This window comes from Peromyscus leucopus, chromosome 2 (genome assembly GCF_004664715.2).
Source record: "Peromyscus leucopus breed LL Stock chromosome 2, UCI_PerLeu_2.1, whole genome shotgun sequence".
NCBI lineage: Eukaryota > Metazoa > Chordata > Mammalia > Rodentia > Cricetidae > Peromyscus > Peromyscus leucopus.
This window is the reverse complement of record NC_051064.1, coordinates 145,975,974-146,119,202: the sequence shown is the minus strand read 5'-3', so window position 1 is coordinate 146,119,202 and position 143,229 is coordinate 145,975,974. Positions and strand designations below refer to the sequence as shown.

The 143,229-nt window shown below is 51.3% G+C and overlaps 1 protein-coding gene and 1 pseudogene across 1 annotated transcript; one reads left to right on the top strand and one right to left on the bottom strand.

Moving 5' to 3' along the window:
- The first annotated feature begins 63,248 nt into the window (after positions 1-63,248).
- Positions 63,249-119,612, top strand: Disp3 (dispatched RND transporter family member 3). Its single transcript, XM_028893617.2, is given in 22 exon segments — positions 63,249-63,634; positions 80,544-81,519; positions 82,491-82,710; positions 93,577-93,713; positions 94,474-94,608; positions 94,984-95,144; positions 96,241-96,380; positions 96,881-96,975; positions 96,978-97,028; positions 97,217-97,378; positions 98,554-98,715; positions 100,221-100,334; positions 101,217-101,353; positions 102,689-102,873; positions 104,447-104,577; positions 104,669-104,841; positions 105,641-105,767; positions 106,204-106,349; positions 111,788-111,947; positions 112,587-112,700; positions 113,159-113,325; positions 114,309-119,612. Coding segments are annotated over 21 exon segments (4,053 nt in total). The 5' UTR covers positions 63,249-63,634; positions 80,544-80,546; the 3' UTR covers positions 114,672-119,612.
- On the bottom strand, positions 89,875-90,897 carry LOC114709648 (annotated as a pseudogene).
- Positions 119,613-143,229: the final 23,617 nt, after the last annotated feature.

The following is a 143,229-nucleotide window of genomic DNA, read 5'->3' as shown; positions in this document are numbered from 1 at the left end:
TATCATGTGATCCTTGAGGCCCAGTGGAGGGGGGGGGCGAGCATATGAGTAAAACCACGAAGCCCTTCTTAGCCATCTTAGATTTCTAGCCCTAACTTATCTCCAGTCCTTGCTCACCCTAAACCTCCTCTGAGGATCCTCTTTGCCCATCTGGCCACAGGAAGAAATAGGAGCCACACGCCACCTCCCCGGCAGCCCTGGCTTCACTCTGGCTCAGTTCTCTGCTCTTCCCGGCTCCAGCCATGGCCTGGTGTGCGGCAGTCAGCCTTTCTCCCTGTTCATGACTGCTTCGAGTTAACCCTCTAATAAAGCGGTGAGACTTTCTTTCAGGGCTTTGGGGTGTGCTGTGGGATCCTGGCAGCTTCTCTGTGACCAGCCGGACCAGCCACATCCTAAGATGTTTGCTTTTCATGTGACCCTCTGCCTCACAGGGTAGCCCTCTGCTGCGGGCGACAGCCATTCCTCTTTAAAATGTTTTTTTTTAACATTTATTTATTTTTTTGTATATGTGTATGCAGGCCACAGCATGTGTGTGAGCCGGAAGACAACTTGTAGGAGTTAATTCTCTCTTTCTACCTTGCGGGTCCAAGGACCAGACTCAGATTGTGAGTTTACCCACTGAGTCCTCTCATGGGGTGCTATTTTGCTTCTCCTCTCCCTGCAGCCCTGGGCCCCAGGCTGGGAAATCATCCGCAGCATGGAGAGGGAGCCTCACAGACTCTCCCCACCAGAAGGACTTGGTTGTCACAGTGATGAGCCTTTGTTCCCAGCTCCCCAAGGACACAGCCCAATGCCCTAGGCCTCCACCAGTTCTATTTCCCTGCCTGCCACCCACTTGAAGGCCTTGGCTGCAGCTGGGCATGTGCTGGGGGCGGAAACATCAGTAGAGACAGAATCCAGGACCCAGCCTGCTGCTCAGGGACTCTGAGCCATTTTTTTTTTTTTTAAATTGTCTTACTGTCCTGCCTCACTGGGGCCAGAGGAACCTGCTCACAGGTGTGTCCCACATCCTCACTCCCCTCACTGCCTGCTTGCTGTCTGGGGACATGCTAAGGGTAATATGGGACAAGGTATCCTGTGCCAGGGGCAGTGTGGCCTCTGGAGATCCCAGAATCAGACCTCAGAACATGGCTGAAGCCCTAGAGAGGCTCTGTGAATTGATCTGTTCCTTCCTTGCAGATAAGCTAAGGATGAATCTGGGAGGTCCTGACCTGCCTGGGCTGTATGAGTTCCTGGGACCCAAAAGTTATGTCTGCCTTGCAGACCAGCATAGCCTGCATGATGGCCTGTCTAACACACCATATGATCCTGGCAGCTGGTTGCAGCAAGGATACAACCAATGCACTTCTTTATCTTATTTATTTCTTCTTGTCCCTCTTCTTAATTACGTTTTATTTTGAGGCAGAATCTCATTAACTTGCTCAAGTTGGTCTTAAACTCACTCCTGTCACCCAAGCAGGCCTTGAACTTGTAACCCTTTTCCAGGAGAGCGCAGGTTTGCGCCATCGGGCCTCCCAGCTCTCAGGTGGCCATTTCAGTGGAAATTAGTGGAACTCATGTAATAGAGTTGCTCATCTTGTGGCTGGAAAGAGAGGAGAAGGGAGGGAGGGAAGGGGGGAGGGAGGAAGAGAGCAAGAGCCCCCTTTTTAAGACACGCCCCCAGTGACCCCTTCAAAGGCACGCCCCAGTGACCCAATGGAAGGATGAGGTCAGCTCCCTCAGGGTCCAGTGGTGCCATCAGCTGTGGATGGCACCTTTAACACCCGAGCCCTTTGAGGGGTACACTTTATAACTAACCATAACAGATGTACCTGAAGGAGGGTGCTCACACTAGACGTCGGGCTGGGGTGTCACCATGCACCCTTCCGATATCTGAGTAGCTCTCACAACCACCAGCTCATAGTGAGCACACAGGCCGAGGAAGACTAATGATTTTACTTAAAAACAGCTTTATTGAATTCCATTTACATACCATAAAGCCGGGCGGCTCAAGCTCATGGTTCAGTGGATTTTAGTGGACTCAGCACCATGCAGCTATCACCATCATGGGCTTCGGGATGTGTTCTTCCCCCACAGGGGCCGTTCCCATCCCTCACAACAGCCCGGCCCGCCCCAGGCAACTGCTAATGCATTCTTGTCTCCTTGGGTTTTCCTGTTCTGGGTATTTCATATATATGGAAATCATGCAATGCACGGGGCTGTGGGACTAGTTTCCTTCACAAATGCTAGTTTTTAGAACTCCGTGGTCTTGTTATTAAATAACTAACGGATAAACCCCATGTTATCTACTGCATTAGGAGGGAATTATAGTTGATGGACATAGTCGTACACTTCAGTAACCCCAGCCCTTGGAGGCAGAGGCAGGAGGATCGTAAGTTTGAAGTCAGCTTGAACTACACAGAGCATGTCTCAAAAAGACCCAGCAACAACAACAAAATAAAAAAAAAAAAAGATAACAAACAAACAACAGGATGGAGAGGTGATGGGTCAGTGGTTAGAGTGCTTGTGGTATTTGTAGAAAACCTAGGTTCAGTTCCCAGCAGCCACATAACATTTCACAAACCTCTGTAGCTCCAGTTCCAGAGGATCTCCTGTCCTCTTCTGGCCTCCTTGGGTACTGCACACAGGTGTCACCACACATGAAGGCAAATACATAAAATAATCTTACAGAAAAATGATAGCTAATGTTTGGAAGAGAGAGAGAGAGAGAGAGAGATGTGTGAGTGTGTGAGAGTGTGTGAGAGAGAGAGAGAGTTGTGGTAAGAAGTAGGTACTTCAGGCCTGGCATCAGAAGCCTTGAGGTCTAGTCCTGCTTCTCTCCTCCCATTGCTGGGGCCTGGTGATGGCTCAGTGGACAAAGGTACACTGTCTTTCTCTGGGTGACTTTGTGGCAGGCCACAGGTTCTCCAAGGATGCTAATGTTTGTGCAAGTCATATGGCAAAGACAGAAAGAAAGAGCTCATGGCAAGTGTTCTTCTGTCAGGCGGGAGCACCAGAAGGTGGGAGCACCAGAAGGAGGGAGCACCAGAAAGTGGGAGCACCAGAAGGTGGGAGAACCAGGAGGAGGGAGCACCAGGAGGTGGGAGCACCAGGAGGAGGGAGTACCAGAAGGTGGAAGCACCAAAAGGTGGAAGCACCAGAAGGTGGGAGCACCAGGAGGAGGGAGCACCAGGGGGAGGGAGCACCAGGAGGAGGGAGCACCAGGAGGAGGGAGTACAAGGAGGGAGTATCAGAAGGTGGGAGTACCAGGAGGGAGCACTAGAAGGTGGGAGCACCAGGAGGAGGGAGTATCAGGAGGAGGGAGCACCAGGAAGGCTCAGGACAAAGGCTGGCCTCGTAGTGGCAATGGCGCTTTTGCTGTCATCCGCCCCAGAGTCTCTCAGGTCTCTCTGGCTAGCTCCCAGGCCACTGAGGGGAGCATCCATTGGAGCCTAGAAAGACTTGTGTTCCCCTACTTGCTTGTCACTGGCTGCAAGGCCGACCTTCACACCAGCCTTTGTCTTCCCCACCCATACGATGGAGAAAATCAAAACTACATGCAACCAAGCAGGAGGCAGGCACGCATTCGAGAGCCTGGGAAACCATCTGCGTTCCTTAGGAGAATGACACCTTTTCATTTTGAGATGGGGCTCATATAGCCCAGGCTGGACTCAAATTCAATTTGTAGCTAAGGATGTCCTTGAGCTTCATTTTTATAAATAAAAAAATATTTTGTGTGTATGTGTTCATGATGTGTGTGTTGGGGGTGTGCGTGTGCTGAGGTGCGCATGTGAAGATCAGAAGACAATTTTGTGGAGTCAGCACTCAGACATTTACGTGTGGTACAGTGTTAAAACTCAGCTCACCACTGAGCCGCCTTGCCAGGCTGACCTTGAACTGATCCTCCTGTCTCCAATTTCTGAGTTTGGGGCTTTTATGCAGGTACCACACCATTTGTTTATTTGGTACTGGGGATCGAACCCAAGGACCGATGCCATGCTTAAGCAAGCATTCTATATCCAGGAAAGATGTCTTGGAATAAGGGTGTGGCGGCTGGAAGCGAGGCTGTTTTCTTCAGGACCAGGAGCCACAGGACTGATGTTGTGCAGGTGGAGCTGAGGACAGGTCACCAGCGGGGGGGTGGCAAAGCAGGACAGGCCGCTTGTTTATCCTCTGGATCCCTGCTTGGAACAGTGTGGTCTCCTGGCTGGACCATCTATCTTGGTGGAAACCTTTTCTGAGATTTATCGTCTTGTTCCTGCTGGCTTCGGACTGTGGGAAGGTAAAAAATGTCCTGTTTGAGGCAATAAAATATAAAATGGAACCCAATTTCTCTCCAGGGTAAGAATCATTATGCTTGACAATGGCTGTAAAGTGTGTAACGGTGAGGGGTGGGTCTGCGGCAGCAGCCAGAGCGCAGGAGGGGGAGGGGACACCTGCAGAACGGCAAGGGCAAACTCTATCCAGGGATCAAGGATGCCCTCTGTCTGGTGTCTGGGTACCCTCAGGGACCGGTCCCATCAGGTTCCCACATAGAACAAGCATCTGCATCAGCCTTGGGCAGGGAGACATCGGGTCATATTGTTTGCTGTTTCTGGCATGATGAGGAGAGAAGGAACGTGCTCAATTAAATGCAACTAAATTAAATTGAATGTTCAGAGATTCAGATCTTGTTTGAGAGTAACTGAGAAACCGGTCAAGTTTTAAGAGTTTGCGTGTGTGTGCCTTTGTGTGTGTGTGATTTTTTTTTTTTTTTTTTTAGATATCTCTTATAAAGCAGGTATCTTAGGGTACAATTGATTTTTTTCCACCAGCACACATTCACATAACCATCCCCCATCTGATACACAGGACATCTGTAACAGTGCCCCGCTTCTTGTGCCCTTCCTGATAAACACTGCCCAAGGTAAAGGTCACAGATTCATTTTCTCTCTAACCCTAAACCTCACGTGATTGCATCATACCATAAACACACCTTTGATTTCCTGTCCCCTCTCACCCCACTTTGTGTGTGTGTGTGTGTGTGTGTGTGTGTGTGTGTGTGTATTCGTGCACATGTGGGAAGTCAGAAGACAGCTTGCAGGAATCAGTTTTCTTCTGGGGGGTTCCGGGGACTGAGCGCAGGTCCTCAGGCTTGGTGGCAAGCCCCCTGCATGCTGAGCCATCTCGCTGGTCCTGGCTCTGATTTTCCCTCACTTTCCTGGCCATCACCATCAGGATCCACTCATGCTGGTCTATGTAGAAGCTCATTCTTTTCCACCTGTGTGTATTATTGTCGTAGTTCACAGTGAGCTCATTCTGGCTGCTGGTGACAGGTTTGGGGCTTTCCGCTGAGAATGTTCTCACGAGGACAAATTTTTAAGTGAGGCTTGATAGGATTCGATTGGCTTCTTTTTGACTTTTGCCCCTTTTAACTTTCTTTTTAAGAACTTGTCTTAGATCCATAGAAAAGTTAAGAGAAGCCGGAGAAGCTTCCCTTATTCTGACCCTCGAATGCACAGAGACTGCCCCATCCTCAAACCCTCCATTCAAGTGACACATGTGTCACACGGTAAAGCTGACGCCAAGTTTACTCCAGGGTCTCTCTCAGTGGTGTGCATGCTGTGAGTGGCAGGCTGGCAGACACCTATGTGCATATGGTGCACATACATACAGAGATATACACAATACACATATAAAAATAAATCTTAAAAACAATCAGATTCATTCTGTGTGTGTGTGTGTGTGTGTGTGTGTGTGTGTATGCATGTGTGTTTGCACAAGTTGATGATGTCAGGTGTCTTTTTTTGGGGGGTACAGTCGCTCACTGACCTGCAGCTCACTGACTCAGCTGGACTGGCTGACCAATGCACTCCAGAGTTCCACCTGTCTCTGCCCCTGTGATGCCATCACAGGGCTCCACCACCACACTGGCTGTTCTGTGGGTGGTGGGGTGAACTCAGGGCCTCACGCGTGTGCGACAAGAACTGGGAGTCACCTCCCAGCCCCACGGAGAGCTCATCTCTCCTTATTGTTGAATCCTGTTCTACTGTCTGTATGTCCCGCAGTCTGTCCATCATTCATCTGCAGGACGTCTTGGCTGCTCCTAAGTTTTGACAATAATGAACAAGGCTTGCGGTATACATTTGTGTGCAGGTTTTCGTGTGGCCCACGTTTCTAATGATCTCGTGATTCCCAAGGAGTGTGGTGCTGCGTCTGCACTCAGAGCGTGTTGAGTTTGGAAGGAAGTCGACAAGCTGGGCTTCCCAGTGGCTGACTGAACCCCTTCACTGTCCTATGGGCAGTGACCGGAGCTTCCGTTGTCTTTCTTCTTAGCAGCAACGGTGGTGCCAGCGTCTGGAATTTCTCCAGCCCGGCAGTATGTGTGGCTTCTTAGTTTTCTTATTGCTGCTTCATGTCTTTGTTTGTTTTATTGGAAGCTTTCAAAATATTAAAGCACTAAAATCATAATGTAACTGTACAGGTTTGGGGGGCTTATGTAAACATAGATTTCCCCAGGACCCATGTTAAAAAAAAAAAAAAAGGCTGGGGTAAGGGGGTGGCTCAGTAGGTAAAGGTGCTTGCCGCCAATCCTGATGACCTGAGTTTGATCCTCATGACCCACATGATGGAAGGAGAGAACCAACTCCTGAAAGTTGTCCTCTGACCTCCACGCACATGTTTGCCCCTCACATAAATAAACAAATGTAATAAAACACAGGGGCTGGGGAGACAGCCCAGCAACGGTTAAGAGCACTGGTAACTCATTCGTGAGGACCAGAGTTCAGATCCCAACACCCACGTCAGGCAGCTCCTGATGTCTATAACTCCAGCTCCAAGGGATCTGGCAACTTCTTCTGGCCTCCTGGGGCACCTGCACACAGACACATAGTCACACACACACACACACACACACACACACACACACACACACACACACACCCCGAAAAAGCCAAGAATGGTGGCACACACTTGGGGTGTGTTAGAGAGGCTGAGACAAGAGGGTCTCTGGGCCAGCTGGCCAGCAAGCTTAGCCTGACTGAAGAGCTCCAGGTTCAGTGAGAGACCTTGTTTTAAAAAAAAGTGTGTGTTGGGGGTGGGGGGGGGGTGGGGCGGGATTGGGATTCTGGAGAGACTTCTCTGTAGTTAAGAGCACTGACTGCTCCTGCAGAAGACCTGGTTTCAGTTCCCAGCACCCACATGGTGGCTGACAACCATCCATAATTTCAGTTCCAGGGAATCTGATACCCTCTTCTGATCCCCATGGCCCCCAGGCACACATGTGGTACACATACATGCAGGCAAAACACTCATGCATATATAATAAAATAAATAAATCTTTAAAATTGAAACAAAAAACCAAATCAAAAAGAGTGGATGGTTTCTGTTGAATGAATGTGCATATACACCTGCACACACACACACACACACACACACACACACACACACACACACACACACAATCCAACTGTAGCACATTTTGATGACATCAGTGACCCTTGCTTTTCACATTTGACTTCAACTCTCAGTCCGGCCATGGACTTGCTTTGACCAGCAGGACAGCAGTGCCACGCTTGAGGCACACAGCATCTATGACCTCAGGGTTTTTCCCTACCTTTTTCTTGCACCCCTGAGGATGCTCATAACGTGTGAGGACAGGGAGGGCCTTGGAGTCCAGCTGAGTTGCACAAGCTCTGATTACTTGAGACCACCCAGGCTTCAGCCGCTTAGTGGGACACACCCACAAGACAGCCCTGCTCTGGTTGGCAGAATTCCCTGGCTGAGCTGGCAAGAAACAACAGGACATGGCCATCGTGAGAGTGGGTATGGTCTGTTGTTGACACATGAAGCATTCACTTGTCTGGGAGTCCTGCTTGGCAAGATCTGGCTTACTGCTCTTTTCCACTGAAACACTTGAAAGTTACCAACAATCCATCCTGGTGTTTCTTCTCTAAAGACTCCAGTGTCTGTGTCTGTCCTCTACGGACACCCTCTTACATAACCATGACATGGTGATCACAATTCAAGACACAAAATGTGTTAGTGATAATATCATCTAATAATAGCTCCGTATTCAGATTTCTACCAAGCATTCCAAATCAGCTTTTACAGCTGTTTTATGCATTGTTCCAGACTCCAGCTCTAAGTAGTATTATCCAGGACTCCACCTCCTCCGGTGAGCCTGTGGGGAGGCAGGGCAGAGTGGAGGGTGCCTGGCTGCCTGGGTTCAAGTTCTTGCACTGCCACTTCTCAGCTGTGTGACTTGGGGATGCTGTTTTTCTTTCTTTTGCCTTGGGTACCAAGTCCATGAGAAAGGTGAACTGCTACCCTCTACCTTGTGGTGCTGCTGTGAACATCCAGTGGCTTCCTGTACACAGGTGCCCATACTGTAGGCGGCTGTGCAGAAGTTAGTGACTTTGGTCAGAAAGACAATTATTGTGCTCAGTATCTGCTGATCAAAGTGTGTGTGTGTGTGTGTGTGTGTGTGTGTGTGTGTGTGTGTGTGTGAGAGAGAGAGAGAGAGAGAGAGAGAGAGAGAGAGAGAGAGAGAGAGAGAGAGACCATCCATGTCCACGTGTGTGCCTAGGTGTGGGAGTAACGAGGCCTGAGCAGGATGCTGAGTGCCCTATTGTATCATTCTCACCTTAGTATTTGAGACAGGCTCTCTCACTGAACCTCAAACTAGACTGGTAGCCAGCATTCCCCAGCCATTCTCCTGTCTCTGCTCCCCAGAGTGCTAATGTTACGGAAAAGCATGTGGCCATACCTAGCTTTTTATGTGGATGCTGGGGATTTGAACTCAGCTCTTCATGCTTACACAGCAATCTTTCCAGCTCCCAAAATGCTTTTGTTATAGACCAGTCAGTATACTTTTCTGAGCAATGTACATGTCACAGATGTTACCTTGACACAAATCTAGAGTCACACAGAAGAGGGAACCTCCAACTGAAGAATTGTCTCAATCGGATTGGCTTGGGGCCATTTCTGTGAGGCATTTTCTAATTGATGTAAGAGAGCCTAGCCCACTCTGGGTGGTGCTATCCCTAGGCAGGTTCTTCAGCTAAATAAAAAAGCAGGCTGAGCATCAGCAATGTACAAGCTGGTAAGCATCTGCCTTACACAGTCTCTTCTTCAGCTCCTGCCTTCAGATTCCTGCCTTGAGTTCCTGCCCTGACTTCCCTCGATGACCAACTATGATCAGGACATGTAAGCCAAACAAACCCTTCCTACCCCCAAGTTGCTTTTGGCCATGGTGTTTATCACATCAACAGAAAGCAATCTAAGACAATATGCTTCATTTATAGTTGGGGGATTCAGCATCTTTTTGATTTTGCTGTGATGGAGGGGAACGTGTTTTTTTTTTTTTTTTTTTTTTTTTTTTTTTGAAAACGCACTGGATTTTGGGGATGGGAGATCTGGAATTTAGTCTTTACTTGACCTCTAAAATGTGCTGTGTTGACCTTGAACCCCTTGCTGTCTGGTCCCTGATTTCTCCTCCCTCCCTCCCTCCCCATTCCCTCCCTTTCGTATCTTTCCCATTGTTGACTAAAGTTCACCCCCTCTACATTATTCTATTTTTTCCCTATTAATGTAGAAGTTATAATAATGCTATTTCTGATCTCCTATAATTACCATAGAAAATTTGACATGCATATTTAGATTATAATTGTTACCTACAATTTCTGCACCCTCCTCCTGTGCAGTTCCAGGACCTTGAGTATACATTCACCCTGTCCCCGCTTCCGACTCAAATGCACTTGCTCACACGCATACAGTTGTGTTTCTGCACTTACCGTCTTGGTTACCCTACTTTGGCTTACACCAACCGTTCCTCCTGAGGTTTGTTTTTCAGGACTGAGTGAGGTGCTTGGCTGCAAACTCTGGCTGTTTCCGTGTGTCAGAAAATGCCTTTATTCTGCTCTCATTCTTGGAAAACCATTTCAGAGGCTTTTGAATGCTCAGATGACAGTTGTCTTCCATCGGCTTTTTGAAGGTGCTGTCCTCCTGTCCTGGTTTCCAGAGTCTTCTAGCAAGAATCTTGCCATCTGTCGACTCGACATCTCCTCTCGTCAGCCTTTTATCTCCCATTGCTTTTAAGATTTCTACTTTGTCTGTGATATGCTGTGGTTAGACCAAGGCGTGCTTAGATAGAAATTTCTTTATTTATCCCGTTTGGGATTCGTTGAGAGTTGGAGGGTTTTCTACTGTTCTGGAAAAGTCTTAACTATTCTGTCCTTGAACTTGAGTCTCTGCTGTCCTCACACCTCCTTCTGCCGGACCTCCCTGATTTCTTCCAGTTTCTCTTGTATTTTCTATTTCTTTCTCTTTCTCTGAGAAGTGTGGGTTTTAGCTCCTTTCCAGTCCATGGATTCTCTTTTTAGCTGTATCTCACCTTCTGGCTGATCCTAGCTAGTTAACATTAAACTTTAGATTTCAGTTATGACATCACTTATTTCCATCGCTTCTTTGTAAAACGCCATTTCAGGCAGTGAGGTGGTTCCTTCCACCATCTGGGTCCTGGGGAAGTAACTAGGGTTGTCAGTCTTGGCAGCAAGCACCTTTACCACTGTGCCATATCACTGGCCCTCTTTTAAAGTTTATTATCATCATTATTACTATCATTATTATTTGTGTGTGACAGAGTAACAGGTACACATATGACCTCCGTGCATGCGAGGTCAGAAGACAACTTTTAGAGGTCAGGTCCCTCCTTCCACTGTGAGTTCACAAATTGAACTCAGGTCATCAGGATTACACAGCAAATGCTTTTATTCATTGATCCATCTTGCTGTCCCTGCCATACTTTTGGTACCCATTTTTACCTATAAAAATATTACACACACGTTTTCTATCCCATGTGGAAAGTCAGTGTTTACTAGGTCAGTCTGTACGTGTTCTTCCTGCTGACTGCTCAAAGTTTGTGTCTTGTGTGCTTTGGCTTTTTTTTTTTTTTTTCAGAGCCCAGGTTATTCTCAAACGTGTAAGTGCTGAAATTTTAAGTGTGTCCCACCATGACTGGTCTAAATTATACATTCATGTTTTTGTAATTTATTTCCTGTATGAATTATTTTTTAAATTATATTTTTAGACAGGGACTTACATAGCCCAGGTTGGCCCTAAACTCTCTGTGTAGCTAAGGATGATCTTGAACTTCTGATCCTCCTGCCTCCATCTCCAGAGATTACAGGTACACACCACCCATGAATATGGTGTTGGGAATTGAACCTGGTACTTTGTGTATGCCAGACAAGCAGGCTACCAACTGAGCTACATCCCTAGCCCCTAAGAAGCTTCTAAACATCAGCACCCACATCAAATGTCTCACAGTCATCTGTAACTCTAGCTCCAAGGGATCTGACACCCTTTTCTAGCCTCCTAGGGCACCCTTAAACAGGTGCACATACACATAAGAATGACTATAAATAAAAATAAATATATGTTAAAAAATGGAGAAAGGTACCCATGGATAGAATAGCATGTAGTATTCTGATACGATGCACTGTGTGATGGCTCCTCACACCCTGCCCACCCTGCAATGGAGGCTTCCTAGTTCCTTCTTTCTAAAGGGTCACAGTGCCTATATTTACAGGGATCCTCTGTGGCCCCAGCTGGAAGGATACATCTCTAGAGACCACATCTGTTTCTGCCAGTTGCCTCTCCATGTGGGCCAATTTACTACTTATATAGCTTTTCAAGACACACATGAAAAACTGAATTCTGGCCCCCAACCCACATGAGGGAGAGGGCATGATTTCTGTGGAGGGTAATGTATGTTTCCCTTTTGTTTCTGCCCTTCCCACCAGAGCCTGGATGGGCTCTTCTAAGAGCATTATTAGGGGATTTTTACGTGGTCTTGACCCAGGCTCAGCCCTTCTCTCCTTCTCTAAGAAGCTACTGGTGGGTTGACCAGTTGTCCCCAGGGAAAACTGGCTTCCAGGGCCAGCTTGTTGCTTTCTCTAAACCTGGTTTCATTTTCTTGCTCTATCAGGTCTCTGAAGGTTTTCTTTACTTCCCTACAACATGGGGATACATTAAAAAATCTTCTAAAGCAGTTCACCCACCAACTTAGGGTGTCCTGTATTGGGAGAGGATTTCCAGAAGCCAGTCTTGTGGCCCTGTATTATTCGTCCTTAGTTTACTTAGCCATACAACAAACCCTCCCTTGATGTCAATATGCTGTCATGTGACACATCTCCACCTTTGAGAGCTCACCAAGAAATAAGTGAGTGAATGGCATTTACAGAAGGAATTCAAATGATACAGATATAGACTTGTGTCTTTCACTGAGCTCTGATGCCATGCCAGGTACTCTGTGTGGGCTGGCTTCTCTCATCAACTCCATGACCACAATAGTGTTCCAGCTCACAAGTGAGGAAACAGGACCAGAGAGGTTAAGTGACCTGCCCTAGGTCACACAACAGCAGGACTGAAGAACAATGGGAAAGCAGCCCGTGGGGTCCAGGAATGGGATCTTAGCCTTTGTGCTAAGGGATAGTGTCCCAACCATCCCCTCTCCTCCTCCTCCTTCTCCTCCATCCATTCTTTCCTTCCCTGTCACCACCTGGCCCATTGGTGACCTCGAGCTCTGCCTTGATGGGGCCACCACCCTCACAGCCAGTTCTGAGCAAGACTTTTCCCTGCCAGAAGCAGCCCTGTGAGGGGGCACGGCGAGGGCAACCTCATTAATATTCTCCTCCTGTCACCTTGGCAGGGAACAGCGAGGCACTGGGAAGGGGCTGTGTATGTGGCAGGAAGGGCTTGTGGCATCACTTCTGAGGGGAGGTGTAAGCCTGGCACTGGGGTCAGGGAGGGTGGGGGATGGGAGGAGTGCTCAGCAGAGGACCCAAAGGATGGGAGCAATGGCTCAAAATGGCTAATGGGAGGTGGGGGTGGGGGTGTGTGGGACTGCCTGCCTAGGAAGGCAGAGCCAAGCCATCTCCAAGCTGGGGCTGACTCTATTGAACCTATAGAGACAGGTGAAGTATGTTTATTACAGCCAGACAGACCAGTACACACACATACACACATGAGAATGTGTTAGAACATAGATGTGCACATCCAACAGGGAATGTGTTATCTCTGTTGCTAACATATTAGCTCAGAGCCTTGCTTTCCATCGCACATCGCTGATCACAGTTATACACAGCTAACCATTTTTTAAGTGTCATGGTTGTGTCATGGTGTGGGCTTGTTGTGCAGTTCCACACTAAAAGCCAAGGATCGTGGAGCTGAGGTGAGGTTTCTCCTCTATCCCACCCCTTCTCACTCACCACCCCAACAGAGGATGCCTCTGCCAACAGGTCCATGCTGTCCCTTTGCACTGCTTCTCCTGAGCCACGTGCTCTGAGAACAGGTGAGGAGCAGGCCACCCCACAGCCCAGGGCGCGTGCACCGTGCACCACCTTAGCAGATGGCCTTCCTCAGCGTGTGCGAGCATACTCACACATCTACCCACCTGGGGGGAGCCTTTGGGTTCCTCCATCCCTCCCTTATGCTCTGGGGTCCACACATCTAGAAGAATTCCAGTTCTCCCTTAAGCCCCTCCCAGGGTTCTGAGCAGGCCTGGTCCTCTGACCCTTTAATAAGAAGGAGAGAGGGGAGTAGGGGAGGGACTGGGAGGAGGTTGTGTGTGTGTGTGTGTGGGGGGGGGTGCGCACAGAACATAAAGACAGATGGCTAGACCCAGGAGTGGCTGCACCCTCAGAAAGCAGCTCCCTCCCAGCTCCCACAGCCTCTTCAGCCCCCACCTCCCACCTAACAGCTCAACTCCCATCTCCTGTTCCCATCTTGAACCTCAAGCAGAGGTCTCAGCTTGCTCTGAAGGCTTGTCATGTCTGCGTTTAATGAAGTTTAATTATCTTCCCAGATTCGATGAATAATTATAAATCTCTTCAAGATGCAATCACATGGGCTCATGCTTCATTAATGGTGGAAAATCAATTGTAATTCTCGTAATTCCTCTCTTCTAGAGATCGGCCTGTTTGTACACGCACTTCCCTCTGTGCCTCTGTCTTTCCAGAAGTACACCTGGTGTGGCTTTCTCCTTCCTATTGGTGAGCCTGGCTGGGGTGGGTGGGGAGTGTCAGCTGGAAGTGGGGATGGGCTGGGGCAAAAGCTGTGGGTCCAGTGCTGTCGAGTACTGGGGGTGGGGCAGAAACCGGTCTCTGCCAGTCCAGGCCATGAGAAAGAGAGGTTTTCTGACCCTTGTATTTTTATATTTAAATTACGTAATTTATTTGCATACGTATGTATGTGCATGCCTGAGTGTGGACAACTTCGAAGAATTTTTTTCTTCTTCTATCATGTAGGTTCCAGGCATTGAACTCAGGTTATCAGGCTTGGCAGCAAGTGCCTTTGCTTGCTGAGCCATTTCCCTGACCCTTTCCTGATCTTTTTGGGGTCGCAGATCCCTCTGCAAATCTAGTGAGGGCTATGAACACTCTAGCTAATGTACCCCAAACCTTGGATGCTCAGACGGCTACATCCTGAGAGCCTTCATGGCATCTGACCTCCTAGGAGCCCAGGTAACGCCACAGAGACAAATTCTGTTTCACTCACGGTGTTCTTTTATCTCCAGGAATCAAGGGGCTAGAGTGGCGATGCTCGATGCTGGCCTGTCTTCGTTAGGTGAGAGGCAGAAGCAACACCACAGCCTAAGGTCTGCCTGGGCTACAGATCTCAGGCGGCCTGGTGAGACCCTGCCTTAAAAGAAATAAAAGGAAGATGGGGCAGCCAGGGAGACAACTCAGTGGGTAATGTGCTTGCTGTGCAAGCCTGAGTACCTGAGTTCGAATCCCCACCATGCACATAAACAGCTGGGTGTGGTATTGTGCGTCTGTATCCCCAGTGTTGGTGGAATGGACACAAGTGGAGTCCCAGGGCTGCCTAGTCAGAATGGTAAGTTCCAGGTTCAAGGATAGACCCTGTCTAGAAAACAAGGTGAGAAGGGTCAAGGAAAGCATGCCAATATCAACCTCTGGCCCCCACATCTGCTTTCGTGAGTGCACCTGTACATACACACACACACACACACACACACACACACACACACACACACACACACACATGGTGTGTGGGGGTGTGCCTCAGTGGTGCAGCATTTTGGCCCTGGGTTCAATACCCAACACTACAAAGCAAGCGGGCACTGTTCAACTGAAGCAAGAGCAATGGCGCCCAAGACAGGCAGAGGGCAGAGGGCAGAGGGCAGAGGTCCAGGGTGTCATTGCCAGAGCTTTCCGGCCTGCACAGCCTCCTGACAGCCAAGACCTGCATCTTGGCTCTTCAGAGTGGCAAAGTGCCCAAGTTCACACCACAGAGAGCAGCAGAACTTCTTCTGGGACCTCAGGAGGGAGGACACAAAGGTCACCACATAATTAGCCCAGCTATGTTGAGAGCCAAGGAAAGGCAGACACACCTGGACCCAGCAGGGGACAAGGACCCTGTGACCCCTTGACCCCTCGGCTGGCTCAGTTTCTTTCCTGGATTCTGGCTCTGAGCCCCACACGGTGCTCTCTAGTTGAACTTTCTGCTCACATAGGAGCCGTTTTCCCTGAGTAGATATTTCAATTTAAATCAAAATCAAAGAGAAATAAACAGTTACCTTTCAGGTGCTCAACAGCCATTCCTGGGCAGCAGATAACAGAGTGCAAACCTTCTATCACTGAGGAAAATCTGCAGGCCTGGGGTCCCTGTGCCTTCTGGTACCAATCCAGTCTCACCAGCTGCTTCTAGACAGTGCTGAACATCCCTGAGCAGTCAGGGATTATTTCCTGTGGCTGTTAGAATAAATGGTCCTGTCCTACATCCCTTTCTGTTGCTGCGATAAAACACTCTGACCCAATACAACTTGGGGTGGAAAGAGTTTACTTCAGCTTACAACTCCAGGCTACACTCCATCATTGAGGGAAGTCAGGGAAGGAACTCAAGGCAGGAACCTGGAGGCAAATCCATGGAGAAATACTGCCTGTTGGCTTGCTCTCTGCCTCACTCATAGGCTCGTGCTCAGCTAGCTTTCTTTTATAGCCCAAGATGACCTGCCTAGGGATGGTGCTGCCCAAGGTGGCTGGACCCTCCTACATCAATTAACAATTTAGATAGTCCCCCACAGACTTGCCCACGGGCCAATCTGATCTAAGCAATTCCCCAGCAAGCTTTCCCTCTCAGATGACTCTGGTTGTGTCAAGCTGGCCATTAAGCTAACTGGGACAGACCCCAGGTACAGGCTTAATGTGATACAGATCCGAGTGCTCGTAGCTTTAGCACTCAGAATGGATTTCACTGGACTGACGATGAGGTGTTAGCTGAGTTGGGCACTTTTTCTGGAGTCCAGGGCAGAATATGATTTCTTGCTTTTCCAGTTTCTAAAGGTGTCTGCATTCCTTGGTCCCCCTTTGTCCTTAAAGCCAGCAAGGTGCCCCTTCCCAGTTCCCCTGGCCCACAACAACCCATCATTAGCTTAAGTGGCCTTTTATTTCAAGGCACTTAACTCATATACCCATGCACCTGCAAAAGTACCTTTCCCATACCCGGCACCCAGCCATAGATTCTGGGAGTGAGGACCCAGTATCTTTAGGAGCTCCCACTACACGCCTTACGCCAGGCTTCCATATGGGCAACCCAGAGCCAGAGAGGAGAGGGGCTTCTTTGAGACCACACAGGGTATGCTGGTACTGCACTGGCCCTCCAGCTCACCTCCTCTAGAACCTACACCTAACCCAGTGCCGGGCTCAAGAGCTGCTGACAGCTGACAGATGCATCGCCTCCCTCCTCCCGATGACAAGGGCCTTGTCTTCAGAATTGAAGACTCAAGGTTGCCCACTGACCCACACCTCTCTGCAGAGTCCAGCCTTCTGCCAACAACTGGCTGATGCATATACACATAAGACTGCCTGCTGTCTCCACTAGGGGGTCCTCTGAAAGGGACAGGTCCCAGATAAGCTCAGGTCTAAGTCATGGCTCAATGAGGAGTCTGCTTCTGTCTCCCTAAACCCCAACAGGCCAGGTGTGGAGCCTGCCTCCAGCTGTGGGGCACCTGACTGTGGTCCTGCCTGGCAGGACCTTGGCCTACTGGCAGTTATCATGACTCCATGTGACGCTCAGTTGCGTTTACTGGGGCTGGTAGACGGGGTATTGCTGCACTCTGGCTCCCCTCTCGGGAGGAGACAGTCCCCTGCCCCAGACGGCAGGGCTCACAGTGCTGAGGAAGGAGGCTGGGCAGAGACTCGGGGAAGTGAAATGCCCTCTCTGGTGATGGGGTGTGTCCTGGCTCCATGCTGGGAACCTGCAGTGGTAGGAGACAGTGCAGTTGGGACTCCCTTGGTAGTTGGTTGGGTTGGGGAGAGGCAGGGTCTTAGGTCATCAGGTGCCTGAGAAGTCCCCACCCTCATCAAGGTTCATCGAGACCCTCGTGCGCCTCACTGAGAGGCAAACATGGGATCAGGGGGTCTGGGTTCCTCTCCAGCACCCACAACTGACCAGGCTCACCCCACCACAGCTTCTTTTACAATGGAAATGGCACCTACCTGCCTCACAGAGAGGCTTTGAGGGTGGCATGTGCTGTTCCCAGGATGCCCATTTGAGGATGGAGATTATGAATGTCCCCTCTGATGAGCTGGTGACATCTTCTGTTGCCGAGTGTTGCCATGCACTGGACTTTGTCTAACTGCTTTGCCTTCATTATTTCATCCCAGCTGTACAAGGACAGGAAACAGATTCTGTTATTTCTAAATAGATAAGGATACAGAGGCCCAGAAAGGTCAATAGCTTGCTCAAGGTCACACAGCCAAGGGAAGGCAGATTAAAGACCAGGTTTATGTACAACACAAGTTCGTGACTGTCATTGGGCTGTGTTACAATCTTCCCCAAAGGCCCAAGTGTTGAAGGCTTGGTCTCCAGCCTCAGGTACCACTGGGAAGCGTGGGGACTAGTGGGAGGAAGGTAGGTCATTAGGGGAGTGCCCTTGAAGGTGATAATGGTGTGCAGGCCTCTTCCTTTCTTTTCCTTCTGGGCTGCCACTAGATGAGAAGCTTTGATCCACTGCATCTGCCCACCATGATGTTCTGGTTTGCCACAGGCCTCAAAGCAAGAGAACCAACCAACTGTGGACTGAACCCTGTGGAGCCAAGGGCCAAAAATCCTTTCCTCTTTTCATATCATTTACCTCAGGCACTGTGTCATAGTTACAGAAAGCTGCGACACACTTGGGTTTATCACCTGTAGTTCAGGAACTCACTAGGAGATGGGATTCTGCTTTTCTGCCTTTTTTGTTTGTTTGTTTTTCAAGACAGGGTTTCTCTGTGTAGCTTTGCGTCTTTCCTGGAACTCACTTTGTAGACCAGGCTGGCCTCGAACTCCAGAGATCCTCCTGGCTCTGCTTCCCAAGTACTGGGATTAAAGGCAGTGCACCACCACCGCCTGGCTTTTTTCTTCCTTCTTATACAAAAGGGCAGAATATCTTCTCTCCAGCTCCTTGCTTCTTGTCCCTCCCCATTCTTGGATTTTGATATCAAATATGAACAGCTAGATTTCAGTTCTGCTTCTATTTATTTTTACTTATTTATTTTAAAGGGTTTATTTTATTTTATTTATGTATATATGTGTATGCACACATGTGTGCAGGTACCCATGGGGGCCAGAAGAAGGCATCAGATTCCTGGAGGTGGAGTTATAGGTAGTTGTGAGCCACCTGATGTGGGTGCCAGGAACTGAACCTGGGCCATCTAGAACAGCAGCCAGTGCTCTTAGTTACTGAGGCATCTTTCCAGTCCTTCCCAGATCTTTACTCATCCTCCTTTCTTGGCCAAGCCATTCCTATCTTCCTAAAATGTCACCCTCTCTATCCCCATGTCTCCCATTCCTCTTCTGTGTTCTATTCTCTCTCAGTAGTATACATTTTATTTATTTCTGAATCAATCATCTGAGTCTCCCACTAGTCCCCACAGCAGAGAGGAACTTGGGAAGAATCTGAGGCACATGGGATTAAGCTAGCCAGACATGGAGGGAGTCCGACATATAGAATGAAGGCAAGGCAAAGAGCCATGTGGCAAAATGTAGATTAATATAAATGGGTTAATTTAAGTTATAAGAGCTAGTTGGGAACAAGCCTAAGCTATATGCCAGGTGTTGATGATTAATAACTAGTTTCTGTGTCATTAATTTGATGGTGTTGCTTGAGTTTTTCTGTTCCCATAGACATTTTATCGCATCACCGCCCGTCACAGACTTATTAGCTTACTGTTGTTTTTGTTGTTTTTTATTTTATTTTTATCTTATCAATTTTTTTGCGTTTACATGCTGCTTTCATGCGCGTTTTTTTTTTTTTTTTTTCTGTTATATTTTTGCTAGCAAGCGATAGTTTTATTTATTAAATCAGAAAACTGAATACAGACCATAGCAAGCAAGTGCAGACATCTCAGAACCTGCATCAGCCATGGTCTATTCATCCTCTATACGACCTGCTGTAACACAAAAAAAGAATAAGGAATACAGAAATACAGCATGATGGTCTGAAGAAAGTTCAACTACATGATACATCCCATAAAAGGCTCACGTGTTGAAGGCTCATTCTCCATCTAGAGAGTCCAATCACTGAAGAAGATGATTGGTTCTTGAAGGCTCTGCCCTCATCAATCAACCAGTCTCTTTTGAGACACACAACTGGGAGTTAGGGAAAGAGAGGAGGTGGGTTTGCTTAGAGAAAATAGGTCACTTAGGCTGGACCCTGGAAAGAGCTACCTTTTTTTTCAACCTCTTCCTGGCCACTGTGAGAGGAGCAGCCTCCTCTACCAGAGGCCACCATGATGTCTTTATCTTACCTCAGGCCCAAAGAGAGAGAGCCAGCAGACCACAGACTAAATTGATGAATGAAGCCTGGAATACAAAGGGATTTTCCATCTCCCTAAAGAGAACTTGAATGTGTATTTTGCTAGGCCATTGGGAAAAGGAGTTACATATTTACTTTTAATACCGAATTTATTAGTTTAATTATGTGTATCTATTAGAAGGTATGGATCTAAAGTAAGGTGTAGTCGTGTAGAAATGTGGGTTTTCCCACACAGCACATTTCATGGAATTCTTTTACACAGCCCCCTTTTGGGACCTCTACCCTCAGGAGTGGGGCTCTAACAAAGCATGCCTGCTCTGTCCACATCACCACTAGAAATGAACTGTCACCCTGCACCCCTCCCTGGAGTAGCCCCAGACCTTGGTCTAATATCTTTCCAGCAGTAGATCATGGGGCCAAAAATGACAAGCTGGAGAAGCCCCATATATCTCTATGCTCTTAGTGATACATCCTAGCCCCAACCAAAGCTTATCTGGGGACCTAGAGAGGCACCCTGTGGCATGAACTCCCAAGGCTTGCACATTTTTCATGGAGAGAGAACAGTTTTTATCAGATTTTCAGAACAGTCTAAGCTCTCCCAAATGAAGTCTCAGGCTTGTGACTGACATAAATTGGGTTGCCAGTTATATTGGAGGCGAGCTTAGTCAAGGGGTGTGCAGGGGTGTGCTTGTGCGTGCATGTGAGCTGGATGGAGGGGTGGGGCTTGCGCCTGCTCACAGCATATCTTCCTACTCTTAGCCCATGTCCCTCCTTGCTCTTCTGCTGTCCCCTTCCAGCCTGGTGGCATCACAAGGCCAGCTGAGCAAAGGCATGTGTTCCACGCACCACAGGCTGGCCTCACTGCCAGCTACCACGCCATGTTTCATTTCTTTCCTGCCCATCAGCCGGCCCTCCCCAGGGCCCGCTCTCCACAGTTGTTTTATGGAAGGTGTCAGTTCCCCACTCCACTCTCTGGCCTGATGTAGTTATTAGGAACAGCTACAAGAAGAGACAAAATACCCGGCGAGACGGTGGGGGTTGGGGTCCCCAGGCAGCTGCTCAGAACGTGTAATCCCTCATTCCTTGTGTCGCCGAAACCAACCCTATGCTCCTGCCATCACTTCCGATTTAGAACCGCATAATGATTAGGCTGCAGATTCAGAAACAATTAAAGCCAAGCTGCTGGCACGTGGCTCATTTTGCCGAAGCCTCGCTGATGAGGTTAATCCCCCAAAGAGCAAGACCAGGGAGGAGTCATCAGGGCCCAGGTGGCTCCTTCTCAGAAAGAGGACTTCATTTGAGTCCTGGCTCTTTTTCCAGGTGAATGTCTCTATGGCACCAGCACAATGGCCCTGGCTCCTTGGCTTGCTGCTAGGCATGGTGGAGGCAGAAGTGATTTGGATCAGCCTCCTAGGATGCTGGTGATTGGTTGCTGTGTAGGGCTGGTCCAAGCGCACTGTTTGAGCCTGGCCTGCTCTGTTCCTACTGAGTCCATGTGCCTGTGCCCTAGTGGTTTCCAAAGGCTGAATCTCAACCTGCTTCAGGAGCGTGACTTCAGGGCTTCATGCATACATGAATCTGCTTTGTGAACCATGAAGGTCTTGGATTCAAGTCCTAGCTCTTGCTTCTGGTTGGCAGGGTGACCGTGGCCAAGCTCTTTCCTTCGTCTCCACCTTGAGAACAAGAGAGTCTCAGGCTTGACTTCAGACAGTGCTGCTTCACAGTTGAGCTCTGTCCTCACTCACTCTATGCTTTAGAGCGCGCCCCAGTTTCCGCGTCTGCAGAATCTGACCCACCTTTTCCTGTAGCTCTTCCGAGGATGAAATGAAACAAATCACACGGAGAGCAGTTGGCAGGGTGCAGGCAGTCATGGCTGTTAGGGTACGAGTAGCATTCTTCCTTCCCTGCAAACTCATAGCCTGGCCCCATGGCGTCCCTTCTCTACACTCTGTCCTGGGCAGTCAGGTCTGGAGAGCCAGCCTCCGGCTAAACCTTAACATCAGCACCTGCTTGTCCAGTGTCTGTGCATAACAGAAGGCCCTGCCCTTTTCTTGCCTCTAACCCATCTCCTGCTGTACTCACTGTGGTGGCCACTGGGGCCTTGAAGGCAAAGATCATACTACCCCCACTCTCTGCCCAGACTCTTGCTGCTTCCCATCCGTCTCAGAGTGGACGTGGATGGCTGTGAGCATGCATGTGTCACCTACAGGAGTTTCCTAGGATGGCTGCTGTGACATTTCAGCCCAAACAATGGAAAATGGTTCTTTCCCAATTCTGGAAGCCAGAGGTCTGAATTCAGGACCACATTTCTCTCTCTCTCTCTCTCTCTCTCTCTCTCTCTCTCTCTCTCTCACTCTCTCTCTCTGTATGTTGCATGATTGTGCATGCATAGGTCATCCTCGGTCACCCTCTGCCTAATTGCCCTGAGACAAGGGCTGTCTCCCTGAATCTAAAGTTTAGAGTTTCAGCCACAGCAGCAAGCTCTTGGAGGCTCTGCCTCTCTCTACTCCTGCTCCTCGGTGACAGGCACGTGCAGCCATACCCTGCCTTTTACACGGGTTGTTCGGATTTGAACTACAGAGTAAGTCCTGTTATCCACTGAGCTATCTCATTAGCCCTAGAGCCACACTCTGGCAGGGGACAGTCCTCCCTGTAGCTTCCATCTGGGAGCGAGCAGCTACATTCCTTGGCTTGTGGGTGCATCTCTCCGTGTATTTTCCTGAGACATCTCCTTTTCGTATTTACCTTCCAGTCTTGACTCCTCTCCCACCTCTCTCTTTCAGAAGGACACTTGGCTTCTTAACCCCAAGTTTAGGATGTAAGGATGCCTTTGGGAGAACACCATTGAGAGTGTCCCCACTCACTCCAGCACCACGGTCCCCTAGCCATTTCTTAAATGATATCCTTCTCCACTTTTCTTCAGACGAACCTCCCCAGAGCTTCACTTAGCAATGATGTCCCTTGCCTCTGCCCTAAAACCCCGCTGCCGTTTGTACGTGTTTCCTTTCTATTGCTGTGACTGGGTGCCTGGGCAAAAACCAGCTCAGAGGAGGAAGGGGTTTATTTCTGCTTGTAATTCCCGGTCGCAGTCCATCCTTGTGGGAAAGTCAAAGCAGGAACTTCAAACATGCAGTCACACCATGCACACAGTCAGGAGCAGACAGAAACGAATACACGCTTGCGTGTGCTCAGCTGGACTTCTCCATTCTCATACAGTTCAGGATCCCTGCCTAGGGAATAGTGCCACCCACAGTGAGCTGGGTCTTCCCAGTTAACTCAAAGCAATTCCCTGAAGAACAGCCCAATATAGATAATCCTTCACTGAGACCCTCTTCCCTGGTGAATCTAGGTTGCGTTAAGCTGGCAAAGCCACCATCATCCCACTCTTCCCCATTCTTGCTTCATTTTCCCCAGCTCACTCACTGCCTGTCATAGGGATGGTTTTACTTGCTGACGACTTCCTGTTGGCTGGGAGAATGAGCCTTGACCAGGACAGGGACTTTGTCTGGTTTTCTTAATTAATCTGACTCCATTGTCAAGCCTAACACATAGTAGGTACTCAATTTTTTTTTTTTTTTTTTTTTTTTTTTTTTTTTTTTTTTTTTTTTTGCTAAATAAGTAAATGAATAAATAAAAAGTCTGGGCTGGGCTACAAAAATGGGAGGTGCATTCATCCTCCCTAGTCGTGACCACCCCACCCCCACCAGGAGGAGAGAGAAGAAAGCTACCATGATGTTCCCCAGGCTCATGAGGGACATGTCCTACATCATCTCACAGGCTTGCATCTAACATCAATGCCCAGGGAGACCTAGACAGGGCCATTTATCAGAGACACCTGGGACTGAGGCCAAGCCCCCTAGACTAGATGTCAGCTCCTGCAGATACTGGGCCAGGGGTTCCCAGGCAAGTCCCTCTTCTTGGAGCCTGTCTCCAGGAAGGAGGTTCCATTCCCTCCGGGAATGGAGGGCCTGGACTTTGCAGACAGCTGCCCACCATTACTTCCCATCTGTCGCCTGCCTGAGGGAGTCCAGGCTCTGTGTGTCCCATAGGTGGGTATGAAGGGCCTGCTGCTGACCCACTGAAACCAGGGAGACTCATCCAGAGCAATAATCATCGGGAGACATTTCCTAGTGGAGTAAAAGAAATAACCTGGAAGGTGGAGCGAACGCAAGCTACCCAGAGGAGCTTTCTGTAGACATTCGTTCATTCCTGTCTGGACCTGGAACGCAGGGGGTTTCTTGTCATCTGAGCCAAAGCCTTTATGCCTGAGAAAGCCAGTACAGTGTGAGGGACAGGCTGACAGAGCTGGGAGTCTCCCCCCTGCCCACTGTCTCTGGAGACACCCTTGAAGATTTCCTACAGCCCGGGGCTTCCTAACCCCGATGCCCTGATGTGCCCTCCCTTCCTCTCTCCCCCACCCCTCACCCCTCCACTCCCACCACCTACTCCATGCTAGACAGGTCCAAGGAACTGTCTGGCTGCTCCCTCATGGGGCACAGAGATTTGCAGGATTCTGTTCTGGACCCCTGAGGGCTCCTTGTGGCTTAAGGGATAAATCTTAGGGACAAATGTTAAGAAAAGGGATCAGCACAAAGAATTGCAGTCAGAGCCTGCGGATCCTTTCTCTGCCCTCACACTGTGGCCCCCACTGCCTTCTCCTTTCCTGCCTGCCAACATGGGCTCCTTTGTATCCACTTCTCTGTGAGCCGCTTTTCCCGGTGACAGACTGTATCATGAACGCCGTTCTGAGAAGCCCCTCCCATGCCCACCCAGCTGGTCCGTGGGGTCCAGTGTGTGCTAGGCATGCTTTCTCATGCATTGCCTGAAAACATTCCAGATGACAGCCGACTGTGAATCTAGCAGACACACATCCATAAGCCCCCCTTTATAAAACACAAGTGTCTTTCTATCTTCAAAAACAAACAGTCTTACGTAGATAACCAGATACTTCATTTATCTAATTTACAAGTCATCGTGGTGCGTGGGTGTGTGGAGCCCTTGTCATCCAGTTATGGCCTCTTGGGATCTGTGGCCAGCACGGGTCAGAAGGAGGTGACAAGAATGGCCACTGTTGTCTGTTGGGGTCTTGGAGGGGTGACTCTAGCCCAGTGTCTGGGAGGGGCGACTTCAGCCCACAGTGTGTCTGTACATAACTCACAGTGTGTCCGTATGTTACATTAGGATTTGCTGCCAGAGGAAGTTGTTTATCGTCTCTTCTGGCTGTTATGTCTTTGAGCAACTCTTACCCTCTCCCTGGCCACTACAGCCACCCCAGGCATGACCTGGACAGGAAACCCCTCAGCCATTTCCTTGCAGACTTCTCATGTATAGGTCAGCATGGGTGAGCTTCCTGGAGGGAGGAGGCAGAACACAGACAAGGGAAGCCTGATGGATGAGAGAGGGAGACAGGGCCACAGCAGAGGCGTGAGGAGAACCTTCGGAAGGGCAGGCAGGAAGGGACTCCCAGTAGAACTGGCTGGGGGAGGAGGTGGGAGGATGTGGTATGCAGTTGTCTTCAGTGCTTGGCTAGGGCCGAGATGCCTTAGTCTCCTTGGCAGGCTCAGTAGTCTCAACCCCCTCCTAAAGAAGAAAATCCTAGCTAAAGTGACCCTAGTGGAAGGGTCAACCTAAAATCAGTCATGACCTGTGGCTCCCCTTCAATGCTTTCTGCTGTTCCAGATTCAAAACAGAACACAAACCCCAAAACCTCCTGCTGCTGCTTCTCAAGGGTCATTCAGCCCCTGCCTGATGCTTTCTTTCCATTCTGTAGACTTTTCCCCCCCACCTCATGAGATTCTCCCTCCTGTCTGAGGCAGCCCATAGCGCCTTGGGAAACTTCTATTTGCTAGAGGAGACAGATGATTGACAGGGGATCGGCATCTTAGAAACAACTGATTCATTACAGCACTAGACTGAGAGAGGGTACGAGTTTACATATGATCTCTGGAGGAGACAGGGCTATGATTGATTAGTAATGTCTGCTGTGGACATAGAAGTAATGGTACATGTGCTATGTATCTGCCACATCATAGTGGTAGCTCTTGGAAATAAGTTAGGGCTGGTTTTCTTTGCAGAGCCCTGGTAACTACATAAGGCCATCTGTATGCTCATGCTTGATGTTGGCTGACCAGCCAATTGGAATGGCTCCACTTTGAGGCCCAGGCTCCTGAAGAGACAGGAGAGAACATCTAAGCCATTAGTTTTCAATTTTTCAGAAAAATCCTCAGTGTTCTTTCTTCAAAGGACATCTTACTTGAAACATGGTATATTTGCAGATGAAAGCAAAGCAAGGTGGCTCTGACCCAAGCTGGGTTTAGGGCTCAGAGCCTCAAATGCCTGTACATCCTTTACCAAAGGCTCCCCCCGAGATGCCTCCGAGGACATGGTAACTCTCCAGAACCCAATCTAGGAACCATAGATGAGGAAACCAAGGTCCAGAAATGGGAAATGACTTCTCCAAGGTCACATAGTAACTAGAGATGAAGACAGCAGCAGCCACAGGCTCCCAGCTCACTGCACCTTCTGCTATAGGTCTAGAATCTCTATGAGGCAGACGGCCTTAGCCCTGACCTGAACTTCAAGGCCAAGAAAGGGCGTCTCCCCTTGGCTCCCACTTCTTGGGATCTCATGTAAGCAGCCATGCCACCCAGACCCCGTGGGGGCGGGCACTGCCTGTCTTGACTGGTTATCATTGCTCTGGGAGCCCAAGGGCTCCATGTGGGGGAACAGCTCCCTCTCCCTGAGTGTGTTTTATTAATTAAACATCCCCCTCTCTGGTAGCAGCTGCTTAGAAAGCTCGGTGAATGTTTAATTCATCAGTTCTGAGCTGGTCCTCCCCCAACTCCCCCCAACACCTCCTTCCTTCAAAGTGCTTCCCGGGAAACCCTCCTGGCACGAGGTCTGCTGCCTGCTTCTGGAACTGCAGCACTGTGCTTGTGCCCTGTGCCCCTCCCGGTGGCTGTGGTGATGCTAGGCAGCTGGAGACATCTGTAAGGAATGAGCGGCTGGGTGCATGCCTTGAGTTGCCTCCCTCAGACGCTGTAAAAGGCGGTGATTTGTTGAATTACTACAAGAGTGTTTAATGACCATCTTCCCCAGCCGGCCGCTTTGAGGCAAAAAATGAGGGCATTGATTAGCCAATGATGCTGATTAGAGGCTTAGGATTCCTGAGGTGCGCGCGTACACACACAGGGTTTGACTCCACAGGATTCTGCAAGGGATCCAAGAGGAAGCCTGTCCTCTTTATGGCTGTAAGAAGAGAAAGGCTGCCATTGGAGGTCTGATGGGACCCTGGAGTGGTGTTTCCCTTACATGGGTGCTCTCCTAGACCATGAAGTCTCCAAGGATGGGCTTGTCTGAATGTGTATACCTTTACTGGAACCTGGTCCCTACTCCAACGCCCTGTGCTTTTGGAGGGACCCAAGTTGAGTTTAGAGGCTGGGTCAGGCTGGGAGACTCCCTTTCCTTTTCCTGGCCAGCTCTGTTGTGCACAGGAAGGGGAATCCTGTACCCCATTCCTGCCTTCTTTACAGTGATCCCTCACACTGTCCGTTCCACAGATGTGTTCCAGATCCACATCCAGTCTGAACCAGAAGCAAATCCTGTGTATTGTGGGAACCTTGGGGTCATGAGGAGCCGACCTCCTGGGAACAGAGCAGAGTCTTGCCCCCTGGCTGAGCTGTCTCCGTGGCTCGGCCACGTGACTCAGTTGTCCCTGTCTCCATTTCTTTCCCTGTTGCTGGGATAAAATAGCTTGAGCAAGCCAGGCGGTGGTGGCACACGCCTTTAATCCTAGCACTTGGGAGGCAGAGCCAGGCAGATCTTTGTGAGTTTGAGGCCAGCCTGGTCTACAGAGTGAGTTCCAGGATAGGCACCAAAACTACACAGAGAAACACTGTCTCAAAATCCTCCCTGCCCCCCCCCCAAAAATAGCCTGAGCAAAGCAACCTAAGGAAGGAAGTGTCTATTTAAGCTCGCAGTTCAGGGTTTAGTCCATCGTGACAAAGTCAAGGCTGTGGGAGCTTACAACTTGGTCACATTACATTAGCAGTCCGAAGAAGAAAACAATGTATGCTGCTGCTGCTCAGCACACTTTATACAGTCCAGGATCCCAGGCAGGGAACGGTGACGCCCACAGCGGTCAGTTTTCCTATATGAATTAACTGATCATCCCCCACAGGCATGCCCAGAGGCCCATCTCCCAAGCGAGTCTAGAGTCTGTCAAGTTGAGAGTTGACCCTTCTCAGCAGTCGACCCTCCCACCCACTGGTGATTCCACCCCACAAAGACCTCATGAGTAACCTGCAACACTCAAAAACACCGCAGTGATCTTTTCAGATTCCTTAGGAAAGGTGCTGAGAAAGTCAGTGTCCACGTGGCCTGTGTGGGTGACGTCCAAAGTTGGCTTGGCAAAGAACATGGCTCTCTGAGTCCTCCCCCACCATGGGAGAAGGTGCCATTCCCTGGGTGAGTAAACTGAGGCAGCTGAGATGTTGGAACTGCTCAGACTCGTTCAGGATTGGGTGGCAGGTGTTTCATGATGAATCTATCTGACTCCAGGCCAGCAGGGACGATCATGGATATCTGGAGTGGTGAGATCACTCCAGCTAGACAGGGCAGGGCCTCAGCTGCTGGCGCCCACTGCACCGGCGCACAGTGCTGGCTGGGGTAAGGAAGATTGGCCTCGGGCCTAGGGCTTGGTACCCACAGGTCACCCAGATAGACTGATCCCAGCCGTGGTCTCATGGCAGGAAATGAGGACATATACACTGAACAAGATGAGGACTTGTTGTGTTAAAGGACAAGAGGGAGAAGACATGTGACCCTAGGCTGGCAGCAGGCTGGGGTCACATGAGTGCTGTAGCTGGAGCAGCCTGGACCTCAGGACTAAACGAGAGAGGGACTGGGGTAGGAAGTGGGTGCTGGGTGGTGGGATGGTGGGGAGATGTCTGAGTCCACATGGCTAAGCCTGAGAGCCAGCATCCCTCGGAGATGAAGACTGGCAGTGTGGGGGGGGTGTGTGGGGTGTGTGTGTGGAGGGGGTGTGGAGGGAGTCCTCTGGTATTCCTGAAGAGCTTGGCTTTCCTCTGAGCACAGGCTGTGCCTGGCAGTGACTGTTACACATTTGTTATTCCTTTAAGATTTTTTCCTGTAGTCTGGAAGAAGGGCTCCTTCTCGTTCCCAGAAACAAACATTGCCCAATTAGATGCTTGCCCCTGCTACGGGAGTTTCTTTTCCTGTTTTTGCCATGGAGACGGGCTCTTTGGTCCTGCTTCCCCCTGAGAATAGTTACGTTTAGCAAAGTGGGGGCTCACTGCAGGAGCAGCCCCTGGGCAGCAGGAAGGGGAGATGGGGGAAGGAAAGAGGGGGAGGAAATAAACACAAGGTGGAGGAGGAGGAGGGGGCGGCAAAAGGGGAGGATGGGGAGGGGAGGGGAGGAGCATGGGGTGGGAGGGAGAGGAGGAGAAGGAGGAAGCAGGGAGGGGCACAGAAAGGGAGCACCACCATAGGGCAATCCAGCCCCCTCAGCTGAGGATCTCCAAGTGTCCCTCTCCCCAAGGAGCTTCTGAGCAAGTGTCAAAGAGGTGGTTATTTTGGGTGGCAGCGTGATTGGGAGCTTGGAAAGCAGGAAATTGAGTGGTGATTAAGGTTGTAATAAGTTGACAACATCAAATATCATTACCCCCAGAACATGCAAATGATCCCATCTTTACCGGGATTTGCCGTGCAAATACCAATTAGCAGGAGAGTAGCTGCCTTGATGGGGGGCGGCAGACTCTCCTCCCAGCACACCCCTGCTGTCGCCACAGGAAGGTAAACAGATAGGAGGGGACAGTTCTTGACAGGCACCAGCGGAGGACGGAAAGATTGTGGGGGTTCAGCGGCACAGGAGCTGGGGACCCCTGACCTAGAGGGAGGTGGCCGCAGCTGTGGCTCTGACTTCCGTGCTGGTCTCAGTGGCTGCTCTTTGTCCCTGAATGCGTTTCTCTGAGTGCCCTTCGCAGTCTAGGGCCCACCCAGTGTCGAAAACTAGAGCTCAGGACCTCATAGCTTGTGATGCCTGGCGGGGGTCTTGTTCCCCACCCCCCCCCCCCCTGCATCTTGGCCATTGACCCTGAAGGCTGCAGGGTAGATGACAGAGCCTCTGGAAGGAGCCCCTGTTGCGCCTCCCTTTGACCGCCCCTGACACAGAGCAGGCACTAGTCCACACACAGAGGAACACACAACGCCTGCCCTCTGGAGTCCCAGGCTCCCTTGGGAAGCAGAAGTGGCCGGAAGGCCATGAGGTGTAAGGTGAGCGGCACCAACAGGAATAACTCAGGCTGCTACAGAGGAGAATTTGCCATTTGCTGTGGAGGCAGGAGATGGCGGGGAGGAATCTGCACCGAGCCTGAGGGAGTCCAAACGGGAAGGTGGGGGACAGAATCTGCACGGGCCCTCGAGGGGGTCATAATTGGAAGGGGAGGACACAGGGATGAGGGCTTGCTGAGAACAGACAGTAAACTTTGGAGGCCGGGAGAGACATGCTGCGCTCTAGGACCAGGGAGCCTGTATCTGTCTGTCCGTCCTTATCTCACTATCCATCTCATCCAGTCACCCATCCCACACACCAGCTCACTGCCAGCCACTAGACCTTTCCACTCACCCCAGCCCCCCAAACCCACTAAACCCATTCACCCATGACCCCAACCCCCAAACCATCAGCTCATTTTGTAACTTACTCACCACAGCTCAGCCCACTGCCCAACCCCCTAACCCAGGTCAGCTTTTCCTCCTACCACTCAGCTCATAGCCCTGCTTGGAGCATCCACTCTGGAGCGGGTAGCCTGGCTCCATTCCTGACTCCACAACATTCCCAACGTCTCCACATCTCTGACTCAGAGCTTTTGTCTCTGGGATGAGGTATGTTTCTCTGGAGTGAGTTAGGGTGCTTGCAGCATCAAAGGCTGCCCTGTGTCGTTTCTGGCACCTTGTCTGGGATGGAGAAAGCGTGGGGACGCTTGCTATCTAGGGTCGTACAATTTATTCCCAAAGCCAGTGGGTTCCATTATGCAGAGGAGCGTTCGAGTTGGGGCTGGGTGAAGGAGAGTTAGCCTGCAGGGAGATGTGAGCAGAGTCCTGGGCTGGGAACCTAGGTGGTCATTGGCCTCGCTGCAGATATGGAAGGGAGAAGATGGATGGTCTCTGTCTTTCTGTCATCACACCCTCCAGTCACAAAGGAAGGACCCACTTGGGGAGCGTTCACAACTGGGATGTGTCTTCCCACTCACACCCCATCCTTAATGCCTGTGCCCTTTGATGACGGGTATAACCCCAGAGAGCCATCCAAGGCTGGGCAGTGGGGAGCAAGCCCACACTCTTTTCTTTAGAGACCCCCAATTGCCCTGTCTCCTCCCACACAATCCTACCAAAGCTACATATAGAGAGCTTTCTATAGCCTTATCCTGGCAGGAATCTCCAGTGGCTTCCATGCCCCTGCCTCAAGTCATGTTTCTGACCATCTGGGTCTGGGTTATATGGATTGGCCAAATCCCTTAAACTCCCAAGCCTTTTCTCTGGTGCTTAGTAGAGCTCCCTCTCTGGGCTCCCTGGAGCATCCTTGGCTGAGGCTGCCCAGCTTCTGGGTCTTGGAATTGCTCGGGCTATGGTGGCTGAACATGAGAGAAGATGCCAGGACAGGAGCCAGGCAGCTGTGTGTCCTCTGTCATCATTTGGGTGTTGGAGTGCCTACTCTACAGTGCAGGGTGGGGTGGGGCCTAAGCTGGTGGGTTATTAGCCCCGACCGCCTGGCTGGCGGAGCTATTACAAGGCATAGTTCAATTTCATGCCCTGTTTCCTCCCTCCTTGGTCTGCAGTTTCTGCTCTATTTGTCCACAATGAACAGAGATGAAGTGAGATGAATTACCGCATTCCTTCCCTCTCGCTCTCTCTGGCTTGTCAGCAGCCTCCTCGGGAGTCCCGGAGACCCCTTACCCCTCCTCCCCCCACCACGGCCCTCACCCAGGCCCCGTGGGCTCTGCTTCAATGCTTTCCCACTCTGCTCCATTAAAATATGTGACTGCCAGCCAGGCACAGTGGCTCACGCCTACAGTCCCAGCCACTTCAGAGGCTGAGGTAGGAGGATCACGGCAATCTAAGAGTTCAAGGTCTGGCTAGGCCACACAGTGGGGACCCATCTCAGGAAAACTCTACCCTGCATTTACCCCCTGCCATGGTTTGAATCTGAAATGAAGGAGGTAGGGAGGGAGACAGAGACAGAGAAATGGCCACAGAGAGATAAAGACAGAGACAGACCAGCAGAGAGACAGTGAAAGGGGCGAGGAAAGCAGGTAGGAGGGGAGAGGGAGGAGGGCCACATGCAAGACAGGAAGACGGTGTGAGGAAGCTGTCCCTCCAACCCAATCATCTGCCATCAGTCTTCTGTTTCCCCTTTCTTGGCCCCACAAGGAACCTTTAAGACTGTCTAATAAACCCCTTTTGTTCAGGTAAGCATAAGTGGGATTGTGGCCCCAACATCAGTGTCTTAACATGACCCCGAGTCTCTTGAGTTTAGATGGGGACGTGGCAAATCCCTGCTGCAGGGACCCCATGCTATCTTTCCTGCTCCCCCTCATCCGTCCTTCCTCAGCCTCAGTCCTAGGCTCCTGGAGCTTTCCCAGCTCACACAGCGTCTTCATTCTTCTGACTCCAGTCAGTCAGGTCCCATCCAGTGTCCAGAATCTCTGAGCACTGGTCATGCTGAGTGCTGGGCCTAAGGTTCCGTTCACTACCCCCTCAGTCCCCTGCCATGGGTAATGTCTCCCTCATTACAGACTAGGAGAGCAGAGTGGATGCAAGACTTGCCCAAGTTCATCCAGCTGGGAAAGATGGCAGGGATCTCTCTGTGTTCTCACTTAGTGGTCCCTCTGCTGTCCCTTTGTGAGAATCCCTCCCCCAGGGAGGTGTAAACAATGTCTACCCCTTCCTTATTAGGTTCCAACAATCACGATCCCACCAAAGCTCAACCTGGGGAACCCATGTTTTTATTTGTACTTACTTCCAGAGCTCTGGTGAGGGACCACCTGCAGGACAGTGGGTGACTCTAAAGCGGTTGTGGTGCCAAGTCCTTACCCAGCGTGGACGATGGCTTCCCCACAGCTGCAGAGATACAGGAGTCCTCTTCAGTGACCCCCCCCCCCCGAATATGCTCTAGCACCTCCGGAGACTGTGTGACTGTTAGACTTTGTAACTAACTGGGAGGAGTGGGTGGACTCGCACATGAGGGTCTAATAACCTGCCCATCTCTCCTCTGCAATGGAACGTGGACAGGCCACAGGCCACTCCTGGTGAACTCTCGGAAGTAGGTACAGATGATCTCAACTACACAGTGGCAGTTTTGCTTATAGAACCAAGTTCTACAACAATCCACTGAGTGCCATAGGATCCCCCTTGAAGGAATGAGACACCATATCTAAATAAGGGTCCTCTCAGAAGCCACCAACTCCCTAGTGAAGTGGAGAACCTGGATCAAGCAGGTCTGATGTCAGACAGACAGAGATTCATGCAGGGTGTGATAGTGTGTATTATCTGAACTGAGTGATAGGAATTCCCACTAGTGCCAGGCCATGCCAGATTATACAGTGTGTTGCAAGACAGCCTGGGCCAGAGGGCCAAAGGACCTGTCCCAAATGTGTGTGTGTGTGGGTGACGACAAGGGAAAGAGTTACCCTTTATTCAGGCAAGCCCCTTCCCTGACATGTTCCCTTTGGAGGCTCCTGATATCTGGCTTTTAGCTCTGTGATCCCAACCTTTTTGTTGCCGAACTCTCCGAGTTTTATGGCCATCTTTCCTCATTGCTCAAAAGAGGTAAAAGGGAGCTAGAGAGGTTGCTCATCCATTAAAGGCACGTGATGGCTCACAATCACCATCCATAACTCCAGCTCCAGGAGATACGACACCCTCTTCTGGCATCTATGGGCACCAGGCACACACTCAGTGCATAGATATACGTGCCAGCAAACACTCATACACATAAAATAAAGTAGAAGTAGATTTGGGTTTCTTATGAGGTTTTTTTTTTTTTTTTTTTTTTTTTTTTGTTTTTTAATACTTGCATGCTGTAGGATGGTCTGTATGTCAAATCTGTTGCTCTGATTGGTCAATAAATAAAACACTGATTGGCCAGTGGCCAGGCAGGAAGTATAGGCGGAACTAACAGAGAGGAGAATTAAGGGAACAGGAAGGGAAAGGGAGTCACTGCCAGCCGCCGCCATGACGAGCAGCATGTGAAGATGCCGGTAAGCCACGAGCCACGTGGCAAGGTATAGATTTATGGAAATGGATTAATTTAAGCTATAAGAACAGTTAGCAAGAAGCCTGCCACGGCCATACAGTTTGTAAGCAATATAAGTCTCTGTGTTTACTTGGTTGGGTCTGAGCAGCTGTGGGACTTGGTTGTGTCCTGACTGTGGGCAAGGCAGGAAAACTCTAGCTACACTTGCAATTGAATCTAGGGTATCCTGCATGTGAAGCAAACACTCAACCACTGAGCCACAGGTCCAGACCTGGATTGTCTGTTTTTCTAAAGTCCATACTTTGTGGGAAACATGCCAAAGGCTAGAATTTACAAATAGGTATATGGACGGATTGGGCCCCCAGATTATCAGTGTGTGACCCTTCTTCTAAGTGCCTAGAGTTCTAAAAGCTCCAGAACTCTCCAGAACATGAGGTCTTCCTCTCTGTGTGTTACCATTCAGAATGGATGGATCCCATTTGCTGGGCTGAGATGATTTCCACCTCACTGCCTTCGACACAGGGGTAGTAATTACATTCTGACATTAATATTTAAGCCACAAACAGAGTTAGTGTGCTAATACCATCCCTGAAGGCTTCCGACTCATTGGCGTTTCATCCTGTGAGACTTAATTATTGTCAGGAGTGAATCCGAGAAGACTGCAGGGTTAGGTGAGGCCAGGATTCAGGCAGAGGCCTGAGGCAGGTGACCTCAAGATGGCCTAAGGTCAAGATTAAATGCCACTAGGCAAATGAGTCATTAAAGAGGCCTGAGGGACGGATGCTCAGCTACACACCCTGACCTGCCATCATCAGGAATTTTGCCTCGGATGCTTCCCAGGCTGAGGACTGAGGTAGTATCCTATCAGCCCCGACTTTTGACCCTTTGGCTCAGGCCCCAGGGAGAGCACCCTTAACTCACACAGGGGAAATTGGCATTTTGTGTTTCTCATGCTTGTCTGGAAAAAAGAGTTGGTTTGTGAAGCAGAGGGCAGAGGGCAGGGTCAGGGTGTGCCAGGCAGGGAAAGCCGCCTGCCTCTTCCCACGCTGGGGTCCAAATGCTTGTATGGCTCCTGGCTTCTGCTGGGTTTGGTGGGTTGCGTGCCACTGATGAAGCCTTGTTTGCCGGCTGATGGCCAGTCCCTGCTCAGCTGTATGGCTGTGGTGAGTAAGGAAAACGGTGAATGAAGAAACATCCAGAAAGCTTCCATGTCCATCTGCAGTGTGGAAGAATGACCTGAGAAGGGTCCGGGTGAGACGTCTAGGAGAAGGAAATAACCAACAGATGGAATTTGATTTTCTATTCTGGAAGCTTCTTATTTACTCTCACACAGGATGGGGCCGAGGGCTGAGGCGTGGAGCCTGGGGCCCTGGGTTAGATCAAGTTCTGTCTGCTCACCTGCTCTATGGCTGTGAGGGACAGGCCTCGGCAGACTTCATTTCTTGCTCTGTAAAATGGGGTCATTTCTGGGGTATAAAGTTTGAAGGAGAATTAAGAGAGGAAATACAAATTTAGGGGCTGATACCAGGGAAAGCTCAGTGAGAAATATTTACTGTTCCTGTTTTTCTGTCCCCTGCTGCTCCTGAGACGCCTCACACTTGCAGAGCACACTTTATTGGAAGCAGAGCAAATGGGCTGGGGTCCTTCTCCTGCTGGCCTCTGTGGTTCACAGGCTGCCCGGCCCCTCCCTAGGCCTGGCCCACGTTGCCTACTCACAGTGACCTGATGGCCTCCCAGGCCAGTAATGCCTCTCACTCACAGCTTACCCTGGAGAGCTGCAGGCTGTAAATTTTCTCCATTTATCTCAGGGAAAGAAAGGCCCCGAGATAAATACCCTTGGATGAATCCGCCGGAGGACTGTGCAAGCCGTAATTCAGCTAGGGCCTCCCTTGCAGCCACAGGAGCTCTGGGCTGCAAGCCTGCAGTGGGGAACCTGAGGAGCCTGAAGGGCTGCCCAGGGCGCTTGTCCTCTAGTGTAGGAACCAGAGTCTGAGAAGGGCAGCCATGTCTCTGGGGGTGATGGATAGACGCCCAGTCAGAAAGGGAAGTGGAACTGGGAGAGGCCACATCTGATTCAATCTTCTGGGCCTTCCGTCCTCTCTCCTCTTGGTGTCTCCTACTGTTCTACTGCACGTGAGGGTGACTATATGCAGCTCCCAGACGGACATTGCAATTCTTCTCCAGAGGCACACAATGAGCCTCATTAACTACAGCCTAGAGACGGGAGACTATGTGATGTCGTGATGGTTGGAATGAGAAATGTCACTCATAGTCTCGGGCATTTGAACTCTTGGTCCCCTCTTGGTGGTACTGTCTGGGGAGGTTTAGGGAGTATAACCTTGCTGGAGGTTGGCTTTGAGATTAAAAGCCTCATGCCACATCCAGTTCTCTCTCTCTCTCTCTCTCTCTCTCTCTCTCTCTCTCTCTCTCTCTCTCTCTCTCTCTCCTTCATGCTCATGGTTGAGATGTCCCACCACCATACCTGTTACCTGATGCCATGCTTCTCTGCCATGATGGACACATCCCTCTGGTACCATAAAGTCCAATAAACTCTTCCTTCTATAATTTGCATCAGTCATGATTTTTTTTATTGCAGCAGCAGAATGGTAACTAATACAGATGCCCGTATGGTGGACTGGTTGCTCAGTCACACATTGGAACGAAAATAGAGGTGGAGGGAGATGGCACTGAGTGCTGTGGCAATTGTGACCAGGGTCCTCTGCTCAGGGAGGCAGGGCTGGAGAATATCTTTGCAGTGAGGCTGAGCTCAGAATGTTGGAAGAGGGCTGTGGCCACACAGGGTTGCAGGACAGAACTCCAGAGCCTTCAGATGCAACAGCTCACAGTAGGAAAGAGATTGTGAGGGTGAGGGTGAGGGAGGGAGGGAGGAGAAAGTAGTGCTGAACCAGTGGGACAGATCCAGCTTGAAGAGATGAGAGGGTACGGGAGAAGGACGGTAGTGACAGCTGAGCCACCATGGGATGTCCTCGGTCCACAGTCTCTCTTAAGAATGGCTGAAACGGGCTGGGGAGATGGTTGAGTGGGTTAAAGCCTTGCCATGAAGGCATGAGCACCCGAGTTCAGAACCCCAGAACCCCAACATGTGGTAGCATGCATCTGTAACCCCAGCACTGTGGTGGGAAGGGAAGTGGAGATGAGAGAATCCCCATGAGCTTGTGGGCCAGCTCACCTGTCTCTAACACAGCGAAGGCTCAGCAGAGAAGTGTTTCACCTCTGCCTATATTCCTTTGTCCTGTTTCAATGTAGAACTCGCATACGTGTGTTACAAAATCATTATTTTTAACTGTTGCACTATGGAGACCCTTTCTCTACCTTTGTTGGCCACATGGCACATCCTGCCCTGGGGTCATAGAAAGTTCAGGAAGGCCAGAGTTCTGGTGGTTTGGCACATGATACATGTTCTTAGCTCTCATGATGTTTGCTGTGTGAGCTGGGGGGGAGCGGAGGAGTCTCTGGTCTTCCCTCTTGGGGATTTAAAGTTCCATGTTGTGCAAAGAGGAGGTCGTAGCTCATTCTGTCCTCGCTGGCTGCAGCCACTGACTCTCCACCCATGGTTAATGGCCATCAGGGCATGGCTGTGCAGGATGAGGGCCAAGAGGCAGCAGTTTGGCAGGGTAGAGCATCCTTGAGGGCCACGTAGCCTGCCCTCTGTCTGGAGTGGGCAGCAGCCTTAGCGTCAGCCCTGCTGAAAAGTTGTACGTGATCTGTGACAGGCGCTGCTGGCACCTCCCCTTTCGAGCTGGCTTCTTTAAGTCCTCCAGCTCCTGCCAGGTCACGTCTTCTATCCCCGCCTTCCACAGTGGACACTGTGCTGGAAGCAAATTCTACCTCACGTGAACACTGTCAGTTTTAGTTGCCTGGCAGTCCCTGGGGCTAGCCAAGCAAAAGCAGGTGTCCTTTCCACAGACCTGATGCTGTTGGGAGGGGGCGTGTCTCCTCCTTTGTCCAGACAGGGTGACTGGAGCGCCAAGAGGGAAGCCGTTTGTCCTAGGTGACCCAGCTATATAGCAGGATGCGGAACAGAGCCTGGGCTTTGCACCCAAGGTCAGGGTGATGGCCGTTCTACCAGGGCAAGACTCTTCGAGAAGTGATGGGCAGGCTCACGGAGGAAGTCAGGGGACCAGGACAGAACTTCAGCCTGTCTCCTGAGAGGCAGAGGACTGAGGCTGGGAAAGAAAACTGGAAGACCCATTGTCTATTTGGAGAAAAGGGCAAGGGATGGAGGTATGGGAGAAGTACACACTTCAATGTTAATTTGCCATCTCTGGGGCTAGATACACCTGTGTGCAAATCCTCAGCTCTGCAGCAGCCATTGCTGCCCACTGCCTCAGTTTCCTCTCTATAACCTAGCTGCAGACTCACGCCTTTTGCTTAGAGGCTGTGAAGTTAAAATGAGTGATGAGCTGAGCCCGGGGAACTGTGTGCTTGTCCGGGGAGAGCATGGCTGGGAGCTATGATTATTGCTGCTAGGTTGCCACTGGAAACAATTTTTTTTGGTGGTGGGTTTGGAGATGAAGTGTACTAAAGAAAAGCTGGTAGGACCTGGAATCCAGCTGGGGGGATGGTGTGATGGGGGTGGGGTGGGGGAGGGGACAGCTGAGAGAACAGCAGTGAATTTGACTCTGAACTCAGGGGCACAATCTGAAAATGGGTTCTAAGAACCCCCATCCTTCTTGGGTGCCACCTCTGGTCATGATCTCTCCACCCTCAGGCCTGCTGTCACCTCGTGCCCTGTTTTCTGCCTGTCCTGGATTGTCCTCTGTCCCAGGATTCACCCCTTCCCAGGACAGCTGCATAACATTCCCTGGGAAGGATTTAAACTGAAGCGAGAATTAATTGCAGGGGAGAGGGACCGCCCTGTGCGCTGTGGTTAGGAGCTGCATTGGGAGCTGGCAAACAGGCTGATGGCTAACTGTGGCTGTTGTGCTTAGAATCGCCAAGCGCCTGGCTGTCTTTCCCCTCCTAGCATCCCGCTTCAATTGCAAGAGAAAATCGAGGTCTAGTGACAGACTTGGCTCGCAGCTGGCACAAGCCGCCAAGCAAAAGCAGCGCTTGGTGTGCTGAAGGGGGGAAGGACGCCCGAGCCAGGAGCCCCGGCTTCCTCCCGCCATCTCTGCGAGACCTGGCAATTTCAGTAGTCACAGATGACGTGCGGGATACTGCTGACCAAAATCTTCATGGAAGCTTCGAGGGCTGCAATGTAAGGTCCACTAAAGTGGCAAACGGTGTCTCATGAATTCCTGACTTCAGAAACCAGAGGAGAGGAAGCAGTCTCCATATGGTAGTCCCTAACTCTCCTTGCTGCCTGTGCGTGCCTGGACCGTGTGTGCCCGTTGCCCAGATGCCTCCCCCCCCCCACTCCAGCACACTGCTGGCATTGCCAGCTCATACAGTGGATAGGTCACAGTTCACATCTTGGCTGTGTCACCCGTTGTAAAACCCTGGAGGGTCCGTTTTGTGTGGCGTTGATGACCTCATCGTTAACATTTTACGGACAGGAAGCTGAAGGGCTGTGAGGAGCTGGTGGCTTGCTTGAGGCCTGTGGGCAGTGGGAAGGCTGGGACTTGTTCCAACCCTAGAGGCTGGTCGATTGGTCAACCATGGCCCTGTCATGAAGGGCGAAGGAAGCTGCAGAAAGAGGCCGAAGGCGACGAGCGTCCCTGTGTCCCTGTCCTCTAACTCTGCCCCTGAGTCCAGAGCCCACACTCATCATTGTGTCCCCAGCCTGACCAAATGCAGCCTTGCTGACACATCGCTCCTGCCCTGTCCCAGACCCTGCAAGCTCTGGTGTTTCCTGTGACCTGGAACGAACTTTGGTGTGGGGCACATCGGGCCTCGCTGGCTCTGTTGCAGCTGTGACCTTGGGCGACCTTTCTCTGACTCGCTTCCCTTATCTGTAAAATGGGGATTGTGTCCTCAGCTCAGCTAGGATAATAATGTTGAGTGCTTTGGAAGGAAAACCGCCAGAGGCTCACGGGGTCTAGCAGGGTGAAGGGCTGAGAGGCTCAAAACCATGGCTATGCGTCGTCGGCAAAGGGGAGGGCGGAACCCCCGGTAAAGCCCGTGGCTGCAGGAGAATCTCCACTCTGTGCTTGGGGAGGGGAATGCACAATCAGGCTGTCTTCATATGTCCAATTATTTCTGCTGAGACTGAAGATGCTTTTACTGTCATCGTTGTGGCCATTGTTGCTGTTGTTGACAGTTTCTCCTAGGCAATCTCAGCCTTCCAGGTACCCTGCCTCGGCCTCCCAAGTGTTAGGTTTGCAAAGACCCACTGTCGTCTCTAACCCAGAGTTACCCTATATCCTGTAGGCTCAGGGCCTGCCTTCCCTGAACTGGTCATGGAGAGAGGTGGGAGGAACAGGGTACAGGGTGGAAGATCTGCTCATAAGCTCATACCCACCTGATATGCAAGGGATGGGGCTTATTACAGGGGAGATAGGATGTGGGATCAGGTTCGTCTGAAGGACTGGGCTCTGCTATCCCGAGCCCCCACTGAGGGCACCTGCTTCTGCTTTCAGCTGGAGCCCAAACCCAGGCATAGCCTGCATGTAGTGGGCACTTGCCCGGCTAGCTTACTGCTGCAGTCCCTTGTTTGGAACTCAGCAGCGTCCCAGCTACCTTTGCTCTGAATTCCCCATCCCACCCTCTCTCGCCATCCCCGCCACATTCCTCACCTGCCCAGGGTCTTCTGCATGCAGGGAGGTCCAGGCGAAGGGAGGATGCCCTCACTTGTAGGGCTCCATCCTCGGAGGGCTACTTGGGACCCCAGGAATAGGGTAAGCCATGTAGCTGGACAGTGACAGCAGGGGGACCAGACGACCTTACCCAGACATCGCAACTGCATAGCTTTAATTTATTTAATCAATTCCGGCCCCCGGGCTGAGGAAGGGAAACGGCAGGATATTAAATCTGTCTCCCTTGCTGATCTGTCATAGGAATGTCAGCACGCATTGATTCTCCTCCTCCCGCCTTTATTAACTGTCTCCTCCAGGGGCTGCAGGCACCACAGGTCCCAGCCTAGACCCTGCTGGGAGCCAGGAACAGATTGCAAGGGGAAGGAGGGGCGTGGAGGGGGCTGGATGGGCCGTGATGATCTTTTAGGCGGACAATTACAACAAGAAAACTTTCATTTTGTAATCTATGCTCTTCTGTTTACAAAGAAGACGTGATGTTTAGAGAGCGGTGGGGTAGCTGGCTGCATTGCACAGCCCCACAGGGACAGGGCTGACAATTACTGTTCATTGGGTACCGGACTAGGTTCTGCCGGCTGTAATATAGTATATATTATTACATATAGTATATATTACTATATTACAGTAATATAGTAATAACCAATTACTATAAACAGAGTGGTTTAAAAGCAGCAGACGAGGCTTGGCACAGTGGCACACCACTGTCATCCCAGCACTCATGAAATAGAAGGAGAACCAGGAGTTTGGGGCTAGCCTCGGCTACATAGCAAGTTTGACATCAGCTGAGATACAGGAGGCCTTGTCTCAAAAAACTAACACCTTTGGCCAAGAAGATGGAGCAGGAGACAAGAGCATCAGCTGTGGAAGACTGAAGACATCAGTTAGAGCCAGCGAACCCACAAAAAGGCCAGATACAGTATCGTCTGCAGTTCCAGCACTCTTGCTGAGATGGGGGGCAGATACAGGACAATAGCCTGGGGGTTCCATGTCAGCTAGCCTGGGGGTGTGCAGCAGAGCAGGAGGAACAAGCAGACAGACTCTGTCTCAATAAGGTACAAGGTGAGCGCCAACTCCTGAACGCTTGCATGTACATAATGCATGCATGTACAAGCATTCCCTCCAAAGTTAAATGAATCAATAACACAAAGCATTGTCTGGCAGCTCTGGGGTCAGTACTCCCAAACGGGTCTTGCTGAGCTGACACCAAAGTGTGGGTAAACCTGTGCTCAGGAGGACTCTAAGGAGGGATCCTTTTCTGTGCCTGTTCCAGCTTCTAGAGGCCGCTTGTATTCCTTGACTCATGGTTCCTTCCCAGTTCAGAGTCAGCAAGGCTGGTGAAGTCTGTCTAATATCCAGTACAAACTCTCCTCCTCCTCCTCCCAGATTCCCACCCACCCAATTATCTGAAGGCTAATTGATTGGCAACCTTAATTCCATTTGCAGCCTTGATTACCCCATACCACCTCTCACCCTGTGACATACATTACAATGTCCACAGATTTGGGGGTTAGGATGTGGACATTTTTCGGGGACCTCACTGTGGGTCCCACACTGGCAAGAATTCCCTGCTTCATGCCCACAGCAACTCCAAGAAGCTGCACCAGACCATCCTGTCGCACAGGTGGGGAAGCTGAGCTTGGGCGATTGCTGCCTGGAGGCAGGTGCAGGTCCAGTGGAGCTGAGAGGCCAAGCTCCTCTGCTCAGTTACCCTGGCGACGAGAAGATGCATCCATCCAGGAAGGGGAACCTGGAACTCCCTGCTGGGGATCCAATGGAGGAAGGCAAGAGCCTGTAAGTGACCTTCCCCAGCCTCAACCCATACAGCAAAGAGAAAGAGTGTGCTTTCAAAAAAAGAAGGGGGGGGGGCTTGGACAGCTCCCCTAGACTTCGGGAGGCACTTTCTGCTCTAAATAATTGAGGCCCTGCCTGCTTCCCTCTCCCCAGCTCATCTCCTTCAGACGATTTATTTGCTCATAAAATTGAAGGCCTTCTTTGGCACCATTTTCTGTTCCGCTTAGACAAATATTTAGCAGCCAGACCTGACCTTAATTTCCTTAAATATCGGTGTGTGTGTGTGTGTGTGTGTGTGTGTGTGTGTGTGTGTGTGTGTAAGATGGAGTGGCTTGCCCAGCAGGAGAGGACACGTGTGTCCGGGGCGGGGCCAGGGTGGGGAAGCTGCATACCTTCCCCAGGTCTGAGAGCTTAACTACCACTCTCTCTGACCGTCCGTGTCCCCTCCCCAGTCACAAACGCACCGAGGCTGGAGGAGGAGGGTGCAGATGGCAGAGTGCCAGGTACTTTGTGCCCAGTGGAGCTGGCATTCTGGGACAGTCTTTACTGCAGGTGATAACAATGCAGTCAGGGATCCTTCCCCAATCCCAGGGTTCCTTCCTCTGCATAGAGAAAGACTGGTGCCCATGGGGTGGAAGGCAGAGGCAGGGGCACCTGGTGAGGGGAGGGGGGCCGGGGCTAGGGCTGGAGGGACTGGTAACCCCTTGCATCTCCCACACAGTCGTCCATGGATTCATTTCGTTCACTGATTCTTGGAGAAGTAGACAAACCTTTGCTGTGCCCTAAGGTCAGAGGTAGAGTTCAGGGCTGCCTCACAGGAGTACAGGTTTAAGAAGTAGGTAAGAAGAGGAAGGAATCACATGGGGAAAAGAACAAAGGTCTAATAGTCCTTATAGAAAAGGGCATGACCAAGATGAGTCCCCAGGACGACTTAAATAGGGTCCCTGGAAATGGCCAGATGAACTGGGGCAGCTAAGACTGAAACAGTGTGGGACTAGGGTTGGGAAACCAAATGGTTGGTGTCCTTGGGAGGCAGAGGCAGGGACTCCAGGTAGCAGTGACTCTCAGGAATCAAGGAGCCTCATACTCTAAGTTCCAGCCTCTGTAATTAACTCCTATATCTCACCTCTCCTCCCATGCCTGTCCCTCCCTTCTCCACTCCCTGGCTGTGGGAGTGGGGGAGCCACCAGCGCCGCCCTCCCAGACACCCAAGCAGTAACCCTTCCATCTCCTCTGATAAATGAATGAGCTACCATGCTCAATGCTTTAGGCACATTCCCTTATTTAATTTTCACAGCAGCCCCGCGGAGAGGCTGTGTGCATTTCCCGTGTTACAGAAACTGAGGTCTGGAGATGAAATTCACAACACCGAGACAGCCCGGTATGTTGGATCATTGAGCTTGCACAGTGACCGTGGTGGGTGCTCCAGGCGTGGGGTGAGGCCTCTGCAAAGGCCTAGAGGTGTGAAGGAGCGTGCATGTTCAAAGGATGTCAGGTGGGGGGTGCAGTGGGGCGTACTGCAGAGTGGAACGAAGAGCCGCCTTTCCTCGGGTGTCACCTGTTACAAAGGCGTGATGACAGGTCCCCAGAGCCTTTAGTCTTCAAGTCACCTTCACTGAGGTCACCTTATTTGGTCTTCTTTAGTTGTTGTTGCACTCGGTGGCCCAGAGAGGTAAAAATGGGCCCAAAAATACATAGCTGAGAAATGTCAGAGTTGGGTACTGTCCCTGCCATAGTGTCCTTCTAGGGTCTTTTGGAAGAGTGGCCAAGATGCCCAGGGGTCAGATCCGAGGGCTCAGATCATGAGCCCTTCACAGGGAAGGAAAGGCAGAAGCAGAAACATTGAGGACCTGGGTATTAGCAGCTTTTCTGTTGCTGGGATAAAAGAGCATGACCAAGGCAGCTGACAGAAGGAAGGGTTAGGCTTCCAGAAGGTCGGAGTCCATGACGGCAGAGCAGCGTGGTGGCCGGAGTGGGAGGCTGAGAGCAACGTCTCCAACAGCAAGCACAGTGCAGAGAGAGCACACCGGGAACGGTGCATGGCTTTGAAACTTCAAAACCAGCCCCCAGTGCCATACTTCCTCCAGCCGCACCTCAGCCTGCCCCACCTGACTCTGACCACCGGCCCCGAGCCTGGCCTCCCTTCTTTGATTGTATCGCTCCTCCAGGAAGCCTCTTTGGACCCCACTCTTGCCCCAAATGCTCGCACTGCCTCCACATTCCCACATCTTGCTATGGTGTTCCACCCACCAAATGACTGTATTCCACCATATGGAATCAATGTCTAAACTCATCACATACTAGCCACAGGTCTCTGTTTTGTTTGTATAACTGTGAGTAGAAATCAGGGTCTTGTGCATGGTAGACAAGAGATCTACCACTGACCCTTACTCCTAGCTGTAGCCATTGTGCGTGCGTGCGTGCGTGCGTGCGTGCGTGCGTGTGTGCGTGTGTGTGTGTGTGTGTGTGTGTGTGTGTGTGCCTCAATTTTCTCATCAGTAAGATGGGTATGTAACAGTACCTGCCTCATCTCTCTGGTGTAACAAGATGATCATCAAGGTCACAGAAGCTCCTAGCAGAGCGTAGGGTGGACAGCAGTGGCCTGTCAGTCAGTATTAAACAGTTCTTGATTGTGGGTTGAATTTTAAGTGTCCTAAATCTCTAATACTGGGAATGGGACTGAATGTGGGGTTAAGATGGTGTCACACAGGATTAGCGTGGTCTTATTCTAGGTGCCCTCAGAGGAGAGAAATTTGGTCCCAAACACAGGCATATGGAGAGCACTGTACGGAGATGGAGACAGAAATTGGAGTGACAACCCAGGGACTCTATCAGCCCGGGGACACTGAAGGAGAAGAGGTGTGGAATAGATCAGCCCCAGAGGCTCAAAAAGGTGTGACCCTGTCAACACCTGGCCACAGGACTGGCAGCCACAGAAGGTGACAGTGTCTCCTGCTCCTGCTGATTTACTGTGGCAGCCCCAGGGGACCCGGGGCCTGCTGTGTGAAGAAAGCAGCCAACTGAGCAAGTTTCCAGGTCCTAGCTATCAAGTGCTGGGTACGCGGTTCTGCATATGAAGTACTGGATACAAGTGCTGGGTACAAGGTACTGGATATGAGGTGCTGAGTACAAAGTACTGGGTACAAGGTGCTGGATATGAGGTGCTGAATACAAGGTGCTGGGTGTGAGGTGTTCAGTACTCGGTGGTTCTCAGAAAGATCCCCTCCCTTCATTTCCTGGTGTTGACCCTCTGCTCCTGAACTTCTCTGTCCCTACCTCAAATACTTGCTGCACCCACCCTCCTCCCGGGCTCTGCTAGCCAGTCCGATCCTGGCTTGAGGGTGGCTGGGCCAGGGCTGAGGGCCAGAGCTGCTTCTCCTGGCTGGGGGCCAAGACCTGCAACACCTCATTACCGGGCAGAATGTAACACAATTTCACCCTTGGACGGCGCTGAAAGCCAGGCCTCTGCTGGCCGAAAGATGGGCCGGAAGCCGCTCTGGGGGCCGTCCTGTCCCCTCCTGGGCTGGCAAGTCTCTGAAGCACCCGAGCTGCTGGCACACAGTGAGCTCCACAGCTGAAGCGAGCAGATAACCCTTGCCAGCGTGCTGGTCTGCGCTGTCCTGGAGCAAACAGCAGGAAATGAACGGGTCTTTCCTCAGGCTGCCCCCGCCGCTGCCGCTGCCGCACGAACGCTCGCACGCTCCACCTCTGCCCCCCGCCCCCCCTTTCCTGAGCTTTCTTCTCTTCCTCCCTTTGTTTCCTGTTTTCAATAAACATGATTCATGCCAACCCGGCTGGCCTTGTCACTGCCCAAGGCCAGCTGTATTTCTCAGCAGTGAACCCTGGTCACTGCAAAAGTTATGTCCCTGAGGTGGACCCAGGAATCTGGGCCCCTCAGGAAATGGTGCACAGGTAGAAGGGATTTGGGCAGCCCAGGCAGGTGGCCTGGCGCCAGGTCCATGAGGTGCCACTGAGTGCTAGGTATCATGGGAGCCTCAGAGAAGCAACTATGGCGAGAGCCTTCTAGGTCACCCCTCGAAGAACACTGGCGGCAGCTCAGCTCCTAGGCAGGCTTGTCAGAGCAGGGGCGCAAATGAGTGCTTCAAACACGAGGAGGAGTCGCTTCCCTCTCGCGGTGTCTGGGAGTCCAAGCCCCAGCTGTCACAGGGCCTTGCAGTCTGAAGGGAAACCCTCTCTGGGCCCTTCTGGCTTCTGGTTGGGGGGCACTCACTCCTGGTACTCCTCCTGGTCTCTGCCTTGGCCCTTGAATGGCCTTCACCCCTGTACGTCTTGGTCTTCACCAAGTCTGACCCTCCTGGCTCTCTCTCCTCTTCTAAGGACACTGATCCCATTAGGCTAAGGCCACCCTATGGCATCGTGACCTCCTTTTCACCGATTACATCTGTGACAATTCTATTCCAAATAATGTCCCATTCGTAGGCACTAGGGTCTAGGATCTCTCTCTCTCCCTCTCTCTCTCTCTCTCTCTCTCTCTCTCTCTCTCTCTCTCTCACACACACACACACACACACACACACACACACACACACACAGTGTGTATGTGAGGGTAGGGAGTGGGGGAGGTGAGAGGTCTTCCTTAATCACTGTACACCTTTTTTTTTTTTTCCAAGACAGGGTTTCTCTGTGTAGCCTGGCTGTCCTGGAACTCACTCTGTAGACCAGACTAACCTTAAACTGACAGAAATCCTCCTGCCTCCGCCTCCCGAGTGCTGGGTTTAAAGGTGTGCACCACCACATCCGGCTTGTATACCTTAGTTTTGAGACAGGGTCTCTCACTGAACCTAGAGCTGACTTACCAGGTGACTGGCTGCCCAATAAGCCCCAGGGTCTCTCACTGAACCTAGAGCTCACTTATCAGGTGACTGGCTGCCCAATCAATAAGCCCCAGGGGTCCTCCAGTCTCCATCTCCCAACACTAGGATTACAGCACTACCAACTTACCTCATCATGGTGACTTGGGGTGCATTATCCTAGCCTCCAACACTTTCCAAGACTCCTGACAGCCCAACCTATAATCTCTGCTCACTGCCCAAGTTATAGCTCCTGTCTGGCCACCCTGGGAATTCACAGGCCTCTAAGGGGGCAGGCTTCCCTTCTTGGGCCACTGAATGCTGTTCCTTCCTCCAGATGCCTGGCCTGTGGCTCCCTGTTCACTTGTCCTACGTGACTGTCCAGGAGGTGAAAGACCCCTCCACCATCAGGATGAAGCTTAATTGTCTCTTTGCCATGGTCTTCACTGACTCCCGTCTAAGCTTGCTAAGCGCCCTGTGCTTATCTAGGTCGCCACTTACCAACCACTCCTCGGTTTGACCCCTTCCCACTCCCGCCAGGCCGTGAGCTTAAGCTGGAGTGATTGGGCTCTGTGTCTGCATCTCCAGCATGGACACACAAGCACTCGGTGAGAACATGGTTGAATGAAGGAAGTTTTTACCGAGCACTTACCATGTTGTGCTGACAGGCACTGTTCTGAGGCCTCATACATCTCCAGTAAGCCTATAAGGCAGGTGCTGGTGTTCATCCCCTTTTCCAGATCTGGAGCTGAACTTGGGCTACGGGTCTGATGATTGACAAGCAGGAGAGGCTGAGACTCAAATCAGGCAGTGTGAATAATTCCTTAAAGGGCTGTGCAGTTGAACAGCAAGGCACAGTACTGTCCTAGCCTCCAGGAGCTGGTGGTACCCAGGGTCCAAGGAGCCAACAGACTCTAGCAGTGGTTCTCAACCAGTGGGTTGTGACCCCTTTGTGGGTTGCATATCAGCTATCCTGCACAGCAGATATTTACATTGCAATTCATAACAGTAGCAAAATTATAGTTGTGAAGTAGCAATGAAATAATTTTATGGTTGGGGGTCACCACAACGTGAAGAACTGTATTAAAGGGTCACAGCATTAGGAAGGTTGAGAACCACTGTGGCTGCCAGGGACGGAAATGTGTGGTGGATAAGGATAAGTCCCCTGCCTCTCCCTGTGGGATTCTGTCAGAGCCATGCCCACGGAGGGCGGAGCCTGGGTTCTAACACTGGTTCTGTGGCCCACCAGCCATGTGTTGAGGGCATCACTCTGGGTCCGCCTCTCAGTGAAGCTCACAGTGGGCAGTAATCCAGCTTATCATGGCCAGGAGTGGGGAACCTGACCTTGGAGACAGTACACCTGGCTTTGATTGTAACATGGCTACGTATTGGCTGTTCAACCTTGGTCCAGTAACTTGAACTCTCTGGGCCCTCTTCTTCCTGTGTGTATGATGGGGAGGAAGAGAAGGAGACTGTGCTGGGTAAATAGGGAATAAGTCTAGAAAGCCAGCAGGCCGTGGCGGCCATTATGTCTCCCGTCTCCTCCTCCCAAGGTGTCCGATACACCCCCCATACTGTGATGTGCACAGCTTTTATCTCCTCTGCATTTAACTCACTCACTTAAATTTTAACAATTTTGTCTAAGAAATGAAAGAAAACACAGATAAAAAGCCATTTAGAATCATGGCTCCATAATCCAGGAATTCTCCTTCCCAGGCAAGCTGTTCAGTAGCTATTAGTGGGCGGGAGAACCTGGTGGGTAAATGCAGCCTGCAAACTCCCAGAGGGAGGGGGGAAGCCCAGCCCCTCAAGACTGCCAGTCTCTCACTCAGAAATGTCTTCGTGTGTCACCACTTGGGAATGAAACACCTCCAGGCCTTCTGGGCTCCTGGGCAGACATCTAGGGGGATAATGGGGAGATGAGAGCCCACTTGGGAGCCAGGCAGAATGGCCATCAGGTCATCTCTGTGTACCGGCATGACCAGGGACCAGCAGTTAATCAAGGTCACTCACTCAGTGTCCCTTGGGACAGCTGAGCTTCTGGCTGCACTCGAGCTCTCTGAACTGGTTGGCTATGTGACTCCAGGTGAGCCTTAGTTTCCTGAACTATAAAATGAGTGGCAGCCCTCTCTACAGTGTGAGGAAAGAGAAAGCTCCCGCTGGGCAGCGCCATCTCTGCAATGAGAGAGATATCCACAGACGCATCAGAGCTGCCTGAACGTTCTGCTGTGGGAAAGCGGAGGGCAAGCCGAGGCAGAAGCCAGGCTCTGCGTGGAGACAGCATGCCCTAGAAACTGGGTCTTGGCAGAGAAGGAAGTGGGTCCCTGGACTGGAGAGAGGCCAAGGAACAGCCATGCTTCTGAAAGGCCTGTGGATGGTTTCCATGATGTGAAGGTCTCACCTAGGGCTCAATGTACACTGTGCCTCCATCCTCATTCTCTGTTCTTAGAGTCCAGTATGGGACCCATGGGGGCCTGCACACAGTAGGTGCCCCATACATATTTTCTGGGGGCTTAGGGGAGCAGGATCTGTGCTTTAGGGCCCCAAGGCATCTGGTGGCTGAACACACAGTAGGGGCACAGTAATGTGGCAGGAATGGACTTCTCCCACCCTCTTCTCTAGCTGGACTGAATACAGTGGGCGAGGGTATGAAGGGGAGGAGAGAGGCAGCCTCTTCCTGTCCTTGAACTCAGCCTGATGAGGAGCATGAGTACAGTCCTGGTCTGACTACCCCACCCTCGGGATTTGTTGTCTGACTAAAGTTAATGCCTCACTCACCTGCTTGTTAGCTTCCTGTCGATGGCCATGGGTCAGCTGCAGCTTCCTGCCTCCCTCTTCTCACTATCTGTCACCTTGGGAAGGAGCAAGCCCACCAGGCTGTGCACTTGGTTATACAGGGATGCCAGAAGACTACCTTGGATGTGTTCCTAGGAGCTGTCCACCTTCTTTTTGGAGAAAAGGTCTCTTATTGGACCTGGGGCTCATCAATTAGGCTAGGCTGACTGGCCAACAAGCTTCAGGAATCCACCTGTCTCCACTTCCCCCACCTTTGAATTACAAGCGAGCACCACCACACTTTTTACGTAGGTGCCAGGGATGGGACTCACGTCCTCACGCTTGAGTGGCAAACACTTTACCAACTCAGCCATCTCTCCAGGCCTCGCATTTTTAACAAACGCCTACAAGTTGCCGGTGCTTCTGCTCCATGGACTGCACTTTGAGAAACAAGGTCCAGAGTAGAGAAAGAGACTGCCTCAGAACACCAGGCTGGCGTATTTTAAGATACTGCACGTCGAGAGTTCCATGTTAATGTCAGTGTTTGCAAGCCTTTCCCAGATGGAACTTCCAGAGTCCCTGGCACAGTCTCTCCCTGTGAACCCTGAGCAGGGAATGCAGGGAGCCCTCTGGAGCACACCACCCAAGCACAGTCCCCAAGGGCCCCAGATGCCTCTGCAGGCAGGAACCCAGCACAGCCGCCACTGCTTGCTGCCTTCATCTCCATTCCGGTCTTTCGATTTGCTGCTTGTAAAGCCAGTCTCCAGGCTGGAAATCGACATCTCGCTTTCTCCTGGTGCTTCCCCAAATCCCACCGTCACTCTGCCTAGGATTCCTCCCGCTCAAGTTGCCTATAGGGTATGTCAGTCAATCCATGCACTTACTGAGCACCAACTGTGTGCAAGCGGATGATAATCTGCCCCAGCAACAGCTGCAGTATGGAGAGACTGGTTCTCCACACTCACAGCTAAAGCTCTTCCCATGTTCCCCCCAGACAGGTTTAATCACTATGGGCTTTATCTCTGCCATACCTAAGCACTCTTTCTCAGCACTCTTTCTAAGCACTCTTTCTCAGCTCTGGGTGTTCAAAATTTTATGACGATACCACCATGCTGTTGTGTCAATGCCGTCCTCCAGGGATGGCAGACACTCCCTGTGGGGGACCCTCAAGATGGAAGCGCTCCATCTATGCAGCTATGGGGAAATGTCATCCATGCTGGGTGAGACTTTTTGGAGATGAGCCTGGTTTGGAATCTCCCACGATTTTATAAGTAATCTCTCACCTGAACTTCTATAAGTCAGCCCAATAAGCTCACTGGTTCACCAGCCTAGACTTGGATGGAGTCATCTCTCTGGTCTGCTGTCACTGGTGCTCTCTCTGGAGTGAACTGACATTTGCTCATGTCTCCCCAGGGAAAGTTGACACAAGAAACGGGATTTCAAGTCTATTTAATCAGACTCTTCCGGTTCTAAGTGACAAAAACCCTGCTCTGCCTGGCCAGAGAAAAGCTCAAAAGCGAGCTGAGACTCCCGGCATCACTTGATCCAGCACCTCGAACTGTGTCTCTCTGTGCCCCGCCCCCGGCCCCCCCCTCCCCGTTTGTGGTACCTTTAGTCCTATGGTGAGATAGTTGCTAGTAAGGAAAAGTCTGCGTCCCCCGGGTCACATGAGGGTCTCCTGCCAAGCAAAGTGACAAACACATTAAGATTGATTACTGAACCGGATCTGCCACCAGGCCATCATGGCCACAAACCAAACACAGTGGCCAAGGGGATAACGGACTACTCTGATTGGCTTAACCCGACTCCCAAGTGCTTGTCTCCATCCAAGCCAAATGGCTGGAAGGGAAAAGGCGATTTAGAAATCCAGCGAAAGGGGTGGTAGTGATTTGCTATCAAAAGTGGATGGACATGGGGCTGGCGAGATGGCTCGTGGTTAAGAGTACTTGCTGTTCTTCCAGAGGACCCCTAGGTTCAGTTCCCAGAACCCGTATCAGAAGGGTCACAGCTACCTACTATTCAAGTTCCTGGAGATTCAACTTCTCTGCCTTTTCTGGGCACCTGGATTCGTGTACACAAACCTACACAGAAACATACACAAACACATAATTAAAAATAAAAATAAATGTTTTTCAAACAGAGGGTGAACAGATATAGGAAGGTAAAAATAAAATCCCCACACAGTTTCTCAGGCTGTGTTGAGCAATGATACTATGAAAACCTCACGCAAAGCTTTTTTTAATTTTCAGATTTTGTGTGTGTGTGTGTGTGTGTGTGTGTGTGTGTGTGTGTACACGTGCACACATGAGTGCACATGCACACACAGTGCACATGAGGAGGTCATAGGACAACTTGTGAGGTTCAGTTCTTTCTTTCACCTGTGGGTCTCAGAAATAGAACTCAGATCTCTGAGCTTGGCAGCAAGTGCCTTTACCTGCTAAGTCATCTTATCAGCCCAACTCAAAGGTCCTCAAAACTCCCCACATTTGGACAGCAGATGGTGCCAGAAGACAGTGTGGTAAAGGCACAGGGTCCCAGCTCTCTGCCTGTTCAGAGTTGAGCAAGCCAGGCACCCCTGCACCCTCCCTCAAGGCCACACTGCTCAGGTTAGGGCATTCTCTTTCCAGAGCTCTGCTGTGCTGATTTGCAGCCAGCCCGGGTTAGCTTCCAATGGAGAAAGTGAGAATGAGCCAAAGACTCTGTAGGTAGCAGCTCTAAGGGGAAAAAATGGGGAACTCATCTAGTGGCTTTGGAGGAACATCTAGTTATCAGTTCTGTCTATAAATGGGAAGAGAGGCACAGATGTAGCATAAAAGACTGCATTCCTGGTCTCCATTCTTGGATCTCCTGAACTGATATTTTACATTTACACCCTTGTCAAGGCCACAGCTGGAGTCTACCCTATCTTGGGCAGAGCTAGAGTTACAAGTGGTTGTGAGCTGCTAGGTATGGGCACCGGGAGCTTAACTTTAGTCTCAGCAACTCCAGCAGGTGCTCCTAACCTCTGAGTCATCTCTCTAGCCCCTAGACTGGGACATATCTATGGGTCACAATTGGCCTGTTGTTTTCCCCTAGCTTAGCAAGAAGAGGAACACAGTCAGAGTAGCCTTGAACCCTTCCAGGAGCCCCAGAGCAGAGGTGGCTTCACTCATGGCCCACAGCAGAGCTCCTGACCAGTCTTCGAGCTGTGAGCCAAACAGAAACCTCCTGCTGGATGACTGAAGTAACTCAAACACAGCACTGCCGCGGCACTCACATCTCAGCGGGAACTGGAGACTGATGTGACCCAGGCCAGCACTGCACCAGGGTTTAGGGGCCTGGCAGGATGAGGCAGCAGAGGTCCAGGTCTGCAGTACCCCACAAATGCATGCGATCACAGGACAGTCACACCATCAGAGAAATGTCTATTGTCTCATCTCTGAAATGAGGACAGCGGTGCCTGTCTAACCTGACTGCGGGAGCCTGATGGACCCATAGCTCCAGGATTTGCTACCGAGGTCCTCCTCAATCTCGCTGCAGCCCTTGCCTGGGAAGTGGGTCCCCCTCAACCATGCTGGAGCCCTTGCCTGGGAAGTGGCCCCTTCAGAGATTAGGAGCCTTCACACTTAGTCAACAACCTCCATATAGAACACACAAGTCAGGCTGGGATAAGTGCAGAAATAGATGTGTGAATTTGTTCTGGGAACCGGGAGGGGGTGGGGTGGCACTCTGGAGAGAAAAGGTGCGGGGAGGATGGGGGTGGTTTCTCTGATGACAAGATGAGCTGGCCCTGGAATGGATGAGGAAAGAGAAGAGCATTTCAGGCGGGGGGGGGGGGGGGCGCAGGAATGTGAGCCTGGCTGGGGCACACAGGAGCCTGATCAGCATATATTAGGACAGGGGCCCAGCAGGAGCTGCAGAAGCCAAGTCAATGGCAGGTTATAGGGCTAGAGGGAGGTCATGGAGGAAGAGAGGGTCCTGGAGGGCCAACCAGTGTGGGGCATGGAGCTCCTGGAACATGGACCCTCTTAAGCGGGAGGGAGTTCACCTGGCTCTCCCAGCTCCTCATACCAGGCCCAGATCCAGAACAAGCCTTGGGTTCGGGGTTCTGTAGGCCCCCTGGGACCTGCAAGGTAAGCAGTCTTGGCAGGTGGGCGGACCCTAGGGAGCTGGTGCAGCTAAGTGGGAAGGAGTGTAGTTTAAATGAATGACACAGTGGGAAGGTCGGGCTGCCAGTATAAAGGGTGACTGGGAGAGCAGGCAGGCGGGGTGAAGGAGAGCTCCTCTGAGTCACTGGAAGCAAGGGACTGGCTCACCCCTAGAGGAGCCCACGGACCCCATCCTGCTCATACTTCTGGGCATGTGGTTGCTGTACGAAAGGCATGGGCCTGGGAACCAATCAGACCTGGATTCAAATCCTGAGTTCCAGTAGTTAGGCCATTTATTTGCTGTGTGACCTTGGACTGATGACTCAGTCTCATCATTAACTCTTTTTGTTTTGTTGATGGTGGTAATGGTTGTTTATCTTTTGAGACAAGGTCGAATGTAGCCCAGACTGGTCTAAAACTTGCTATGTAGCCATGGCTTGAACCTCTGATCTTCCCACCTCTATTACCCAAGTCCTGTGATTAACAGGTCCCATGTCTGGCTCTGTTGCTTTCTATAAAACCTTCTGGGGTTGTTAAGGTTAAAAATAATGCTAGCCAACATTTCCTCACCTTGTTTCTATCTCCCATATCCCTTGCTTCCTCTGCACAGCCTCAGTCAGCAGGCACCACTATAAGCCCACTTTACAGATGGGAAAATCAATGCATAGAGTGGTTTAGTGACTTTCCCAAAGTCACACAGTGACTTGTCAGTCACTGGAAGGACTGAGATTTGAACCCAAGTCATCTGATTCCAGGGCTTGTGTGCTGAACCTGCACACCCTCTATGAGATGATGTGGGCAACTTATGTATCACAATCTGCCTGCTGTGGCCTTGTTATCTAAACCCCACTAAACAAACAAACACTGAGAACAAGCAGCTGTCTGTGAGACAGGCGCCAAGGAGGTATCCCAGCATCTGTGAGACAGGAACGACATTGCCTGGGGTCTGCCATGCACCAAACGTACAGCACAGGTCGTCTCACTTGACTTTAGCAATCGCTTGTGTGTTTGTTGTATTTATTTGTTTGTTTGTTTGTTTGTTTGTTTGTTTTGGTGTTTGCGAGACAGGGTTTCTCTGTGTAGCCCTGGCTGTCCTGGAACTCACTCTGTAGACCAGGCTGGCCTTGAACTCACAGACATCCGTCTGCCTCTGCTTCCTCAGTGCTGGAATTAAAGGTGTGCACCACCGCCTGGCATGTTTGTTATTTTAAAAGACATTGTCTCAATACATAGTCCAAGCTGGCCTAGAACTTAAAATCCTCCTGCCTCAGCCTCCTGAGTGCTGGCATCGCAGTCATGGCTGCCATGCCCAGCTGCAGCCGCTTCATGAGGCAGCTGGAAGGTGAGTTCAGAGACGCGATACAGACAACATACTCCAGCCAGCAGTGCAGACATCAAAACACTCAAGTTCACCTAGCACCAAGCACTACGTCCCAACATAGAAACAACAGTCACAGAATCTCCAGGAATAGAAGTCCTCTGTGCCTGGGTCCCTCTGGAATAGCCTGGTCTGACTCTACTTCTGTTTCTCTGGTTTTGCATCTGATACACTTCTTTGACCCTGGGCAGGGAGAGGGTTTAAGCTGGGGCTCAGACTCACAGTCTAGGGTGGGTGATGAGATCAGCTCAGCTTCAAGGGAGCCCATCCTCCCAACAACCCACCTAAGACCAAGAGTGTGGATCGCCAGCTCTGCCCTTCCCGTCCCACAGGACTGAGGTGCTGTGTTCCCTCAACGCTTGGGAGAGCAGAGACCCAGGGGCTGGGCTTGAACTCGCTGGGCCTTACAAATCTTGACCTCTACATTTTTCCTGTCTATAGAAGGGAGATAATTATCCCCCTCGGTGTTGGGAAGATGAAGGAAGATGGTGGTGAATTATTGGGACCAGTGTAAAAGGAAGAGATAAAGGATGAGGTCAGGGAGTGTGGGAATTTGGGAAGAGATGAAAAAGAGGAGAAAGAGAGGCAGGGAGAGACGAGAAGGGGGAGGCCATCAAGCCGATCCTCAGGCACAGCTCTGCCCAAGGCTGCTCCTCCACATACATATTAAGGCTACTCACACATTCCTTCTGCATCCTGCTGACACATCTGCCAGATGTGGCTTGGGTTGCCAACAAGAGCAGCTGTCCCCTGATGTGCCCAGCTGCAAAATGAGGACCTGGAGATGGCAGGAAGGACACAGAGAAGTGGCCAGAAGAACAGCAGCGCCGGGAAGTAACTGAAGTCGTGGGATTCCCTGCCCGGGCCTCAGTCTTGCTGCTTGCTGGAAGAGGCCAGATGACCTGGCGACCCGGACCAGAGGAGGCCAGGGCTGTGGTGTGTCTGCAGCCCCTAGTCCTACCCCATGGATCTTGTCCTAGGAAGACTAGGTGTGACTCTCCCTCCTTGGGGCTGGTCCCTGTAGTTTCCTGAGGCAGGCCATATTCAACTCAATCTGAAGTTCAATCAAGTTGAATGTGAACTTTGCCTTAGACCAACTCTCTTGGCAATGACTTTCCTAAAAAAACATGTGCAGAGATATTACAGTAGCTGTGTTCAAGACCTTGGGTGAGACTTGAGGTCCACAGACCAGAGCAGAAAGACAGGATGCTCACCATGGGGGGACAGAGGTGACAGTGGCGACCTCAGCTCAAACCTGCTGCACCATCATTTTTATCCTCATGAGTGCCATGACATCTCTGACCCTCAGTCTTCACAACTGTAAAGTGGGAAGAATGTGAAAATGAACCTGGGCTACAGAATCAAATTCCCTGACTTTGACCCCTCAGTTTATCTGCTTAGTGACCTGAAGCCACGAGTTACTCCTCCTCTGGAAATAGATTAACAAGAAGATTCACTTCATGGGAGGGAGAGGTCTTGAGTGAAGACATATGTATACAGGGCCTGGCACCCAATCCATGGCAGCCATTGGCTAGGATCAGGACAGATATGGTTGGCAGCCTTCTCGTTGCCTAAAGGGCATCTGCCCTGATAAAACGCAGATTTGTCCACCAGCCCTCCACTCCACTCAGCGCTCTACCACTGTGTTTTTGGAATAGAGTGCTCTGCACCCTGCCCCCACGAGATGTGCAGGAATAGAAGCTGGCACTGGGGGGCAGTCCATCAGAGCCACACAGATTCCTGACTGGGGAGATGCCAGGAAAGCTCTTTCTTGCTGTCACTGCAGAGCTCTGATGGGTCCTGGTGGCCAGGGTTAAAGCTAGCCTGTCTCCTGGCGCCAGTGGGCCAGTGGAGCTGGGTGGAGCACAAGATGCTGGCCAGCTCGTACCAGGAAGCCAGACCGACAAAGGGCAGGATGGGGAACCAGCCTGAGGCTTCATGCTGAGCCTTGAGTATCCCTGGATGAGCAGAAAGACAGGCCATGAATAAGACCTCTGCCCTCTCAAGGTTTGGGCAGCCTAACTGAGCACTCAAAAGCCAGGCAACACAAGCTTTCATTTGAACCTGAGCGTTGCTCAACATCAACTCCACGCCTTATACCACCTCCAAGGTTTAGACTCCGCAGTCTTAAAGCCCAGGAACCCTCACCAGGCCATTGCACGCACCGGTCACTGTCCATGGTGCTGAAACAGCCCCGGGGCTAGGCTCAGTCCGATTCCCACAATCCTCTCTCAGTTCTGCACTAGGAGATAATTGTTGTTTTCTATCTTGATTTTAAAAGTATGTTGCTGCTTTTGCTGTTATAGAAAACACAGGTGCATGCCTTTGGCTGAGTGAGTTCTGTGCTTAGTCTTAGGTTCTCTGGGCCATTTCACTTCCCTTACCTACCCCTGCCACTTGTCCTTTGAAAAACAGGGCTTTCCTAGTCCTCTGATGCTCTGTACCCACTGCACATTGGTCGTGCCTCCCACACTTTGCTGGGAGATTCCACCAGGGCACCTCTGGGAGCACATCTATTTTTTTTTATCCTCACTTGGCAAGTAGGAACAAGAGACTGGGTACAAAGGACACTGAGGAAAAGGAGTTAGTTATAGCAAGTCTGGGGCCAGCACCCAGCTCCTCTAAGTGCCTGTCTGCCTCATCCCCATCACCCCACTCTTCCCTGGGGGTCATGGTCTCTCCTTTCAGATCTTTTTTTTTCCCCTAGACAGAACAGAAGCACTGTCTTTATTTCCAGCTCATTGTGTACCCCTCACTGTGCACTCTGCTTAGCCCTTCCCTCATGAGGAAGGGAGCAGGTAAGGACATAAGCCCAGAAACGAGAAGTGACTTTTACCAGGCCACAAAGCAGGTATGTGACAGAGCTGGAATGAAGACTAGAATTTGGTCTGGGGAGATAGTTTAGTTAGCAAAGCCCTGGCTGTGCAAGCCTGAGGGCCTGGTTCAGATCCCCATGGACTGAACCAGGAGTGAGAGCACATGTCTGTAATCCCAGCCCTAGAGAAGAGACAAGAGGAGCCCAGGAGCTTGCTGGCCAGGCAATGTAGCCGAATCTGTGAGCTCCAGGCTCAGTGAGAGAGCATAGCTCAGAAAATAAGACAGAGAGCAAGAATGGCCTGCACAAGTGCACAAACCCATGCACACATACATAAACACACATGACGAAAAGCCCTAGAACTTTTAGGGGGTGTCTCTTACCTCCCCTTTCCAAGCCATTCTAGCAACAAGAGCAGCAAGGGATTTACTTATACCTACAACCTAGAGACTCTAATGCTTCCCCCAAGATGTGGCCATCCTGGCTAAAGTCACTCATTTAGTCTTGAGCATGGTCCTTGCCTTTTCTCCCAGTGCTATGAGACTCCACTACATGAAATGTCCCTCTGGGTCTGGCCCTGAGCGACATTCACTCTCAAAGGCTTCAGCAATATTGGGTCTTCTGAAGATGTTGGGGGTTAGCGCAAAGGCCCCTAGAAACATGGGTGGGGGCTGGGGCCTTCTTGTCAGGAAAAGATTATGCAGCAGCGTGAATATTGATGAAGCTGTAATTGGCTCCCTCTTTCAGAGCCTGGGTGTCTGCAGGCCCAGGCACTGGGGCTAATTGTTGCAGGCAATTAATAACTTGGATTGTATTCACTCTGGCGCAGGCTGCCTGCTTCCTTGGAGGAGGCAAGTGAGGCTGGGAAAGGAACGCCAGGCCTGGCTGCTTGCAGAATGCTGGGGGAGGAAGAAGAGTGCTACCCATCTGCCAACCCCCCCAGCCCTGTTCAGAGCAACCCAGCCTAGAACTGGCTCCTTTGCCTCCCCCAAAGCGCTTTCTTCTCCTAAATGATCAGCTCATCTATTCTCTCCTTATGGGAGTTCTGTAAGTCCAAACTCCCAAATGGAGCTTTAGGGAAGAGGGGGCTGGGCAGAGGAAAGAAAGTGTTTCAGAGGAAGTGCAGGCCGGGAGCCTAGAAGGCCAGGACTCCAACCCAAGTTCACCCACTAACTTGTTGTGTGACCTCAAGAGGATAATTTACTCAAAGCGAACCTGGGCATGTTTACCAAGCCCTTTCCTAAGCACCCTGACAGTTGCTGAAACACAACCAACCATTCTATCATTTATCTTTCTGACTACACTGAATTAAACTATGTAAGTGACTATTGAACAGTTGCCTAGAAACGAGTCTGCATCTGCCATAAAACTCACTGCAAGTGTAGGAGCCGTGGAGGTCCTTCTTAACCCCATTTTTCAGATGAGTAAACTGAGTCAGTGAAGTGAGCTGACTCACCCAAGTTACACAGTTACTAACACACACACACAGACACACACACACACAGACACACACAGCCCCAGCTTTCCCCAAAGTCAGAGTGTTAGCAGATTAAAGAGGGAACTATTTCAAAAAGTATTTATTCCCTTCCACTATGCTGGGACAATGTCTTAGTGTGCCATATTTTTAAAGATAAACACTTCCAACCCTCCCCATATGCTTAACCTCAGCTGCTCAGCCATCTGGTGAAATGACCTGATTTGTGTACGGTCTTCCTCACCGGTGGAGCAAAGAGACAGGAGGAACTAGTGTCCTGGCTCTCGGTTAGTGGGTACCAGGAGTATGAAGACGACACTGACATCCACCCAAATCTTAATCCATGCCGTGCGAATGTGTCAAACGCTGCTTTTCCATAGGCATGTTCTTATCTGGCCAACCTTGATAGCCATTGCCATGAGACAGGTACTTTCACTGTCTCCATTTTATAAATGGAACGGGGAGGGGGACCTCAGCAAGGTGAAGTGACTTTCCCAAGGTCACACAGCAGCTCGTGGGGAGTGGAACAGGAGAACAGCTCTCCCGAGAGCGCTGGGCTGCAAGGCTGAGCTTGGAGGCCCCGCTTTTCCTAGCTGGAGACCAGACAGAAAGGGCATTAGAGCAATGGGAACTGAGGACAGAGTGGCTCTTTATGACTCCTATCCCTTTCACAAGAAGCCCTTTCAATTAGTCAGGAAGACAGAGAGTATAAGGGAGCAGCTCCTGGGCGCCAAGCAGCATTTAAATCAGACCCAGGAAACACTTCCGGCAGAAGGCACTGGAATTCGGAGACTATGGGAAGATGGGGAACTGCATTCTTTGCCGCCTCTCAGCTGGGCACATCATGGGGCCACTGGAGTCATCTCTGGGGAGCTCCTGGAGGTAAGAGGTGGGGTTCAGGGAGGTGCCTGAGGTGGGGTGATCCAGTCTTGGGGGTAGCCAGAGAGAGAGGGAGAGCTAACAGCCCTGGAGCAGGATGCTCACAGCTTTCCTTACTTGCCTGTTCCACTGCCACCACAGGCGCCCCTTTACAACGGACATATTTCAAAGGCCTGGTTCCATTTGCATTTTTAAACCCCAGCTGATGGCCTGGGAAAGTCATATCCTTTCAGGATTTCTGAGTATAACCCCTGCAATGCGCGCGTGCGCGCACGCGCGCGCACACACACACACACACACACACACACGCACACACACACACACACAGAGAGAGAGAGAGAGAGAGAGAGAGAGAGAGAGAGAGAGAGAGAGAGAGAGGCAGGCCATGGTCAAGTCCCCTTCCTCTGTACATTCCCTTTGAAGAGGATCCCTTACCAAAGGCAGAACAAGCCCTGGCCCTCTGGAGATTACTTACCCGGAGCTCCAGAGAGGAGAGAAAGGACTCTAATGAAAGTTGGGAAAAAGGTCATCAGGGCCCTTATCAAATCTAGTTCCTGGGAGAATGAGGGTCAAATCCACAAGCGTGGGCTCGTGAGAGGCACAGCACCCTGGGGGCAAAAATGGTGCCCTGTGATTCTATCAGATTGCAGGGAACGGCACAGGGGCTTTGGAGAACTTTAAGGAGGCTCTTAGAAGCAGTCTTAAAAGCAAACTGAAAAGAATTAAGTCATTCATCCAGAAAAGCAAACCTCTGCTCTCAGCTGGGCTTGAGAACACACTATGTGTCTCCCATTACTTCCTTAGAAATAAGTATTTCCCGGGTTCTCCTTCCTCCCACCTCCTCCTGTGGCTCCTCTTTCTCTGCCTCCCCCTGGGATATGTTAGGTGGGGCTGGGTGTTTGCAAGGCACTGCTGGGCTGTTCTGCCTCGAGTATCACATTTGGCCTCTGCCCTTGTGGCAGCAATAGACACACATACTCCATTTTAGGCCTTAGTTTTCTCTGTCTCTGTCTCTCTGTGTCTGTCTGTCTTTTTATGGCATCCTTCCTGCCAAGAGCAATCCCTAACCCTAATGTCTTCAGGATGGCATGAATTCACTGCAGATCTTCTGACAGATTTGGTGGCTGTCCAGTGGGTCCCCTAAAAATCCTTTGGTGGGGGGAGGCAAATGCCAGGGCAGAAACATTGGCTCTGGTCATCTGCTTTTGCGCAGATGAGCTCTGGGGCACCCAGGATCATAAGTGCCCATCCATCTACCTGGCAACCAGCCTGTGAGTGCTGTCCCCAGGGGACTGTGTCCAGGAAAGCTGAACAGGTGCTGCAGGTGAGTACTTTACCGTAGGACCCCAAAGTCAGAGGGTTTCAGAGAACTCCCAAGTTGTCTCTTTTTATTGAAATTTATTTGTTACTATTTACTTATTAGTTCTAGTGTGATTGAAGGGGATGTGCATGCGCACCACAGCGAGGGAGTGGAGGTCAGAGGAGAGCTCACAGGATTGGGTTTGCCCTGGGGAGCAAACTCAGGTTGTCAGGTTTGGCAGCAAGCACCTGTTAAGTCATCGCCCAGGACCCTAGCTTTCCTCTTTCAAAATTACGGATGGAGCATGGGTTACACGGCGTACAGCCAGGTGTGGGACTTTCAATATCTTTATTTCATGATGTTCCTGCATTCTCTTATATAAAATGGAGACTAAGAAGGCAAAGGTTTCAGCTGACTTATTTCTCTATCTTCCTGGTTCTCCAGAAGTTCACATTCTGATTTTGCATCATAATCACCTGAGTGGTCTCTCAGCGGGCAGTGGCATCCCTCCTGCATCGAGAAGCTGGAACCAGGTCCTCTTGAGGGTCCCCTTGCCTCTCCTTGGTTGACATCAAGGCCAATGTCTTTGGAGCACTGAAAGAGAGAAATAAAGGAGGGGGGTAGTCTTGATTTCTGGGCTCCTTCCTCCTTGGGCACCTATTAGACAGGGGATGTCAGGCAGACCTTGTGCTGCTGCTGGACGAGTGCCTGGTCCCAGAGGCTGGCAGGGCTCTGGACTCTGCTGCCAGAGAGGTGAATAGAGGAGGGAGGAAGGGATGATGCCAGGCGCCTGGGCTTGGCAACTGTCTCCGGAGGGCATACGGGGATGCCCTCGAGTGTCCAGCGGGCTGGTGAGGTGCCAAAGATGGGCAGATGTGGCTGAGGGCCGCCAGCAGGAGCGCACGCCTGGGAGAGACCTGGGCGCCCAGAAACCTCGGGGGCCGGTAGGGGGCATGGCCAGGGCCGTTTGCAGAGCCTGGGACTGACCCCCAGGGGTCGCTGCGCTATGCGCAGCCCCTGCTCGCCAACGCCGGGAGCCTGGCTGTACCACCGCGCGGTTCCCGCAGGGGGAGCGGCAGCCAGGGCGGCGCCTGGCGGCGGGATCGGGGGACAGCAGCGCGCGGCGGAGCGCAAGCCCTCGCCGGACGGTGACGCAGAGCCCGCAGGCGCTGAAGCTGGAGGCGCCAGTGGCTGTGGCGCGGCGCGACTCCAGAGCCTGCCCGGGACACCCCCGCACCCCGTGGTAGGAACCGGGACCCAAACAAAGGCGGGCGGCAGATAAAAGGCGGCGGCGGCCGCGAGTGCTCTCGGTGCGCGCTGGGGACGCAGTTGTTACTGACCTGCCCTCGGTCTGCACGCCCGGGAGCGAAGCTGGGGGGGACGCTGGGCTCCTGCAGCTCCGAGGACCTTCCCCCCTGAGACTCCCCACAAGGGGCAAATCTTCGCAGCGGGGTGGCCGAAGCCCCCTATTCCCTGCGGCACCGGTGTTTCAGCCTAGCTTAGCTCGGCCAGCGAGGTGAGTGGGACGGCCGCTGGGCGCCATCGGGGCTGGGGATGCGCTGCTCCGGGGAAGGGAAGGGACTAACGCGCCACACGCGCCCGGGCCTGCGCGGGGGGCCGGAGGGGATGAGAGTGCGGAAAGTTCTTCCGCTCTCAGGCCACCCCGGGTGAGGGCCTCGGCGTCCCAGGAAAGCCGGCCGATGAGGACGGAGTTCAGATCTCAGAGCTTGTCCCCGCGCTTCCGAGGCCGGATCCCAGCCTCACATCAAGGCGCTGGGGAGCCGCTGCAGCTTAGGTCTGCCGGAGCGAGTTTAACGTCCAACCTGGATCCCGACCTCCGTACCCCTGCTTGTCCCAGTGGGTGTCTGTCTGGGTCCATAAAAGTTGAGCGTCAGCCTGAAGCCATCCCCAACCCTCTGTCCGCCGGGCTTCAGAGGAGGGAGGGGACAGGAAAAGGTGATCGATGGCTACAGCCACCTCCTACTTGAGAGCACTCACGCGCTCAGCGGGACGTTCTTCGAGTCCTGGGCCGCGGTTAACCCGCTTGCAGGTGCCACTGCGTGAGTAAACCTTTGGAGCTCCGGCAGGCAATGGAAGCCTAGCGCTAGAGGGTCCCTGGCTCGGCCCAGAACGCCAGTGAGGACTGCGATGGGGTGGGCATCTGAGCAGCCGTGTAGCCCAGAGTCAGGGGAAGATTCCCAGCGCTAGTGGCAGCGAGTCCCGAGAGCCAACTCTGCCGCTGGGAGAACTTTTCCCAACTCCCCGGGGGAGACGTCCCCTTGGAGGTTTCCTCTGCTGGACCTTTGCTCCACAGAGGGTGCCAGCTAACCGCTACGCTTCCTAAGTCTGGGTGTCGGTCCTGGTCTGTCCGCACCCTCGGTCAGTACCGCGGACAGCGCACAGCAGCCTACAGCCCCACACTCCACACGAACCACGCACTAAGGAAGCACGCGCACACGCTATGCATAGATCACTCGCGAACACTCCATGAGCAAATTCACACTCCATTCTGATAAATATACTCCCTTCGTGCCTAATAGGCACACACAACGCACGTACAGACCTAGGATTCACACCCACGTGGACAAGCATCATCTTTCCACAAGCCCCAGTTTGTGGACCAGGATACATCCCACTCCATGCTCTAGCTAGAGCCCAGACTCTGGAGACCACTGCACAGGACTCCCGCTGATGCCTAACGACACACAGGTTGTGGTCTCAGGCTGTGGGGCACAGACACTGGTGTGCATACACACAAACACACAAGCTCACACGGCCCCTCTCTCCTTCCACTGCAGACCGCCCCGGAATCAGAGTATCTGCCAGAAGGAGCGAAGCAGCTGTTAAGCTCTAAGGAAGCTCCGGGCAGGAGCCCAGCCAGGCAGGCAGGCGCCTCACTGTCTTGGTCTGAAGCTCAGTGTCCATCTCGTACTCTCCACCCCCGTGCCCACTCAAGCCTCTTCCTGGCATATCTTCTCCCTCCAGGGTCTGCAGCCGTTGCTCGTGTCTTTGTTTGCTCCTCTGCTCCTTCCCAGGGTTATCTTTCAAATGCACACCCTTTGGTCTTTCCTGTCCATCATCCCTCCAGGCCACCTCCATTCCTTTTCTGACTTTCCTTCACTTGAGTCTGACCCAGTCTGCACTCTGATACCCACGCTGTCACAGGTACCCAGTGCTCCCCTGGACAGTCTCCCTCCATAGCCTCAGCTTCAGGCTTTCCACCGTGAAAGGGCAGCGCGGCCCACAGGATCCCTTTTTGGACTTGATTATGAAGAACACTGGCCCTGGAGAAAGTGACTTGACTTGGGTGGGATTGAAAATCATGGTTGTAGCTCTCAGTGGTTACAGTGCCTCCCCACTTCCTCAGAACTCCTCACTGCTGCTAAAGTCACCCTGCTCCTGAGTGAGGAATACCCGATTGATTTTCTTAATAGGACCAGAGATGCCAAGTAATTTTCTTAAGGTCTCACTGCTCGGGTCTAGTCTCCATGGAGGCAGGCTGGTATGGTTGTCTGTGTATCCACTGCATCAAGCCATGAAGGTCCAAGACTTTTTTTTTTTTTTTTCTGGTAGCAAGGACTTCCCTGACTACCCAGCATACCTGGCTAGTCAAAGACAGATGGGTGGCTGGGTTGAAGATCCTTGTCTCCAGACACCTGACCTCACAGAAGGGACTGGCCAAGATACCTCACTAGTCACTATTATCTTGACTGCCAGCCTCAAGCCTCTAGGACTCAACCAAGCAGCCTGCTCATGGGCAGTCAGGTCTGTGCAGGGAGGGGAGGCAGGCCTCAGCACCGTTTGTCTACGCTGTTTCTCACAGCCTTTTGACTGCAAAGTGTGGTGCCGAGAGACAGGGTGGACGCCCTTAGGGAACCACCCATCTACCATTGGTTGTAAATATAGGCGCCCCAAAATGATGGCCGTGGCGATGTCATGAAAGCTAATAGTAATAGTCTTAGCATTGATAACTGACAGTAACAGAATCTTAATTGGAAGCTCAGTGATTAGTTCTCTGGTCCCCTTCTCCCCTCTTTGAAATTATTTCCTCACCTGTACCCCTCTCTGTTCCCTTTCCTGCACGCTCAGGTGTGGGCAGTGAGAGTCACTGTCCCTTGTCCTAGCCGAGGGAGGGGCTTGTCATTGGAAACCCTCTCTCTCACTTACCCCCCCCCACTGAAGTCTGTTTCTGCCCATGGAGCAGGAGAGGCTTCAAAGTCTGTCAAAACACCCTCCAAAGCTAGATTCCAAAGCACCAATATCCCGGGGAAAATAAATAAAGAGAGCAGTGTCAGCCCGAAATAGAAACACGCACCCAGTCACAAATATGCATGTTTTCCATGAGTTGAATTTCACGGGCAGACAGTGCAGCATGCGCTCCAGCTGCTCAACAAAGGCCAGAGGCAGAGATGCTGCTGGTACCAGTCCAGGGAAGCCAGCAGAAGCAGAGCTTGCTCCCCACATTAAGAGACCACAGGGCCACACTCCTGGCTGCCCTGACTGGAAGGTGTCAGAAGGTGAATGGCAGCTAATATGTTCCTGTGGGCTAGTCACCTGTTCTTCAGGAAGGGACATGCAAGGCCAATGGCCTCAGGTCCCCTGCTTACAAGGAGAGGCTGGCAATGGCAGTTCCCATAACAGCAGCTGCCAGTGGTTGGATGCCTGCCCTGTGCCAGGCACTAAATACATACACATGCAATCATATTTAAGCTTTGAGATCTTCTCATGGCATGGGGGTTGCTATCCTTAAGGAATCCACGGGAAAAACAGGACTCCAAGAAGTAAAGAGACTAGTCTGAAGCCACACAACCTGAAGAGTCCAAGTTGGGACTGAATTTTTGTTTTCTTGTTTTGTTTCTCATGGCAGATTTTCTCTGTGTATCCCTGGCTGTCCTGGAATGCCCTCTGTAGAGCAGGCTGGCCTCGAACTCACAGAGCTCCTCCTGTCTCTGTCTCCTGAGTGCTGAGATTAAAGGTGTGCACCACCACACCAGGCAGGACTGAATTTTTATTTGCATGAAACAACTCTCCATTTTGCCCAGGATTCTGCATTGTTGTAGTTACTTGTTTCTTGTTTATTTAATATGTTTTGTCAAGAAAACCACTTATGCTTAGCATAGTAGTGCATGATGCAATCTCAATATTGGGGAGACTAGTAAATTCAAGGCTAGTGGATGATGTAATGAGACCCTGCTCAAAAAACAAAAAAACAAAAAAACAGACCCAGAAATGTGATTGTTTTCAAAGAATATAAATTTCTCTGCCTGGGGGGGTTAAGTTAGCATTGTCACAAACATGTCTCCCAGTGACCTGAGCCCATACCCTGGACTGGGGACCCAGGTTTCTGACCCATGACTAGGCTGAGGTAGGGTCTGAATGCTTCAGGTCTGCATTTTAGGCTGTCTTCAACCTTGGGAGCCCAAGCAGCTTCCCGAGAGGTGGAGCACCAATGTAAAACTTGGGCTATGAAAGACAACTTAATTCAGAAGAGATCACTACCCACGAGGCTTTGTAGACAGGGAAGTGACCAGATAAGGCAAGTGAATCCTCCAGCATCACGCAGCATTCTGGTGCCAGAACCGGAGTCTCCTCATCCACAGAGGCTTCTTCTGGGGCTGTCCAGCTGGCCCAAGGGGACTGAACTGATGCGGCAGTGAACCCAACAGTGTCCCTTCCAGGGCAGAGATGACGCTCCTGTGGTTGCTGTTCAAGCCATCTCTGTGTCCCCATTGACATCAGTCTGAACCTCTGTCCTACCCCAGGTCTACCGTGACCAGTAACTAAGACACATAGCCTGTCAGGCATGGTGCTCAATGTCCTTTATATTCTAATCCTCCACAACCACCTTAAAGACAGCCATTCTTGTTCCATTTCACAACAGAAGGAAGAAAGTGAGGCTAGAGAGGTTGAGTCACTTGCCCAAGGTCACATAGCTAGTTAAGGAGCAGATGGGGTCCAGCAGAGCCCCTGCTAGCAGGTTCACTGTGAGGATGAGGAAAGGGAAGATTTGGGACCAGAGCCAGGAGGAAGGTGGAGATGCCGAGCAGCCCCGGGCTATTTATATGACACCTCTCCAGCCTTGTCACGATTGCTGGCACTGGTGGCTCCTGTGTTGCTGCCAGTCCCTGGAAGGAAGAAACCCAGGGCAGCATCTGGAACCAGCTGCTGGAGGATATCACTGGAGTGCAGGAGTGGGAACATTTTACCTTAAACTCCAGGTCAAGTAGCCACTAGAGGGGGAGTCATGGGCATGTTGGTCCCATATGCTCTGGGTTCTGACATCCCACTTCCTCCTTTTAATGCTCTTCTCTGAGGGAGCCAACCTGGGGACCGAGGAAGTTTGGAGTTGCATTGGTGACAGGCTCAGGTCTCAATGTATTGGGAACTAGGAGGTAGAGACAATGGAAAGATCTGTACGGGTTTTGATTCCAGCCTGTGCCATCCGGGTCCCTACAGAGAGAGCTGTCCTAGGAGACAGTAGCAGAGCCTTAAGCCTCCTGGAAAAGGTCTTTTTAATCCCCCACAATGCTAAGCATCTGCCTGCACAGCCCCATGGTATGTCAGGCACTGGGAATCCAGAAATGGAAAGATCTAACTCTATCCGTGTAGTACCATGGAGTCCCCTACCCCACCCTGACTCCTGCTGCCTTGGGAGCAAGGGTAATGGGTGAGGAAAGAAGGCTCTCTTGTGTTCCCACCAGAAACAGAAAAGGGACCAGGTATTTTCTGGGACTAAGGACCTGATCCAGGTCAGGGAGAAAGTTTGGGTGGATGCTATAATAACCAGGCATGCTACTTAGCTTTCTGCCTTGGTGGCTGTGGTGGGAGGCACCACAGGGCCGTTCTTCCCAGCTGATATCTGGTCCTGACATCCAGCACAAGTATGTCACCTGGTCAGTAAGAAAGGAAACATGATTGGTGATGGGCAGCCAGTCCTGTCCTGAAGGAGAGGTGGTGACTTTCCTGACTTAGGAAGGTAGCTTACATGGAGTTCAAGGACAGAAAGATAAGATGATGCTAAATTGGGATGCTGGGGTCCTGGGAAGTAATGTTCTCACCACTTTCCAAGTCCCTGACCTTGGTACTATCATGAGGGGTTTCTTATGAGCCTTGCTGGGGTCAAGTTGCAGAGTGGTTACTCCAGTGGAAAGGTTGTATCCAAAAACAGGCAGCATACTTTGAGATTTTAAATTTTTATTTATGTGTATGAGTGATGTTTTGTTTGTTTTTGTTTTTGTTTTTCTGAGACAGGGTTTCTCTGTGTAGCCCTGACATTCCTGGAACTCACTCTGTAGACCAGGCTGGCCTCAAACTCACAGAGATCTTCCTGTCTCTGCCTCCTGAGTGGTGGGATTAAAGGATTGCGCCACCACCGCCCAGCTATGCATGAGTATTTTGTTTGCATGTATATATGTGAACCACATGTGTGCCTAGTGCCCACAGAGGTCAGAAGAGGTCATCGGATACCCTGGAACTGGAGTTATGGACAGTTGTGAGCCACCATGTGGGTGCTGGTCCTTGGCAAGAACAAGTGCTCCTAACTGTTGAGCCATCTCTCCAGTCCTAGGCAGCATGCTTTGAATGTTTGCTACTCAGGCTACATTCTGTAGATTTTGTCCTCATGCTCACCTGGAAATAGGTGGATTTACTATGTCCATCATAAGGGTAAGAAATGGGAAGCACAGAGAGGTGAAGAGGGAAACAACAGAGCCAGGATTCGAACCCAGGCAAGCTGATGACAGACCACTATGTGAGGACGAAGTCCACAGCTTGGCCTTTGCTAACATCACTGGGTCCTCAGTGATCCGGGTAGTTTGTATGTCTGGCTCTGGATGTGGACTGGCCATTTTCAGTCCTGATTGCCAAGCAGCCAAAAAGATCACTTTCCAGATGTCCAGATGTGGCCAACTGACAGGACATTCTCTGGCTTTTATCTAGATGGTTCCCCCTTTCCATCCCTCATAGATATAGTTGGGTCCTAGGTCCCTCTAGATATAGTAGCATCTGAGGATTCCTGGTTGAAAAGCTTTTCCTGGTTTGAAAACTTCATTGTGCAGTTTCACAAAAATAGAATATTGGTTTTGGTTCTTGCCAGCAATCCAGACCTGAAAGAAATTAAGCCAGAAAAAAAAATCAGGCTTTGGAAAAGCATCAGCCACCAGATGCAACCCTTCTGGTCTGGCTGGGGGCAAGCACTGCAGTAGTAGCTGGTGCATGCTACCTGCAAGGCAGCCCGATTGCACTAGCAGGTCTGACAGAGGATTGGGGCAGACCATCTGAACTAATAGAGCTGGAATCTGCAGTAAGCAGGGACATGTCAGAGTCGAGAGATATTTTTGGGCATCTGTGAGCTTGAGAATGGATCTAGGGTGAGAAGGTTCATGTAACCTTTGGGAAGAAGAATTTCAAGGCATCACAAAGTCAAGACTAGGATGATTTAACAAAATAGCAGTCCTTTTATATAGAAAGTACCAATAAGGTGGTATGGATGCATGGATGAATGGGTACATGGATGGTTTCATGCCTGTATGGATAAGTAGGTGGGTGGGTTGATGCATGCATGGATGGATGAATGCATGGGTAGATGAGTGGGTGGGTGGATGCATACATTGATGGGTGAGTAAATAGATGGATGGATGGATGAATAAGTGGATGAATTTATGCATGCATGGATGGGTGAATGCATGGATAGTTAGGTGGATGGATGGATGGATGGATGGATGGATGGATGGATGGATGTATGTCTACATAGATGCATGCATGGATGAATGGGTAGGTAGATGCAAGCATGGCTGGGTAGATAGATGATGGAGGAATGCACACATTCATGGATGCTGGAGAGGTGGCTGCATGGATAGATGGATGGACAGATGGATGCATGGATGGATGCATGGATGATGGATGGATGGAAATGATGGGCTTTGGTAAATAGGACTTTGATTTGGCAGAGCCAGGCCCCAGGTACAAATGGAAGGGCCTATGTCCCTCTCCTCATCTTTAAAGAACTTTCCCTGCTCCAGGAAGAGTTGCCCTGTTACTAGAGGAGGTTTCTGAGTCTGGGTAGCCTGGGGAGGGATATTTGGCTCTGGATTAGAGACCCTAACAAATTCCTCTCCTGGAGGGATGTACAGTAGATGAAGCTAAGTCCGAGTCTAGGATCGTGGCAGGGCCCGCCACTGTGGGGGGAGGAGCAGCTGTTTTCCTACCACTGCCAATTTAGCCAGGGGCAGCATTTGAATAAGAATCAGTTTGGTTTGCCTGCCACCCTCACCTGCCCAGAAGACCAAATGGATTGCTTCTCCCTCTGCTGTCCTCCATCAAAACATGCCTAGACTCCCACCTCATAGCTCTCCTTGCCCTGTGGTGATGTGAGGCCTGCAATACCATTGGCTCAGGACAGGGAGAGATGATCTGATCCTATGAGTCTCATTCTCTCACTCTATCTCCTGCTCCACCCCATTCTGAAGGACCCCCAGTTATGGGATTCCCCTGGCCCCTATGAATCTATCTAGGAGGGCACAACACTAAGAGATGGCATGACCCCGAGATCTCAGGGAATCAATAGCCCCCTTCCCAGCTAGCTCCGTCTCTGCTGTTACCTTCTACGTCCTGGCCCTTTGGAGACTCTGGAAGACAGAACTGGGTTCTTTGAAGCTCATTGGATTCAGCCTTCCCATTTGACAGAAGCGTAAACAAGAGACAGGGATGGGACTTGGTAATGCTTGGTGATATCTCCGTGTGAACAGGAGGGATGGGTGCTGGAGGAGGGACCAGGTGGCCTTAGTGGGTCTCTCCTGATCTTAGCCCTGGGGTCCTGAATCTCCCCAGTACTTTTATGATGAAAATTGCAGAGTTGAGGGTAGGCTCTCGGGGTTCCATTCTCCGCCCAGAACCTCGGTCCTAGATGCTCAGCTCTGACCACTCCTGCCTGTCTCAATAGACTGTGGTCTCGTCATGGGGTGGGCTGGGGACCAGAGCAGTGCCAGACTCCTAGCCCGCTGTGGGCTCTAAGCCAATCTCAAGAAAGGAGGAATACTAGGCTCTCCTCCAACACTGACCACACTTCCTCCGTGGATGCCGGAACTGTCAATCAGCAGTCATGGGGGAAAGCCACTGACTTGGGCACGGAAAGGAGAATTCATCTGAACACCCTCAATGCAAAACAGGGTGTCCATCTCCAAGGCTGAAATTTTCATTCACCCCTCTCCTGGGGCCCCGCTGTCCTGCTGTCCCAGCCCGGGCTTGGATCTAAACTGTCTCTAGAATGACTCAGGGGTAGACGCTGAGTGTGCACACCAGCCAGACTACAGTGTATGCATGTGAATGCGCACACCAGTGAGGGTCAGGAGGGCTGATTTTAGAGCCCAGCATTTTCAAATATGTCAAACTCAAGTAAAACCTAACAGTGAGAAGTTCAGGCTCAAATGAGCCCCTGTAGACCTTTAAAAGATGCAGTTTTCTGCTTTGCAAATTGGAAATCATTCCTCGGGGTAGAAAACACGATACAAAATGGTCTACAAGCCGGAAGCTGCTGCAGAGCCGCAGTGTCCGAGTCCCCTAGGTTGAGAAGATCAAGGATGTGTAGAAAATGGCTCTGGCTTGGGTCCATGGGGCCCGGGTGGCCTCTACCATTCCCCTGACTCTCATCTGGTACTGGTCTCCTTTGTGCTTTATAAGCCTGAGAGTCAGGAGCCCCAAGTTCTCAAGGAGAGGGGCTCTGCCCTAGAGATCTCATTTCCTTCCCACCCAGAACCAGTCACAATGCTCCCCCAAGGCTGGAGCACCCTCCTTCAGGTTCCTGCTTATCTTACAGCTTCTCTATCCCCTCCAGCCTCTTCTCTCTGAGAGGTCTTTGGCCCTGAAGAGTGTTGCCACATGCTTGGGCTCATGGGTGGGGGTCTGGGTGTATCTGAGGCCTTTCCCAGAGCTCGCACTGTAAAGTGGCCACCTGCTGTGTTGTGTCTCAGGGAAGCCCATGGCACCCAGCACATAGCTACTGGCTATTTGGCTGCCTGTGCTTCATAGTGTGATGATATTGCATTGACCCTGAGTGGAACTCCCCCTGCCTCATTACACAGTAGCTTGTGATCAGGGAAGGGACAGACCTCCCCCAGCACTCAGTTCCCTTTCCACTGTTTCCCCTGCTTAAATTAAAGCAACTCTTCCCGCTCACTGTCTGGGAACTGCAGGCCCAGAGACGGTAGGTGACTCGTTCCAGGTCACACAGCAGCTCTGTGGCACGCAAGGACCCTCCTCCAGCCCCTGGCCCAGTCTGCTGCCTCAGGTGCCCATCACTGCTTCCTTCATCTCCCTGGCCCCTGAGTAAGCTCCAGGAGGAGCTGCCTGGAACCAGGGAAGCAAGAGTGGTTTTACATATTTGCTAATCGGGTCTTCGAGAGAGAGGAGCCCTGAGCTCATCAGCCAGGAAGGAATCCAATTTGGCTTTTATAGCCCTGGTTACTCACCCTCCATTGTGGGCTCTTTCTCTTTTTTATTAACCAATCTTCTAGGGGCTGGGGAACTGCAGAGCCTGCTGTGCCCCAGGGGTCCCACTCTCCAGAGCCCCACATGGCATTCCAGGCAGTGGCCAGGATGTGATGGGAAGGGGTGACAGAGTGGGGTTTCTGGAACCTTCTGACCCTCCCGCCAGGAATACCTGGGAGAGTGTTCTAATTTCCGTTTTCTATTCATGCTGCTGGTTACAATAAGCTTTCATTGTCTTATTCTCTGTGACGCCGAGGCTGCTGTAAGGGCTCCAGAGTCTGGGCTGATTGATGGGTCTGGGAAGAGGCCTGAGCTGCACAGGTAGGAGAGGAGAGGAGGAAAAGAGTGAGGAGGAGAGATCAGTGGGTAGAATCCCTTCGCAGCCAAACAGGGTGGCTAAAAGGATGGCCTCTGCCTCCAGCCTGCAGGAACCCAATCCAACTCTACCCTGCAGTCAGCTGGCTGCCTTGTGAGCTGAGGGCCGATGAGAAACAGCATAAATTAGAAGAGCAGGGCCGGTGAGATGGTTCAGCAACTGAAGACTCTTGCCTCCACGCCTGACAGCCTGAGTTCGAGCCCTAGGACCCCCATGATGAGAAGAAGGCACTAACTCCGACAAGGTGTGCTCTGACCTCCTCACATACCTCTGTATGCACACACACAATAAATGAACAAATGTAATTTTTAAAAAGCACATAGTATGTGCTGGCCACATAGTAGGGCCCAGCTGATGGTAAGCCTCTCGCCATTTTATTGAGGGAGGAACATTCCTGCCCCAAACACCCAGCTAGTGGCAGTGCCAGGATTTGAACCCAGGTCTATCTAACTACACAGTCTATGCTGCTCATCTTATGCTTCGCCCCTGGAATCAAGCTATGGTTCTTTCAAGTGTCTGATAACCTCTTGTTGCCAGGGGGACCAGTCTGGTCCCACTGAGCCCACCAGAGGGAATCCACAGAATGGCAGAACAAAGAGCAGCTTCTAGGTCATGATTGTGAGGTTTCTCTGGGGATTGTGGGACAGCACCCTGGCTGATATACTGCCCAGAGCAAAGCTTGTTTGCCTGATATATATTGAGCTGTTGGGTTTACGAGTCAGCGCCCAGTTTCCTCACCAGCTGCCAGCCTGGGAGGACAGCCGTCCTTCATCTGCTCCATCTCAGCCGCCTGCCCTTCTCTGAGAAATGGGGGGCTGGGGCAGGCTTACCACAGCCCCACCCCTTTCCTCTTCCACCCCACCTAAGCTCCTAATCAGTAAGTCCAGAGCGCTCTGAGCCAACTGGAGCTTCCTGGGAGCACATCCTCTCGGGAAATCTAGGCGTCTACATCTACTGGGCACTGCCGGCTTGCCTCCGGGGATGAGCAGAGATCTAAGTGGGTCTCGCTGGAGGAAGGATGAAGGGCTCTGAGAAGTACCCTCTGCCTTCATCTAGAGGTCTGGGGGATTTCCCAGCTAGGATCTGGATTTTTTTTTTCCTGTTACTGGGTTTGAAGCAGAGCCTTACACAGGCTAGGCAAACACCCTCCTGCTGAGCTACATCTCCAGCCTAGGACCTGGGTTTCTTGGGAGAAAATTCTGGAACTGCCCTAATATCTAGTTGCTATGGTAGGGCTCCCTGCATCAACCCCACTTTCTCTCTGCTCCTTGCCCCCCTTGTACTAGAGTCCCCAGTGAAACAGAGCCACTGGACATAAAGAGATATCAATGCTCTCTGTGAATTTTTTTTCTTCTGTAAAATGGGGCTGCTTACATGCCTCTGCTGCAAGGCTGGTGCTGGGCCAATGGAAGATGGATGAAAAATCCTGGTGGCATGGTGGATGCAGAACTAATTATGATGCTATAATTATCTTAACGACTGTCAGAGATTCCAGCTAAGCTGTCTGGGCTTTGCCTTCACCCCATGTGTGTGATTTTGCCCCTTCGAGTGTTTAAGCTGTCACCAGTCTCTTAGTTTGGAATGGAGAGTTCAGCTCACTGGAAAGGGCTGGGGATGCTGGGCAATAGGCATGTGGTGGGAGCATCTCAAAGGCTGGACCAAGACTGAGGACAGTGATGCCTAGGAGTGTCTGTGACCTCTTTGCTTCCTTCTCTTTCCCACGAGCTGGACTCGTGAAAGGCAGACCCACAGCAGGAGACACAGTGTCCTCACTCTGACGCAGCAGCAGAGTGGAACTACTTAACTCAAAATATCTCAGTTTGAACTTCTGCCCAAATCTCTCAAGCCTAAAGTGAGGAATTCTAAGGGCTCATGGACCAGGGCTGAACCAAGGAAGCAAAACACACCCAGTCAGGGAGAAAAAGCTGATTACCTCCTAATTGCCGTTAAATTAGATATATACATATATGTATTTTAAGTAGAATCTGCATGTCTAATGTGAGTTTTTGATTACATTTTAATAGTCTGGCTGAGATGAGGGAATGAAGGAGGAAGGGGTCTGTCATCCCTGGCTAGAAGAAGAGAAGTTGTAAACAGAGAGCTTTGGCTTGGACCTCCTGCCTGGGCGCTGTGTGAGGATAAGTGGGGGCCCAGACCACTTCCCACCACAGGTCCTTGCCTTGTAGACTTTAAACACAGCTTCTCTATTTTGGATATGCCTATCATCTCCAGACCTGCCTGTCCCCTGGGACTGCCAAAAAAATGACCCTGGAATCTGGTGGCAAAATAGAAAACTTCCAAGCAAGAACCCCAGCCTCACCACTGCTAAAATGACCTTGGGTGTCGCAACTCTGCTCACCGGGTCTCAGTTTTCCCGTGTGTGCAATGGAAGTATTGTATGTGATATATTTTGTTGTTTTTTGAGACATGATTTTTATACAGCCAAAGCTGGTCTCAAATTTGCAGTGGAGCTGAGGATGACCTTTAAACTCCCGATCTTCCAGCCTGCATCTCCTGAGTGCTGGGATTAGAGGTGTATATGCCACCGTATGTGGCTTATGGATGCTGGGTATGGAAGCAAGGGATTCGAGAGTGCTAGGCAAGCTCTCTATAACTGAGCCACATCCACGGTTCCCTTTGCTAGGGTTTTATGTGCTGTGATTTACTTCCCCTTCCTTTCAAGACTGCTCTTTCTGTCTCAGGGGACTGGGAGTGTCCATACTCCTTTCCCCAAGCCAGTGTCGCTCTTCCCTACTGCATCCTGTGCCCACTCTCCTTGATTTGCTTCTCGGAGGCCAGCACTCTCCCTCCACCCCACCCCGTGCACATTATCACGACTCTTCGAAGAGGTAAAGACAGCTGGTTAAATACGCACACGAGTACACACACACACACACACACACACACACACACACACACGCTATTTTTAAATGCATTTATTTCTGATTCTAAAAGTAAGGCTATACTTGATCATTGCAGAAAATTTGGAAACAGACAAGCATAAAAGAGAAAATAAAAATCATCCATAATCTTCTCAAACAGTGAGAGTCATTCTCAATGGGTTATATTTAAAATACATATGAGATTCCTTCCCCACCACACCCCCTGATTATAAAAGTGGGATTTTGCTTTGGATATGACTTTGAGTTCCAGCAAGATTAGCCTTGAAACTGGTTGCATCAGCCAGGCAGGCATGGTAGTTCATGACTGGCATTCCAGCACTTTGGAGGTAGAAGCAGGAAGATCAGGAGTTCAAGGTCATCCACAGCTATATAGAGTTTGAGGCAAGCCTAAGTTACATGAGACCCAGTGTCAAAAACCACACGGGTGGAACTAGAGAGATGGCTCAGTGGTTAAGAGCACTTACTGCTCTTGAGAGGGTCTGGGTTCAGTTCCCAGCACCCACATCAGGAGCTCACAACTGCCTGTCACTTGAGTTCCAGAGACTCCAATGCCATTTGACCTCTGTGGGCATTTGCACACACATGATGCACATGAACTCACACATGCTGACATAAATACACACAGGAAGTGTGTTGGCAAGACGGTTTAGGAGGTAAAGGCAAGCCTGAGAGCTGAGTTCAATCTCTGTGACACACGTGTGGGAAGGGGAGGCCTGACTTCCACCAGGCTGTCCTCTGAATGCCATATGCACACCTACACAGGGTGGGGGGAGGGGAGAGAATGAATGTACTACAAAGGCAGTAAGGGGGAGGGGGAAGGAAGGAGGAAGAGAACTGGGTACATCGTTTCTCTTTGCTCCCCGTTAAGGGGTCACTCTCTTGCTTTTTCTTCTTTCAAGTCTTGGACACAGAGGGTCCCCTCAGTTAGTCTCTCCATTGCATCCGCCTCTCCTCCAACCCACCTCCCATTATTCCACTCTCTTACCTCACTCTCCTCGTGTGTCTATTGCTTTAGTCCCCCTCCTCCCTCCTCCCTCCTCCTTACTCCTCACTCCTCCCTCCTCCTTACTCCTCCCTCCTCCCTCACTCCTCCCTCCTCCTTCCTCCTCCTCACTCCTCCTTACTCCTCCCTCCTCCTTACTCCCTCCCTCCTCCTCCTCCTCACTTCCTCTCCTCCTCCCTCCTCCTTACTCCTCCCCTCACTCCTCACCTCCTCCTCTACTCCCCCCCCCCTCCTCCCCTCCCCCCTCCTCCCCCTCCTCCTCTCCTCCTCCCTCCTCCCTCCCTCCTCCCTCCTCCCTCCTCCTCCTCCTCCTCCTCTCCTCCCTCCTCCTCCCTCCTCCTTTCCTCCCTCCCTCCTCCCTCCTCTCCTCCCTCCTCCTCCTCCTCTCCTCCTCCTCCACTCCTCCCTCCTCCTTACTCCTCCTCCTCCTCCCTCCTCCTCCTCCCTCCTCCTTACTCCTCCTCCTCCTCCTTCTCCCTCCTCCTCCTCCTCCCTCCTCTTCTCCTCACTCCTCCTCCTCCTCCTCCCTCTCCCTCCTCCTCCCTCCTCCTCCTCCTCCTCCTCCTCCCTCCTCCTCCTCTCCTCTCTCCTCCTCCTCCTCCTCCTCCTCCTCCCTCCTCCTCCTCCTCCTCCCCCCCTCTCTCCTCTCCTCCTCCTCCTCACTCCTCCCTCCTCCCTCCTCCTCTCCTCCCTCCTCCTCCCTCCTCCTCCCTCCTCCCTCCTCCTCCCTCCTCCTCCTCCTCTCCTCCTCCTCCTCCTCCCTCCTCCTCACTCCTCCCTCCTCCTCACTCCTCCTCCTCCTCCTCTCCTCCTCTCCTCCTTCTCTCCTCTCCTCCTCCTCCATCCTCTCCTCCTCCTCCTCCTCCTCTCACTCCTCCCCTCCTCCTCCTCCTCCCTCCTCTCCTCCTCCCTCCTCCTCACTCCTCCCTCCTCCTCACTCCTCCCTCCTCCTCACTCCTCCTCCTCCTCACTCCTCCCCTCCTCCTCCTCCTCCTCTCCTCCTCCTCCTTACTCCTCCTCCTCCTTACTCCTCCCTCCTCTCTCCTCCTACTCCTTCCCCCTCTCCTCCTCCTTCCCCTCCCTCCTCCTTACTCCTCCCTCCTCCTTACTCCTCCTCCTCCTTACTCCTTCCCTCCCTCCTCCTTACTCCTTCCCCTCCTCTCCTTACTCCTCCTCCTCCTTCTCCTCCTCCTCCTCCCCTCCCTCCTCCTTACTCCTTCCTCCCTCCTCCTTACTCCTCCTCCTTCCTCCTCCCTCCACCCCCTCCTCCTTACTCCTCCTCACTCCTCCCTCCTCCTCTCTCCTCCTTACTCCTCCTCACTCCTCCCTCTTCTCCCTCCTCCCTCCTCTCCTCCCTCCTCCTCCTCCCTCCTCCTCCCTAGCTCTGGACTGACAGCATTCCCTTCCTCCTGGGTTGGCCAGCTAATTGAAGCGGAATGCTCCAGAGAATGCCAGTGGGAAAGGGGGCATCCTCAGCCCCGCTGCCCCTTCCCTCTACCTGATGTCTATCTGGATCAGGAGTCTCCCTCCATCCCAGCGACACTGAAGGTGGCCTCTGGGCCACCCCGTGGGAATCCTCACATCTCTGAGAGATGCCTAGCCCCTGCCCTTGCTCAGAGGGCTGCCGTTTGCTGGAGCTGCATATTAAGTGGCCTAAGCCTGACAGACAGTGGCTGCAGCTGCAGTGTTCAGGGAGGGGTGGGATGTACTGAGGGCTCTGTGGCAGACCCTAGTCTTGGCACAGTCCCCCGGGCAATGACTGAGAATGTTACAATCTCCAAAGGGGAACAAAGGAATGTGATTGCCTGACAGACGATATTTACCATATTACACAGACTGCAAAGTACTTCCACCTCTGACCCCACACTCCTTTGAGACAGGAACGGCTCCCTTCATTTTATAGGTGGTAACTTGGAAGTTCAGGGTGGCTCCAAGTCTTACCAATGTTCCAGTTGCCAGGACCCAAACCAGGGCCTATCTGATTCCAGAGATCATTTTTCTCTCCTTCTACCCTGACAAACTCCGAAGGTGCCTTACAGTTGCTCATTATACACAAGTAGTTGCTATGGAGCCACGTCTTACATTGGCCTTGAGTTCTGAAGTTGGACAGAGAACGCAGCAAAAATTGAAACATCACATGTAGCCAGAAGTCTTGGCTGGCCTTTACACACCAGAAAAAGGGAAAAAAAAAAGTCTTTTCTGTTGCAATTGGCTTACAGATCCCCCCTCCCTTTTTTTTTTTTTTTTTTTTTTGTATTTTTGTGCACATGGCCATTTTGTCTGTACGTATGCACGTGCATACAATGCGTGCCAGGTGCCCCTTAGATTCAGATCCGCTGCAACTGGAGATGCCATCAGAGTGCTGGGAACTGAACCTGGGTCCTCTGCAAGAGCAGCCCATACCATATCTCCAGCCCCTGTTCTCCGCCCCCCACCCCCCACCCCCATTTTTTTTTCGGTCTTGAAAGCCAAGATCATCTTGCTGGGTGTGATGGGAAAGAATAATGTGTTTTTCCTGGTTGGGTGCACATGTGCTTTGGTGCCGTAGAGCCTAGTGAGCGCATGCTTCAATCCTGCGGTGGAACTGGCGTCTGCTTGTGGTACCCAGGCTGGGTGAAGCCTCCCCTCTCAAGGCTGTTGACCCATCCTTTTTCCCTAGGCTATGGACTCGGAGGATGACCCCCTGCTGCAGGATGTGTGGCTAGAAGAGGAACAGCAGGAAGAGGAGACCTTGGGCGAGGCCTGCAGAGGTGTCTCTGGGCCAGGGCTGCCCTCCGGAGCACAGGGCTACTGGCGACGCTGGACGCTGCCCTCCCGCCCCCCAGCCTCAGGGTTCTGGAGCACCCTGGGCTGGGCCTTCACCAACCCATGCTGCGCAGGTCTGGTGCTGTTCCTCGGCTGCAGCATCCCCATGGTGCTGTCCGCCTTCATGTTTCTCTACTACCCGCCCTTGGACATCGACATCTCTTACAATGCCTTCGAAATCCGCAACCATGAGGCGTCACAGCGCTTTGACGCTCTGGCCTTGGCCCTCAAGTCCCAGTTTGGATCTTGGGGGCGCAACAGGCGGGACTTGGCGGACTTCACCTCCGAAACGCTGCAGCGCCTCATCTCAGAGCAGCTGCAGCAGCTGCACCTGGGGAATCATTCGCGACAGGCATCCCGGACCCCTCGCTCAGCTCCGAGGGTCACCCCTGCCACTCAGACATCAGCAGCCATTCCGAGTGAGCGACCTCGACGCCAGGCCCCGCCCCCGACGGACCAGGTAGCCAATCAGAGCCGAGCCCGTCGGGGCGCCTCCCGTTGGGATTACTCGCGCACCTATGTGAGCGCCAACACCCAGACGCACGCGCACTGGCGCATCGAGCTCATCTTCCTGGCGCGGGGAGACGCGGAGCGCAACATTTTCACAAGCGAGCGCTTGGTCACGATCCACGAGATCGAGAGAAAGATCATGGACCACCCGGGCTTCCGGGAGTTCTGCTGGAAGCCGCATGAGGTGCTCAAGGACCTGCCTCTCGGCTCCTATTCCTACTGCTCCCCGCCCAGCTCGCTCATGACTTACTTCTTTCCCACCGAGAGGGGCGGCAAGATCTACTATGATGGCATGGGCCAGGACCTGGCGGATATCCGGGGTGAGCAGCAAGGGACTATGCTGAGCTTGGGCGTGGCCACAGGGCGAGGTGCCAATGGGATGTGCAGCTGGGACTGGATATGAAGAGGGAGAGAAAGCGACAGAATAGGATGCCCACTGGGATTGTGGGACTTTGGGAGTTAGGTTGAGTTCAGAGAGAGAGAAAGCATGGAGAGAGACTTGGGAGTGGGGTTCTTTAAAGAGGGCATGGAAGGAAGTGTATCTTAGTTGGGTTTCCATTGCTGTGATTAAAACACCGTGACCAAAAGCAACCTAAAGAGCAAAGGGTTTATGTCATCTTGTATTTCCACATCACAGTACATCATCGAAGGAAGTCAGGGCAGGAACTCGAGGCAGGAACCTAGAGGCAGGAACTGAAGTAAAGGTCATGGAAGGCCACTGCTTACTGGCTTGCTTACTCAGTTTTCTTTCTTAAACACCCTAGGACCACCTACCCAAGATTAGCACCCACCCCGGTGGCTGGGTTCTCTTCTGTCCATTAACAATCAAGAAAATGTTCCCACAGGTTTGCCTACAATCAATCTGATAGAGGTGTTTTCTCAGTTAAGGTTCCTCTTCCCAGATAACATTAGCTTGTGTCTAGTTGACCAAAAACAAGCTAAAAAACTAACCAGGACAAAAAGGAACGTGAGATTTAAGGTGTCTTGGGATGGGGCTTGAGGAGGGATGGGACAGTGCTAGACAGCAGAGCTTTGGAGGGGGAGGGCACAGGTAGGGTAGGGCTTTCGCAGATGGAGTTACAGGATTACAGACTGAGCCTTGGAATTAGGTGGGGTTCAAACTGGAATCAAAGCACAAACCTCATGGGAACTGCCTGCTCAGGCAAAGGAGGCTCGTACTTGGGAAGCTGTAGATTCTCCAAGTCGTGCATCTGTCCCAGATGTTGTGGTGGGGGGTGGGGCGCTGGTGGGAGCAGTGCACTGAGCTCTTTGGATCCCCCTGTCCCTGCAGGCTCCCTCGAGCTGGCCATGACTCACCCTGAGTTTTACTGGTATGTCGACGAAGGCCTCTCAGTGGATAATCTGAAGAGCTCCCTCCTGCGCAGCGAGATCCTGTTTGGAGCACCGCTCCCCAACTACTACTCAGTGGACGATCGCTGGGAGGAACAGAGGGCCAAGTTTCAGAGCTTTGTGGTCACCTACGTGGCCATGCTAGCCAAGCAGTCTACTAGGTAGGGAGTCCAGCTCCACACCTTGTGTGCCTGCCTCTGCACCTGTGTGTAGTAGGTAACAGGGTACCTCCTATGCTCCAAATCTCTTTCCTCACAGCCTTAACCCCGGGAAGTCTTTATCCCCAAATCCAAGTAGAGTTAGGTACCTCGTCTGGTCCCTCTGAATGACCTCTTTTCTTGACTGGTGCTAATGGTTAGTAGACATGGCAGATTTGAGGGAGGAAGACAATTCCAGAACTCTTGTTCTGGAGGGCTTGGGTATGACTAGCCCGAAAAGCAGTTCCTTTCTGCCTCTAATATCCAAGGAGTCAGTGGGCAAAATCACTTCATTTCTCTGGGCCTGAGTTTCCGTGTTTGTAAGATGAGGGAGTGGTTCCTGTTACTGTGGTCATTAGGAGGAGAGGAGAGCGGGGCTGGAGAGGTGGTTTGGTAGATAAGAGCACCCGCTGCTCTTGCAGAAGACCAGGGTTCGGCTCTCAGCACCTCTGTGGTAGCTCGCAGCCATCTGTAATTACAATTTCAGGGGGTCCTACATCCTCTTCCGGCTTCTGCAGGCATATGGCATGTGCAGGGTGCATGCACATACACACAGGCAAGACTCATACATATAAAATAATTTTTTAAAAGAAGAGGAAAGGAGCTAGGCCTGGGGAGATTGGCTCCGTTAGTAAAGTGCTTTGCGGTGCAGGCGTGAAGGTCTGAGTTCAGATCCCTAGAAGCCACATAAAACCCCGCTATAATCGCAGCAGTAGGACGGTCAGAACTGCAGGCTCGCAAGCCATCTCTCAGACCTGTGGCGTTTCCGGGGGATTCGTGTGCAGTGTACAGCTTACGGAAGTGGGAGCTGGGGAGAGGGCTCACTTGGTGCTTGCCATGTAAGTACAAGGACCTGAGTTCAATCCCCCAAACCCATGTTAGGAAAGCCAGGTGTAATGATGTGCATCTGTGATCCCAGTGCTGGAGAGGCCGAGAGCTCACTGGCCAGCCTAGACAAATTGGTGAACTCTAGGTTGAGAGTCTGTCTCAAAAACAAGATGGGGCAGGGCTCGGTGGTGGAGAGTACTTGCTGCTCTCCCAGAGGACGTCCCTTTCCAGAACCCACGTCAGCGGCTCACAACTACAGTAACTGCAGCTACAGGAGACTCACTGCCCTTTTCTGGCCTCTTGTGGTTATTTGCAATCATGCTCATAAACACAAACACACACATGCACATAGATTAAAAAAAAGATATCTTTTTAAAAGGTGGAAAATAACAGGAAGACACTCAATGTTGATCTCTGACCTCTGTTCTGTGAGCACACATGCACCAGAGCATACACATGTGCACATGCAGGCAGACACACACACACACACACACACACACACACACACACACACACACACACACACAGTTTAAGAAATCAGCAAGATGGCTCACTGGAGCCTGCAGCCAAGCCTGATGACCTGAGTCAGGTCCTGGAACCAGTATGGTAGAAAGAGAGAGCTGACTCCCACAAATTTTCTTCTGAATTCCATGCACACGCCATAGTATGCGCATATACCACCACCACCCACACATACATGTTTAAGAAAGATCTGGTTTGGAGATGGGCTTGTTTCTGGCTCACTTCTGTAAGCCTAGCCCCAACAAGGTCCCTGGAAGCACTTGGTAAAGATTAGTCTACAGAATGAATGAGTGGGTGGATCATGGATGGATGGTTGATGGATGGATGGATGATAGGTGGATGGATAGATGGTTGATGGATAGGTTGATGGATGATAGATGGATGGATGGATGGATGATAGGTGGATGGATGGATGGGTGGGTGGCAGATGGATGGATGGATGGATGATAGATGGATATGGATGGATGAGGTACCTCAAGGAAGGCAGCTGAGAGGAGCTGACTGTGGAGGGCGCTTCAGATAGCAGAAATTACCTCTGCTGAAATGTTCACCTGCTAAGTTCAAGGCCTTGCCCTGGCACTTCCTAGCAGGAAGTGACAGCCAGGCCCTGAGGACTTGATTGTAATGCCTTCTTTCAGATTCACAAAATCCTTTTTATTGTTGTATTATTGGCGACTCAAGAGGAAAACACACCTTGACTTAACACAGAATTACAGGAATTGTCACTTTTATGGCTTCGTTGATGACCAGCAACTGAGAACAGCCTGTGGCATTTACCATTCTTCATCCTCTGTGGCTTTGTTGTGTGCGTTTTAATTGTATATACATTTTAAACACCACAGCCCATTCTGTCGTGCAGAACCTGTTCATTTCTGTTTATCTTCATGTTTACCTTTCCTGTTGCTCCTCATTACTTTCTGTGGTTTCCTGCTTCCTCTGGGACCACTTTCCTTGTGTCTGAAGAACTCTTTTTCGTTTTCTCTGAGTGCAGGTTTGCTGGTAGTGACCTCTGTTTTGTTTGACTGGAGAATATCTTTATTTTATTTTCATTTTTCTAATCTATTTACTTGTGTGGTGTTCCAAACTGGCAGCTATGTTTATTCACTATTTTAAAGATGTCATTCCATTGTCTCACGGCTTCCATCATTTTCTGGAGAGAAGTCAGCTGCAAATCTTCCTTGTTGCTCCATTAGTTTATTAGAATTTTTATTACGCTTGTTCATTTATTTTGTATGTGTACATGTGTGGGCACGTGTGTGTCACTATGTGCATGTGGAGGCCAGAGGACAACTTGCAAGAATTTTTTCTCTTCTTCCACGTATATGGGTTCCAGAACTCGTGTTGTCAGGCTTGGCAGCAAGCTCCTTTACCCACTGAAGCCATCTTGCCTGTCCATTGTTGCTATGGTTTTTCGAGACAGAACTCAACTTGGTAGTCAGGCTGGCTCGCAGAGATGCTTGCAAAGCGTGCGCACCACCGCCCGCCATTGTTGCTATCTTAAAATGACTGTTTTCCCTTTCCTTTTAATTTGTTTATTTTTTTAAAGGTTTATTTATTTTTACTTTGTGTGTGTGTGTTGCCTATATGCATTTGTGTGTGTTATGTGTGTGGTGCCTATATGCATTTGTAGCTAGAGTTTTCCTGCCTGGCCTACAGTCAGGACAAATCTCTCTCATCCGCCAGTCCCACAGCCGCTCAGACCCAACCAAGTAAACACAGAGACTTATATTGTTTAAACTGTTTGGCCTAATGGCTCAGGCTTCTAGCTATCTAGTTCTTACATCTTAAATTAATCCATTTCTATAAATCTATACCTTGCCATGTGGCTCATAGCTTACCGGCATCTTCACATGCTGCTTGTCATGGCGGTGGCTGGCAGTGACTCCTTCCGCCTTCCTGTTCTCTCAGTTCTCCTCTCTGTTAGTCCTGCCTATACTTCCTGCCTGGCCACTGGCCAATCAGTGTTTTATTTATTGACCAATCAGAGCAACACATTTGACATACAGAACATCCCACAGCATGCATTTGTGTGTGTTATGTGTGTGGTGCCTATATGCATTTGTGTGTGTTATGTGTGTGGTGCCTATATGCATTTGTGTGTGTTATGTGTGTGTTGTGCCACCAAGTGAGTGCTAGAAACTGAACCTGGATCCTCTGTAGGAGCAGCAAATGCTCTTAACCATCTTTCCAGCCCTCTTCCCCATAAGACACTCTGTAAATGCTGTATAAATTTATATAGATACAGTAAATGACTGATTTAACTTTCAGCTTTTTTTTTTACTCAAAGAAAAAGTATCTAATTCATCAAAGTAAGAAAGCCAGAGATCTTTTCTTCTTGGCTATTATGTGTGAGGCTAAGAAAATTAAAAAAAAAAAAAAAAAACTGTTGAAGTGTAATTGGCACACGACCAACCGTATATACTTACATTTTAGTCTTGACACATCTACTGTCAAGATTGCGAATTTCCCAGTACATTTCCTTATGTCCACTGACAACCATCTCATCCTGCATCCTGCTTCCAAGCTGCCTCCCAGCCCCAACCCTAGCAGTCACTTTCTGGTTTTTTGTTTGTTTGTTTGTTTTATATAATTTTATGTGTATGAACATTTGCCTGCCTGTATTTAAATACACCACATGCATGCAGTGCTCTAAGAGGCCAGAAGGGGGCATCAGACTCCCTGAAACTGGACAACAGCCAGCTGCCTAGCGGGTGCTGGGATTTGAACCCAGGTCCTCTGCTAGAGCAGGCTGTGCTTTTAACTGCTGAGCCATATCTCTAGCCCCCACTTTCTGCTTTCTACCATCATATATAGACATTCTTTTTCTAGAATTTTGTATACGTGGTATTCTAGGTTCTCCTTTGATGGGACTCATTCATTCCTTCTAGCTAATTTGAATGGTACCTATGTTTTACCGTGTTTGAACAGTTTACTGTTGAACATGGAATAGTATTGGAGATCGTATTTTGTTCATCTGTTCACTCATTGGTGTTTGTATTGCTTCCAGGTGTTAGTGTATAAGTCTTTGTAGGGACAAAACCTTTTTGCCTTAGAGAAAAGCCTCGTAGTAAAATCACTGAGCAATAATGGTGGGCATATGTTTAGCTTAAGGGACTTCCAGAGTTTTCCAATTGGTTGTACCACTTTGTTTCCACCAGTGGTGTGTGAGAATTCCAGTTCTCCCACATCCCCGCCAACACTTGCTGTGGGGTTCTCACTTGCCCCAGTTCTCCCACATCCCTGCCAACACTTGCTGTGGGGTTCTCATTTGCCCCTCTGTCACTGTGATAAACAGCAACCCTAACCAACATGGGGAGGAAAGGGTTTGCTGGATCTTTCTCTTCCAAGTGGCAGTCCACTATGGAGGGAGCCCAAGAAACTGGATGCAGGAACTGAAGCAGAGGCCATGGAGGAACACAGCTACTGAGTTGCTCTCAGGCTCACATTCAGCTACTTTTCTTGTAGCTCCCAAGACCACCTGCCCCGGGGTGACACTGCCCACACTGGACCCTTCCACACCGACAATCAAGCAAACACCCCACGGACTTGCATATGGTGACTCTGATAGAGAATTTCCTCAATTGAGGTTCCCTCCGACTCTGGTGTGTCAGGTTGATAAACCAGTACATATAGAGTGTGCCATTTTAAAACTATTCTTAATTTAGAAAGAATGGGAGGAGGGACGGAGGGAGGGAGGGAAGGAGGGAGGGAGGGAGGGATGGAGGAAAGGGAGGAAGGAAGGAAGGAAGGAAGGAAGGAAGGAAGGAAGGAAGGAAGGAAGGAAGGAAGGAGGAAGGGAGGGCGGGCTATTCTTAGGCGTGTGGCAGCAATCCCAATGGCTTTGGTTTGCATTTTTCTAATGAGTGATGATGTTGGACATCTGCTTTACCTTTCCAAAGGAGGAAGGATGTATTCAGCTCAGTCTTTGGCTTCTTCTGGTCCCATTGGTTTGGGCCTGTGGTGTGTCAGAGCTTTGTGTTGGAAACCCATGGCAGCAGAAACTGCTCACCTCACTGTGCGGAGCCAGGGGCTCATGAGCCATCTAATTTCTTTGGTGAACTATTGATGCAGATCTTGTGCCCATTTTAAAATAACATTTGTGTTCTTTGAGAACTTCAGACATGTATATAATGTGTTTTGATCACATTCTCCTCCCACACCTCTCCTAACTCCTCCCAGATCCAACAACAACAACAACACAACACACCAACAACACACACCAACACCGACAGCAGCACACACCATCAGCAACAACAATACTTCCACTACCACCACCAACAGTAACCACAACACCTCCACCACACACCACCACCAGCAATAACAATACCTCACCACCACCACCACCACCTCCACCACCACCACCACCTCCACCACCTCCACCACCCACCACCACATTATAAAATGTCCTTGTCATTTTATAACCTAGTGAGACTAGTTTGTGCTGCCCATGTACTCGTGGGTATGGGGCCATCCAATGACCACAGTAGACCTCCCAGGGGTCACACTTTTAAAGAAAACTGACTGTCCTCCCCCAGAAGCCATCAACATCCATATCTGCTTAGCTAGGGATGGGGACTCATGAGCCCTTCCCACTTCCAAGCTGGATTGCTGACTAGCTTGATGTCGTACAGCCCCCTGCAGGTAGACAGCTGCTGTGAGTTCCTAGTGTAGAGTTCTATCATGTCCAGAAGATACTGTTTCCCTCTGGTCCTCCTCAACGTCTTGTCATGTACAGACTTTTCATCTGTGCTGAGAGTGCCCAGCAGTTAAGAGCACTTGTTGCTCATGCAGAGGACCCACATGGCAGCTCATAACCATTTGTAACTCCAATTCCAGTGGATCTGGCGCCCTCTGTGGCTGCCATGGGCACTGCACACACATGGTGCCCATACCTGCATACAGGCAAACACACATAAAATAAAAATAAATCTTTTTTTTAAATCTTTCCAACCCTCTTTCTCTACCTTCCCTGAACCTTGGGGATGGTGTGTCCTGTTTGTGGCTGGGCACTCTACAAATGTTTATTCTCTGTGCTTTAACCGAATGTGAGTTTCTGTGCTAACCACTGTCACTTGTGCCATTTTTTTTTTTTTTTTTTTTTTTTTTTTTTTTTTTTTTTTTTTTTTTTTTTTTTTAGTTTTCCATTACATGACATTCATTTTGAGCTCACTTTTGAGCATGGAACAAGATCTGGATTGAGGTTCATTATTTTTACATGGGCATCTGGTTATCTCGGTGTCATTTGTTGGAAGGGTTCTTCTTTGTTGAATTGCCTTTGTACCTTGGACACAAACTTACTGTCTACGTGTGTGTCTGTTTTTGAACCTTCTCTTCTAGTCCATGGGGCTGCACTTTAGAACTACACAGCCATGATTATCATAGCTTCATACCAAGGTTTGATTTTGTTTTGTTTGTTTTTCCCTCAGTGCTAGGGGTTGAACCCAGGGTGCTGCACATGCTAGGCAAGCACGCTACCGCTGAGATGCATCCTGAGACAGGAGAATGACAGTTCAGCCTGTGTGGCAGAGTGAGTTCAAGTACAGCCTGGGTAATTTAGCAAGACTCTGCCTCAGGTTTAAAAAAATAAAAATAGCTGGGGCTGTAGGTCAGAGGTAGAGAATGTGCTTAGCAAGTATGAAGCCCTAGGTCCAATCCCAAGTGCCAGGAGACTGAAAAGTCTGCTGGGCTCTTGCATGTGATTGACACCTTCAAACACTGCATCTTTGGACCCGTGAACATGGTATGTCTAATGTCACTTTACTTTCTTTTTTTTAAGTTTGTAATTTTATATTTATGTACAGAAAACTTAGCAGTGTACACTAACTCAATTTAGTGGCGAGTTCTTTGGCCTTTGCCTTTTCCAGCTTGGCAATCCGTCCCACAGATTTAGGACCCAGGACGTTGCCTCCCCAGTGGCGGCGGATCTCATCATATCTGTCGCTGTAATTGATCCTAATAGCGTCCACCAGCTTAGCCAGAGCACCCTTGTCTTCCGAGTTAACCTGTGTGAAGGCAACTGTGGTGCATGTCTTCCTGTGGACTGGCCGCCCCAGTCTGGCCTTTCCCTTGATGATGCCGTAGGGGACCCCCATCTTTCGGCACAGGGCAGGCAGGAAGACCACCAGCTCAATGGGGTCTACATCGTGGGCAATCACCACCAGCTGAGCCTTCTTGTTCTCCACCAAGGTGTGACTGTATTGATCCCCGCTCGGAGGACCAGTGGTCTCTTAGTTGGGACGTCTCCTTTGCCCCTTTCTTCTCAGCATGGGCCAGCAGCCTTTGTTTCTTCTCCTGCTTTGCCTGCACTTGAGGCAAGCTTAAGCAGCTGGGTAGCTGTTTGCCGGTCCAGGGCCTGGGGGACCGGTTAATGGCAGGAGGTACTTTGAGCAGCTTATAGAGGATGGCCCTCTGCCGCTGCAGCCTAATGTAGCGGGGCCATTTGACGAAATGTGTGAGATCTCTTTTGGGCTGGATGTCCTGCCCAATGCCCAAGTTCTTAGGCCTTTTCTCAAACAAAGGATTCACCACCTTTTGGGCTCCTGTTTCTTCCCCTTGGCCTTCTTTCCCTCGGGCATCTCGCTCGGCTGGAGGAGAGAGAGTCGTGTCACTTTTCATTTCCCTCTAAGCAGCTCCTGCTTTCATGCTCCTATGATAATACAACTTTAAAACTTATTCTCCAGCTGTTAATTTATACTTTAAATTTATAGTGTCCTTCGTGTGTAAACTTAGGGTTTTGGTTGTTGCTGCTTGTTTTTTTGGCTTTATTTTCCACACAGATAAGCTTGTGTTATACTGATGAGACAGAGCTTCATCTTCTTTTCCGATAGAGATGTGTTTTATTTCTCGTTTTCTTGCCTGATTGCACTGGCTAACATCATCAGAACCTAGTGCTGAATAGATGGAATGGGGAAGTTTTTTTTCTTCTGGATGAATTATTTCTCATGCTTTTGTTTTCATCTTATCTTTTTCAGTCCTAACTCTTAGCGGCTACTTTAGGATTTGTAGTATACCTCCTTAAATATCGCAGTTTGTCTTTGGGATGGTACTATTCCATAGTCACAGCCTTCTGAGCTTCCAGTGGCCTCTATACACTGTGGGCCACGTTCTGTGTCGTACGAACCCCACACAACCCTATTAATTTTTAAGTGGCCAGTTTTTCTTTTGTAGAGATAACGAAAACGCTGCATTTCTTACTCTTGACATTTCCATTTACAGTGCAGTTTATCCTGAGTGCAGATCCTCCTTCCTGCACACTCTCATCCCCTTCTGCTTGAGGGCCTCTCAGCATCTCAGTAATGTGGGTGTTGTACCAGAGGTCATTGCAGTCTGTGTATCTGACAGAGTTTTTTGATTTTGCCTTTGCTTTTGAAATGTATTTTTGCTGGGTATAGAATTCTGGGTCAGGTTTCCCAGAGTGTCTGGGGATGCTGCTCGGCCGTTTTCTGACTTTCGTCATTTCTGACTAGAAATCTGCCATGGCTCTTCTCTTTCTTCTACGGTAGGCCACATGTCCTTTCCCTCTGTCAGTTTCCATCTCGACGAGAGTGTCAGAGCGGTTCAGTTAGAACGTGCATTGTTGTCCATTTAGTTGTTTGGTCTTTGGAGCTCATGGTTCAAGCTTCTTGGATCAACAGGTTCACAGTTTCCATCAAGCTTGAGGAAGTTTCCGGCTCCTTGAGAGTCTAGTAACTGATGCGTGAGGCTGTTCTGAGTCCAGCAGCGCTCTCGAGGCATCAGCCCTGGAAACCACAGCACCTACTTATTTCTTATCTCAGAGGATCACAGTCCACTGTGGTCTGGTGTCCAGAGTCCCATTTCATGTGTTTTCTCATAATTTAAGTTTATTTTTAGATTGATTTGTTTTTATTTCATGGGCATGGATGTTTTACCTACGTGCATAGATGGTGCACAAAGTGAGTGCTTGTTGGAGCCCTGTAACTGGGGTTATGGATGGTTGTGAGCCACCGTGTGGATACTGAGAATCAAACCCAGGTCCTCTGTAAGAGCACAAGTGTGCTTAACCACTCAGCCATCTCTCCAGCCCTTTTTTTTTTTTCATATTTTTGTGGCTGCAGTCCAGATGTCAACTGCTGCTCTGTCGATGCTGGAAACATCACTCTTGGTTGCATTTTGAAGCGGTTTGGGTGCCGGAGAGATTGCTCAGTGGTTAAGAGCGTGTAGTACTCTTCCAGATGACTCAGGCTCAGGTGCCAGCATGCACATCAGACTGCTCACAATCACCTGTAATTCCAGGTCCAGGGATCTGATGCCTTCCTTGAGCCTCTGTGGGTACTCACATATACATAGAGCACACACAGAAACATCCACACAAATAAAATAAAAATAAATATTAAAAATATAGTTGAGGGGGTTAGGGATTTAGCTCAGTGGTAGAGCACTTGCCTGGCAAGCGCAAGGCCCTGGGTTTAGTCCTCAGCTCAGCTCTGGAAATATATATATATATATAGTTGGGGATGGCTGGGTATGGTGATGTACCTTTAATTCCAATATTCACAAGGCAGGAGTAGATAGACTTCTGTGAATTCAAGTCTAGCTTGGTATACGTAGCAGCTCCTAGCCATCTAGGGATACATAGTGAGACTCTGTATCATGAAAATAAAAATAAATAAATAAAATACAGTTTGGGGGTGGGGAGATTGCTCAGTGGTTAAAATATTTGTTGCCTGAGTGTGAGGACCAGAGTTCGGATCCCCAGAAGCCACATACATGCCGGGTGGCTATGACAGCCTACCTGTAATTCTAAAGCTTGTAAATTTGAGATGAATCCCCAGAGCAATCTGGCTAGCCAGATTAGCGGTGTCAGAGAACTCTGGGTTCAGTTGAAAACTCTGCTGCAATGAATATGGCAGAGAGCAATCAAGGAAGAATTTCTACATCAACATTGGGTTTCCACACCCGCATAAATGCAAGTGCGCGCGCACCTGCGCGCGCGCGGCGCGCGCGCACACACACACACACACACACGAACAGGCATATACATACCACAGGCACATCCACATGGGAGAAAACAGTTTGATCATCCTGGTTGGTTTTCCTTTGGAAAATGACTTGTAGTGAGCACACACTGAACAGCAGTGTAAAACGGGGTGATCTGGAGCCGGTTTGATTGACTTTAGATTCTGCTGTGGACCGTTGAGAACTAGAAGGTTACAAAGGAGCTGATTGTCACTGATTGTTATCTGTGTGGAATGGTGGATCTCAACCTCAGCTGTACGTTGAATCACCTGGGAGATTTGGGGAAAAAAAAAAAACCACTTGATTCAGCTCCACCCAAGAAATTATGATTTAATTTGCTTGGCATCTGGCCTAGATGTCAGGATTTTTGGAAGCTCAAGTAATTTTAACGAGCAGCCAAGGTAAAGAGCCACTGATGAAGGGCACAGCCCCGGCTCTCAAGTGTCCACAGTCATCTTCAATCCCCTTCTTGTCTCTCCTTTCTCCTCGGCCTCCCTCCCCCAGCAAAGTCCAGGTCCTCTATGGGGGGACGGACCTCTTCGACTATGAGGTGCGCAGGACTTTCAATAATGACATGCTCCTCGCCTTCATCAGCAGCAGCTGCATCGCTGCCCTTGTCTACATCCTCACTTCCTGCTCAGGTACGGCATCCCAGAAGGCTCATGTAAGCCAGTGCCTTCTCTCCCTGCAGCATGCTCCCTGTTCAAGGGTACCGGGATAGCCTCGAATCCAGCTTGTCAGCACTGGGCCAAATGGTGCTCGGACACCATGACAACTTTGTGTAGGGGCATCTGGGACATTTTTAGACTGTTCTTGATTATTCAAGGGCCTACTCTGTGTACCACATCAGCTGCCCTTTTGCCCACAACTTATCTCCCTACCACCACCACCACCTCCTCACATGTACCAGCTGCCTCTAACTGCTGCATGTATACAGTAGGTATGTGATTGCCCAAATGAGCAGAGGTAGAAAACTGGACAAGGCATGCAATCACTCACGCAGCAAATATTAGTTGGGTGCTAGATATATGCCCAATGTTCTGACTCACCAGGATCCAGTGGTGAACCAGACAGAGGTCCTGCAGAGCGGAACCTCCAATCTCCTCAGGTGACACACAACATAAAACACTCACGATTCTCTCCTTGTATGTAAGGTTGTCTGGAAGAGGTCCTGTAGGCAGCCTGACCTCAGATGCTTTCATCTGCCACCCAGGCCTCCTGCCCAGCCCCTTCTCTGGGAATGAAGGGCTTCAAATTCTGCAGATTGTCCCTACACCTGACTGGGAGCAGACGGGGTGGTGCAGGGGCCCAGGATGAGGGGCTGAGGTCAGGGTTACTGAAGGGGTCTGTGTCCTTCTGTGAGGGCCCTCCCATGACCCTTCTGCTCCTCCCCCTGCCCAGTGTTCCTGTCCTTCTTCGGGATTGCCAGCATCGGCCTCAGCTGCCTGGTGGCACTCTTCCTCTACCATGTGGTCTTTGGCATCCAGTACTTGGGCATCCTCAATGGAGTGGCTGCCTTTGTGATTGTGGGCATTGGTAAGTTGTCTCCCACCCACAGCAGAGGACTCCCACTTGAGAACTCTGCCCCTTCCCCGAGAAAGTATTCTGGGTAATGATGAGGGTGGGAAGATGACTAAGTTTTGGAAGAAGGGTGGGTGGGGCCAGGAAGCATGATGGGTGGGGCTTGGAGACAGTGAGTGGGGACCAAGGAACATGGCAGGCGGTGTTCCATCTCAGTGGGTGGGGCTTGGAGACTTAGTGGGTGGGGCTTGGAGACATTGGGTGAGGCCAAGGAGTCTGGAGCCAGTCAGATAGGCCAGAGCTGAGCTGCCAGACTGTCCTGCACCTGACCTCAGGCACACAAGTGGGACCTGAGCTGAACTGCCCTCTGGCTGGGCCTCCCTCCTGCAGGTGTGGATGATGTCTTTGTGTTCATCAACACCTACCGCCAGGCCACCCACCTGGAAGACCCCCAACTGAGGATGATCCACACCATCCAGACGGCAGGCAAGGCCACCTTCTTCACCTCGCTGACCACTGCCGCTGCCTATGCAGCCAACGTCTTCTCCCAGGTGGGAAGCCTGCCCGAAGTCCCTGTCCTGGCGTCCCATCCGTCCACACATCCCTGACCCCAGCACCGTCATCTCAAGGCCCTTGCTGTGACTCTGTCGTCCATTTCTGTGACTAACGACCCATTCCCAAACCAAGTGGGACGGTTCCAACAGTGCAGTTAGTTATTGGTGCCCGTGAATAGGCACTCCGCCGCAGCCCTGGGGAAACGGGCATTTTCTGAAGTTCTTCACCATCTGATCTTAACAACCCAAGACAAAAAAAGTACAGTCGCCATCTCTGTTTTCCTAGTGCAGAAACCAGGGCCCAGAAAGGTAAAGTGACTCTCAGGGCCACGGCTGGTGACCCCAATACAGACTCCCTGACCCCGCCTGAGCTCGCTCTCCTTGCCACTGCATGCTCCATTTTGACCTTTTGTACAGTCGGTCAGTCCATCTGTCTCCCTCTCTTTTCTCTCTTCTCTCCCCTCTCTCCCCTCCTCTCCCCACCCCCACTCTCGCTCCCATATTTCCGAGTGGGCTCTGTGTACATAGGAGCACATCTTTTAGAGACTTCGTGGCCTGGCCCCAAAGCTCATGTAAACCTCTCTGGGCCTCAGTTCCTCAGTGGATTATTCTGGAGCTGAAATGATCAGGTGGTGAGGTGGTTTCACAAACTTCAGATCTGCCTGCTGATTGGCGAGGGTTTCCTCCAATCACCACAGCCTTGGACAGGTCCCTGTGGGGTTTCTGGGACTCCTGTCTCCTGCTTCCACTGTTGGGCACCAATCTTCCCTTCGTCCTCATCAACCTGCAGCCTGGTTTTGAGGGATGTGTCTTAACTTGGGTAATGGCCACACCAGAGGCTCCCTCTGGGCTGGGTGCTGTTCCCAGCTGGCTGCGGGCAGACCAGAGCCTCTGCCCTCGGGTGGAGCAAGTTCTTCCTCTGCTGCTGTGTCCAGCAGAGCTCCCGGTGTCTGGCTTCCTGCAAGCTCAGTACTGCTGTCCTGCAGCCAAACTGTTCCTACTTCAGCCTGGACAGACCCAGCTCTGGCTGCCTCTGGCCATGGAGACAGCCAAGCCTGACCACCATCCTCTTCTCCATGCGTCCTGGCTGCAGATCCCAGCTGTGCATGACTTCGGCTTGTTCATGTCTCTCATTGTGACCTGCTGCTGGCTGGCTGTGCTCTTCACCATGCCTGCAGCCCTGGGCCTCTGGAGCCTCTACATGGCACCTCTGGAAAGTTCCTGCCAGAGCAGGTGAGTGGCCTGCACCCTTCACACCCTGAGTAGCCACAAGACCCTGCCTCTCTTTCCAAAGCCTCTGGGCTTCTGTGTGCTCAGTCCTAGGCTAGGCGGGGACATGGAAGGAGCAGCTGCCGTCCAGCGTCAGTTCGTGGTCATGTGAACAGGAGCTGGGCATACTCATGCATGTCTTTAACCACCATTCCCCTCAAGGACCCATGGACCTGTGTCCTCCTACTATGCCTTTTATGCAAATGAGGAACCTAACCTAGGGCATAGGGTATCATAGGGCAGCTTTCCCACCTGCTGTGACCCTTTGTGTCCCCAGAGGAAGAGTGGCAGCTGAGGGTAGATGGCTTGCTTCAGAATTCAGCACTGGCTTGTCAGTGGTACCTTTCCTGAGAGGCAGGAGCAGCCGTGTGTGCTGCCTGGGCTCATGCGATGTCCGGAGCGTGCGCCGCCCTCTCTGGGGGGCCGCGACTCCCAGCCTCATGCCTGTCCGCTGCCCTCCATAGCTGCCACCAGAAGTGCGGCCGCAAGAGCTCCTTGCATTTCCCTGGGGACCTGTTTGCAGCTCCAGAGCGGGCTGGGGGTGGCCCTGCCCAGGGCCCCTACCCTACCTGGATGATGACATCCCCTTGCTGAATGTCGAGGATGAGCCAGGTAAGAGCTGGCCAGCCTGACTGGGGCTGGCCTCCACGGGGACATTCAAAGATAGGCTGGTCCCAAGGGAGCCAGGCCAGATGGCCTGTGGGGACCCTGCCCAGCATGTGGCCTTCCTCAGTGCAGGTGCGTGCGGGCTAGGGCAGGCTGAGGCCCAGACTTTGACTGGCTACCACTCTGCCTGGCAGTGTCTCTGGAGCTGGGAGACGTGTCGCTGGTGTCTGTGCCCTGTGAGGGTCTGCAGCCCGCCCCCGACGGGAACAGCAGGGGCCAGCTCCTCGCCCAGCTGCAAGAGCTGTTGTACCACTGGGTCTTGTGGGCAGCTGTCAAGAGCCGCTGGGTGATTGTAGGTGAGTGTGAGCAACTCCCTTCCTGCCTCCTTACAGCTCCATCGCTACACGGGCGTGAAGGCAGACACCCCCCCACACACACACACACCAAAACCAACCAACCAAACAACACCAGCAACAAAAATAGAAAACAAACACCAGGTGTGAAGTGGCACTCAGAGGCCTGGGCAGGACCTCCTCTCTGCCTCCTCCTCCTCCTGCATAGGCTGCCCCTGGGCCTCCTCAGCCACCGCTTCCAAGCTGCCGTGTGCCAGGCAAGAGGGCAGAGTCCTCATGCTTGGCCCTGGAAGAGACTAGCCTGGCTGAGTTTGAACCCTGGTTCTGCCCTGTGTGACCTTGCCTGTGCCCGCCAGTCTAACACTTGAGAATGAGGGTGGTAACAGTGCCTAGGGTCTAGGGCGTAGCTCAGTGGTAGAATGCACGTTCTGGGCCTGGGTCTAGTAAGACAGCTGTAAGGAGTGTGACGCATTTATAAAGGTCTTAGCCGGGCACAGGCGGGCCCAGTGCTCAGTGTACGTATGAGAAACCATCGCTGTCTTCAGTGGCCCATCAGAGCTACTGCAGAACCAGCTCTTTGGAGACTCTCGGATGCTCTGAGACACTAGCTAGCTGTCTTAGTTAGGGTTTCAGTTGCTGTGAAGAGACACCATGGCCGTGGCAACTCTTATAAAGGAAAACGTTTAATTGGGGTGGCTTAGAGTTTCAGAGGCTTAGTCCATTATCATCAATGGCAGGACACAGCAGCATGCAGGCAGACATGGTGCTGGAGAAGGGACCTACATCTTGATCTACAGGTAACAGGAAGTGAATTGTGTCTACACTGAACGTAGTTTGAGCATAGGAGACCTCAAAGCCCACCCTCACAGTGACACACTTCCTCCAACAAGAGCACACCTACTCCAACAAAGCCACACCTCCTAATAGTGCCGCTCCCTAGGAGATGATGGGCACCAGTTACATTCAAACTACCACACTAGCCCTTGTGGAGGTGTGTCAGCTTGTAGCTTACCGCCAGGCCCCAGCCACTCCACAAACATGAGAGCTATCCCTGCCTCTCGTGGGACCATCCCTGTCCCCTCCCCTGCTCTCCACACTGAGAGTGATTCTGCCAGGATGGGGTGCCAGCCTCAGCTCTTTCACGGGGCATCATCTCACAGGGCATATTTTCCTCACAGGACTCTTCGTCTCCATCCTCATCCTGTCCCTGGTGTTCGCCAGCCGGCTCCGCCCCGCCAGCCGGGCCCCACTGCTCTTCCGGCCTGACACCAACATCCAGGTGCTGTTGGACCTCAAGTACAACCTGAGTGCCGAGGGCATATCCTGCATCACCTGCTCAGGTGAGGATCCCCGCGGGCTGAGCTCACTGCCTGTGGTGTCTGAGCCCACTGTTGGCCTGAGAGATGAGATAATGCAGGGGTGCAGTGAGCAGGAAGGACAGACGTCCTGGGCTTGGGGTCCACATTACCAAGTCAGGGACAAGCTGTTACAATAGCAGATAGGAGCCTTTCTGGAGGAAGGAGAGGATGCTTTGTAGGCATGGATATCCTGGAAGGCTGCCCAAAGGTGGTGTCCAAGCAGATACTTAAAGAATGAGAGTCATCAAGCTAATAGAGCTGGGGAGGGAAGGAATGGGTTAGACCAAAGGAGAAGAAGAAGGTCAGTCAGGCCAGGTGGGCAGAGGAAGGGGGCTCTAGGCTGAGGGCAGTGGCGGAGATGGGGTAGGGCAGAGCCTAGTCTGAGAGGGGTGGCTGCTGGAGCTGACACTGGTCCGTGTGTGGATGGGAGGAGCAGGATTCTGGGGGGAGTTGGGTTGGTGGAGGGGGGCAGGAGGCTGGCACTATCTCTGGAGGGGACATGGAGGAGCTAGGGAGTCACTGTTTTAGGAGTGATTTGGTACCTGTACGTGAAGACTCCGTCGGTGTTGAGATGAGCAGGATCGGGAGGAGTGGCTTCCACGGTATCTGGTCTAGGCTCTTACTCAGGGCAGGGAGACTGCGGGTGGGGCAAAGGTCGGCAAGGGTCAACCCACTCTGCCCGGGTGGGCGGAAGCACAGTGAGAGAGTGCTTAACTGAGCTGAGTGCCTGCAGCTCGGGAGAGGAGCCCGGCTGCCACTGCTGTAATTGCCTTCACTTAATTAGGGCGTTGTTCCCATTAACCCAGCCTTCCCTCTTGGTCATGGCATGAGCTGAATGCGTGATAGCAGACTGGAGCCCTGACAGGTACCCAGAGCCCTGCGTCTCACAGTCAGCCCCAGCTCAGTCCCCAGGTTCCCGCTAGGGCTCACAACTGCTCTCCATGGTCACAGCACACATTCCCAGGGACCCCCTGCCCGTCCCCCGCCCCCTCCACTTCCCAGCTGGACGGACACCAGAGCAGCCAGCCATCTGAAGGAGCAGCCTCCCCTGGCTTCCCTCACTTCCTGTGCAGTCCCTGGTTCCCAAAACTATGGCTCTCTCCTCTGCCAATGAGGTTAATAACCCTGACCTCGGGCTGGCTGTGAGGGCTGCTATTTTAATGTGTGATGTATCTCTCGATTGAAACAAACACTTTGTCTGTAGCACTGCGACAAAGCGGGCCATTGCCCAGCCTTACCTGATAACCGGGAAATCGAGGCACAGAGTGGGCATGTGGGGACATCACCAGCGTGTCTTCCTCCAGATAGGGACATAATAAACATTTGATGTTTTCCTTGGTTCTGTTGAGTCTCCCTCAAATCACTGATATCCACTCCCTCCAGCCTCTGGGCCCTTCACAGATCCTGGTCTGTCCTCCTTGCCCACCAGGCATGGCCAGAGAGACTCCCATGTCCCTGACTCAGTGTGTGGGTGGGGGGCGGGGCAGGTCTTTTCCAGGAGAAGCCCCACAGCCTGCAGAACAATGTCAGGACATCCCTGGAGAAGAAGAAGCGAGGTTCTGGGGCTTCCTGGGCCAGCCGGCCTGAGGCCAATGCTCAGGGTGAGTGGGGTGGGGTCTGTAGATGTACACTGGCGCTCCCCGTCTGACTCCACATGGAGAGCAGGTCACATCTAGAGCTGATGCTCCCATGGGAACAAGAACTTGTGTCCTTGGGTTATTTAAGGGACAGCATATAGAAAATTCAGATTCCTCACCCACCATCTCAGCAGCCCTCAGAGCTCAAGGAGAACTCAAGGCTTCTTCTGCCAACCGCAGCCTCCATGAGCCTGCCCTGGTCACCAGAGTCATCCTGAGAGTCAGTCTAGGGTCTCCTTGGGTCCCCAGAAGGAGTGCTGGGACAAGGAGAAGTAACTCTAGTGGACAGTTGTGTTTGTCCCTGTCACCCATGGTCACACCATTGTCATTACAGACCCTCCCCATCGTCACACTGGGTCCCACAGATGGCAACACTCCTCTACTTCATTGTGTGTCTCCCACCGTCACTGGTGTGACTCTGTCTGGGACTGCTACCACCTTCCACCATCACTGCTATCACCACTGCCACCATCACTGTCACCATCCTGTCCCATGACCATCACCACCACTGTCCCATTCCATGACCTTCACCTACCACCACCACCACCCCATCCCATGACCGTTACTTCTCACCATCACGGTCACCACCCCATCCCACGATTGTTACTTCTCACCATCGCCGTCACCACCCCATCCCATGACCGTTACTTCTCACCATCGCCGTCACCATCCCATCCCATGATCATTGCCTCCCGCCATCATTGCCCGGTCCCTTGTCAACGCTTGAGGATGAACCCAAGGTCACTGCTCAGCTCCTCAGCCAGCAGAGCTAAGGTGGGCTTCTGTCACATCCTGAAGCTGTTAAGGTCACTGTCCCCTCCTCTTCCATCCCTTGCTTATCCTCAGAGTCCATGAGCACCGTGTACATCTCCAAAGTGAAGAGCAAAGGCCGTCCGGCTGTCTACAGGCTTTCCCTCAACGCCAGCCTGCCAGCCCCCTGGCAAGCTGTGTCCCCTGGAGATGGAGAGGTGCCATCCTTCCAGGTGAGCCTCGGCGGTCATGAAATAGGCACTGAGGAGGGGCTGTTGGTGCCATACTGGTGAATACTGGCCGTGTAGGCAGGGAGCAGGGCCCCTGAGGATTCAGCTGCTCCAGGCACATGAGGACCAGGCCATAGCAGTCAGATGTGTTACGGGGCCTACAACCAGGCAGACCTGGGTTTGAGTCCTAGCTCTGGCATGTATAACTTGCATGTTGTTGGGCAGGTGACTCAGTCTCTCTGGGCCTCTGTTTCCTCATCTATGAAATGGGAATATAAAAGACATTGTTGGATGTATAGGAAACAAGAGCTGGTAACTACCCAACAGCCGAAATGCAGTAACTGTCCACACTGGCAGCCCATAGTTCATCCTATAATGAAGGGTGTGTCCGGAAGACAGCCTCCCAGGACCAGCCCCGATTCAGTATCCCCTTAACAGGACCATTCACGTTCCTTTAACCTTTCCCACTGTCCAGACATCTGGCACAGAGGAACCTATCTGGTCAGATTGTCCTCCCCACCACAAATGCCACTCCACCCTCCCCAGCCCCGCCTGACCTCCCTTCTCCTCGGCCACTTCTCTCACCTGATGGTCCTATCTGACTTTATCTGGCCCAACTGGAATCTGGCATCCCCACTGCCAACTCCACAAGGGCGGGGCCTTGCCCATGCTGCCCAGGCTCAGTCCTTAGATCCAGGCACAGAGCCTGTCCCAAGAAGACACCTACTCTCTCAGTTTCATTTCTCCTGCTGTGATAAATACCCTGATGCAAAGCAACTGGGGGAGAGAGGGTTTATTTCAGCTTACAATTCTAAATTACAGTCTGTCATTGTGGGGAAATCAAGGCAAGAACTTCAGCTAGCCACACCAGATCTACAGTCAAGAACAGGGAGATAAATGCATGCTCGCCGCTTGCTTGTGTTCAGCTGTCTCTCCATTCATAGACAGTTCAGGACTCCCTGACTAGGGGATGGTGCCACCCACAATGGACGGGGTCTTCCCGCGTCCGTTTACTGAGACATCTCCCACAGGCCAACCCAGTGTAGACAGTCCTCCATTGAGAGTCTCTTCCCCAATGACTTTTGATTGTGTTAAGTCAACCATGAAGGCTAGCCCAGTGAGTTCTCGGTGGAGAGAAATGAGGTTCAGAGAGAAGGGGGCGCAAAGGGAGAGAGGAGGAGTTGCCCAACTTACAAGTTCAAACCTAGGCCTCTGAGTTCTGAGAAGCAGCACAGGGTGGGAGATATCCCAAGGAGGGAGGGGACAGACCTTGAGGCCGGGCAGGCCGAGGCAGCCTCCCCGAGTCACGTGTCTTGTCTCTGTCAACCCACTGCTTAGGTGTATAGAGCGCCTTTTGGTGACTTCACCAAGAAGCTGACCGCTTGTATGTCTACAGTAGGGCTGCTCCAGGCGGCGAGCCCCTCCCGCAAGTGGATGGTGACGGCCTTGGCCTGTGATGCCAAGCGGGGCTGGAAGTTTGACTTCAGCTTTTACGTGGCCCCCAAGGAGCAGCAGCACACCCGGTAAGAGCCGTGCGGACGGGCCTGTGCACGCCGCCCGGGCCACGCAGACAATCGCCATCCCCTGTACCCAGAACGTTCTCCTCGTGTCCTTCTGAGCTTACTCCTCCAGATTCAGGTTTCTAGCCTAATGCACCCCCTGGGGGAGACTATCCCTGTACAGAGCCCCCACCCCATCCAACATCACCCCTCTCAGACTCTCCATGCAGCACCTGCTGCTGTTTCTGGCCCAGCTGCCATCTACAGTCACATTGCTCTGGCATGTGACCTGTCCAGCCCCAGGAATGTGTCCTTCAGGGCACTCTGAGATTGTTCCGGCTGTATCCCGCACTTTGTGTGGTGTCTGGCATATGATAGGCGCTCAGTATGTCCCTGCTGGCTGGATGAGTGTGTGACACACTCCCTATCCAAGGCTCTCACCCACTTGTGATAAGCAGCTGGTTTCCTGCACCCTCTCCTACACTGCTGGGGAAAGGCATAGATTGTATCTGTTGTACTTTCTACTTTACACTCAGTCTCCACCCTCTGGCATGCAGCAAGTGCCTAATTCTTGCTGAATAAGAGCTACATTCTCCACCTTATGGGGTCCCAAGCCCCCAGGGCAGCCTTGCCCCGGGCTCTATACCTCGTGTTATGAACACAGCCTTATTTGTCAGGTAAGGCTGTCTTGGCATAAGTATCCAGCCATTAATTTTACAGATACCGTATGTAGACTGCGAGTCATCATGCTAGGGACAGGATGGGGTAGGGAGCAACTCTCTGGGAGACAGGCAGCTGCCAAGTGGCAGCAGGACCCTGGCAGACTAGGATTCACACTCAGGAACAGCCCAGCCCCCACTCCAGGAGGGCATCTCAATTCCCGGCGTACGCTGAGTGTGCCACCTGGGGACTGCGGTCTGACAAGGAACAGGCTCCAGGACATTCAGCTCCCCCACCCCCCAGGTTGACTCCTCTTGGGGTACAGAGGTGAATTCAGGAGGCAGCTGGTATTGAGGTGGCTCTAGCGAGGTCCTTTCCACCCAGATATCCCTTGTCTCAGGGTGGACTGTCTGCTCCTGAGCCCAGGGCTGGGCATGCTTTGTATGCACAGCTGTGGACTGAAGCCTGGCAGCTCCCTGGATAAACTTTCTGGAAGAAACTAGAAGCCAGTTGCAAACTCAAGGCTCCTTGACCCCTGTGGTTTCGATGGGTCATAGTCTGCAGAGGTAGGGACACTCAGGCTGGCCCCAGGTCCTTCCTGAACCTGGAGGACAGTTTTAAAACTGGACACTTGTGCTCCCTCAACTCTTGTGCCAGTGTGGGAGACTGAGAGCCAGAGGGAAGAGCTTTGATCAGGGCCAGGTTGGTCTTGGCAGAGGCAGGGCTAAAGCAAGCCACCAGATCCCCAGCCCCGGGCATCCTCTTCCCCTGTGCTGGGGGAGCCCAGCTTGGTCCCTGTCCTCCTGGCCCCTGAAACGGTCTCTTGCCTCACCTCCCCGACCTTTCCTGGACTGCCTAGGCCAGCCAGGCCATCTCACCTCACATCCTTGGAGTTTTCTTGGTCTTCCCACTCAGCCCGGCCTCCCTGCCTCCACAGGAAGCTGTACTTTGCTCAGTCTCACAAGCCCCCCTTCCACGGGCGCCTGTGTGTGGCTCCGCCTGGGTGCTTGCTCAGCTCCAGCCCTGATGGGCCCACCAAAGGCTTCTTCTATGTGCCTAGTGACAAAGGTACTTGCGGGGGCACATCCCTGGGGGGACCGAGGAGGGCCTCAGAAGCCCGGGCCCTGCCCTCAGTGTTGGCTTTGACTCTCTCCTGCAGTGCCCAAGGCCCGTATCTCTGCCACCTTTGGCTTCAACCCTTGTGTGAACACAGGCTGTGGGAAGCCAGCAGTGCGGCCACTGGTGGATACCGGGGCCATGGTCTTCGTGGTCTTTGGTATCATTGGCATCAACCGCACGCAGCAGATGGACAACCACGTTATTGGGGACCCGGTACGGTCACTTTGGGCAGGTGTAGAAGGGCCCAGCTGCAGCAGCAACCTTGGAAACTGGCACCTGCGCGTGGTCTGCCAGCCTAGCCCTTCACATACAATCATGACACCTACAAAGCTCTTCCAGCCCACACGGGACCTCCACAGGCCCCCGAGGGGGCATCGTTCCCCTGGAGAGCCGAGCAGAACTGATTGAGAATTACTCAGGAACATGGGTGCACTTGGGGACCCCACACTGGCTGGCTGTCTCCATTCAGGGCTGGAATAGAGATGAGAGGAAGCATGTGTGAAACCTGTCCTTCTCTGGGATGGGGTCTGTGTGACATCACTGACCGTGTGTGATTGAAAGGCCTGGCAGGTGTACTTAAAATGTCACTAGAGGTCATAGTTGGGTTGGGCACAGGCATGGCAGGCACAGCCTCTCCAGTAACAAAAGGAAGAAGATGAGCCCTGTCTTTCCAGTCCAGATGGACACTGTCCGCGTTCAGGGTAGGGGTGGGAACCTGGGCAGGGGACAGGCAGGCCTGCAGGCTAGAGCTGGCTGGAAGCGAGGGAGAAAAGCATGAAGTCCAGCTGAGAGAGAACAGAGGTGAGAGCAGAGCACCGCAGGGGGAGCTGTTACCGGAGAGAGGCGCCAAAGGGGCCGAGCAAAGGGAACTGTGGGTGTCCCCGTGAGGGTGTGGCATGGTGGTTACAGTAAAAGGGAGCTGCTGAGGGGTCTGAGTCCAAGGTGGGAAGGGAGCCCGAGACTGAGTCCGCAACTCACTGAGTGCCCGGGCCGGTGTGTCTCCTTGGGAAAGGGCAGCGTCGTCTATGACAGCAGCTTTGACCTCTTCAAAGAAATCGGACACCTGTGTCGCCTCTGCAAGGCCATCGCGGGCAACTCGGAGCTGGTGAAGCCAGGCGGGGCCCAGTGCTTGCCCTCAGGTATGTGTGGTCATGGCTGGGGAAGCTGTGAGGTCATGGTTCACATGATGCAGCTCAATAATGCATGCCTAGTGTTTGGATGTCTGTGCTGGAGTGTGCCTATACAGCGCTCACGGTTCTGTACAAACATTTCCCGGATTTGCACAGGCTTGCAAGAGAATGGGAACGCCCAAGGGTGTGCTGGTGTAATGCTTAGGTATACCTCAAGGGGGAGCGCTTCCAAAATTAAGAGCTAGGTGACTCGCTGGTCCAAAGACTGAGGTGATCCAAAATATTGCCACTGAGGTGGCAGGTGTGGTCTGTAGGTCTCTCAATGACACTGCCCAATGTTTGCAAGCACATTGGAAGCTTGAGAGGCAGGTGAGTGTGCACCCAGGTGTACTGTGTGGCATTGGCCCCACTTCCTGCCACAGCCTCCTCTTGCTTCTTCCTATAGGGTACAGCATCTCCTCCTTCCTGCAGATGTTGCACCCAGAGTGCAAGGAGCTGCCTGAGCCCAACCTGTTGCCAGGACAGCTGTCCCACGGGGCGGTGGGTGTCAAGGAGGGCCGTGTGCAGTGGATCTCCATGGCCTTCGAGTCGGTGAGCCTGGGGGCACTGAGCAGTCTGGCTGTCTTAAACATATTCCTCTTCACTCCTGTCCCTCAGACCAGAGAAAGATACCCAGGCTTTGGCCTGAGGTGCGTAGTTTGTCAGTGACAAGCACTACCCCACCTGACTACACCGTTTCATCCTTTATGCCACATAGACTAAAAATCTGTGGGAGTAAAGGGGTCCAGGCTACTCCCCACTGTCTTCTTTATGTTGCCTAGGCTCTGCCAAGGGAGGTACAGTGATATGTGTACACACACACATGCACACAGTCATATCACCCGGCCTGGCCTCCCTGAGACCTGGCACTTCAGTCTCTCAGGCTCAATTTGGTGTCCTGCTGCCTCCATGTGGAGACCAGGGACCCAGCCTCTACCTTATCCAGGTGTGAATGACCTCGTGGATCAGGTCCCCAGTTCCCTCTGTCCTCTGATTCTCCACCTACAAAGCAGGGTTAAAAAGTCTTCCCCTAACTGGGCAGTGGTGGCACACGCCTTTAATCCTAACACTCGGGAGGCAGAGGCAGGCGGATCTCTGTGAGTTCGAGGCCAGCCTGGTCTACAGAGTGAGATCCAGGACAGCCAGGGCTACACAGAGAGACCTTGTCTTGAAAAAACAAACAAACAAACAAACAAACAAAAAACCAAAACAACAACAACAAAAAAAAAAACAGCCTTCCTCTGCCGAGCCCAATCTGGCCGTTATGGAGACACAGGCCCACGGAAATGGAGACCAGGTGAGAGGAGGGAGGGAGGGCCTGTTCTCCAGCCCCTCGTGCACTCTCCCATGGTCACTGTTACTTGCGGTACAAACCATGAAGCCACTGATCCATATCATGGACTGGTGAACCCCAACCTGATGTGTGTGATCCCAGGCTGATGCAAGGTCTGAATCGAAGCTCCAGACAGGCTTCTCCTTTTTTTTTTTTTTTTTTTTTTTTTTTTTTTTTTTTTGTGTGTGTGTGTGTGTGTGTGTGTGTGTGTGTGAAACATACTGTAGAACTTAGTGTCTGAATTAGTTGTTTTTTTGTTGCTGATACCACCACCCCCCAAAAGAAAGAAAGGAAGAAAGAGAAAGGAAGGAAGGAAGGAAGGAAGGAAGGAAGGAAGGAAGGAAGGAAGGAAGGAAGGAAGGAAGGAAGGAAAACAGAACAACGTAGAATACAATACATAGAAGGACGTATTCTGGCTCAGGGTTTCGGAGAGTTCAGTTCACCATGGTAAGGAAGACGTAGCTGAGAATAGGGGGGCACACCCAGTAGGCCAGGAATGAGAATCCTGGCACCCCACTGCTGGCACTCCCCTAGCCTCTCTCACTGCACCTGGGACCCCAGCCTGTGGGTGGCGCCATCCACATCCAAGGTGAGTTTTTCTCCCTCATTCAATGCTCTGTAGAAACCTCCAAGTTTTCCTCTCTGTCTCCTAGGTGTTTCTGAATATGATATTAACAATAAAGATAATTTGTTATGAGTCCATGCCTTGTCAACTTGACACCTAAATGTATCAATTTAAGCCCTGATCTTCCACCCCGGTCCCCTCTAAGGCTCCTGTCCATCTCACAATGAAAAAATGTATTCTTAACAGTTCTGACATTTTTCAAAAGTCTTGACTTCAGAGTCTCCTCTGAGACTCAAGGCAAGCTCTCAGATGTGAGCCCCTGTAAAGCGCTGTGACCTCTTGCATCCTGCATACCCGCAAACCAGCACCATATGGATGATACCAAGGTCTGACACCAACTTGAGCAGTCTAAGGGCCCCTTTGGACCGTGGCTTCAATAGCCTTTAAGTGCCCAGGTAGCTGAACTCAGGAAAACACTTCCTTAGGTAGCCCTGTGTTTGCCAAGGAAAAAAAATCATTCAGATGAGTTATCATTTTTATGCACTGGAGTCTAATTCCTGCGATGTGCATAAGGTCTTTCCTGTTGTACTAGTTCGAAATGCTTGGGCTTTCCTTAACAGTGCTAATCTACGCACAATCGTTCTTCTACAGCTTTTAACTAGTTTCTTTTGTGAGCAGACTGCATGTTTTTCAAACCCTTCTACTCTGTGTTTTTGAATGCTTATTTTTTACTATAAATCTGGCTAAAAGTGGGCATCGTTAACTATGCCGCAGCCTTGACCTCATGCTGTCTTGAAACTTCCTTGGCCAAATTAATTAATCTGTCACCTTCAAATGCATCCCCTCACAATGTTTGGAGACTGTCTTAATATCTTTCCAGTTGCTATTTGTTTTAGTCAGGGTTTTTATTGCAGTGATGAAACACCATGACCAAAAGCAAGTTGGGGAGGAAAGGGTTTATCTGGCTTACACTACCATATAATTGGTCATTGAAAGAAGTCAGGACAGGGACTCAAACAGGACAGGAAACTAGAGGCAGAAGCTGATGCAGAAGCCATGGAGGGGTGCTGCTTACTGGCTTGCTCCATGACTTGCTCAGTCTGCTTGCTTTCTTTTTTTTGTTTTTGTTTTTGGTTTTGGTTTTGGTTTTTTCGAGACAGGGTTTCTCTGTGTAGCTTTGCACCTTTCCTAGGACTCACTTGGTAGCCCAGGCTGGCCTCGAACTCACAGAGATCCGCCTGGCTCTGCCTCCCGAGTGCTGGGATTAAAGGCGTGCGCCACCACCGCCCGGCTCAGTCTGCTTTCTTATAGGAGCCAGAACCACCTGCCCAGAGATGGCCCCACCTACAATGGGCTGGGCCCTCCCCCACCAATCACTGATTTTAAAAATGCCCCACAGGCCTGCCTACAGCCTAATCTTAAAAAGAAGTTTTCTCAATTGGGATTCCCTCCTCTCAGCTGACTCTAGCTTGTGTCGGGTGACACAAAACTCCAGCACACTGTTATAAAACACCCTGACAGAAGCAACTCAAAGGGGAAGGGTTTATTTAGCTCACAGTTCCAGGTTCTGGTCCATCACAGTAACTCACAGTGACAGGGTCCTGAGACTGCTGGTCTCACTGCAGTCATAGTCAGGAAGCAGACAGTAATGTGCAGGCATGTGTGAGCTCAGCTCTACACTTTAAAAAAAGTTGTTTGGGTTTTTTTTGTTGTTGTTTTTGTTTTTGTTTTTCAAGACAGGGTTTTCCTGTGTAGTTTTGGTGCCTGTCCTGGATCTCACTCTGTAGACCAGGCTGGCCTCAAACTCAGAGATTTGCCTGGCTCTTCCTCCTGAATACTGGGATTAAAGGTGTGTGCCACTACCGCCCGGCTTAAAATTATTATTGTTGTTGTTGTTATTATTAGTATATGAGTGTTTTGCCTGCATGTATGTCCATATAGCACATGTATTCAGTGCCCATAGAGGCCAGAAGAATGCATGAGATGTCTTGGAACTGGAGTTAACAGATGGATGTGAACCAGTTTGTGGGTGCTGGGAATCAAATCCAGCTCCTCTGCAAGAACAACCAGTACTCTTAACCACTGAGCCACCTCTCCAGCTCCTTGGCTTTACAGTCTTCCACAGTTCAAGCTCCCCTACTCAGATAGCGGTGCCACCTCCAGTGAGTAGGTCTTCTCCTCTCAATTAATGTAATCAAGATACCACCACAAACAGACATGCCCTCAGGTTCACTTGACCTAGACAGATCCTCACTGGGAGTTTCTTCTCAGGTCATTGTAGATATTTCAAATTGACAATTAAAATTATCCACAACAGGGACAAGATAATATGTAGACAGTGTTTTTGCCAGATGATAACAGAATGGACTCCATTCTAATTCCCAGTAGAGCACTTGCTCTGAAACTTCAAGCACATAGTCATTACTCTCCAAACTCCTGTCTGCATTCTGGTCTTCCAAACTCCCACCAAAATGGCCCAGTAAGCTCTGGTTAGAGCATTCTAGAGTTTTTCTAGCTCCACAGAGCCAAACTCTTCCAAATCCCCCCTTCAAACCTCTAGGGGCATAAGAACTACATGGTCAGGCTTAGTTACAGTAACAACCCCACTCCTGGTACCAATTTCTGTATTGTTAGTATTCTATTATTATGACCTAAATTTCTAACTGGGTGTAGGGAGAGTTTAGTCCATCATGGCTGAGACAGTGTGGAGGAACAGAGTATTTTTTTCATAGTTTGCCAGGAAGCAGAGAAAGAATGTTGGTATTCTTAAGCATTTTCTTAATATTTTATTCAATGTATGCCCCCAGCCCATAGGACAGTGCCACTGACATCCAGAGTGGGTCTTTTCCTCTCAATTACTCTAGCTCCCTGGAAATACCTTCAACATACATGTTCAGAGGTGTATTTCATCAGATCCTCAGTGATTCTAATTCTAGTCAAGTTGAGCATGAAGACTGGCCATCCCACCATTTTAACCATAAAATTTTTTTGTGACATTGGCCACTGAGCATGGTATCACACACCTTTAATCCCAGCACTTGGAAGGCAGAGGCAAGTTGAGTTCTGTGAGTTTGGGGCCAGCATGGTCTATATAGTGAATTCCTAGCCAGCGAGGGCCTTGTGGTGAGACCCTGCCTCAAAAAGAAAGGAAAATACATTGTCACTGTTGTACTACCATTGATACCAGCCATCTGCACAACTTTGCCCCCGTTAATAAAAAAGTTCCTTCCTCCCAGCCCTTGGCAACCCCCACTCTACTTTCTGTAATAAATATATCTGTAGATATATTTAGTGTTAAACTACACTAAATATATCATATAAATGGAACCACAGATTGGTCCTTTCAGTGGGCAACATGTCCTTCAAGATCCATCCACACTGTAGCATGTCATTGAACTGCCTTCCTTTTTTTCAGGCTGATGCCACAGCTACCTTAAAACTGGCAATGTTCTTGATCATTTCAGTCACTCACCAGGGCATCCTCTTCCAAGCTGACCCTCAGCAGCACTGACTCACATGTATGCATGTGCATACACACACACACACACACACACACACACACACACACACACACATCTGTGCATAGACATGCTGAGACTAAATCATAGCAAGAGTAGAACTGGGTCAGTGAGGGGACACAGAAGAAGGTCCTAAACCCTTTTAGGACCCTGCACTGTGAACTAGCAGACTTCCCAAGGCCTTGTGAGCTTGCATCCTCAGCCAAGAGGCAAGCATCTGCCCAGATGTGCTGAGAGCCATGAGGAAGTCCTGGGGAGAGGGGCCAGTGCTTGAGAGCCCAGAGGAAGCATGCCACGAACAAAAAGAAAATTTCTCAGAGGGGATGGACCCCAGGCAGTCTTAAGGTCATGTGGAGAGGCTTCCTGGAGAGGCACAGGGTGGCACACGGGAGTGTGGAGGATTCTAAGAGTGTTATGTTGGTCCAGAGCTATGGCAGTGTGCATGGGGCATGGTTCGGCACCCACATCCTCACAGGACCCCCTCCACTGCTGGCCACAGAGTAGCTGTCCCTAGGAAATGCAAGCAGAGTCTCTAGTCTCTGTCACTAGTCTCACCGGCCCCTGTCCCCTGCAGACCACGTACAAGGGCAAGTCCTCCTTCCAGACCTACTCGGACTACCTGCGATGGGAGAGCTTCCTCCGGCAGCAGCTGCAGACCTTCCCCGAGGGCTCAGCCCTGCGCCGAGGCTTCCAGACCTGTGAGCACTGGAAGCAGATCTTCATGGAGATCATAGGTGGGTGTGAGTCCAGCCCTGCCCTAGGCTGGGTGGTGGGCAGCCACACAGGGGCAGCTACCCACATCGAGGGCATGGTGCGGTCTGTGCCACTCTTCTGTTATCCTGAGTCCTGGCTCAGAACCCAGGGAGAGTGTGGTGTGGCTGCCAGGCTACTGATGAGAGGCCAGAGTGTGGGTCCTCTCCTGCTGGTGGCATCTGGCCATGTGTGATCTTGAATTTGGCCACCTGGAAACTAACATTCAGGCCAGTGAGATGCCTCCGTGGATAAAAGCACTTGCTTTGCAGGCCTGATGCTCTGAGTCAATCCCCGAATCCCACAGCGGAAGGAGAGAACTGACTCCACTAAGTCCTCTGATCTGGACATGTGTGCCGGGTCACATGGGCGTGTGCACACACATGCAATAATAATTTTTAAAGTAGGTCATGGCCCTTCCTAGGGGTCACCCCTCTCTGGGGGCCTGTTTAACTCCTTGAACTCCGAATAAAATTGACCTGTGGGAAGACCTTGCTTCTCCCAGAGAGAGGCTCAGGGTAGCGAAGCTAGCTATATCACACTGGTAACCTCTGTCCTGGGGTCAAGCGGAGCTACAGCCTCTTCGTCCTGCAGCCCGAGTCTCCTTCTCTCCTACCTTTTAGGGGTACAGAGCGCCCTGTACGGCCTGGTCCTCTCGCTGCTCATCTGTGTGGCCGCGGTGGCCGTGTTCACCACCCACGTCCTCCTCCTGCTGCCCGTGCTTCTTAGTATCCTGGGTATGTGTGCCAAGGGTGACGCGCGCTGGGGATGAGATCGGCCAGGGTACGTGGCGGGAGACAACCGGCCAGGTCCGGGCAAGTGCTTGGTGCGACAGTGGGCCAGGCTGAAGAGAATGGGACCAGGGAGGGGTCTTCTGGACCTCAAGGCAGCAAGTTTCTCGGACCCTCTGGCCACCCAGTCCCAGCAAAGCCCTTATTGCCATCCTCACTCATACCAAAGACCCTCAGCTTGGCATTCAGTGACAGTGACACATAGAAACTACATGTCTGTGTTCCCTGAGTGGAGCCAGGTGTCTCTCTGTGGCATTGTTTAGGTGAGTGACACATTGCTGTACCTGCCCCCTCCCCCACTCCTTCCCTTCTCTCTGGCATTGACCCTCATCCCTGGATAGGAGAAGGTCTATCCTATCTAGACAGGAGAAGGTCTAAGGGCGCCTTTGCCGCCCCTCTTACAGGCATCGTCTGCCTCGTGGTGACCATCATGTACTGGAGTGGCTGGGAGATGGGTGCCGTGGAGGCCATCTCCCTCTCCATCCTGGTTGGCTCCTCTGTGGATTACTGCGTCCACCTAGTAGAAGGCTACCTGCTAGCTGGGGAGAACCTACCCCCCCACCAGGCCGAGGTGAGTGGTCCTGTGCATGCCTGACCCTGACTCAGCTCCCACCTTGGGGCAGTGGGAGGGAAGGACAGATGGACATCCCATACTCCACCCCTAGGCAGGCTGTGTCCTAAGGGCTGTTCCCTAGAATGCAGTGTCTCAATCCACAGCCCTGAGTGCATGGGGTGTCTTTCCAGCCATGAGATCACAATCCTCCTCCCTGCAGCCCACTGATGATGTAGTAACAGCCAAAGCTTGCTGTGGACCTAAGGAAGGGGCCGGGGGTGGGGTTGTTCTAGTTAACATCTGTTGCTGTCATAAAATACCCCCAACAAAAACCAACATAGAGGAAGAAAGGTTTGTTTGGCTTAAAATTCTACTTTATGGCCCAACATTATAGACGGGCAAAAACTTTAGACATCTAGTTACTACTTCTTCAGTCTAGAGCAGAGAGAAATTGGATGCATGCTCCTTGCTTGCTTGTGCTCACCTTGACTTGTCCACTATTAAGCAGTTCAGGACACCCTCCCCCGACCCCCTGCCTGGGGAATGGCGCCACCCACGGTAGGCTGCGTCTTCCCACGTCTTTTAGCCATCCCCAACAACCCAACCCGATGTAGACGATCCCTCATTGAGACTCTTCTCCCAGGTGATTCTAGGTTGTCTCAAGTAGACAACTAAAGCTAACTGTCCTGGGTTCGATGTGAAGACACTGACAAAATTAAGTCAGCTACACTTTTAGTCACTTTATTGTCAGAAGAATGGAATCGCTCCGGTCAGAACTCGCATTTTTAAGGACCCACCGTGCATAGCCTCCCATCCTAAATCCTATCGGCATGCTTGTGCCTCTGGCCCTCCATCACCGTCCTACTTACAGGGGTGGGAGCCAGTCTCAGGCAGAGCCAGCCTGGGGCAGCAGTGTATGCCCCCTGTCCCAAAGTCAAGCCGCGGGTGTGTTGCCGCAGTGGGTGTCAGCCCCAGCTCACTCTCTCTCTCCACGGCCTCAGGATGCCAGCTCTCAGCGCCAGTGGAGGACGCTGGAGGCTGTTCGGCACGTCGGCGTGGCTATCGTGTCCAGCGCCCTCACCACTGTCATCGCCACGGTCCCGCTCTTTTTCTGCATTATCGCCCCATTTGCCAAGTTCGGGAAGATTGTGGCACTCAACACAGGCGTGTCCATCCTCTACACACTCACCGTCAGCACCGCCCTGCTGGGTATCATGGCCCCCGGCTCCTTCACCCGGACCAGGACTTCCTTCCTCAAGGCCCTGGGTGCCGTGCTGCTGGCCGGGGCCTTAGGGCTGGGTGCCTGTCTCGTGCTCCTGCGCAGTGGCTACAAGATCCCCCTGCCCAGCGGGGCTATGCTATAGCCCTGTGTTCGCATCCTGACTCATGCATCTCACCCCGCAGCCGAGGATGAGGGGATCGGAGACTCAGAGGCTCTTTGTTTTCTGGCCCAGTCCCAACTAGTTCCGCTCACAGGCTTCGTGGAACTGGGACCCAGAGCTGTGTGGGTCCACCACCTTCATCACAGCTCAGACTGGGTGCGAAGTCAGACAGCCCCATACTGTCTGGGCTATAGCCCCCACACTGAGGTCTGCCTGGCAGTGGAGGATACTGGCCCTCCTTCCATACCGAGTCACCACCGAGCAGGTGGCTTCCTACCAGGGCCTCCTCTCACACCGCTTCGGTGTCATGACCTGCTTGGGTGCGCATTTCAGGACTCCCACTCTACAGATGTGGAAACTGAGGCACCAGGAGGCGGGGACTGCCCTGTGGCTGGATCAGGGCAGAGCCAGAGTTGCCTAGGAGCACAGGCCTCCCTGGGCCTTTGCAGGAAGAGCACAGTGGATCCAGGGGGTGCACAACCCCTGAACCACACCCCCTCAGCTTTATGCAGCCAGTGCTTGATGACCTTGTGATCCTCGTGGCCCGGCCTGTATCCAGGCCAGCACAGACAGAGGCACTTCCTGGGGTCATGCATGTCCTAGCCCCAGCCCCAGCCTCCAGGGAGCCTAAAAATCCCTCCCTGGAGTTCTGGCTCAGCCACCCCCACGGATCCCAAGCCTCCTCTCCCTCACCTGACTGAGAATGGATGACTCGTGTGTGGTGAGGTGCCGCACGCACGCACGAACACACGCACGCACGGGGAGGAGCTGGCTGCGCCAGCCGCCTGCTCACAGCAGATGGTCCCTATTAAAGTGAGCCGAAACTGCAGACCGCTGCTATTAACACAAGCATTTTCAGCCTCGCTGCCTCCATCATGTTCTTAAAATTGAAATAGCTAAGTGTTCACACGCAGCCTGGCACAGAGGGTGGTACCGGACCTGGACAGGCACGGAGGTGGATGGGGGTGTCCAGTACAGAGATGGGGCACTCTGGGCTCAGTGGGAGGCTGGGGCCTCCCAGTGGGAGGTGGGGCTCAGGAGATGCCTCTGACTTTATGGGGCCCATCCAGTCCACAGTTGGGCATCTCTGAAAGCCTGGCATTTTGTGACAGCCACTGACCTTCCTGGGAATAGACATGTGGCCCTTGGGCTCTCTAAAGCTGGACACAGCTTGAGCTGAGACAGATCCCTGATGGGGAGAAAGGAGTCCAGGGTGGTCTACATACCAGCTCACCTGGTCACTAGTAGATATTGAAGGGAGAGCTGGGGTGCAAGGCAGATACCACTGTGCCCTTGTCTAGTGTACATCTGGCATGGCTTGGTGCCCAGTGTTTGTTGAGGGAGTATCAAACCTTTGGACCCACCGTCCACAGTGGAGCAATGAAATGATCACTGGTGTAGGCTGGCATGTAACACAGCAGATGCTCTTCTTGGAGTTGGTGTTTGTTTCCTGAGGGGCCATGATGGCACCACAGATGTCTGCAGCAGAAGAGGGTCCTCGGCTGTGATAGTCAGGCTGTTCCCTCTGGGAATCCAAAGAGGGAATCTGGTCCAGCACCCCCCCTTGGCTGCTGGGTATCTGCTGGCCTCCATGTGCCTATCATTTTATGTCCTTGTCCCTCTCTAAGAGGGACATCTGTCATGCTGGATTTGGCCTCATCCTAATGACTCCATCTTACCCTTGTTGGCTTCGGAGACCCCACCCCTAATAAACTGTCTGTGAGGACTAGACATTAGGACCATAGCATACATGGGAGCAGGGCAGTCACACACAAGAGTCTGGTCTTTTTCTTTTTTTTTTTTTTCAGGGGAGGGGGATGGGGGAGTTCAAGACAGGGTTTCTCTGTGTAGCCTGGCTGTCCTGGAATTCGCTCTTTAGGGCCACCTTCCTCTACCTCAAGAGTACTTGGAACTAAAGGCATGCACTACCATGCCCAGCAGGAGTCAGCTCTTTTTCTAATCATCAGGTGTAGGTGATGCATTCAAGGGAGCCAATGCATGAGAGATGGGTTTTTTCTGGATCATGAGCCAGATGTGGAGCCTAAGTGTGTCCCCAAAGTGCATCGTCAACCATCAAGGCACATAACCTCTCACAAAGGCAGACTATATTCCTAGGGGGTTGGAGGCTGCAGTCAGATCAAGGGGCCTGTTCTTGAACTCCTGAAGCAAGTTCTTGGATCTGCTTATCACACTCTCCTCTTGGTAAAGCTGGAACCCTGGGAGGCCTGTCACTGGGAGGAAGGTCTCAGGGAACAGGCTGGTTCTGACTTGGGGCTTCTGGAGCCTGCTGTGTGGCGCCCACATATACAGGGTCCTTCTGTCTGACCACAACGTGGAGTGTGGTGCTAATGGTATGTCAAGAGAGTTGGAGAGGGCTTGGAAAACTGACAGCATGTCCCAGAAGGACTGATGTCTCCAAGACCTTGTCCTGGTGACTTCCCAATAACCCAGTTTAATGTAGAGCTGGGTCATTTACATGCTGTCCACATGGCACTCGCTCACTTGAGGAGAGCCCTGCCTGGTCCATTACTTTAATGGAATAGCTCATTCTTCCCTGAACCTCCGCCTTTTCAGAGAGCTGTGGGGATGCTGCATAGGTGGGCTGAGGATGGAGAAAACTGTGGCTCAGGCTCCCTAGCCTCTGGGCAACTCTGTGACCCTTGGGACTCCTGTAAGTCAGCCTCTGATTTACAGATGAGCAGTCTGGTTATCAGAGAGGGTAAGTGCCTGTGGCACCACTGGCTTCTGACCAGGCTTGCTGTCTCCTCCAAGGATGGCAATCTCCACATCCAATTGTAGCTTCTCAGCCATACTTCCCTGCCTTCCTCCCTGGAGCCCCTGTATAGTGACTGATAGACCCACTTCCCACCTGGCTCTCCCCGGGGAGGGGTAGACGTGGGAGAAGGAGGTGGTGACAGTTTGGGTGCTCTAGGGAACTTGGGCCATGCAGCTGTCTGCCTCTTTGATCCCCTTCATCTTTGTGACTGCTGGCACCACCAGGTCCCAGAGGCACCAACTCCCATGAAAAGAGGCTTGACCTTCCTTTGACGCCAATGTGGGCTGCAACCTTAATGAGCTTCACTGAGCTTAATGAGATCTTTGTTCACTTGAGCTCAGCAACCAGCCCGGGGGGCCCAGGGTGTGCAGGCATCGGTGTGCCAAGGTGACAGTCCTCTGTGTGGAGGAGGGGCCAAGGGTACGAGGGGGTCTGAGGGGGGTGGGAAATCCCTACCCCCACCAAAGGCCCCTTGACCCACTTCTCCATCAAGAGCAGTTGCCAGCGACAGCTGCTTTTAAGGGGTGCCTACTCTACTTTTAAAGATTGTTCCCTGTCCCTTGAGAATCCTCAGTGTGCCTCAAAAAAGTGCCTTTGTCTTGTCCCATTAAGGAAGCTGCAGACAGAGATGTGTCCCTGTCCTCTTCCCTAGTTGACCACAAGCTTTGAGAATGGATAGGACTGTGCCCACCTCCCCCGTCTGCCAGAGGATGCTGTGTTTCCTCCCGGGGTGGGGGCAGGTACAACGACAGTCTTTCCAAACAGAAGCCCGCTCTCTATCTGCCTGGAAGATTTAAAAATTTGGTGATGAGGCCATGGGGAAGCAGGTTCTCGGGGATCTCCTGTTGGAGTGCATAATCTGCTCAGCCATGCAGGACTGTTTGTCAGTAGCAGAATTATAGCCATGCCACCCTTGGATTCATCACCCCTGCCCCTGAGAATTGGTCTTGCAGGTAAACTTAACCCTTGCCGAGTGCAGAAGGTATGCACCGAAGATTAGTCTGGCTTATCAAAGTGCCAGAGCCCACCACATCCATCAGCACTGGAACAGGGGGAGTGGGCGCCACAGGTCTGTGCTCTGCAACTGAAAATTAAGAGGGCGCTTCCTCAGTGCTGGGATGGAAAAATTGCCAGGGAGATTAAATGAGAGAGGAGGATGTAAAACTGTGGGATACACTAGCTTATGTGTTTGAACAATACCCAAGCAGGTGAGAACCTGTACTTGTTTTTTGTTTGCATGTGCATTAAATAATTCTGGAGAACAATACAAGGAGAAACCGAAACAGTGGTTACCTGTGTGTGCCGGGGTGGGAGCGCTACTCTGAGGCAGAAGCCATGGAGGAAGCCTCCGACCGTAAATCTTTGTGCACTCGGTGTTCTGACTGCGGGAATCGATCATGTAGATGATTTTCCTGTAAAGAGAGGGGTGGCTGACACTGGCTTCTTGAGAAGCTCACTCCAGCAGCAGGAGGGAGAGAAGGGGTCCCACTACAGACTTCAACAAGCATAAGCTGACATTTGTGGCATCCGATGCCCTTCCAGGAGCTGCTGGTGGCAATGCCAGGAGCCCACCTGCCACCTTCTCCAAGCAAGGACAGGGTTGGTGCTAGAGAGACTGGGGTGATCAAAGCAGTGGTGGCCCTGATCCCCCACACACACACCCAGGTGTAGATGAATGAGCAGTGAAAATGCTCAGAATGGGCTGCTTTGGGTAGCGGGAGGTCAGATCTCGGCTCATTGCGCCCTGCCATGCTCTCACAATAGCACCTTCATTCTGCTTCAGCTGGCCTTGTGTCTGGGCAAGTCACACATTCCGTCTTTACCTGCTCGCTCATCCGTTAAATAGAATAATACCCACTGAGTGTGGTCTTTGTGTTTTAATAAGATGATGTTTGCCCAGGCCGTGGCCGCAGTAATACCTGTCCTGCCATCCTCCCTGTCGTCTCTTATCAGACAGGTCTCTCCCAACCCTGAGTAGATGGATGTGTTCAGCATTCCGAAACTCTTCAGTAAGCAGGAGCTGTTCCTCCCCACCCTTCTGACTGGGGTGGAATATGCTTTCTTTCCCTCCCGACAGTAAGCCTGGCTGTGGGGCCCATGTTATTCAGTGGGACATGGCAAGCTGGAAGCAGTAAAGGCTTGAAATACGGCTGTCCCTCTGTGTTTCTGCCTCTCTGAGTAAAGCACAAGGTCCACAAGCCTACTGGCTTCAGGAAGCTGAGAAGCCCGTGGGACCAGCTTGAACCCACCTCTGGCCTGCAGCCAAAGCCTAGATGGCCTTAGCATAGATCAGACTCTCAGGGGACAGTAAATGATTAGTAATGGAAGACCCTGTGTTTGGGGGTGTTTGTTATGACAGCACCTCCTGGAACCTTCAGAGTTCATCTGAGGGTTTCCACGCAGCTTTGGGGCTCTACCGGGTCCCACCATCAATTTCTCCACTGTCAGCTCATGCCACACCCTCCCCTTTGCCTTCAGGCCTCTGCTAGCCAAACTTCACCCCAACGTGCGGTGCTGCAACCCCCAGCACGTGCACGGGCCTTCCCCTCTTGAGCCCCCTCCACTGTGTAGTGCTTCTTGCCCTGTAGGAATTGGCTTCACCACAGATGACCATCATGACCAACAATCATGACCGGGAGCATGGCAGCAGGCAGGCAGGGCACTGGAGCAGTAGCTGCGAGCTCACATCTGATCCACAAGCAGTGGGCAGAGAAGGCTAGACTGGACTTTTGAAACCTCAAAGTCCACCTCTGGTGACACTCCTCCTCCAACAGGGCCACACCTCCTAATCCTTTCTCAATAGTCCACCAACTGGGAACTAAACATTCAAATGTGTGAGCCTATGGGGGCCATTCTCACTCAAACCACTACAGGGACAGAGCAAGGTTTGGGGGTAAGAGGGGCCATGGTGCTTTCTACCCCACTTCCCAAATCCTATTTCTCACCCCACCCTCTACTCTTTGTTTTTTAAGTAGAGTCTCATGTATCACTAGTTTATCTTCAGACTCCCTATGTATCCAAGGGCAACCCTGAACTTCTGACCCTCCCTCCACCTCCTGAGGGCTGAGATTACAGGTGTGCACCACCACGCTCAGAGTATTGCTTTGACTCCTGAGGGGCTCAAAAAGAATGTTTCTACAGTGCTCGATCCTTTAGGTACGACCATTTGGCTCCTGGCTTCAGAGCTTTATAAACTTGCACATGCCCCTCTATCTCTGAGACTCAGGGTATCCATTTCTTGGTCCTAACAAACCACTTCAAAGTTCACTGGCTTAAAACAACAAGCACATGCCAGACAGTGGAGGCACACACCTTTGATCCCAGCACTCCAGAGGCAGAAGACAGGTGGATCACTGTGAGTTCGAGGCCAGTCTGGTCTACAGAGTGAGTTCCAGGACATCCAGGACTATACAAAGACACCCTGTCTCAAAAAACAAAAACAAAACAAAAAACAAACAAGTACACCAGGCTAGAAAGATGGCTCAGCAGTTAAAATCACTTGCTGCTCTTACAGAGGACCCAAGTTTGATTCCCAGTACCCACTCACAACCACCTCTAACTCCAGTTCCAGGGGACTCAACACCTTCTTCTGGCCTCATGCATCACTTAAAAACAATAAAAAGAAACTTTAAAAATTTATGTTTATCTCCTGATTCCATAGTACCACAGAGTAAGCTAGGCTCCTCTGGGCTCCTCTGGGTTCCTCTGGGCTCCTCTGCGTGGTTTTGACCCTAGTGGGGCTCTTTCATGAGTCTGCACTTAGCTACAGGTTAGCTGGGTGGCTGTATTTTCCGGGGTTGGAGACTTGCTAGTTAGTAGACTGAAAGATGTGTCACAAGGCCACGGGTCACCCAGCATCCAGCATTCATCAGACCAGCTCAGCCTTGTCTACAATGCCATGTTCCCAGAAAGTGTGGGAATGTACACAGAGCCTCCTTTTGTGAGCTGAGCATCACCCTTCAAAAATGGTATTTTGAAATCCTGACCTCTGGTATTTCATCATGTGGCCTTGTTTTGGAAGCAGGCTCTTTACAGATTGAATCAAGTTAAAGTGAGTTCATTAGGGCAGACTCTGCTTTTAATAAAGTGTGACTGGTGCTGGGACCTGAAGTGTCCCACTCCATCCCAAAATTCATATACTGATCCCTAATTGTGGACTCTCATGTGTGACTTCCTTGGAGGTGGGCCTTTGGTGGTGGGGGTGGTGGGGTGAGTAGAAACCAGGCTGACAGCATGGACCCTGACCCAATCTGGCTGCTGTCCCTACAGGTGAGAAGCAATTAGGATGCAAAAATCAAGAGCATACAAAGGGTGGAGGGCCAGCCCTGAAGACACAGGGTCAAGGTGCTGTCTGCAAGCCAAGCAGGGGGACCTTGTCAGAACCAGCCCGGCCAGCACCCAGTCTAGGGAACAAATGTCTGTTGTAGAAGCCCCAGCCTGTGGGGTTTTGTTATGGCAGAAAATGAATATAACTGGTGTCTTTATAAAATGAAGTGTGGGGCTGGGTGAGGGGATATCTCAGGGACACACAAGTGTGAGAACCTGACTTCAGACTCCCAGAACCTGTGTAAGAGCCAGGCATGGGGTCAGGGGTCGGAGAAGCTAATGCTTCTACAGCAAGACAAGATGGGAACAGAAAAATCCACAGACGCTCGTGGGCTAGCTTGCCCAGCATACACAGTGGGGAACAAATGAGGCACCCCATTTCAGCAAGGTGGGATGAGAGGACTGTCCTCTGACAACACACACACACACACACACACACACACACACACACACACACACACACACACACATGGGGTCGGGGGAGTGTTTAATGAAGGAACCTGGACATAGATACACATAGATATACGGCCGTACAGAGATACATGCCAGGTGAAGTTGGAGGACCAGAGCTGCGTATCTTTAAGCCGAAGAGCACCTATGGACTGCAAAGTACCTGAAGGTGGGGAGAGGCAAGGATGGACTCCACAGGCTTCACCAGGCTGTGGGCTGCTAGCATCCTGCTTTCCTGCTTCAGAAACAAAAGATCTTATATGTCCACTTTTGGTACTTTGTTAGGGCAGCTAGGCAACCAAGACACCAGCATCCTTTCTGCAGTAGAAGGGATGCTGGCAGGCTCTGACCCAGGCCTGGTGTCAAGTTCAAATGGACCACGAAGTGGGATCCGTTGGGTCAGATGCTGGTGGAGGGATGCTGTCTATCCATCCTACTAAAGGAACTGAAAAGTCCTCTGCAATAGTTTGCAGATTCGGATTCTGTGAGAGAAATGAAAGCAGCCTGTGGGTCATGCTCAACCATTCCCAGACTTCATCTGTTGAACAAGGCAAGGATACAGCTCATCCACTTCACACGGTATTGTTGCAGCCAGGTTTCAGTGGGGAGTGTGGCACAGAGGGCACAAAGCGATGATATGTTGAAGTTTTTTGTTTTTGTTTTTTTAAAGAAAATTCTTTGTTCACAGTTTAACTGAAATTTCTAGAACAGTGCTATGCTGGCATGGAGCAGAAACTCAGAGCTAATGAATTCCAGTTGGCTTGGCATTGAGGTCCCTGCCTGCCCACAGGGGTCCACCTGGCACTACCTCTTTTGTGCAGGTACCTAGTCCGTAGGAAGGAAACTGCCTCTGAATGCAACAGCCTCATTCCCATGACAGCTGCTGTGGAAAACCCAGACTGTCAGCCACTGTGCCCTCCTCATCCCAGGAATCTGCTTCACACGACAGGCTCTTGTCTCCTGGTTCAGACAGAGGCAATGAACCCTAGTGAGGAGAGCAGGCAGGCAGCTGGGAGGGGGTCAGTCCTGCTCTGCTCAGACCGCCTTCCTGAACTGTCACTAGTGTGTGGGCAGAGGCACGGGAGGCATTCGAGCACTTACCAGCATCCCTTTCCTGCCCTAATTGCCTCAAACACTCGACGGCTCTTGAGTAGCTGCGGGTCACAAGCTCAAAAGCACGAGAAAGATGGCCAAGCTTCGTGTCAGAGGAGAGCGAGGGGAAAAGTGACATCCACACTCACTTCGGCCAACCCCGAAACCCAATTTATAAAATGAAAATCTGGTGTGACATTCAACTAAATTAACAATTTATAGATAATTCACAATGCTCATATCATTAAGCAAATGCACTTTAAATTGATTTCAAATTAGTGGGCTAATGATTTCCCTCAGGACCAGTCTCCTCCAGCCCCCAGCATGGTGTTTCTAATAAGAGGTAGGTGAGATAACAGCCTCTTTATTCCATAATTGAAGCCATAATTGAACTCGAGGTCACATCCAAGGGCCCTATTGATCCTCGTGGAGAGGGAAAATGCTGACAGGGACCAGCCTTGGGCCAGCGGGGGCTCCAAGGGCCACTGAGACTCCTGCATCTGTGGCAGATTTGAAAGCGTTTCCTGTGTGACCTGCAGGTAACCTCGATGGCTGATAGGAAAGTTAAGTCCCCTTGAGACTTAGAGTGTCCCTAGCCCCAGATTCAGAGCATCCCAAGATGTATAGGAAATCTGCAGGATCCTCCATTATCCCCCAAGGCCCTGGGGTAAATACTGCATCCCTGTCTACCTGGCCCCCAACTGTGCAGGCTGAGAGAATCCAAACAAGCTATGCACTTCCCCCTACACACACACACACACACACACACACACACACACACACACACATACACTCACACACACACACACACACACCCATGCTGTGCCTTGAGGCCTACAACCCTCAACTCGGCTCCCTGGATGTCAGTTCAGAAAGTCAGAGTGCAAAGTTAAGAATGCTGTTGACCCAGCTCTGGGTCAACATCTCACAGCACAGAGCATTGCCCGTCTCCACTGTGGCCACAGAAGGGGCCGTGAGCATCTTCTGCTCCATCTCAAGAGAACTCAGGAGCTTCACTTTATTCTGCACCAGCCTTTTGGATATTTTGAATTCAGAGATCTTTTCTCTAAAGAGTACATGAGGGCAGAGAAGTGGGAGGAGAAGCAGCTGAGGGGGAGAAAGGAGGCCAGAGGAAAGGAGGGGGGAGGCCAGAGGAAAGGAGGAGGGAGGCCAGAGGAAAGGAAAGGAGGGGGCAGAGGAAAGGAAAGGAGGGGGCAGAGGAAAGGAAAGGAGGGGGCAGAGGAAAGGAAAGGAGGGGGAGGCAGAAACACAGTGAAGAAAGAAGTGAGAGGAGAGAGGGAGACCCACATAAGATGCACAGAGACCGGGAAACACAGAAGAGGCAGAGGCAGCGGCAAGAAACACAGAGAGACACAGGCAGATACATACATGTAAGGATGGACACACACATATACAAACATGCACCTATGGACATAAACATATAGTCCAGTGGCTCTCAATCTTCCTAGTGCTGCAACCCTTTAATACAGTTCCTCATGTTAGCAAACCCCCAACCATAAAGTTAGTTTGTTGCTAATTCATAACTGATTTTGTTACTGTTACAAACTGTAATGTAAAAATCTGATGTACAACCCCTGTGGGAGTCATGACCCACAGATTGAGAACCACTGAAGTAGACATAACACAGACATAGGCATGTAAACAGACCAATGAACACTCATACATATACATATGGACACACACATAAGCATACACATACATATGCACAGAGTTATACACACAGAGAAACAGACACACACAGGCATATGCATACAGACACACTCAGACGTAAACATAAACAGTCATACACATGCATAAAAAACACACAGACATACATGTGCAGATTGGTTTCACAGAAAAGTAACTATATAGCTGAAAACCTTGTGACTCCAAAGTCAGAATGCACAGTCAACAGGACAAGGGGGATGGGGCCCTCGTGAACAGATCAACAGATGTTGAGAACAGTGTGAAATACTCCATGTTCTCCTTGAGATGATTGCACTATCTATGGCACAGATCCAGCTTGTGCTTTAGAATTACTTAAACCCGGAGGCTGGTTAATGGCTCAGGAACAGACAACGCAAACATGAGGACCAGATTCAAAAGCTGGGCATGGCCTCATGCACACCCGCCACCCCAGCGCTGGTGGGGTACAGAGTGGAAAGCTGGGCATGGCCTCATGCACACCCGCCACCCCAGTGAGGAACAATGGGGCTCAATGGCTGGCTGCCGAGCTCCAGGTTCAGAGACAGACTTTATCTCAAGGGAATAAGGTGAAAAATGACAGGACAGGACACTCAGTGCCCTCCTATGGGGTCTTTGTATGCACATAAATGGATGTGTGAACACACACACACACACACACACACACACACTCCTAAGAACTGTGCAACAGCAGCAGTCCCTATATTGCCCACACATCTCAGAATGCCTTGAGAAAGGAGAAAATGGGAGCAAAGGAGTTTTCTCTTTCCGCTGCCTTTGTCCCCATCTTGTTCTTGGAGCATGACGCTTCCTGCAGGTCTTAAGTTGGCCTTTGAGTGTCCAGAGCTCCCAGGACAGTGCTTATGGCTCTGAGGGTGGAGAACAAACCCTGCCTGGCTGGATTCTTCTCTCAGTCACATTCTAGCCCAGGATGTGGGAGACAGAGATGGGGTCACTCACTCTACACCCTGTATTATCTCGTTCAGATTCCATTACAGACAGGGTCATGTCAGAGACAGAAAAGAAGAAAGGTGCACGGGGAGAATGTCTCTGTTCCAGGCAGAGGTTAGCAAGGAAGTCATCTAATCAGTATTGATCAGTGAAGTGCTCCAGAAAACTCTCAGGCCACAATTACCCAAACGGAGACTTCCAGAGCATCTTCTTCACTGGTCAGGAGAAAAGGCAAAGCCGGGAAGGAGGAACTAATTTTTTAATGACTGTAAATCAATATGACCAGTTTGAAAACTGATGTCTACACTGTGATCCAGAGATCCCAGTCCTGAATACATATCCAGCACAGCTGGGTGTTTTGCCCATCCCCCCAAAACATGCACAAAACATGCTCAGCTCTCTTCCAAATAGTTTAAACCGAAGACAACCCCACTGCTTATCAATGAAGGAACAAATGAACTACAGTGTGCTTATCACACACAAAAGCACTGTACAGCAACAACAACAAAAAATAGATACTGGTGCACAACAACCTACCAGTACTGAAGATATGATATGGAAGGAAGGAAGGAAAACTGGGAGAGGGCATGTTGAAGAATCCAGATGATACGAAGTTAAGGATGAGAAAAACTAGCCTGTGGTGACAGATTTCAGAAAAATAGTTAACCTTGGAGGACGTTCTATGTGTGAGGGATCTTAGGTGTCTGCTAGGAATTCTGTAATTTTATCTAGATAAACTCTCCCTCTCCATGCCTGAGACTTAAGATTTGTGTGTTTATGTTATACATAGAAATTTTTAACAATTTTCTTGCAGATAGGGTCTCACATCATAGCCCAGGCTAGCCTTGGACTTTTCAATCTCTCTGCTTCAGCTTCCCTTGCTTGGATTATATGTGGCCTTTCTAACAATTATTTCTTTATGATTCTGCCCCACAGGATCCTTGGGTTCCATCTTGAGGGGAGCTGTGTCACATATGGGAATTCCTGAACATGGGTCTCCAGACACAGGGTCACTACAAACCTTGCAGCCTAGGTCTCAGAGACAACTGTGGTAAGTGGGGTGTGTGAGCCGAGGCCTGTGGCACCTCCGCTCTTACTTATAGTACTCTTGATGTGCTCCAAACTACCCCACAGAGATGCTGAAAGGGCTTAGAATCTGTGATTATTTGAATGAGAATGGCACCCATAGGCTCATATTTTGGGATCCTTGGTCCCCAGTTGGTGGAACCCTTTGGGAAAGATTAGGAGGTGTGGATTTGTTGGAGGAGGTGTGTCACTGGAGGAAGGCTTGAGTTTTCAAATGCCCACTCCATTCCCAATTTCCCAGCTCTCTCTGTCTCTGCCTCTGTCTCTCTCTCCCCCTCTCTCCCCATTTCTCTCTTCTTCTTCTTCTTCTTCTTCTTCTTCTTCTTCTTCTTCTTCTTCTTCTTCCTCCCTCTCCTCTTTTCTTCTCCCTCCTCCCTTTCTGCCTCATGTTTGTGGAATCAAGATGTGAGCTCTAAGTGACTGCTCCAGCACCATACCTACCTGTCTGCCTCCTGCCATGCTCCATGATGTTCATGGATTCACCTTCTGGAACTGTAAGGCCCCAATAAACTCTTTTTTTCTATAGGTTTTCTTGGTCATGGTGTCTGATAACAGCAATAAAGCTAACTAACATAGGCTCCCATCACCCATGTCCCTACAGTGGAAGAGGATCCCTGCAATGAGGAACAGGATGACAGCGGCAACTCTTGGGTGGGTTTCAAGAGATAACAGAGGTGTGTGGGATTATTTTCTAGCCTCTGACTACCTTCATTTGTTAGTGTTATCTCACAGTGGTGGAGTGTGGTGACCCCACGATGTAGTGACCACACACTGCCTGGGCAAGGCCCACCATAGGAAATGAAACAGATTGACTCAGCACCTCGGACAGAGGTCGCACTGGGAAGTCCTGTCTGATCATTTCAGCACCGTGGACAGAGATCCCGCTCGCTCTCTGGCTGCGTAGTTCGCGAGTCATGTTTGCAAAGAGCAATCTTCCCACGGTTTGCTATTTACATGCGGAGCTGCCGTTTCCACCTTTATATAACAAATTAAACTCTGGCAGTGTTAAAAATGTATGTGTAATGAGAAGACTGACTTGGAAAACACCCAACATGTACCTCCCACTGCCACCTTCTTCCTTCAATCTAGGTCTCTCCCTGGGGTTCCTGCATGCCAGGAAATGCTCAGATAAATGGAGCTCCTGGTATCTGGAACTGTCAGAGTACATGCAAAAAAGAACAGGGACTCACTTTATTTCCCAAAACCTAGACTCAAGAATACTTTCTCTCTTTTTTTAAATAAATATTTTTAATAAATCTTTTTTTAAGATTTATTTATTTATTATGTATACAGTGTTCTGTTTGTATGTATGTCTGCACACCAAAAGAGGACACCAGATCTCATTATAGATGGTTGTGAGCCACCATATGGTTGCTGGGAATCGAACTCGGGACCTCTGGAAGAGCAGTCAGTGCTCTTAACCTCTGAGCCATCTCTCCAAGAATACTTTCTGAGAAAGTTAAAGGAGAAGTTTTTTTTTTTTTTTTTTTTTAATGTTCCTTTAAAATATGACAACAGACTGAAGACATGGCTCTGTGGTAATGCTCCTGCAGAGGACCTGAGTTCAGTTTCCAGCACCCACATCCGGCAGCCCACAACCTCCTGCAACTCCAGTTCCAGGGGATCCAATACCCTCTTCTGGCTTCTTATGGTCCCTACACACACGACACGGTACACATAACCTCATGCAGGCACAGACACAAGCACACACACACATACAACACACACACACACACACACACACACACACACCATCAGTTCACACACTGGACTCTTTTTTAACTTGTTTTTTAGAAGACTGTTTATTTTTATTTTATGTGTATGGGTGTTTTGCTTGTATGTTTGTATGTGCACCGCATGTGTGCAATGCCCACTGAGGGCAGGAAAGGTGTCAGCTCCCCTGGAACTAGAGTTACAGATGGTTATTAGCCACCATGTGCGGGTACTGGGAATTGACCCTGGGTCCTCTGGAAGAGTGGCCAGGGCTCTAAACCACTGAGCAATCACTCCAGTCCCGATATACTGAGCTCTTATTGAAAGCCTACTGTGTGCTAGGCATTGGCCTATGAACTCTCCTGCTCTCAAGCAGTTTACCTTCCAGTAAGGGTAGGAACGTGGACATAACCAATAACTGGGGTCATTTCTGCTTGTAGAAACTAAGTGTCTTGGTTGGGAGTCACTGTCTGGATGGTTAGAGACATCCACGATCAGGTGATGTCTGAGATGAGATCTGAGCAATAAGAAGAGCCAGACATGGGAAAACCTGGACAAAATGCATCCGGAGAGAAGAGTGCAGCTACCAGAAAGGGGATACGGTGGACACAAATGTGGTGCAACCAAAGTAAGGGGAGGAGGCCCCAGTGAGTGAAAAAGAGGGAGGAAGACACAGAAGAAGTAAGACTAGGGACATGGAAGTAGGCGGGGGTGGGGGCGGGGCTTGCAGGTCATATGGAAAGGAAGAGCAGGCAAAGCCTTTAATTCTCTCCTGGGTTTTCTTTCTCTGAGGAGAGCACCTCACCACAGCCAGTGGGATGTACAGGCTCAGTCCGATGGGATGCCAACCACAGAGACCACACACTATCAGTAGTGAGCAAAAGTGGCAGCATGTATTTACAGTGTGGGGGTCTAGGGAACTGCTCAGTTAGTAAAGTACTTGCTGTGTTAGCTCAAGGACCTGAGTTCAATCCCTAGGACCCACGGGAAAAAGCTTAGCATGGTACTGTGTGCATGCAATCCCAGCATCAGGGAAGCAAAGACATGTAGACCTCTGTGACCTGCTGGCCAGCTAGCTTAGCAAGCTCCAGTGAGAAACCACGTCTCATAAAACAAAGTGAAGGGGCCAGAGAGCTGGCTCAGGGGATGAGTGCTTGCTGCTCTTGCAAAAGACCCGAGTTCAGTTCCCAACATTCATGTCAGGTGGCTTACAATCATCTGCAACTCCAGCTACAGAGAATCTGATTCCCATTCTGTAAATGGTCCTTGATCCCATGTTCTGCCTATAATTTGGTTTCACATCCAAGTGTCTCTTGTGGCCCCAAAACTCAAAGTATAGACTGCATGTATTTGTTATCACGGATTAGATGTCAAATGTCTGTGTTTAATCACTTGGTCCTCAGGTGACACTGTTTAAGAAGTTATAGAGCCTTTGGGATGAGGGGCTTAGTTGATCTCTGGAGCCCTGGGGTGAGCTTTGAGGTTTGCAGCCAGGTCCCACTTTCTGTCCTGCCTCTGCTTCCTGGTCCACAAAGTCATGAGCAAGTGGCCATAACAGCCAGCTATTCCCACCACTGCGTCCTCCCCACCCCCACCATAATGGACTATGCCTTCCACTGGTCCACCAAGATATGAGCAAGCTGCCATGAAAGCCAGACATTCACATCACTACATCTCCCCCATTAATGGACTATACCTTCCACCGAGAGCCAAAATAAAACTTCCAACCTGGTCAGAGGCAAGGCTGCAGAGACAAGAAAAATAACTAACACTGTTTTCCAGACGGGGACAATGAGGCCTGGAAGCCACATGCGACTGTTCACAAGATTTCCGCTGCTTCAGCTCAGGGTGCTAAATGAGGGCCCACTGCAGCTTGCGTGGTCAAACTGAACTGGAGGGCACTGACATGCTCTCCCTGGCCTCACTCTCTAGATGTCCTCTTCCTCTCCTCCCAGCCCCTCCCAGTCCCTGTCAGGCCCTGGCTCTCCTGCAAAGTCTCATCACCAGCAGGCATGACAGGGCTAGGAAGCTGCCCCCCCCCATGCTATTTTCTTTCTAAGGCCTTGTCAGAGCTCATCACACAGGCCCCTCCGCTGTAATTGGAGTCTCGGCTCATTAGCATAGGGAAGAGGAGGAGGACACTGTGGCTTTTCCTGAGAGTACTCATTCAGAAGGTGTTCCCTTCAAGGCTCCTGGTCTGGAAGGATGATGTTTGCTGTGGAAATTACCACTCACCCGTACATATAAATCTACCCCAGAGCCTCCTGCAGGCTCCAATCCCTCCTCAGCTGTGCTAGAGGAGGCGAACAGAGCTGGGCTGCAAACACTGAGATCTCCATCTCTGAACCGGCATGGCAGGGATCTTGGTGACCCAGAGAACCCATGTCATCCAGGCTCAGGTCCCTAAGGGTTTATTGTGTGCCTTGCACTGCAATTGGGTCACACTTGCAGTCTTTTCTTTAATTTTTTATTTGTGGAGGCGGGGGCGGGGGTGCACGTGAGTGTAGGTATCTGTGGAGACCAGAAGTGGAAATCAGGTACCCTGAAGCTGGAGGCACAGGTGGTGGTGATCTGTTCAATATAGATTTTTTTTTTTTTTTTGGTTTTTCGAGACAGGGTTTCTCTGTGTAGTTTTGCGCCTTTCCTGGAACTCACTTGGTAGCCCAGGCTGGCCTCGAACTCACAAAGATCCACCTGCCTCTGCCTCCCGAGTGCTGGGATTAAAGGCGTGCGCCACCACTGCCCGGCTTTCAATATAGATTTTAAGAAGTGTGCGGGCTAGTTTTATGTTTAGTTTTATTTGAAAAGAAGGAACCTCAGTTGAGAAGATGGCCCCACAGATTGACCAGTCTGCAACACTGTTACATTTTCTTGACTGGTGTTTGAAGAAGTCAAACATCAACATTTGAAGAAGCTCACTATGGATGGTGCTACCCCAGGGTAGGTCCTGGTGTATAAGAAATCAGGCTGAGAAAGCCATGGGGAGCAAGCTAGTAAGCAGCATTCCTCTGTGGCCTCTGCATCAGCTCCTGCCTCCAGGTCTCTCTCCCGTTAGGTTCCTGTCCTGACTTTCCTGGATGATGGACTACACGCTGTAAGCTGAAATGAGCCCTTTCCTCCCCATGTTGCCTTGGTGATGGTGTTTTATCACAGCAGTGGAAACCTTAACGAAGGCAGGACCCAAACACTGGTCTTCTGGAAGAGCAGCAAGTGCTCTGACCAGCTGACCCCTCTCTCTAGCTCAAGCAAATGTGTAAGGGCACACATATGTGCAAGTATGTGTGTGTGTGTGCGTGTGTACTTGCACTTGCCACCATGAAAAAGTGGAGGCCAGGGAGCAACCACAGGTGTCGTTACTCAGGTGCCATTTATCTCTACCCCAAACCTTTAAGACAAGGTCTTTACTGGTCTGGGACTTAACACATAGGCTAGGTTAGCTAGCCAGAACCCAGGGACCCTCCTGTCTCTGCCTTCCCAGTGCTGGGATTTATAAGTAGACACCATCATGCCCAGATTTTTTTTCAACATGGGTTCTAAGGATCAAACTCAGGATCTCACATTTGTAAGGCAAGTACTCTACCAACTGAGTCATCTCCCTAACTCCAACTGGGACATAAAGTAACAGCTGGATAGAGGAAGGCATGGGGTAATTATACCCATGTCGGTGAGGCCTCTGTGGTGATATTGTGTTCCCCAAATAGTGTGCACCCTAATAAACTTATCTGGGGTCAGAGAACAGAACAGCCACTAGATAGACATAGAGGCCAGAAAATTGTGGCACACACACCTTTAATCCTAGCATTCTGGAGGCAGAGATCCATCCAGATCTCTGTGAGTTCAAAACCACACTAGAAACAGCCAGGCATTAGGCAGAGATCCATCCAGATCTCTGTGAGTTCAAAACCACACTAGAAACAGCCAGGCATGGTGACACACGCCTTTAATCCCAGGAAGTGATTGCAGGAAGCAGAAAAGTATATAAGGCGTGAGGACCAGGAACTAAGAGCTGGTTAAGCTTTTAGGCTTTTGAGCAGCAGTTCAGCTGAGATTCATTCCAGATGAAGAATGAATTTTGAGGAAACGAGATCAGCTGAGGAATTGGTGAGGTGAGGTTAGCTGTGGCTGGTTCTGTTTCTCTGATCTTTCAGCATTCACCCCAATACCTGGCTCCAGGTTTGTTTTTATTAATAAGACCCTCTAACAATTCATGCTACAGGCCTCCCCAAAAGCATTCCTTCCACCCAGCGCCGTAACACTTGGGTAGTCAGCCACCAGGGAAGAGTGATGCAGGAACACAGACTGCACTGGGCACCAGCCTGGCCTGCCTGGTCAGCCTGGCAGAGGGATAAAGCACCGAGAGTCTCCTCTGGACATCCCCTTATCATTCACTGAGTGACTTGGGTACTTTTCTAAGCATGCTCTCCCCAGAGCAAGGTCTGTATCCTACCCAAGTCCAGCCCAGTCCCCTGAGCTGTGCCTCACACCCTACAGCCCAGCATCATTTATTCTTTTTTTGGTTTTTCGAGACAGGGTTTCTCTGTGTAGCTTTGCGCCTTTCCTGGAACTCACTTGGTAGCCCAGGCTGGCCTCGAACTCACAGAGATCCGCCTGGCTCTGCCTCCCGAGTGCTGGGATTAAAGGCGTGTGCCACCACCGCCCGGCCCAACATCATTTATTCTTGAAGCATCTTCTGAGCGATTCCTCATGTCTAGTCTTCCATGCCCACCCCACCCCCAGCCACCTGACCTGACCTGAGAATCCTAAGTTCCCTCCTCTGGTCTGAGCCTCTCTCTTCCTTCCTGGCCCCAGCGCTCCTGCGGCTGAGGCTCACCCTCCCCGTTTCCACAGGCGTCATTCCCCAGCAGCCTCTGGCTTCTTTATTCTCTGCTCTTCCCACTCTTCAGTCCACAAAACGAACGAACGGCTGCTCTGCCCAGCAGCACTGCCCTCCCCTCCCTTAGCAGGGCAGCCTCTGGGTCAAGCCACCACACTCCACCATCTGCCAGCTGTGCAGCCGCTGGTCCTCTGTCATCCCTGCTATGTCTCCCTGTCCTGTCTGAAAAGGAGATGTAGCAGAGTCCATCTGGCTGGCTATGAAGATCTCAAGATTACCCAAGTGAAGAATCACACTTGGCTTGTCACATCAGTGAGCCCCCAGGCCTCCAGCTTCTGCTTCAGATAGGAATCCCCAGAGACCCAGGCGGCTTTCACCAACGCCTCCGCCGAGGGCCCTCCTCTGCTTTCAGGACCACTCACAAAGAGAAAGGACAGTCACTTAGAGGGTAATAAATTATGCAGTCAAACAATCAACCAGGATTATTGGGTTTTGTTAAGAGTGAAGAGCCGTTGCCGACAGCCCAGCCATCTCTGAGGCCAGCGTGCCTCGGAAACGCTTTTCTTAGGAAGTGTATCTACAAGGGCGGGTTTTTTCTGAAGCCGATTAGAATCGGCTTTCTATAGCTCCAGGGAAAGTGCAGAGTTTGTTTCTTGTCTTATCTCACTGAAATGTCTTTTACTAGAAGTTGTACGGACTCAATGCGCCTGGACCAAGTACCAATATTCTATCAGGCACCACTGATGGGGGAGGGGACAACCTGATGAGGTCGGATCTCAAGCTACAAAAACAGAAAAAGAGCGGGAGATGCAGCTCAGTGAGTCTTTGCCAAGAATGCATGAAGCCCTGGGTTCCAGCCCCAACACCACCACATAAACCTGGCATGGTGGTGCACACCTGTAACCCCCTAATTAGGAAGGAAGGGTTGAAACTCAAGGTTGTCCATCCTCAGCCACATTATGAGTTTGAGGCTAACCTGGGCTATACAACCTTGTCTCAAAAATTAAAATTAAATAAATAAAACTTAAAAGGCAGACTGGATTTTATCCCCAACCAGAGAAAAAGAAAATGAAGAACAGAAGAGGGAGGAGGAAGAAGAAGAAGAGGAAAAAGAAAATACTCTGAACATGAACAGTCATAACGCCACTAATAGTAAAAGCCCCTAAGTGCAGAAAATCCACTGTCAGTCTGGAATACAGCTAGGTGGTAGTTATTTGTCTAGCATTCATGAGACTCAATCCCCTGAACTACATTCATGCATGCATACATACACACACATGCATGTACATGCACACATATGCACACATGCACACATACACACATGTATTCACATACACATGCACATATACACACACATATGCATACACACATGTATTCACACACACATGCATTCTCATACCCACAGGCAAACATACATACATACGTGCATTCACACGCACCCATGCACACATACACACACACACATTCATATGCACACACACAGTCAAACATACACATGCACATACACAAAATTCCACCAAACAAGATGCAGACAAGCCATACAGTGGAATATTGTTCAACAGAAAAAAAGGACTATGTCATTGACTTCTGCTGCAACACAGGTGAGCAGGCTGAAGCCAGACACTAGGGCCACACGCAGTGTGACTCTGTTCATGTAAAATGTCCAGAATGAGGCCAGCCAGGGAGCCAAGAAGGATTAATGATTGTCAGGGGCCTGGGGTGGGGGGGGGAAGTGAACGCTGAGGAGTCTGAGGCTTCCTCGGACGGACGCAGCTCTGAAAGAGTGTGGCTGTGGAATGAGCGACTGTGTGATGTGAGAACCACACAGTAAAGGCTTTGGAGCAGAGAAGGAGCTGACACAAGCCTGAGCCCACCGGTTCATTCCCTCCCTCCAGAGGCGGCTCAGGGAGAGGCAGCAACGCCGGAATCCCCTTCCACACCTGTAGTGTGCGAGCACCACACCTGTAGTGTGCGAGCACCACACCTGTAGTGTGTGAGCACCACACCTGTAGTGTGCAAGCGCTGCACCCACAACCCCCACACCTTCACACTCACTTCCCCCGTGTCGTAAGCACGAGGGGGCTGGCTGGGTACCCTGCAGGAAGCTTGGTCCTAAGAAGCAGCAGTGAGGGGTAAGAGTCACCCTCTCCCAGAAGACCTGTGTGCAGAGAAGCTGGTTCCGAGAAGGTGCAGCCCAGAGAGGGGGCTTCTGGGCCAAGCTTTGCGGAGCCCCAGCTTAGGTCAGCGCTTCTCAGCATAGTCTGATGATTGAGTCAAGTCAGGACCCCACCCAACCCCATGACCCTTGCCCTGTAATCTGGGGACCCAGGAATTCACATGTTCCCTTGCATAGGTCAGCTGTGGCCTGGTTTAGAAACATCTTGGATTGGGTGAGTGGGGGAGAAGACAAGGACAGGGACCCTGGAGGGGTCCAAAGCCCTGGGCTAAGAAATCGGAAACCCAGGCAGCTCCCACCCTCCCCACTCCCCTTCTGCAATGTCCTGCCTGCTGTCCCGACAGGGACAGAATGTGCAGGGGAGCCCACTCTGACTCCCCAGAGGCGGTTGCTGGTGCCTTTGGTGTGCTCTTAGTGGTACAGTCAAAAGCAGCTCGCAGCTCCTCCCTCCCAGAGCTCCTCAGAGGGTCCCCAGAACACTGGAGTGTCTGTTTACAGTTCATTAGCTACTTGACAGAGAAGCTCCCAGATCGAGAGACATAAAGAGGAAGTGTCAGGGCTGGACCACTGCAGAGCCATCAGAAATGAAGACAAAGCCGCCTGCCAGTAAGGAGGGCTGACAGCAGTGACCGTGACTCCCGCTGGGCACACAGCTGTGCAGGTGGCCACAGCTCAGGCAGACTTCAGACTCACTGTGCCCCCAGCCCTGCGGCTCGCTTCCCCAGCTCTCGTCTGCTCCTCGTGCCTGCCCTGATCATGGCCACCATGCTGGAAAAGACTAAGGTGTCCAACAGTACTGACTAAGGCAACGGCAGCCCCACATTCACCCTGTGGAATGTTATCTGGCCATTGAAAATGGATGTTTGTGAAGACTTTTCCTTGTGTGGGGAAGCCGATCAGAATGCAAGCAACAGCGTCAACCCAGTGCATGAAATTTACACATAACAAAAGAGCACCAAAGCCATGGTGCACGCCTGTGATCCCAGCACTCGGAAAGCAGAGAAAGAAAGCCGGGAGTTCAAGGCTATCCTCAGCAATTTAGTGAGCTTAGGTCAACCCCGGGCTAGGTGAGGCTCTCTTCTCAAAAAAAACAAAACCAAACAAAAGCTAGGGAATGGGATTCCTTAGCCCTCATTGACAGTGATTGTCACTGGGTGGTTGGGACAGGAGAGACTCAGAGTCACTCTCCTTCATTGTCCAAGGTCTGTGCCTTGAGACTGATAACAGCTAACCAATGTTTACTAAGAACAAAAGATGATGTCTGTGTCCATCTGTCTTCATCCTACCCTGCTACCTACAAGCAAAGGCAGGCCCAAGAAGGCAAGGGACTTTGCCACCCAAGTCCGGAGGGCCAAAGGCCGTCGTGTCTTGCCCTGGGTTGGGGCAACCTTTAGCAGCCACCTCAGAGCTTCTGGGGGAGACCCACAGCAGATGCTGGGGGTACATTTCCACAATCACCCCTTAAACAGCATTTGGGGTCTAGAAGCCAGATTTGTTTAAATATGGATTCTAGGGATCGAACTCAAGTCCCACGCTTGGGTGGCAAACCCTCTGCCACCTGAGCCATCTCTCCAGCCTGTAATTAAGCATCCTGAGAGCATTCTGTGTTAACTCTGCCAAGTGACATGTGTCTCCCCAGGAGACAGAAGAGGGTTAGAAATTCAGGGAGACACAGGTGAAGACAGGGAGAGCTGGGAGATGGTCACAGAGGACCAGGGATGGCCAGATTCCACAGAGCCAGAGTCTGCCTCCCCTGCACCCCACCCTGAGCCTCCTGAGTAACCACTTCAAACCTCTGGTCCCCAGAGCTGGAAGCCAATCCCCTTCACAGTTCTAAGCCCACCAGGTTGTGGCTGAGGCCTTCTCACCAACGCTGTGTCTAAGGACATAGGTTCTCTGGTCATCCTTATCTCGGCAAGATATGGAAGCTACAATAAAGAGAGGGTGAGTTACTTCTCAGTGGTTCCACGGCCATGATTTGTAAGCCTGGACAGGACTGTCAGCTCTCAGAGTCCCTAAATACTTAGAACTGATAGACCGCCCGACTCTGACAGGCTGCATGACCCCCCCATCCAAGTCACTTAACATCTCTGAGTCTCGATTTCCTCGCTTACGAATGTAGAGGAACATCAGAGATGACCCGAGAGCTGCTTGAGGATCTGAGAACTAAGACAAGCTTTACTGAGGGAGCACTCTTGCACTAGGGTACCCTCTGCACCCCTTCTGTCATGGAGACACCCCCATGGCCACAACCTCTCTCCAACCGTGTCCCAGCATCCCCCAGCCACTCACAGCCAGCCAGGACGGCATCAGCTCTCCCTCAGCCACAGCTCATGCTCATAAATTAGGCTCAGGCTAATTGTGGCTTTATAGGCTGGTGGGAGATGTGCGTTTAAAAACGTCGGTAAACACACAGCGGCCCTGCTGAGTGAGTGCCTGGTTGTATAAAACTCTTTTAGGCAGAAATGTATGGGCTGCTCAGAGCTGGCTCTCGGGGATGGCAGCTCGTCTGTCATGCCTTCTCCTCCCAAGCTAAGTGGTACAAGGGCAGCTGCTCTGACTGCCAGCCTTGCCTCCGCGTCCCCAGCTGGCGCCTGCCTCACACTGTCCCCAGCCTCACACTGTCCCCAGCCTCACACTGTCCCCAGCCTCACACTGTCCCCAGCCTCACACTGTCCCCAGCCTCACACTGTCCCCAGCCTCACACTGTCCCCAGCCTCACACTGTCCCAGCCTCACACTGTCCCCAGCCTCACACTGTCCCCAGCCTCACACTGTCCCCAGCCTCACACTGTCCCCAGCACAGCCACCTGCACAGGGCGCAGGGGTCAGTGGTAGTTGGGACTGCCTTCTCCAGGACTTTCTCAAACAGTGGAGAACCCTGCCCTGCTCATGAGCTGTAGAGAGATCCACAGCTGTCCCCGAACCCTCCCTCCCAAGTCTGTGTCCCATGCCCGTCCTCACAGGACACAGAGCTGCAGGGCACTCCCAGAAGTACAGTCCGTGTTGACTAAGACCCTGGAAGCTGGCCAAGAGTGAGGGCAGACTCTATCCCTCCACCTGCTGGGCAAGAATCAGATTTGACACTCTTAGGTCCAAATCACAAGCAACATGCAGAGTGCTGTCTGTCTAAAAATACGACTACTGCCGTCCAAAAATATTACCCAGGACATTCCAGAAATCATTTATAATCGCTCTAATTGCAGTGTGCTGCCATGTGCGTTCTGTTGTGGAAGTTGTTAGCCTATCACCATGTCTAACTTCTGAATTAAACCTTACCGCCAGGATGTCTGAACACTGGGGGCTCAGAGTGTCCTGCAGCCCCATCCTTCAAGTCAGGCAGAGTGCTTGGCTTCATCCTGTGCAGCAGGTACTGACTGCGTCCCTGTTCTGCAGATGGAGAAACTGAGGCATGAGACAGTCACAAAGCTTGCCCAATGCCAGCTGCAGAGTGTGGGGAATGGGATTCAAACCCAAGCACGGATGCCTGCTGCCCTCCGCCTCAGCCCGAGTCTGTGAAGAACATCGGCCCTCAGCTTGTGCTGTAGACAGTGTTGTGGGAACACAGTTGTGCATTATGCTGTCTATAGCAAGGAGCTGAGTAGTGGTGTCAGCAAGGTGGACAGAGTGGGGGTAAGAGGGAGCTGCAGGCGTGAGCAGGGCTGTGTTCAGGGTGCTCGCCACAGGCAGGTAATCTCACTCCAACCTGAGCAACAGCCCCAAGAGGGGACTCTCTGCCACTCACACCGAGTAGGTGGGAAACCTGAGGTTTGAGAAGGTGTCTGCAAGCTTTCTTTACAAAGAGCTAGAAGCCGTAAGTTTAGGCTTGGAGGTGAGGAGATACAGATCACTACCACTGGGAGGGGGGAGAAGGTGCCCTTGGAGGACAAAAGAGGGCCTCGGTTCCCCTGGAATTGGAATTAGAGGTGGTTGTGAGCTGCCAAGCACGGGGTGGGACTGAACTGAGGCCCTCTAGAAGAGAAACAAGTGCTCCTAACCACTGAGCCATCTCTCCAGTCCCCGGAAGACTTTTTTTAGTGTGTATTGTTTTGCCTTTGTGTAAGTCTGTGTGCCACATGCATTTCTGGTGCCCGAGGAGTTCAGAAGAGGATGTCCAGTCTCCTAGAACTGGAGTTATATATGGTTCTGGGCCACCATGTGAGTGCTGGGAACTGAACCCGCGTCCTCTGCGAGAACAGCCAGTGCTCTTAATCACTGAGTCACCTCTCCAGACCTAAAAGCTTTTCTTAAAATTGAATTACATTAGGTGTGTGTGTGCATGTGTGTGTGTGTGCATGTGTGCGTGTGTGTATGAGTGTGTGTGTGTGTGTGTGTGTGTGTGTGTGTGTGTGAGTGTGTGTGTGTGTGTGTGTGTGTGTGTGTGTGCGTGTGTGTGTGTGTGTGTGTGTGTCAGGCCAGCTCTCTCCACCACATGGGTTCAGGAGTTGAACTTGGGTCTTCAGACCTCAGAGCAAGCCAGTGCCTCTACCCATTGAGCCTCCTGGCCAGCCCGGAAAGGCTTTTTTTAAAGGGAATTTGGATATTCTATTGAAATTCAACCCTCCGATGAGTTAGGTCTCCAGCAGTGCAGCCCCACACACCAGAGAGAAGCCACTAAATAAACAGTAGCTAATTTGCACAGGGTTGAGCCTTGACCCACTTCAGGGTCTGAACAGCCTCTTTATGCAAGTCTGTTTATCACTGACCCAGTTTTCTTCACTCTTCACCAAAGCATGGACTCTTCAGCCCCGAGCAAAAACTCAGTTTGTTATTTAAATGATTCGGTTTGTATATCTGAGCATCTGAACTGCATTATATTTACAATTACAGCCCATTGTTGAACGTACGGTGCACCCAGGCTGCCATGTAAGCTGCCCAGGCTGTGCACTACCCAGTGCTGAGGATCACTGCTTACACTGTGCTCCTGGATTTGTCCATGAATTACGACAGCTGTCTATCAAACAGCAGTCGAGCACCTCAAGGAAGAGATGAGGTTTGCTCAGAGACCTAGAGCCTGGGGTGGAGGGAACAGCCGTCAACTCAAAACCCGGAGTCACCGTTCACAGTCTGAGACACTTGGAGAGGTGAGAACAGGGCTGGCCACCGGAGGACTGTGCCACAGCTGCCCTGGGGAGGCTGGCCAGGGAACTGCAAAGTGCAGAGACGAGATGAGGGGCAGGGGCAAGAGAAAGGGGAGAATGTTCTAGTCTGAGGTTCAGAGCAGCATGAGCTGAAGGGGGGTCCTGGCCAACTCATGCTCCCCATGGCACAGCAAGCTTTCTGCTGGAGCGAGTCAGTGTACCTTCTCCCCTGACTCAGTGGGAGCATGTCCTGTGGAAGGATCTAGAATGTTTTCTTTCTTCTTGCTCAGGGCACACCAGGCAGAACCAGCCAGGAGGGAAGAACATTTGGTGCCAGGACTTAGTCACAGGTGCAGGAGACCTAGAACATTCTGTGTCTAGAGAAATGAGCCCTTGGCTTGGCTGTAGAGAACCAGACTCATAGGGGACTAGTGTGAGCCCGAGCCTAAGGCTTCACTCCAGCTTGTCCTGGGCTTTAAACCCCACCTCTTCTCAGCTGAGCAGCCTCAGAAGCCAGGGGAGTCCCCACAGGCTTCCTCTGCTCCAGCCTTGTTCCTGTCATCTCTGTGCTGTGTGGCTCTGGGTGAGTTACTATACCTCTCTGAGTCACTCAACTGCCCTACTGAGGCAACCCACTCCTTAGGGTTCTTCCACCTTTCAACAGTTCTCCATAGGCCTCCAGTGAGAACCCACATTCCAGAGGTGACTCAAGCCTGGCGGGCAGGAGGCCCCACAGTGGCCTTCTGCCAAAGATGGTGGAGCGAGTGGAAAGGAAGTTGTGCAGAGCATGTGTGTTCATTGCAGAGCTTGCAGTCCTGGGCTGGAGCACAAGCCTCCAGGACCGAGAAGGAGGTGCTGGGGTCTTAAGAACAGGTGGGGCTGGGGGATGATGGAGATGACAGGCAGATGGGAGCACTGATGAGTGAACTCCCTCTCCATGTGAACACGCACAGCGGGCCTGGAAGGCTGGGCTGCTCCCTCATCCTAAGAGAAGATGGGTTTGCAAGGAGCCGGAGGAGACCCTTGAGACTTAAGGGATGCTGACCCTTTGAAGACCTGATGGTCCTGAGAACATGGAGTTGGGCAGTGGGTGGAGGGTCCCAGGGTGGTCACTCTCAGCTCGTGTGAATGACAGAGCTGCACTCCTGACCCAGGCTGGCTGGCAGCTCCTTCCATCCTCTGGGCTACAAGGACCTTGGTGTCGGTTACCAGACACCAGCCTGGAAGATATGAGGACGAGCTTCAGCAGCCTTGTTGCCACCATGAGGAGAGAGCCCATCTGAAGGTGACAAAGAAGAAACTAACCTTTAATATGGAGCCAGGCACTGGGAACCAGTGGGGGTGGGGTGGGGGAGGCTCAGCGGCTGAGTATGTGTTAGCTTGCATGTGACAGACCTGGGTCTCCAAACTCGTTATGGGGACCAGTCAGATACTTCCCCCAGCTGCCTGGACCCTAGTGTGGGGAAGGATGCTGAGCTGGGTAAGGGATGCCAGGGAACCTCCCGTGACTGGTTTCCTGGATCCAACCCACGTGTGGGAAGAAGAAAATGGAGGTTGTGTGTCACCTGCTGGATGCCCTCTGTCCTAAAGGCATCAGGCAGAAGTAACAGACCTGCAGCCATGACAGAGATGTGACAAGAGGTGAGGAAGCCACCGTGGGAACCATCCAGGTTGTGAGGGTGGCAGCTTGACTATAAGCTCTGGAGCAACACTCTGAGGGTCCAAAGCCACCCAGCAATAGAGCCCCACGAAATGTGCTGTCTGCACAATGTACCACCTGGCTTTGTGCAGAGTCCCCCACCAAGACTCGGGCTGCTGGAATTCTCAGGGTGGAATCCTCTCCAGTCACACTTGGCTGCCTGCCATGAGGCCTCCCCTTAGACACCTCAGGAGACAGGACAGGCTGGATATGGAAAGAGGGAAGGGCTACTCCATGGAGCTCTCCTCCAGAAGCTCTAATGGACCTGCAGACCCAAGGGCCAGGCAGAGAAGTAGTTACTGCCCAGGAGCAAATGGATCCCAGGAGGAGTCCTGTATGCAGGCTAATGGGCTACCCTGGGCTCACGTAGATAGAGTAGAAGGGAAATTACAAGCTTGAAAAGATCAGGTGGCTGGGGAGCCAGCAGGTACCTCCACCCCAACTCCACAGTGGCCAAGGCAGGAATGTGGCCTCACTCCCACCCCAGTCACCCCAAATCAGAGCCGCCTTGAGTCCAAGGATCAGAGTTACCAGAGCCCACTCAGCTCAAAGGAGCTCCTGAGACCTGACTAGCCAGGCATGGCTCCCAATTAAAAATGCATCGATCGTTAGTGCAGGAAGGGGGTGGGTATGGCGATTAAATCTATTCTCTA